Source organism: Sturnira hondurensis, unplaced genomic scaffold, assembly GCF_014824575.4.
Source record: "Sturnira hondurensis isolate 20B ecotype Veracruz unplaced genomic scaffold, ASM1482457v3 Scaffold0001721, whole genome shotgun sequence".
In the NCBI taxonomy this organism is placed as follows: Eukaryota; Metazoa; Chordata; class Mammalia; order Chiroptera; family Phyllostomidae; genus Sturnira; species Sturnira hondurensis.
This window is the reverse complement of record NW_028074352.1, coordinates 144,662-266,557: the sequence shown is the minus strand read 5'-3', so window position 1 is coordinate 266,557 and position 121,896 is coordinate 144,662. Positions and strand designations below refer to the sequence as shown.

At 37.8% G+C, this 121,896-nt stretch overlaps 1 protein-coding gene and 1 pseudogene across 1 annotated transcript; both read right to left on the bottom strand.

Moving 5' to 3' along the window:
- Window positions 1–1,015: 1,015 nt before the first annotated feature.
- Window positions 1,016–72,161, bottom strand: KLHL8 (kelch like family member 8). The gene is made up of 10 exons (XM_037030526.1): window positions 72,036–72,161; window positions 40,415–40,776; window positions 30,752–31,300; window positions 27,084–27,270; window positions 17,117–17,260; window positions 15,393–15,504; window positions 5,510–5,678; window positions 5,133–5,292; window positions 2,178–2,379; window positions 1,016–1,953 (listed from the first exon to the last, which is right to left on the bottom strand). The coding sequence occupies exons 2-10, from the start codon at window positions 40,625–40,627 to the stop codon at window positions 1,830–1,832; spliced, it is 1,860 nt and encodes a 619-aa protein (XP_036886421.1). The 5' UTR covers window positions 40,628–40,776; window positions 72,036–72,161; the 3' UTR covers window positions 1,016–1,829.
- A 17,903-nt stretch (window positions 72,162–90,064) lies between these two features.
- LOC118976489 (60S ribosomal protein L7-like) lies at window positions 90,065–90,773 on the bottom strand (annotated as a pseudogene).
- Between the last annotated feature and the right edge of the window lie 31,123 nt (window positions 90,774–121,896).

Below are 121,896 nucleotides of genomic sequence, written 5' to 3'. Positions count from 1 at the left end.
AGAGAACAAAAAATGGCATAATTTGGGAAATTTTAAATCTGCTTCATGAAAACCCTTTTTCTGCTACGCTGAGCTCCCCTACAATTTTGCCCCCCTTTCTTGGAGGCTCTAATGACACCTAATAGATACTAGCTTTTGTAATGTGGCTTTTTGATCTACTGCACTGAGAAGCCCAGGCTGCCCTTTAATGAGGACGGTCAGAGCTACTAACTAGGTAATGAACTTCAGGGCTAGCTAGAGGGGGTTAGTGTTCTTAATGAAGAACATTCCCCTGCTTCCCTGGGAACCAGAAAACTGACCAGCAGTGAATTATACTAAATTCTAAGGCATAACTAAAGGAAAATTTAGAAAGACCTAGAAGTATCAAACTGCACTACAAATACAAAATAGAAAATACTTAATAGTCTCCATAAATATTTATAAAAATATATACATATAATGAATAGGTCATTTTATAATGCTGGTTAAACCATGAAAAACTGTTAAATCAGTAGGTGTATGAATATCCTAACTTCAAATTAATGTACAGAAATATTTTCAATTAAAGTTCAATAAATATACCAAAGGGGATTAAATAAAACAGGAAAAAAATCTTTCTCTGTTTTACCAACAATATCTTTTATTTGCGATGATGGACTTTAATCAGTAAACTATAGTGTATATAAGGTTTATGTAAAAATGCATTCATTTTCTAATAATAAATTAATATAGATTCTGTACAGTTAGAAACACCAGGACGGTGGCAAATAGCAAAATAGGGAGTTCAGAATCAAACAAGTCAAAAAAGTGTTGAAGCCCTGGCTGGTGTAGCTCAGTGGATTGAGCACGGGCCTGTGGACCAAAAGATCGAGGTTCAATTCCCTGGCAGGGCACATGCCTGGGTTGCAGGCCAGTTCCCAGCAGGGGATGCATGAGAAGCAACCATACACTGATTAAAAAAAAAAAAGAGCGTTGAACGTATTTTTAGGTTCCCCTCAATAAGGAGTCACATAAGCTGTACCATTATTTCTCAAGGTTTCTTCACTGGGCACCAGAATAACATCAACTCTAAAGCCTGCCTCTAAATTCACTCTAGTTCGACTTTTGCTTATTATGTAAAGATTCCTTTTTGTATGAGATGAAAAAATAAAAGTGTACATTCGTTCAGGTTGAAATAGTTCAGCTAGGTCTCTTGGTGTCTTAACAAGTTAAACTGAAATTAAGATCTTCTAACACTCCTGCAAGTTTCTGAAAATGCAGCCAAGTGGATGCAGAAAGAGGACACATTTGTTTCTACTTCTGCAAATACCCAAGAAATTGAAAAATCAACACCTAGAAAAAAGCAAGGCATAAATTCATCAGCATCAAAAAGAAACTGCTCTTCAAAAGGAGGTTTCTTACCTATCCTGATATCCTGGTGTTGATGAATAGGTTCTAATCTGGCCTCTAGGAAAAATCCACTGCCTAAGGTTAATACCTTTAGGCAAAAGAAAATGTACAACTAAGCAAATGACTGTTTTACATTTTGATTCATCTACACTTTTTAAAATGGGGATTTTAACATTTGGCATGACTTTAAACCTTTTTGTCAGAGCAGGTATGGTTTCAGGGTACAAAGTCTTCCTTCCCCACTCAATTATTTTTGCTAATGTGGGAAGAAACAAATTTAACTTAATTACTAATAATTCTTTTCCTACTATTCCAAAAGTTGCCCTTAGTCACAATACAACAGTTTACATTTAAATAAGATTCTAGTAGTAGTTAAAATTGTTCAAAGATGGTCATACAAAATCCAGGTTGTCTTTCTTGACTATCAGACAGGACTAAATCGTTGATGGCTGAAACTCAAATCACATGCAGTCAACCACATTACTGGGCCCGTGACCTACATCTCGAATTTGGCTGTTTAAACAGGCACACACAGCTACACCTGCTCCAGCTCTGCAGTGAGACACAGATCCAACTAGCTCCCATCTGAAAAGATAGAAAGAATGTTTATCTTGAAACAAAGCATGATTTACTCAAAATATCAACAGGATAAAACCTGCCTATTACAGGACTGGTTTTAAAAGACACCAAGCTTTCTTAGGGAGGTAAGATATCCCAAATGTTTTATGTTAACTACATCTAGCAGCATTTTAGCACTGTGAAGTAACCAGTTACTGGAAGATCCCATTAAAGCAGAGAACAAAAGTTACCTGTTCTGCACTGGATCAAATGCTTCTACGGTGTTTAAGTACGCATTGCCATTATGGCCGCCAACTGCGAAGATCTTGCCCATCACTGTTGCGATCCCCACCCCACCTCTGGGGGTGGTAAGCGCTGCTACATAGTCCCACTTGTTGCTGCGAGGGTCATACCGCTCCACTGAACTCAGAGGAGAATTATCATCAAAACCACCTAGAGAGAGAAAACAATTTTAAAAGCATTACATTTCATAGACATTCACTGCTAAGTCGCAATTCAACAACGCCAACAAACCTAATCTTTTAAAAACATTTTAGAGAACGGAGAAAATCCAGAAAAAAATTCACCTCAACACCTATCACCACTACCAACTCCTATCAGATATTTTCTACAATTCAGGATAACTGAAATACTATTTTATTGTGATACAAGCATTTAATCTATGAGTAGGAAACACTGGACTCCCTGTGCCTAAGAATATAATTTAAGAGAAAAGAAAAAAACAACAGACATTCCTATCATTTTTCCTTAGCTTCCTATGAGTAAGAGCAAGACGGCACCATGTGTACTGTGTGTACATGTGTGTATTGTCTTTTTAAACAGTAACAAGGCTTGAGAAGAAAATAAACTACATTAAGTTATTTGACTTATTTAGATATAAGTTAAAGTTTTCCAATGGTTTCCTTTAATTCTATCATTGCCATCATAACTAGAAACAATAAACTAGGATTGAATTCTTACCAATTTTTGCCAAAACTACATCCTTGTGCTAAACATTGTAGGTGATGACAGTCCTCTGTGCAGATCATTCTAACAATGTTACTTACAACATCCCTGAGGGTTAAACATAGACTGTTATTTTAACATTGCCCGCTCTTTCCTTTACAAATAAATGTCTCTCTTTAGTCTCTATTTCTCTTTAGTCTACATGAATAACAGTTTTCTTTGGTGACTAATCCTATTTTCCTGAAGACAGGAAGTAATGATATTATGATCAACCTATTTAGAAACAAGGTCAGCAAAAAGAATATCAACAGATAACTTCTCTAATGGCTTTACCTTGATGTAATCAACTTAACTGAGGTAAAATTCAGCAAATTTATGTGCATAACTTGACAAATTTTAACAAATGTATCAACAAATGATAACTGTCATCACCACCATGACATAGAACATTCTTTCATTATAATTCAGAGTTTAGTTTTAATTATTGCTCATACTAATGTAAAAGATTAAGTTTTTATTGGTTATATTTTTCATAGCCCTCTTTTGCACTGACTCCCTATCACTTCCCTGGGCAATGCATATAAATGTATAAGAAAGAATTGAAAGCAGAGGAAAGAGGATGCAACCAGCTTGTGAGACATGTGCACAGTTACCTCCAAAGCTTTCTTACTCAAAACAATTATATCTGTTTTAAGTAGGATTTGAAGACTTAGAGGGTTTTTTTTTAATGTTCAACCTGAGTCAGTTTTATACTTACCATATCTGTTCCAACTATAAGGTTAGATTTAAAAGTAACAGCAACAATGATACTCCTACTGACATAACACACACACAGTGCCTGTGCTGGACAGGGAGCTGTGAGGTAGCAACCGTGTACTGTAAAATCTGGTTTCTCATAGACCCAAGTCCAGACTCCAGCTCTGTCACTTGTTCAGGCATATGACTGTAAGTTATTCATCTCTCTTGAGACTGACTCCTTCACAGAAGTGCTGTGATCAGGCAAGATCTGAAGGTAAATCATGTTATTCCTTCTCTTCTTTAATGCACACGAGCACTGGAAGATTCAGCATTACTTTTATTACTTGCAGATATTTAAATGCTAACAATATCCCATTCTCTTTTCAAAAACCCTAAGTTATGTAACACCAAACAATTTACACCAACATAAGCATGACATGTGGTAGTGGCAAACTCTGAATTTGTTTTTTCCTCTGTAAAGGAAGAAATGACCAATCCCAATATAGCTACCTATTCATTGGGTAACTACAAAGTACCAGATGCAGTTGGAAAGGCTTAACATATATTACCTCTAATTCTTTTTTTTTTTTAGATTTTATTTATTTAACTTTAGAGGGGAAGAGAAGGAGAGAGGGAGAGAAACATCAATGTATGGTTGCCTCTCGTGTGTCCCCTGCCGGGAACTGGCCTGCAACCCAGGCATGTGCCCTGACTGGGAATCGAACCTTGATACTCTGGTTCACAGGCCTGTGCTCAATCCACTGAGCTACACCAGCCAGGGCTTATTACCTCTAATTCTTAAAACAATTTTGAAAGATAGGCATTATTATTCCCATCTCTCAGTCACTTAAAGCCTTACTATTGGAAGTGAGTGGACCAGAAATAGCGTCAGTTTTCACTAGGAAACTGACAAACATACAGAATCTGGGCCCCTCCTCTGCAGTTCAACAATACCTCCATGTTATTCATATGCATATCAAAGTTTGCGAAAGCACTGCCCTATGGTTCCTTCCAACTCTGCAAGTCACAAATTAATATAATGATGCCAATACCCATTCTGTATAGCTCAAAGTAGTCAACATAATTCCCTTGAGATGCAAAAAACATGCCCTAGATCTTTAAAGATTTTAGCAAAGCACATTCAATTTCTGCCCTTAGATTTAAAAATATATATCTTGTTTAAATGTAATCCCTTAGTTTAGATACACTTGCTACTCCATACTAGGATGGAGTCTAATTTATCCCTTGCTTTAGATATACTCGCTAGGAGTATGGAGTAGCAAGTATATCTAAACTTCTACATGGAGGTAGAAGTTTCAAACACGAAACAGGAAGAGGTAAACAAAAAAGCATGAATGTCAACCCTATGAATTCAAAAGCAAACCTTAGGACGGATTCCATTTGACCCTAAATGCATTATAATTTGTCTTATTGTGTTGTTTTATAACACTGTCATTGTACACCTTGTAAAAAATTAGACCAGAGAAATACCACCCACTCACCAACAACATATAAGCAACCGTGGAGCTCACTAACTCCATTGCCTGCTCTTCGTTGACCCATCTCTTTAACTTCTATCCACTTATCCAGATGCGGATCATACCGCTCCACACTAGATAAAGAAGCTACTCCATCGTTGCCACCTACTGCATACACATGGTTCTAAGAGAAAATAAAAACATATCACATTAGACTTTGAATTTATTTATATATTACCCTGTTGGTATATCAGAATCTTTAAAGCAAGCAACATTTTGTGAACTAATATGGAGTATAATTGATATGTGCACATTGAAGATACAAATATACCAGATCTTTCCTTATTTGGTTAGGGATGTGACACAATCCAATCCGGTGAGCAAGCTGCCATGTAACTTACCATTAGGGCCACAGAGCCAACTCCTCCACGGGGAATATTCATTGGTGCAACTGTACTCCACTGATCACATTCTATGTCATATCTCTCCACGTAGTTGAAGCACGTGTTGTCATCTAACCCTCCAATTGCATAAATTGGGCCTCCTAACGAGGCCAAGGCAATTCCTCGCCTGCAAAGTTGATAAAACACATTTTAGCATCTGGTTTTGTTTTCAGAAAACAGGTAGCAAAAAAACAATTGTGCCAATGCAAGTCAATCATAATGTTAAACTTCAATGTATATTTAGATTTATCAAAGCTTCCAAACAGATGGTTACAGTATTCCTAAATGTGCACATCTATGTTAATAGTGCCCTCAGGAGTTTTATGATGCAGTCTATACAGGTTACTTTAAACTCAAATGAAGTAATAAGGTAAAAACCCAATACAATACTAGAAATGGAGTCTAAAATATTCAATTAGTAAAACATGGTTGCATAATTGAGAGGTCGATAAATTGAAAGATGATTTATTATGGAGATCAGAAGTCAATGTCATTTCTATTTTTTGTTTGTTTTGTTTTTGTTTTTGTTTTTTATTTGTCATTTCTAAATTCATGTAACTTGCAGAGCACGGTTTGTTGCAGGGTTTCACTATACTGCACAAAAGAACATCAATTTTTATATTACAAACTTTATATGAAACTGCTTCACTTATGTAAGACTTTTTTTCTCTTCTTGGAAAAGAGATTTAGCTCATGTTAAATTACTGGAATGATGATCAGAAGAAGTTCACATAAATTCCTTAAAAAAACACATTGTAGTAATCCAAAGTTGAACTATTCTAGAACTATTATCTGTCACTGACTTGGTATGTACATCTTATAAATCTCTCCTACCTTGCTTCTTCTTCTGTAACCCATTTGAGACAGGAGAAGGTAAAGCTGATATTAATGAGTTAATACAGAGAAAGCACTAAGAACAGTTGACGGGCCCACATTTAGTGCTGTGTATTAGCTATTGTTGGGGAGAGCAGCAGTTCTCCTGAGATTCTGAGTTTACCAAAGTAGTATCCTAGGGAAGAATTCTTAAGGATAATGTTGTCATTCATTTTCAGTAACTTTAACCTCTTTTCTCTTAAGTATAAAGACATGACTCATAAAATATTATGGTTATACAACTATATGCCAAGAAATTTGAAAACCGGGGCAAAATGAACACATTTCTAAACAAAAATCTAGAAAAAAAATCTTCCAAAACTGAATGAAGAAGAAGCAGAAAGCCTGAACAGACCAGTAATAGCTGAAGAAATTGAAACGACTGTCAAAAAACTCCTGGCACACAAAGGACCTGGACCAGATGGTTTTACAGGAGAATTCTACAAAGCATTTAAGGGAGAGCTAACCCCTATCTTCACAGACAATCCAACAAATCCAAGAAGATGGAAGACCCCCCCCAAATCTTTTTATGAAGCCAGTACTATCCTAATCCCAAAACCAGATAAAAGACAGAACAAAGAATGAAAACTTCAGGCCAATATTGCGGATGAACATAGACGCTAAAATCCTGAAAAAAAAAAAAAAACAGTCACAAACCACACCCAGCAATACATTAAAAAGATCATACACCACAATCAAGTGGGATTCACCCCAGGGATGCAAGGATGGTACAATATTCACAAATAAACGTAATACATCACATAAACAAAAGCAAAGACAAAAATCACATGATCATATCAACAGATGCAGAAAAAGCATCTGACAGGGTACAGCACCCATTTATGACAAAAACACTCAGCAATGTGGGCTAGAGGGAGCATTCCTCAAGATAATAAAGGCCATGTATGAGATACCTACAGCCAATATCATACTCAATGGACAAAAACTAAAAGCTTTCTGACTAAAACCAGGAACAAGACAAGGATGTCCTCTTTCACCACTTCTATTCAACATAGTATTGGAAGTCCTAGATATTGTAATCAGATAAGAAATAAAATGTATCCAAATTGGAAAGGAAGCAAAACTGTCATTGTTTGCAGATGACATGACAGTATACACAGAAAATCCTATAGACTACACCACAAAATTACTCAACCTAATAAATGAATTTGGCAAAACAGTAGGATACAAAGTCAATATTTATAAATCAAAGGCATTTTTGAACAACAATGAAATATCAGAAACAGAAGTCAGGGGAAAAATCCCATTTGATATAGCAACAAGAAAAATAAAATACCTAGGAATAAACCTAACCAAGGAGGTAAAAGACCTATACTCAGAAAACTACACAACACTGAAGAAATTAAGGAAGACACAAACAAATGGAAACATATACGGGGTTCATGGATTAAAAGAATTAACATCATCAAAATGTCCATACTACCCAAAGCAATTTTTTGAGAAAGAAGAACAAGTAGGAGGGATCACAATACTTGATATCAAACTATATTACAAGGCCACAGTAATCAAAACAGTATTGTACTGGCATAAGAACAGACACATAAATCAATGGAACAGAATACAGAGCCCAGTAATAAACCCAAGTCTCTATGGTCAATTAATATTGGACAAAGAGGGAAGAAGTATGCAATAGGGTAAAAACAGCCTCTTTAACAAATGGTGTTGGGAGATCTGGACAGCTACATGCCAAAAGAAAAAAAAAAAAGAAACTTGATCACCAACTTACACCATATACAAAAATAAATTCAAGGCGGATAAAAGACTTAAATATAAGTTGTGACACCATAAAAGTCCTAGAGGGAAACACAGGCAAGAAAATCTCAGATATTCCACACAGCAATATTTTCACCATTATATCCCCTAGAGCAAGGGACATAAAAGAAAGAATAAACAAATGGGACTTTATCAAATTATAAATCTTCTGCATGGCTAAAGAAAATATCAACAAAATGGAAAGGGAACCAACCATATGGGGAAATATATTTGCAAATGATACCCTGGACAAGGGTTTGATCTCCAAAATATATAAAGAACTCACATGACGCCACTCCAGGAAGATAAACCATCTAATTAAAAAAACAGGCAAAGGACCTCAACAGACACTTCTCTAAGGAGGACATACAGAGGGTCCAGAGACATATGAAAGGACGCTAAGCATCACTAGCCATCTGAGAGATGCAAAGTAAAACCACAATGAGACACCACTTCACACTGGTCAGAATGGCCATCATAAAAAGCAACAAACAAGTGCTGGCGAGGTTGTAGAGAAAAGGGAACCCTAGTGCACTGTTGGTGGGAATGTAGACTGGTGAGCCACTGTGGAAAACAGTATGGAATTTCCTCAGAAAACTAAAAATGGAACTGCCTTTTGACCCAGCAATTCTACTGATGGGATTATGCCCTATGGATCCTGAAACATCAATTCAAAAGAACCTAGCACTTCAATGTTCGTAGCAGTACAATTTACAATAGCCAAGTGCTGAAAACAACCTATGTGCCCATCAGTAAATGAGTGGATCAAAAAACTATGGTACATTTACTCAATGGAATACTATACAACAGAAAGAAGAAGGAACTTCTACCCTTCGTGAGAGCATGGATGGATCTGGAAAGCATCATCCTAAGTGAAATAAGCCAGGCAGTGAAAGACAAATACCATATGATCTCACCAATAAGTGGAACCTAATCAATAAAAAAAACAAGCAAGCAAAATATAACCAAAGACACTGAAATAAAGAACAAACCGACAGTATCCAGAGAGGAGGGTGAAGGAGATAATGGGGGGAAAGTGGGGAAGGGTCCTCAAGGAACATGTATAAAGATCACATGGACAAAGCCAATGGGGTATAGAATCAAGGGTGGGAGGTGGAAGTGGGTGGGGTGAGTGGGTGTGGTGGGGAGGAAATGGAGATAACTGTACTTGAACAACAATTTAAAAAAAAGAAAAAAAGATTTTAAATTAAAAAATAATATATTGTGGTTACAAAAACTTGCAGGTGTGTGAACAAATGTCTGTACTCTAGAACAAAAGGGTGCTATATCATGGCAGAAATAAGTGTGCCTAATAATTTCCCTCCCCACACACCAAAGCACAAGAGCACATGACATTGGATAGTTCCTATTCCTCAAAAGTCTTCTCTTGATTTTCATGACATTGCATGTTGGAGTTCCCTCCTACATCTCTGGCTGGTGCTTTTCAGCTTCCTCTATCAGTGCCTTCTTTTCTACTCCTTCATTAAATTATGAAGTTCCTTAAGGCCTCTTATCACCCTATCGTTTCTTGCTATAGGCAATCTCATCTTTTCAATGGACTTATGGTAACTCTTAATATCCAGACATATACCCAATTTCTACCTCCAATCTGTCTTGCTGGCTCTTCAACCTTCACTATAGTGTGACATGAAACTCACTGTCTACTTCCCACGACAGGCAGAATTCTAAGATGCCCCACCAGGATATTCACTCTCTAGTTTTTGATATGCTCCATTATATGGCAAAGGAAAGATTACACGAGCGTCTACTCTAATTATATATAACCTACAAAAGCAGAGAAGTTTACCCAGTTGGTAGCAGAAGAAAAGTCAGAAACTTAAAGAATGAGGTGGATTCTACATGCCACTGCTTGTTTGACAATAGAAGAGAACACTTGGCGAAAACCTGAGAGTAATTAGTCTCTAGGAGCTGAGAATACTTGCTGGCCCAACAGCCAGTACCAATGAGAAAGTACCATTCTACAACGATAAGGAACAGAATCCTATCAATAACCACAGGACCTTGGAAGAAGCTTCTTCCCCAGAGCCTCCAGATAAGAGCTCAGCCCAGTCTACACCTTAATTTTGGCTGTGTAAATCCCTAAGTGGAAAATCTAGTCATACCTATTGGACATCTGACCTATGGAACGGTGGGCTAAAACATGGATGTTGCTTTAAGATGCTAAGTTTGTGGTAACTGGTTACACAGCAATAAAATACTAACAGACCCATAACAAGACAAACTAAAATTTTATTCTGTTCCTGTCTTGTTTTGCCTAATGCAAAAAAGTCACTTCGCTATCCATATCCAGATGCTTAAACCAAGAACTGAAGGATCATCCTTGCTTCTGCCTTATCGTTCTTTCTACCTCCCATACCTAATTAGCTTGTTGATAATACACTTCTGAACTATCTCTCAAACATGCCCTCTTTTCTCCATCCCACCCTCTATTACTGTAGTCCAAGTCACCATTATTTCTTTTTTTAAAAAAGATTTTATTTATCTTTTAGAGGGGAAGGGAAGGAGAGAAGGAGGGAAGTATCAATGTATGGTTGCCTCTCCTGAGTCCCCTGCTGGGAACTGGCCTGCAACCCAGGCATGTGCCCTGACTGGGAATCGAACCTCGATCCTGTGGTTCGCAGGCCCACGCACAATCCACTGAGTTATACCAGCCAGGTATTTCTTGGCTGAAATATTACAACAATCCTTTTGGTCTCCCAGACTGTTTTCATGCTGGTCCTTCTCAAATCCCTTCTCCATTTTATATGCAGAGGATCTTAGAAATGACAAGCATGATTATATCATCCCCATGCTATTTAAAAGTGCATGTGTGTATGTGTATTTCAAAGCCCACTGCATAAAATAAATCTGGGCAAATCTGAAAGGCCCTCATTCTGCTGTGGCTAACCTCCTGATTTTCAAGGATTCTTCATTCTTTGTGTACCCCCCAATGCCACTCTTCCACTCTTCCAGGCTAAATTTTTCTACCCCTTCAGATTGTAGGTTAAATGGGACTTCATTAAGATCTTGTCCACCCTCCAGCACCCTTTACTTACCCCATGCTAACATTACTACTGCCACGTAGTCATGTCTTTATTTGTATTTTCTGTTCTGGAATGTAAGCTCTATGGAAGCAGGGATTTTGGCTGTCTTATCATTGTATCTTCAGCCCCTGGTGTATCTGGCAATGGTCACTTAACCAGTCTTTGTTGAATAAATAAATCAACCCCTAGAGATGCTCTATTAGGATGAGGGGTTTGACTAAAACCACAGGTTAAACGAACACCAGTGTCCATTTTAGTGGAAAGATGAAAAAGAAGGGAAGGGAGTAAAGAAAACCAGTTACTTTACACATGAATATGATCTTGGAATGCATACTGAAAAAAATGATTTGGGGGAATACAAATTGGTAAACAAATAATGACAAAATAATTATAGTTCTGTTATTTCTTTATATAGCTGGGTAGCTACTGTAAAGTGCTCAGGGCATATTTTAAAAGATTAATGAAATTCAACTGCTATTTGCTAGAGAAGTTTCAGTTCTTGGCTAAAAACAGCTTAGCATAATAAAGAGGCGAGAAGATAAAGATTAAAAATGTACTTCAGGGTTTTCTCTCTCATTTTAATTCATGCACTAGAATTTAAACTATTTGTAGTTACCATGTAGCATAAATCAAACCCTACTGAAGTATTAAAATGTCACTTGTAGATAAATGGGAGGTAATAGGATACTTTAAGATCAGTTTTTTCCGCTAGGATTCTTTTGCCTTGTGAGGGAAGGAAAAGGCTAAAAATTTCTTTTTAGCAGAACTCTCTTCATAGTTCCATCTAATCTTTCACACTTAATAACACGTGAAGAAAACTCAGTTAAAAACACTTCATTTTAAATTGGCAGAGTACAGAAAATTAGATGGCAATGTATCCCATGTGCAGTTCAACCTGAAATTGCTTGTTTTGGCAACAAGTCATTTTTAGCTCTTACAGAATGTTGCTACTGTTTACAAATCATACTGGCCATGATTGTCTGAAGGGTTTTTGTTGGTTTTTTTTTTTTTTACTTTTTTGTTGTTGTTGTTCAAGTAAGTACATTTGTCTCCATTTTCCTCCCCCCATATCCCCCATGCCACCCATCCCCACCTCCCACCCTCAAACTTACCCCCTTTGGCTTTGTCCATGTGTCCTTCACACATGTTCCTTGATGGACCTTCCCCTATTATCCCTCTTCCCCATTCCCTCTGGTTACTGTCAGTTTGTTCTTTATTTTAATGTCTCTGGTTGTATTTTGCTTGCTTATTTGTTGATTAGGTTTCATGTATAGGTATTTTTTTAAAATAAAATTATAATAAAAATGTTTTGATTTCTGTTCTTTATACAAAGCTACTCTTAAGCAGTATTTTTTTTTACTTTGTCACATTCTTTATTCCTAAAGTAATAATAGATCTGCAGAACAAAATAACGTTGGAAATTCACTTGTACTTAGTTATCAACATGTGTTAATAATGCTCTGTTAACAAATACTCAGTTTTACAGAAAGATGATCAAATTCTATTATGGTATCATTTCCTGGCCAGCCAGAACTCCATAGCCTTAAATAAATGAACTTGGCTTGTACTTTTTATAACACAGCATGCAGGGCTGTTGTAAAAGTTTGTTTTTCCTTTCCTTACTGGAGGCATAAAGAGCTATGGTGCAAGAATTCTGACTGTGGGATTTTTCTTTGAAACAACATCTATATTTCTACCTCCACAGATGCACTTCTTTTCAGGTAGCCCAAATCAGCAGTCATCATCTCAAGGCCGATAAAATTGAGGCTAATGACTCAAGTTAATTCTCATTGTTCCTAAAATATCTAGGTGAGTGAAAATAGGCATCTGATGCCTTAATGTATATTAAGGTTTTGGCTGCCAGTCTCTTTAATACATTGATAGTATAATGGTTCATGAAAAAGCAAAATATAGCAATCTTAAATGCTCTTGTAAAGATAATAAGCTATAAGTAACGTTCTTTTGGTACCCACGGAATCTTTCAAGTCAGCTGCAGTGAAACAATAGACTGCTGCTTTTCCAGTCAATTTACTGAAAACTACATTGGCAACACTTTGCAATGTGTTTATATTTTATAGTCAAAGTTTATTACTAAAGGGAATGAAAAGTTGAAAACACAGTTGGAAATTTCTTTTAAAAAAGTTTGGGTTACTTTGGCAAAGAATAGCAATAATGTTCAAATGTCACCTGTCTTAGCTTTTTTGATGTTTGACTCTCTGGAATCAACAGTTGTTCATTTTCAATATTACAATATGACTAGTTGATGAACATTATACAAATTCTAACATCATTTTTGAAGAGAGGGCCTTTATAACACAGATACACAATATACTAAAAGTCCAACTTCTTGAAATTTCATGCATTATATGCCTACAAGTAAGAAACTAAATGTTAATCTAGTTCAACTTATCTAAAAATGTTTAAAGAAAAAACAATCTGCTAACATCCCTGCTAAAAAATAAATCATCACAAAACATAGGACATTTCCTCCTACATTATAAAGGATCAAAAATCATAGGTAAAAATCTAGTGTTTTTTTAACCAACTGAAACAATATACACAAGGTAAAAAGACTCATGTCTAGAAGATAAATAACACAAAAATGAGCCAGTTATGTTTTAGGTATAAATGACAAACGTATTTCTTTTTATTGTTATTAAAGTTTTTTCTAATGTATTGCAGCAACTGAAGCATTTTAATCTAATTTTATTTTATTCCACTGTTGGCCATCATCTGAGCCCTACACACTCCAGTATTTTGGATACTTATTCAGACAGCCCTCTTTTTCTTTCCATTATTACATTTTCGCTCTGAAACAAACAGGCAGAACTATTGTAGCTGGGTTTATGGAAATTATTAAGCTCAGTCTTTAAAATCCTCACCCTATTTGCTGAATTTTAAATTAAAAAAAAATGAGAATAGGTAAGTCAATCCCCTACTCGGTGCAAAAAATGTTATCTTTCTGACATATATAATTCCAGTCACCAGGAGGTATTATAGTGTGCTGTATTATTATTATATTGAACTATAAATATTTATTCCTTCCTTCTAAGACACCATACATCTCTTAAAATATCTAGATACTCTTTTAACTGCTTATGTCTCCAGACCAAAACTCTTCAACAATTTTTTATATGACACGGTTTTCAGATCTCTTACCTACTAGTCTGTACTTCATGCAGCCCACATTTATAACCATGTTTGTGCACCCCTATAGACCATAACTATTTTCCAATTATAAACATGTACTAACAGATTATATTCATTATAAAACACCCACTTAAAATAAATTTAAAAGGATGCAATTAAAAATGTGCAGAATCTCATATTTTATTCCCGCTCCCCAAGTGATACCGCATATTGGCACTTTGAGACCAGAGCTAGAGACACAGGCGGGGCAGGATAAAGAACAGTGCAACTGCAATCTCCTTTGATTGAAAGGCTTCGATTCCTTTAATGTAGGCAACTATATTGTATTTGCTATTTTCCTCTCTCTCTCTTTTTTAAATGCTGTACAAGTACTTTTTCCATATGAAACATAATTATAAACCTGACATCCCACCTATGTTGTGCTGGTGTAATTGATTTTTCAAAATTACATAAAGCAGGTTTTAATCTATAACTCTAATTTTAATATTTTTAGGTTTTGCCTCTAGTTCTAGAGCACACTTTTGTTCTACTACATCTCTGAATCCTGATTTTGCCACATATCTAAAAATTTGGTATTTAACTCGTTTTGAAAATTCTGAACAGGCTAGTCAACATTTACTAAGTCACTTTACTAGATACCTCCCTCTCATTTAAACTGATCCATTTATTGACATATATTTCAATTTATATAGACAAAGATTTTATATATTAATACACATAATGATAAAAAACAATTAATAGAAATAGTGGGATATTTTCTTATCATGTTAGAATTCATATACTTTAGTCCTAAAGTCATTATCTTATTAGGGAAACATTTTTAATTCTCAAGAAAATTAAAAGAATTTATAATAAAGCATCGCATTGGATGCTTTAACAAAATGTATTTAAGAGGATAGTTAAAGGTTCTAAAAATGTAAAAAATAAAAACTTATCCCTTTCAATCAAAGGAAGCTCTATTTTCTACCCCAAAATCAAAATAAACGTCCATGCTGATCTACCTCTTTGTGTTCATCGATGCCTTCATCATCCATTTATTAGTGAGAGGGTCAAACATCTCCATGCTACCTAAATGTTCATTTCCATCATGTCCACCTACCGCATACACTTTACCTGTCAAATAAAGAAGTATTTTCATTTGATTCCACAAAAACCTAGTTATTTACATATAATCAATATACGAGGTCTGTCCAGAAAAAGTCCAGCCATTGTTAATAAGAACAGTTCCAATGACATTGGTGTACCCTGGCAGCCAAAGAGAATGGACTGAAATGCACATGCATGAACAATGACGACTTTACTGTACTTGTCAGTAGGGGTGGTAGATGCCATTGAGTGAGAGCATGTGTACTGCGTGGCCATCACATTCAAAACGGCTAAGCAAGTAGAACAATGAAATGATATCAAATTTTGTGTTAAGCCTGAACATTCCTCCAAGGAAACTATTCAAATGTTTCAGAAGGCCACAGCTATGGGCAACTGGTGATTGGCAGCTTCATCATGACAACATGCTTGCTCATGCATCACATCTCCTGCAGAGTTTTTTTTGTGAAATGTCAAATCAGGTGATTCAGCCCCCTACAGCCCAGATTTGGCACCTGTGAAATCACCTTTGAAAGGGAAGAGATTTCAGACCATTGATGAGATTTGGGAAAATATGATGGGGCACCTGATGGAAACTGGGAGAACTGTGTGAGGTCCCAAGGTACCTACTTTGAAGGGGACTGAGGCATCACCATCCTATGTTTCTTGTGTCATCTTCTTCACTAAATGTCTCTATTTTTTCATATTACATGGTTGGATACCTTCTGGACAGATCTTGTATAACTAAAACAGCATAATAATTTTCAACAAGTTTTCTTCCAGCCAACATGATGATCAATGTCACTTTTGTAGTCAGGTGAAAATAAATGTATGCTTCTACTTAATAAAATGCCTGGGATGTGCTGTTCTACATGGAGTTATTTAAATGCTCAAAGACTATCCCTCTCTTAGGTTTCCCAACATTTTCATTATTTAGTAGAGAAAATCAGTAAACAATGCTTTCATAGAATATTTAGTAAAATAAAAAAATTCCCTTATGTAACATAAAGAAAATATAGAACTTAATACAATACAAACTTTTTCTAAATGAATAGAATAGAAATGAATAGAAATGAATAGAATACACAAACAAACTGGGAAGTTATATATCAAAATGTTAACTGTGATAATTTCTGGGTGTTTGGGTTACAAATGATTTTTACTTTTATTAAAATGTTTTATTTTCCCAAAAAAAGCATTTATGTGTTTATAATCAGCATAAAAGTGATTTTTAAAAAGTCTAACAATTTTTCCATGTTCTCTGAAATTAATCATTTTCAGTAACCAGTAAAAAAATTTTTTTTCAATAATAATTAGATGGGTATAGAAAAAAGCTAATATGTATTTATTACTTAGGTTCAATAGATATTTTTTCTTTAGGTTGATTCTCTTATAAATATAGTTTATTTTAACTCCCTTTTCCCTGATACTCATCTTCTGAAAAGCAACTACATGCAAGAGATTGTACACTGAGCATCAATGGGCATAAAGCAAGTAAATAACCATCACCCGAATGTTTTATTGATATACTGAAACGTATTTTATCACTTAGCAATTTTCTTATAGAAGTAATTCTCAAAGTTCAAATATTTTAAAAGAGCATCATGATTATGTGATGAGATTTACACAATACTGATCCCACCTTCCACAGAGATGACGCCCACATGTCGCCTTCGACTATTCATTTCTGGTCCGAAGAACCAACTGTTTTTGTTGATAGAATAGCATTCAATACTGCGAAAAGGATCACCAGATCCACCTCGACCACCCACACAAAACAGCACACCTAAAGGTAAAGCCACAAACAGAGGTCAAAATCACAGTTGCCAAATTAAAAAAAAATTAATATAAAAATATTTAGAAAATTAAAATTTTTATTAATGGTAAAAAATGAGTTATTTGGGTAGCATTCAGTGTCACTACATTATTAGAAATAATCTCTTTTCTGTTTTTCCTCAAAGAATAGGACACATTAGCTACCCCTGCTTGCTAACATCCCATTACAATACACTTTGATCCTCACCTGCTATGTAAAATTGCTCTAAGGTCATAACAAGAACCAATGAACTCTTAATCTCATACTGAACACAACTGCAACATTATCACTGTTTCTTGAGAAATTCCTTAACTCTCGTGGCTTCCCTAATGTCAGTCTGCTTTTGTGTCTGATCATTTCTCTCTTTCCTATGTTTTTCACGGTTCATCCTAGGCCTACTTCTCACGTACTTCCTGCTCACACAGAAAATTTTTATTCCTTTAAGTCTCATCTGTATCATAGTGCCTTCCAATTTATATATGTAAGCTACATTTCCACTTGATGTCCCACAGGCACCCAACCCAACATGTTCAAAAGGATCTCCCTTCCTCACCTACCTAAACCACCTCCCCCTTGAGGTGTCCTCCTCCTGCCTCGCTATTCCCACTGCCTGAGTGCAGGCCCTCATCAGCGAGGACCGCCTACTGCAAAGTCCTTATCACTTAGTTGCCTTTTTGCTTTCGGACTGTCAACAGAGTGATCTATGAAGGTTCTTGCAACACCTTTTCATTACCTACATCAATAGTTTCTTAAAAGTGTTAGCAATGCCACTAAATTATACATTTAAAAATGGCAACTTTAATGTTATACAAGCATACTCCAGAGATACTGTGGGTCCAGTTCCAGACTACCACAATAAAGCCAATATCACAATAAAGCCAGTCACAAGAACTCTTCGGTTTCCCAATGCATATAAAAGCTAAAATGGGGAATGCTTATGTGTATTTTATCACAATTAACAAGAAACCAAAATTTCAGTGTGGTTCAGAATCACCCCCATGGCATAAAACACCGATTGTGGGGCCTGACACCCAAAGTTCCTGATTCAGTAAGTCTGTTGTAGGTTCAAGACTGTATTTCTAACAAGTTCCCAAGTGAATGCTGATGCTACCAGTTCAGGCACCACATTTCCTTCACGCTATGAGAACCTCCGCCATCCAAGACAAAGCCTCAGCACAGCATAAAGGCCCTGAAGTTTCTAACCCGATTTCCGCCCCCCACCCCCGCCTTCTCTTAACACTTCAAGCTCCTGCAACATGGGTCTACTTAGCGCTCATCCTTGATGTTCTGATAGGAACTTTTTGGCAACATTCACTTAATACACTATTTTAAAATGATCTATATTATGCTGATATTTGTACCAGATGCTAAGCTAGGTTAAGAGTGTGTGTTAAAGTATCTATGTACTAATAAGAACTAGCATAGTCCTGGCATGTTTTAGGCATTTAATAAATGTAAAATAAACAGAATACCCCTTTCCCTGACCGGCACCCAGAAAAACATCTATTTATTATTAAAAACCAAGGCGGAGATTTACTTTTTTATAAACCCTTCTCGGACCCTTGCAAGGTGAAAATTACCACTCTTTTCTTTGTGCTTCCCACTACACATTATGATTAAATAAAAGTATTTGTAATACTTTATGGCATTTATTTATTGACATGTCTATTTCCCTAGATCAGACTACAAGTTCTCTCAAAACAGGGATGGCTATTTGTGTTTGCATTTCTAATGCTAACTAGAACCCAGCATGTAGTAGGCACTTAATAAGTGTTTGCTGAATGACTGCATAAATGAACAATCAGAACTGCTTGTGCTGTCTTTTCTAACTAATTCAATATTTTATGTCAGAGAAATTTAACGTTGGAAGAGACTTTAAAAATCATGCAGTCAAAATTGTTAAGTAAATTGAGGCCCTCAGAGATAAAAAAATCTGCTCAAAATATAGATGTTAAATGGCACTGCTAGAATTATAATCCTAGAATGTAACTATAATCATTGATGAGATTTTCTTTAAATGTAAATCAGTATTTTAGCTACATAGGTCACCTAAGAACATGACATGGGAGAAAAGAAAACTAAAAATAAAGCAAAAAGATCAGGATGCAAATCCTTTCTCTGCTATTTCCCTGTGGGTCCTTGAGCATACTTTTACCCTCTCTGATTCTTAGCCTCATCCATAAAGTGGAATAATACCACATATCTCATAATGAGGATCAAATCCTTCACTAACGCCTACTGCAGTAAGTCCCTGCAGTCACGTAAGGGATCACATGCAGGAGGGCCGGCCTCTGTTGTCTGGCAGTCACACCTAGACTGCCAAGATGTTGAGTTCGAACCTAAATTTGAAGAGTTTCATTAAATACCCCGACATCCTGAAACAGGATTCACAACTAAAATAAATCTATACTTTAAAATCATTTAATTACAAAGTAAAATATTTAAATTTATAAAGTAATTATAAACCTATGAAAAAAGAAATCAGCAGTCCTTTCCTGTTAAAATTATTTAGAATGACTATATACTTCATAGCAGGTCTATGACATTCAAATGTTCTTTATACTACCTAGATAAAATCCCACTATATATAATCAAATAGTGCCTTCTGTTGTTATTTTAGGCTATCCCATTGGTATCTTTGATAATAACTATATTAGATAGCAGCAAATTTAGAGGAGGTTTCTGGTCAGAGTACTGACACCTAAATTCTCGGACCTCATTTATTTTCCCTTCCCCCGCATATATTCTTTGTGTTTATAAAGAATAACATTAAGTAAACATGAACTTGGGAAAAGATAAAATCTGAAAATTGTGCAAATAAAGGTGACACTGCATACCTCCTCAAAAATAAGAGTGTTAGATTCTAAGAGTTTAATATGGTCTGTTAAACAATATTGGATTTAGTACCTTCCTTTTGATTTGATAAGATGCAAAAAACCAAGTATTTAAGAATGTACTATGCGTCAAGCTCCATGCTTGGCACTATAGATACAAAACTAACTAAGATACTTACCTGTCTTTGTAAAGCTCAAAATATACTACATAAGTAAATTTCAATGCAACATTGTAAAATAAAAAAAATGCAAAAGTGTTGTAAAGTACAAATGACGGGAACTAATTTGGCTTGAAGAATTAGAAAGAACTCAAAATAAGAGATATTTTAGCAGGTTCTTCAGAGTGTATAAGATTTGTAATGGCTTTTTTAATTTTAATTTTTACTTATTTTTCTTTTTTATTGAATTTATTGGGGTGACATTGATTAATAAAATTATGTTAAGTTTCAGCTGTACAGTTCTATGTCATCTCTCTAGTGTATTATGTAATGGCTTTTAAAAAAACTGGCATATTGGTAAAACTATCTGAATCATGTACAGTAAGAACTCGTGGATGATGTCAGAGGAATGTCACCGTGAGAAATCCCCTTGGCCTCGCCTCTGAAAATTTCAACAATGTGAACAGCTATAACTCACCAAAAGATTCCCTGCTAAAAATACAGGCATGCCTGAGAGATCCACACACTGAAGCATCTAAAGGTGGACAACTAGGAACAAACAAGAGATAAGCAGGGAGCAGGGCTGAGCCACAGACACAGCCCTGTGGCCAGAAGCTTAAGGTGGGGCTCAGCCTGGAGAAGGGAGGAAGCTGGCTGTGAAAGGCAATCCCTTCAACCAGGAGCAGCAAAGAGATTCGATGGGCATCTTTGAAAGAGCGAGCAGTATCAGCCACAGCGGAGCCCAGAGATAACAGGCAAGGACACAGCACTGGGGAACTGGAAATCAAGTCACAGAGGTCAGCCCAGAGCTCTTCTCCCTTTTTCCTCGGTGTAGGCTTGTGGAGCACCATTACCTGTAAACCTGAGAAACAGTATTACAGAATGACTATTTCCTCTGAGGAAAGGATGTACTCTGTGACTGGTCCCAGGTCGAGGTGCAGGGGGCACCCAGCAGAGGTCCATAGTCACCATTACTGGGAGGGCAAAACAAAGAAGGTGGTGGGATTTCCCCAGCCAAGCCAATCCCCGTATGATGGCTACAGTAACAGCAGCCAGAGACAGCTGGCTGGGATCAGTACTGAAATTTCACTGAGCTAAAAACTTGTTTTGGNAAGGACACAGCACTGGGGAACTGGAAATCAAGTCACAGAGGTCAGCCCAGAGCTCTTCTCCCTTTTTCCTCGGTGTAGGCTTGTGGAGCACCATTACCTGTAAACCTGAGAAACAGTATTACAGAATGACTATTTCCTCTGAGGAAAGGATGTACTCTGTGACTGGTCCCAGGTCGAGGTGCAGGGGGGACCCAGCAGAGGTCCATAGTCACCATTACTGGGAGAGCAAAACAAAGAAGGTGGTGGGATTTCCCCAGCCAAGCCAATCCCCGTATGATGGCTACAGTAGCAGCAGCCAGAGACAGCTGGCTGGGATCAGTACTGAAATTTCACTGAGCTAAAAACTTGTTTTGGTGCCACCTACTGGAAAATAATAGAAAGACACCTTCCTAGTATTTGTTAGAGAAGTGCTACTCATACACAGATGCCTAGACAGAAGAGAATCCATCAAATACCATGCATGAATAACCAAGGTAGTGAGGCAGCACAGAAATAAAATGAAAAAACCTACAGAAATCAAACTTAAGCATGTGGAAATAGGTCATATAAGTAACAGAGAATTCAAGACTGCAGTTCTGAAAATACTCGATGAGCTGCAAGAAAATATAGACAGGCAATCTAATGTGCTCAGAACACAAATTAACACACAAAATGAGAACTTTACCAAGGAGACTGAAATGTTAAAAGACAACCAAACAGAAATTCTGGAGATGGAGAACTCAAGAAAAGAGATCAAGAATAATTAATTAGAGAAGAGAGGAAATAGAACTGACCAGATGAAAGAAAGAAGGAGTGATACCAAAAATAGAAATCTAGAAATGATGCAGAGGGAAAGAGAGAGACTTGGGCATAAAAAATGAAAGAACTTGGAACTTCTGCCAAGATGGAAGCGTAGGTGGAAACACTGTGCCTTCTCCCACAACCAAGTTTGAATACAAGAAAAGTTTGGAGAACAAAGACGCAGCCAAAGAACAGAAAATTGAACTATATGGAAGTCCAACAACAACGAACCGTTCAACCAGACCAGTAAGAAGGGCAGAGCCAGCAGAGGAGCAGGGACAGGCAAGAAAGATCCCCCTACCCAGGCACGCAGGCAGCCCCCTGTCAGGCTGACCCAGTGAGGGCTCTGGATGTCGGGGTGGCTGCGGTCACACATTTGTGCGACCAGCAGAGGAGTGAGCAGTGAGACTGACCACTCAGCCCCCAGCAACGAACCCAGCAGTGGGCTGACCACGGTCACACATTTGCGTGCAGTGGGACAGATCAAGCGGCCTGCGGTGGTGGCAGGAGGCAGCAAAGGGTGCCCGCCATTGCTTTCCTTTGGCCCCGTCCCCACATACAGCGTCACAACCCAGCAACTGAGTTGCCCCACCCTGGTGAACACCTAGGGCTCTGCTCCTCATACGTAACAAGCACAAACAGTCCAAAATAGGGCTCAAGAAGAACTCAAAGCCCCAGAGCCATGACTCTAAGTGACCAGGAAATAGCAAACCTCTCAGATGCACAATTCAAGACACTGGTGATCAGGATACTCACAGAACTGGTTGATTTTAGCCACAAATTAGAGGAACATATGAAGGCTAAACTAATTGAAATGAAGGGAGATGCACAAGAAACCAATAGTGATGGAAAGGAAACTGGGTCTCAAATCAAGGGGATGGACAGAAGGAAGGAAGAAATGACCAAACAGGAAAGAGTGAAGTTACAAGAATTCAAAAAAATGAGGAGAGGATTAGGAACCTCCAGGACATCTTTAAACAGTCCAACATCCGAATTATAGGGGCACCAGAAGGGGAAAAGAAACAGCCACGAGTGGAAAAGTTTTTTGAACAAACAATAAAAAACAACTTCCCCAGTCTGACAAAGGAAACAGACTTCCAGGAAATCCAGGAAGCTCAGAGAGTCCAAAGAAGTTGGACCCAAGAAGGAACACACCAAGGCACGTCATAATTACATTAGCCAAGATTAAAATGAAGGAGAGAATCCTAGAAGCAGCAAGAGATAAGGGGACAGTCACCTACAAAGGAGTTCCCATCAGACTGTCAGCGGATTTCTCAAAAGAGACTTTACAGGCAAGAAGGAGCTGGAAGGAAGTGTTCCAAGTCATGAAATCCAAAGACCTACATCCAAGACTGTTCTATCCAGCAAAGCTTTCATATAGAATGGAAGGGCAGATAAAGTGCTTCTCAGATAAGATCAAATTCAAGGAGTTCATCATCACCAAGCCCTTATTATATGAAATGTTAAAGGGACTTATCTAAGAAAAAGAAGATAAAAAAATATGAACAGTGAAAGGACAGCAAACTCACAGTTATTAACAACCACGCCTAAAACAAAAGCAAACCAAGAGGACAGCTAGATCAGGAGTGGAATCATAGAAATGAAGAACACATGGAGGGTTAGAAACAGGGGAGTGGGGGGAGGAGAAGGGGGGAGAAGATACAGAAAATAAGTAGCATAGACGGTAGGTAAAAAATAGATAGGGGGGAGGGCGAGAATAGTGGGGGAAATATAGAATCTAAAGAACTTGAGACACGTGGTCATAAACTAAAGGGGGGAAGGGTGGGGGAAGGGGTGTGCAGGGTGGAGGGGAATGAAGGGGGGGAATAGAACAACTGTAATGGTATAATCAATAAAATATATTTTTAAAAAATGAAAGAACTTGGAAAAGTATGACTCCACCAGAAACATCAATATAAGAATAACAGAAGCACCCGAAGAAGAAGAAGAAGAAGAGAGAAGGGAACAGAGAACCTGTTCAAATAGTTGATAAGAACTTCCAAGAACTATGGGAAGAGCTATATCATCAAATCCAAGCAGGAAACAGAATACCTTGTTACCTTAATCCAAAGAGGCCTTCTCCAAGGCTCATTGTTTTTAAAACTGTCAATAATTAATTACAAAGAAAGAATTCTCAAAACACCCAGGAAAAAAAATAAAGTAACCTATAAAGGCAAGCCAATTTAGTTATCATAAGACTTCTCAGCAAAACTCTACAAGTCATAAGAGAGTGGAGCCAAATGCTCAAACTACTGCAAGAGAGAAATTACCAGCCAAGAATAATATATCCAGCCAAGTTAGTCTGATATGAAGGAGAAATAAAGGATTTTCCAGACATACAGAAGCTGAAGGAATTTATCTCCAGAAGATCTCTACTGCAGGAAATACTCAAGGGGGTTATTCTACCTGAAACAAAGAATAAAAGGTCACAAAACAATGAGTAGGATCACTGACAAACTTACAGCATAAACAGATTGTTTGTGACAACAAAAACACAAAAGAAGAGTGGGTAAAGGAAGGTCTGAATTTGCAAACAAGGATGGAAATCAGATGTATTCAGAAGAAAAAAGACTTCTGTATACATGAACCTTTCTTTTTCATAAACCTAATGGTAATCTCACAGAAAAACCCAAAACAGAGACACATAGCTACTGATAAAAAGAGGAAACAAAGGAAAGAAGTATGAAATACCAACAACAAAAACAATAGACAGAAACACAAAAGGAAAGAACCAATGGAGACACAGAGCTACCAGAAAACAAAGACAAAATGGCTATCAGAAATCCTCATATATAAATAATTACCATAAATGTAAATGGACTGAATGCACCAATAAAGAGGCACAGAGTAGCAGACTGAACCAAAAAACAAAACCCAACCGTATGTATGCTGCCTCAGGACACAAGTGTGAGCTGCAAAGACAAAGTTAGACTCTAACTGAAGTGGTAAGAAACGATTCTTCAGACAAATGTCCACAGAAAAGGAGGTGTAGCCATACTTATATTTGACAAAATAGATTTCAAGATAACAAAGGGAACAAGAGACAAAGATGGACATTTTATAATGATAGAGAGGACACTACATTGAAAAGACATACACTTCTTAATATATATGCACTCAATCGGGAGCATGAAAATACATAAAATAACTAACAGAACAAAAGGGAGAAACTGACAAAAACACAATCATAATTGGGGACCTTAATACTCCACTGACAGCTCCTGATAGGTCACCCAAACAAAAATCAATAAAAATATTGGCCTTAAATAAGAAATTAGAGTGAATGGACATAATTGACATTTACAGACCTGACATTTACAAAGCCTTTCATCAGAATATTAGATTATACATTCTTCTCCAGTGCACATGGAACAGTCACAAGGATGGATGAAATGTTGGGTCACAAAACTAACTTCAACTAGCCTCAACAAAATTCAAGAAGACTGAAATTACACCAAGCATATTCTCTGACCACAATGCTTTGAAGTTAGAAATCAACTGCAAAAAGGAGTAAAGAAATCCACAAATATGTGGATATTAAATAACATATTATTAATAAATGACTTAAAGAAGAAATAAAAGGTGAGATTAAAATATACAGAGAGACAAATGAGAATGACAATACAATACAGCAAAACTTCCGGGATGCAGCGAAAGCAGTAAAAGGGAAATTTATATCAGTACAGGTCTAGTTCAAGAAACAAGAGAAATCACAAGTAAACAACCTAACATTACATCTTAAAGAACTACAAAAAGAAGAACAGAAGCAATCCAGAGTTAGCAGAAGGAAATAAAAATTATAACAGAATTCAATAAAATAGAGAACAAAAAGACTACAGAAAGAATTAATAGGACAAAGAGTTGGCTCTTTGAAAAGATTAATAAAATTGACAAATCCCTGGATAGACTGACTAAGGACAAAAGAGAAAAGACTCATATAAACAAAATCAGAAATGAAAGAAATTACCACAGACATCACAGATATACAAAGGATCATACTAGATTATGAAAGACTATATGCCACCAAATTTAACAACCCAGAAGAAATGAGTAAGTTCCTACAAACATATGGCCTTCCTAGATTGAATCAAGAAGTGGAAAATCTAAATAGACCAATCAACAGTAAGAAAACTGAAACAACCATCAAAAATCTCCCAAAAAGTAAAAGTCCAGGACCAGGTAGCTTCACTAATGAATTCTACCGAACACTCAAATAAGATTTGATACCTGTCCTTCTCAAACTCTCCCAAATAATTAAAGAAGAGGCAATACTTCCTGACATGTTTTGTAAGGCCAACAAAATTCTGACACCAAAACCTAGCAAGGACACATAATATCTTTGATGAATACAGATGCAAAAATCCTAAACAAATACAGTATGTTTTTGTCATGAACTATTTTCATTCTAAAGGCACAAGCGTCATGATCAAGAGGGGTTCATCCCAAGGCACGAGATCATTCAGCATACACAAATTGCTGAATATATTGGGTTGGCCAAAAAGTCACCCCCCATACGATGGCTGTTGTAGCACTTAGCAGTCTTAACTTTATTTGAAATAATTTTATTAGACTATATTGTGACAGCTGTCATATCAGCGGGCATTTTCTAAAAACATAAATTGGTGAATTTGTGTGTAGCCATTTTAATATTGATCCTATTAACCACTGTCACCTCAATAAATTGAACTTAAAAAGTCATCAACTATCCAGTGTTTCCCAATCCCCATTACTGTTTCTAAAATGCAATTAATTTAAAATAAAAAAAGAATTCATAAATAACTTTATTTGCCAATTATTATTCTAAGGCAATCAGATATAAATCATACAGTTAAGACTGGGCATATATAACCAACCCTCAAATACAACAAAGATGCTTCCAGCAGAGTTGATAAATGAATAATTTCATTACCAGCAGTACGCTTCCTTGGTGTAGTCCGAACAGAGTATTCAAAGTCAGGCACTGCTCTGCTACTCAAGTGAAGGTGGTAATTTCTTGCTTCATCCAATAAATCTCTACATTTTAGATTTTGCTTGACAATCTGTTCTTTTGCCACAACACCCATAAGAAAATCCACTGGCAACAGCGGCAAACGAACCTAAGATCATGAATATTTGTGGATATACATTTAATTTATAACTGATCACTCATTCTCTACTTTCACTGCAGTACATTATATTCTTTTTAAAATTGATTTTATATAAACAGAGAAAGGGAAAGAGAGAGAGAGAAACATCGATTTGTTGTTCTACCCATTTATACATTCATCAGTTGACTCCTGTATGTGCCCTGAAACGGGATTGAACCCACAACCTTACGGTATTGGGACAACACTTTCACCAACTGAGCTACCTGGCCAGGGCCCACTGCAGTATATTACCTTTTAAAAACTCATTTACTTCATAAAGACTTAAAAATACAATGTGCCAAGTTCTAAAGCAATTTCCAGTAGGTCTGCACTAACAAAATTAGATTATATGGTAAATATATCCTCCCCTTTTAAATACAGCTATAAGTAGACTAAATAAAGTAATTCGATTGACTTCATTCAAGTTTCCTACTTCCAATGACAGTCATAATTAGAAAAGGCCTCTTGCTGCTAAAGAAAAAGCACAATCAAAACTAAATGGCTGTTCTTCATTATTTTGCTCCTTAAATCTCAGACTGAACATATGAAAATGTGATCTATTTCTTATTTAAACATGCAAACATTCAGATCTGAAACAAATAGATGCTGTTTTCTTTAAATCAATTACCTTGGAAAGTTACTGTATTTTGCCATGTATAATGCACAGTTTTTTGCCCAAATTTTTGAGGGAAAAATTAGGATGCGCATCATACCTGGGTAGTACTAATTCCATATCTATATAAATGTTTTAAATTATTTTATTTATGTTTATGCATTAAAAGTGTAACTTTTGAAAGAAATAACAATATCTGTATGCAAAATAATACCCAGGAATACTATAATTGGTTTTGTTGAACTTACAATGAACCTGATTTTATTTCAGAAAGAAGTTTCTGCCAATAATTCAAAAAAATGAAATGAAGAGTGATGTATTATTATCCACAGAGCAACACAGATGATGCCTGATTGTTATCCACTTGATAAGACAGGTGACACCAACTTTTTTACCATAGGGTGAACAGCGCAACATTTCGTTTCATATACTTTAGGCAGGAGAAATTATTGGAAAATCCCACATGAATAAGTATGAAGGACACATGGACAATAACTAAGATGGGGGGCGGAGATGGGAGGGGGTGCGGAGCACTGGGGGGGGGGGCAGGGCTGGGAATACAAGAAAGAAAACTGTACTTGAACAAAAGTTAAATAAAAAAAATTTAAAAAAAGAAAATGTTGAGACGTTTTTTGTACACTGCAAGCTTTAAGCTAAAAGTTATTAAAATGCTAAAAAGTATGGCAACAGAGCTGCCAAGAGACCCTTTGGACCTCCTCCCACAGACAGTGTCATAAGACTGTGGAGGCAACAGGAAGAAAAGCCTGTTCAGATGCCAAGACAGAAGAAGGCAGTGGGACGGAAACCTCCAAAGTGGCCGGATATGGAGCAGGAGGTGAAGACCCGGATTCTGGAGCAGTGTCAAACTGGGATCTCTGTTTCAAACAAGATGGTACAAAAAGAAGGTAGAAGGACTGCATGAGAAAAAAACTGACGATTTCTCAGGGACACCTAAAGGGTGCTTTAGAAGGTTTGAACATGAGGACATGAACGAAACTTGCCCCAAAACTTCCAGCAGCCTATGAAAATCAAGTTTTGGAATTTTATTATGTTCAATCTTTGAAAGACTTACAACTCCGAGCTGTCCCAAATCGCCAATATGGATGTCCCACTCGTATTTGGTGTGCCACCCAACAGAACTATGGACATAAAAAAAGCAGACTGTGGCTGCTGGTGGTGGTCATGAGAAACTAGTGGTCATGAGAAAACACATTTGACTGTTGTTCTAGCCTGTTGTGCAGAAGGGACAAAGCTACCACCTGTGACCATCTTTAAAAAAAAGATTCCAAGTGGAGTTATTGTCCATGTGCATGAAAAAGGAAGGACAAATAAAGAAGGCATGAAACACTGGTTTAACAAAGTCTGGTCACTAAGGCTTGGAAGATTACTTAAGAAAACAGCTTTGCTTGTTTTTGATCACTTCAAAGCCCACATTACACAAAGGGCAAAAGCAGTCACAGTGGACTTGAAAACCCAACTTGCTCTGATACCTGGTGGGCTAACCAGCCAAATGCAACCTCTTGATGTGTCAGTAAACAAGCCCCCTTTAAGAAAGAGTGGACATCGTAGATGCAGTCAGCTGGTAACGATTTAACACTTACAGGCAGGATCCAAAAAGCATCCATTGCCCAGATTTGTGACTGGATCCTGAGATTGTGGAAGGTGTCAAGAAGGTAGTAGCTGTGAAATTGTTTAAAAAATGTGTCATCAGCATTGTTATGGAAGGAACTGAGGATGATGAAATGTACCAGGATGAGGACAGTAACTTTTCAGAAGACACTGGTAATGTAGAAATTGAAGAAGGTGATCCCTCTAATATTGACAGTGATGAAGAGTTCTTGGTCTTCTATGATGCATAAATATTGTAAATTTGTTACTGGCACATAAAATTTCTTGTACCTTGTATCTATTCTTGTGTTTTGTAATTATTTGTTACATAAAATTTCTTGTACCATAATATGTTCAAAAATAAATGCTAAAATTCCTTTATAATAAAAAAACAAGTAAAATACAAATAAATAAATAAATAATTGAATTTAAAAGTTAAAAGTTTTTTCTCCTGGAAGTTTGGGTGAAAAAAGTGAGTGCGCATTATACATGGCAAAATATGGTGTAGAACTCAAGGATGCATCCCCTCATTTAGCAGAAGTACTTACCATTCCTCTCTTAAAGAAGCATTCATTTTCTAGTGGATTAAAGAGATTATCAAACCCAGTAATACTATTTTGAGTTAAAAGCATACACACAATATGAAGATATAGCTGCAAGATAATAAAACTTTTTGTTTTTGTTGACAGATTTATTTTCAAAGTAATTCTAAGGCCTACTTACTATCCAAGTAACATCTGCTGACAGTAAACACAAATGATTAAAATAGAGACACATTTCTGAGATTCAAAAGTAAAATTGGGTAAGGGAATAAAATGGGAAGTGATATCTTGTAATTCTTTCCTTGTCAAATTTATATGCATTAAGAATAAGTGTACTTTCATTAGCAAAGTAATTAAGTAGAAACTTCATTGAAAACTATAGCAGTGAATTAATTTTGAGCAGTCTCCTCAAAACCATTTTCTAATAGCATAAAGCATGCATTACTACTATCTCAAAGGGATATTTTAAACTTCAGTTTAAAGAGCAGAGAGTGGTATTTCTAATTCAAATATAGCAAATTCAGATTTATCCTTAAATAATACAGTGAGTAAATAGGAGAGTAAGAGTCAAAGCCATTTTCACATTGTATTATATCAACGGATAATTTACACCTTTCATGACAAATGAAACATGTTGATTTGCTTCTGTATCGTTCATTTCTACACACAATCTCACTTCAGTCCCTACCTGTGCAAGTGTTTCATCCAACCACTTGGAATGATGCTGAGGATTAGCAAGAAGCCACTTGATGGCTGCATTATATACCTGTTTTTCATTCTCAATATTTAGATCACTGGAGGACAGAAGCTTATGGAGATGCTGGGGTGACACACTCACAAAGTCTTCACACTCCACTACTTCAGTAAAATGTTCACAGGCATACTGATCCGCCATGTCCATTAAGTCTATTCGATTGTGACTTTCTGCAAAGGCTCTTACTGCCAAGCAGTTGGAAGGATGAAAATGTAACTTCATGTATTCACAACAAGCTTTAGCCACCAGTTCAACCTGTAGAATACAGGCTGCATATAAGAGAGGCTGGACGTTGTCCACAGTCAAAGTGAGCCGCGAAGAATAGACAAACTTTACCAGGTCTTCTATTGCATCACCATCAAAATCTCTAATCTCAATCACTGTTTGTTTGGCTTCAGCCATTTCTGAGAGAAACATGGCTCTGAAGTAGGGAATAACACAAGCCAATACCAGTTTGTGGCAAGAGATTAACTTTGAGCCAACCTGTCCAAAGCAAACAAAAAGAAATTCAGTTTAATATCATAATTAGTTTTAAATCAGCTATACCAGGGACAATAACTCCAGGAAAAATTACAATTACAATTATATTGTTTTTAACAATGTAATTCTCTGGTCACTTCACTTATTTTTAATCTAGGCCAATTTCTTAAAATCAGGTAATTTTCTTCTTCCAAACTATCCACTCATCTTTTATACATGTACCTGTGTGTATGTGTGTATATGTATACACACACACACATATATATATATATATAATGTATATACAGCAAACTACGACAAAACATTGTATAAGTTTAAGGTATACAACATAATGATTTGATATATGTGAATATTATGAAATGATTACCACAATGTTGAGTAAACATCCATTGCTTCACACAATTACACTTTTTATCTTTCCTTGTGATGAAAAGTGTTAAGACATTAGCAACTTTCAAATATACTGTCCAGTATTATTCACTACAGTCATCATGTCAGGAACTATTTAAGTTCTTTTCACATATTCATTCACTCAGTTGTCCCAATGCCCTATGATTACATACTATTATTATCCACAATTTATCAGTGGGGAATTTTGAAGCACAGGATAAATAAGTCAATATTTAGTAGTATTTTCGATGACTTAACTGAGGGTTTTTTAAATCATTCCCCGCTTATTTTGAAATAATGTATTTTATATAAAGATAATAAAATAACTGAAATCTCACCACCTTAATTATTGAAAGATTATATTGCTTGCAATAATTTGCCATTATAAGTGACCCAGTAATGAACTTTGTGGAAACTGAACCTTTGTCTACATGGCCTGTTATTTCCTACAGATAAATTCCTAAAAATAGAAATCCTGCTTAAAAGAATAGATACAATTTGGATGCATTCTGCTATTTTCCATCTACCTACAATATCTGTGCCACATTCTGAGTATTGACTTAAGAAATACTTGTCAATTTCATGAGTGAAAATATTATCTCACTATTTTAGTTTATCTTTCTTTAACTAATACAACTGACTCATTCATACATTGTGGACTATTTGTATTTCTTTTATAAACTTTTTTCCATGGCCTTTTTTCTTATTTGCTTATAAGAACACACACATTGAGAGTATTAGTCATCTGTCTCATATATACTTCAAATTTTTGTGTTTTATAGTGTGTTTTTAAATTTTATTCCCCCCTATAGATTTTTATATAATTAAATCAATCTTTTATTTATGACTTCTGCTTTTGGTGTGCAGATAATTCAGAAACTATGCTTGAAATAGGAGTATTCTAATATTCCATAAGTATTTAAGTATTTCTCCAGTATTTTTTAATGTTTCACACCACAATTTTATTTCCATCTGGAAGTTCTAAGTACTGAATAGGCAGATATCTTCTTTTTAATCTAGCAGGTGTCCAATTTTCCCAGCACTTTATATTGAATAATCAATGAGTATAAGTAACAGAATAGTAGTGTTATGGCAATTTTCCTGTTTTCATGTAGCATTTGATTACATAATACACTTATACTTGTGTCTAATTATTTGGGCACTAATTTTAAAACAAGAACTTCTAAAGAAGGTGGCCCGAGGAATGTTACAATATATAAATGGTTTTGCTTTAAAATGTCCTTGCCCAACATTTTTTCACTGATTTAGGGGAAAAAGGAATAATACACATTTCAACAAATGATTATTTCTGCCATATACACTATGTCAAATTTTTTAAAAGAATTTATAAAGGCAGGGTTTAGATTCTACTGAAGTTCAAAAACTACACTAAAGTAAAAAGCTTGGCATGTTTTTAAATTCACTTCAGCCCTAATGAGATCTAAAATCTGATATCAAACATTTTCAGAATAGCCTTCATATATCCCTTTTCTGAATTATCTGCACACACCACCTTAGAGATTTGGTTTTTATACGAATATCTGTAAATTTCACATGGCATACACCTGCTCGATTAAATGACTTGCCAACATTCTACTACATAACAGTACGATAAAACAGAGTTCTAAAATTTTCAGATAGACATTATTTGAACACTCCCTTCTAATCCAAGCTGTACAAATCAACAGTTCATAAGTTATCTTCATGTTGTTTATGATAAGATTCTGTCCCCTAAGAATGTTTTGATTTTAATTTCTTAATTCAAATAAACAAAAACAGATATTTAACACAAAAAACCACACATACACCCTATGTACCCCTTAGAATACTCATCTTAACTTTAAAAAGAGCCTTGAGCAATGTGTATGAAACAGAGACATAAAAAAATACCCTTCATATTAATTCTCATTTGACACTATATAGTTTCACTATATTCTTGAAAGTTTCTCTCTACATTTTTATTCTCCGGTACAAAAAAAAAACTTCACTAGATGCTCTGATGGACTGGTGGAGAACTGTACATTCTGAGTAAAAACAAAAAACCCTTCAGAAATTTAGAATTAAAAGAAATCAAAGTCTGTAGACTAGATGTTTCAAATTAGGTGAAAAATACACAAACTACAAAATATAGACATCACTATACAACTTAAAATGATATAGATACTATATTATATGTCATTGATGCTAGTAAACTTTCTAATTTATATTCTTTTCTAAAAATCTGTTGAGTGAACATATGAATAATTCAAGATGCTCAAAGGAAAAACATGTCAAACTTAAACTTTTGTGAAATATGTAGAATATCAATATTATCCCAATTTTTAATAAAAACTCAATATACAAACTATAAATCAAAATCTTGAGTGATTTTCCATAGATTACCCAGTAGGGATCAGAATAACATGAAACAATGATCTTTAGACTGGTAAAGCACCTCCCTTTCAACACAGGAGAAGGGGATGGGGGAGTCCAGCATCCTTAGTTTTAATTGTTGATACCACATTTAGGTCCAACCAGAAGCACTATATGAAAAAATAAGTAGAACTCTGTTTGAAAATATAAATGATCTTCTACTGAGTTATGAGGTAAAATGAACTAAAATGATATAAAATTAAATAACATTAACTAAGAACATCAAAAATTTTATTATCAGATCTGACTTGCAAAATGAACCTATACTACATAAAAAGGCCATTTACTTTTCAAGTTTTCTCCCGCCTCCTCCTATACAGCATATATTTGATGTGTAAAGCCAAGAAAGCACAAAAAAATAAAAATAAAAGGAAAAAGATGTACTCAAGAAATACTGTCAACTAGTAACCAAGCAAACCAGGGCTCAGCCACCGGGCACCCTGATATATGACCCAACAACTAACGTTGAAGGAAATTAGTTTTTATTTACATGATTCCAACCTCAGGGAGGCTGAGAGCACTCCTGCTAAGAACCCTCCTCTCTCATGAGATCCAGCAGATCCCACACTCCCCAAATGGCTATGTCAAAATCATGCCCAGAAGTTCCCCACATCCTTATCTGTTAAGCCAGCTGGGCAAACAGGTCTCTATCCCCTCTGAAATGTGCACTTATGGGTTTCAGAGTCACCATACTCTTGGAGTAGCTCTCTCCTTCCAGATCTGGGGTACATTGTTCTCAGCCACCATGTACTGGTTCAGGGAAACATGTGCCATGTTACACTGGGTCATGGTGGAGTCCAGGGAGGCACACGCCCCAAACAGAATGGCTTCTCCTTAAGTCCTTTAGAGAAGCAGAAGTCTGCAATTCAGCATTCACAGTCACAGTTTGGTTCAGCTCCAAGCATCCCCCACAAATCCACGCTTGTTTAGGTAGGTCCCCACAGAGCTCTATCAGCCTGCTCCTGATACTCTTTCCTTCTGTATGGCTTCTTCCTCCTCTCTTTCAGACCTCATGGCAGAATTCCCTTCTCTTTTAGTCTGCTCTTATTTCAAATGCTCGGCCTGGAACTTCCCACATGACCTCATATCTGGGCCCTCCTATGATGTGCTACTTTTGCCAGTTCCCCTGTATCTTTTACCTTCTTTCAGTTGCCATCTTTAGTCACAGCAAGAGTTCCCTGTGACACAGTGGCATCCGCTTCCCCTGGCTATGTCACAGGTCACTAGACACTCTTACAGTCACGTACACCTTTGCCCTGGATAACAGCACAAGTATTAACTTACCATTGTTATGCAAAGTATCTTAAATGCCATATCATTCACTCCCCTTCCCCCCCCAGTAGTTGTTTGTGGGGAATATGCTCTGCTATTTTTGGGGACCTCTATTCTGTACCCAGTTACAAACTTGCTAGTATAGTCCCTTCAAACTTTCTTCTATGCATTCTGAAACATAACTGAGACTGTCCTGAAATTTGTTTCCTAAGTTTTCCCTTTCCCAAGTTTCTGAAAACTTTTATAAGCTTCATTCTTATTGGCTGTATACTATTCTAAACAGTGTAGCACACAGTTTATTTAATCATTCTGATGTCAGCCATTTAGATTTTTCCATATTTTAAATAAAAGCAGTATCTTAGAACAAAAATTTTCTCAGCATTTTAGAATACTTTCTTGAGATAAAATCTGAAAAGCAGAATTAATGAATCAAAAACTGTAAAGTTTTTACAGTTCTCAATACATACTGCCAAACTGTCCATGAAAAACAATGAGCCAGTGTTTTTCTCAAACACTACCTATCTACCAGCCGTGTTTGAGAATATCTGCTTCATCAGAACTGGAAAGCAGCCCTTGATGGTGTAGCTCAGTGGATTGAGAACAGGCCTGTGAACCAAAGGGTAGCCAGTTCGATTCCCAGTCAGGGCACACGCCTGGGTTGCAGGACAGGTCCCCTGTAGGTAGGCGGTGTGAGAGAGGCAACCACACACTGAAGTTTCTTTCCCTCTCTTCCCTCTCTTTCTCCTTCCCTTCCCCTCACTCTAAAAAGAAATTTTAAAAAATCTTTAAAAAATAAAATTTCAAAACCAATAAATGTTTTAAATATTCAATATGTTGATAAGTAAACAAACTTGCAATGATTTCAGCTATGTTTAAAACTTTTTTAAAAACTGGCTATACTGTGAATGATTCTTTTGAAAACTAATTGTTTTACACAGGTTCATTTCATTTCTAAGTCTTAATTATATAATCCCACTAACACAGATTGTTAAAAATAATTTTACAAACATACCAAAATTTTTTTAGATCATTAAAACAAAAACTAAGGCATATTAGGTTGAAATGTTTATAATTATGCCATAAATAGTAACTGAAGTGTTTGAGAACTACACTGAAATAAAAGTGAAGATACACAGTGGAACAGAAATGAAGACTGCAGGGGGAAAAAAACCCTATATAACCAAGATTCCTTTTATGTACATCTATAAACATTGTATTCCAATTTTTCCGTTCAATCCCTTTCAATTTTGCCTTTTAAAGTAAATAGCTTCTCTTTTCAATAATTCACCAATTTTAATGAGCTTGAGTAGCCAAAAAAGTGTTTTATTGCTACGGTCAAGGAAGAGTTAAACATGTAAAACACAAGATAATCTTAGCTTGCAGTGATCACCATATCACAATGTCTAGCCACATTTACTGTTCTACAATCTTAACTAATTGTACTGAATTCATTTAAAAAATCTATGCAATGGAAATAATTTAGATAGCATTTTGAAGGTAAATAAATAAGGATCTAGGAATATAAAGAGTTAAATGTTCCTCTTTAAAAAAGTAACTAGCATTTATTATCTCATACAGTCTGTGGGTATCAAATTTGAGAACAGTTTAGATGGGTGGTTCTGGCTTGAGGGGTCTCTCCTGAGATTTCTTTCCTTTTTTCTTTTTTAATAATTCTTTTTATTGTAAATACCCTGCTTCTAAGCAACATGGGAAAAAATTCAAAATACTGACTTAACTAGTTGAATGGAGTGATCATCATTTTACTAGACTTCTTAAAGTAGAATGCTTAAGTGTTAAATATAGGATTACTTTCTTCTTTATCATTTCTCTTTTATTGAGATTACAATATGTCTGCTTTTCCAGTAGGAAGTTAACTGTCACATCTGTAAGGGTAATAATGTTAAGATTTCTATCTCTCGGAAGTATATTATAACGTAGGTCACATTTTTTCTGCAATCTTTCAGAGTACTTATTCTACTTGATAGCAAATAACACGTAGAGCCTTGAAAATGTATATTAGAATCCTATATTTATTTTTAAAAACCATTTATTTTAAAAGAAAACACTTATTTTTTAAAAATCACAGAAATGTGCACTTTCAAAAAAGAGAAGCCAAATAGCATAAATAAAACACAGATTGGATGAATCAGGAGGTAATATAAGGGGCTGGTTTACCCTGATAATCTCTACCTCCTGAGGCAAAATTAACTACGATCTTTCATAAGGACAATGACATTTCCTCAAACTAGGTAAAGCACGAATAAAAGCATTTTTCTAAATGCTACTCTTGTTGATTTATAACATATAAACTAAACATTGTAAGTGCTATGCAATACTTCTCCAAGAAAATTTCTTCCTGCCCTTTCACCAACCAAACTGTTGCCCTGAAGAGGCTTTCTCCATATATAATTTTAGAAATGCTGCTGGATATAGTTTAAAATATTTTTCACTAATAAAATTATGTTTATTATAATAAACATAATAATATATAAACAAGTTTTGCCTCTCCATGGAGTGACCTTAATATATAATCTCCTTTGTGAAGCTTCTCCAATCACCTCTCACCTCTCAGACATAATAGATCTTTCTCCTATGCTTCCGTAAAATAACATAAAAGTGACAATCACTAAATTGTATGCTAGTTATCATTGTATGTGCCTATGTCTAGCTAGTACAGAATATTATTCAAATTTATTTATATTCTCCATATGTTAGTGTAAAACCTTAGTAAATATTTGGCTAAATGAATTTGTTGTTTATAATACAGGTGCTCACTCTGTAATTTTGAAGTCTTATATATGAGTAATAAAACAAATTGTGATAATTGCTTTCCAAAAATGTTCATCCTAAAGCAATAAGGATCAAAGAAAACACAACAAAAGAAAGGAGAAGAATTTACATCAGGGAAAAATCTTCAAGGTTGTCTGAATATAAAAAATAAAGTTTATGTTGAATAAAGCACTATAAATTATCAATAATCCTATTTAGTTTAGTTGTTCTGTGATCATTAAATTCTGAAAAGTTGAAGAAATGTGAAAGAAACCAATCCAATAAGAGCCCTGATAAAATATTAAGTTGTAATTCTTTCTAATGGTAGGAACAGAATAAACCATAGCAGAAGTTCAGAACAACTTTGGAACAACAGTGCACATAATAGTATAACAGTACACATAATGACCCTAACAGCTGATATATACTGATTATTATGTGCCAAGAACTGTCATAAGGACTTTACACGTCTCAATTCTCTTATTCCTCACAATAACCTAATCATCATTGTAATTTTACATTTGAAGGAAAAATTGATAGACCCTTTACATTAGTGAGGTTTCTCATTCCTAAAAGACCTCTGTCACTGCTTCAAAGAGTATTTTTCATCTTCCACTACAGATTCTTTTGAAGTTTTCACTTTAACCTATTACTGACACTACCCAATAAACAAAGAAAAGTTATGAGTTATCACTTGCTCTAAAATGGCTGCATCCTTCCTTTTTACTTAACAAAGTTAATATGCAGTAGCTTGCAAAAATGATTCTAAAATCTAATTAAAATTTATAAAATCAGTAATATTTTATTTAATTATTTTTCATGCATATATTGACATGTGAATTGATAATTGATTAAATTCAAACAATCTGTTTTACAGTTTTTATTTTTGCCAAAGCCAGTGTAGGTCACCGAATATCATGCTAAGGTTGAACAACTGTGTGGGATTAAAACATAATTTACCACATGGATCAACATGTTCTTTCACTAAAATATATACATTGCTAAATTTCACACCGCGCTAGTAGAATTATATAATAGTTTTCTTCTCAAAATCTTAGGACCTAGAAATTTTAGGGACACTAACAGTTTAAGTAAAGAGATTGTAGATCACTTATTCACAGTGGAACCCTATACTCCTGGATCTTCAGGGCCTGAAACTCAAAGTTTATGTGTTCAGTTACAGACTTTTGCTGAGTCTGTAACTGTAACTGAGTCTGTAACTTGCTGAATCCTGATCTGATTCTCCAAGAACACCTTCGGTCCCCACAGCTATGCACTCAAAGAACCTGTCTGATCAGGAACAGAAAGCAAAATCTAAGAGATCCCAAAGTGGCAAATCTTATGTGAAAAATGCTGCATGGATGTACATGAACCACTCAAAAATTTTAATACTACACTGAGAGATAAAAATAAGAAAGTACCTTAAAAAATAATGAAAAAAAATTAGGACACAGGCTCTTCCATTCTACTTGATCACTTTTCCGATTTTATTAAAACTGTCTTTCGTAACAGACCAAAATGATCCTATAATTCACTGACTTAAAGTTTACTAAAGACTTTTTCATTCAAGTTAAACAGACTCTACTTCACCATCAGGTACAGATAAACAATCTCATTTAACAGATGATCATTCTGAAGTAGATATTAAATTACCAGGATAGGAACATGAGTAAAACATTAGTGTAATTGAGTAAACAACCAAGAATTCCTGTCTTCTAACTAAAATCAAGAGTAAGTGAATGCATCAAGTTTTTAAATTCACAACTTAATAGCTTATCTGGTGAACAACAATTTGTTAATTTTACTAATAATAACTATTTGTTGTTTTGGAATTCTAGAACTCTCAGGAGTTAAACTAAGAAATAATGACCATCCACCACATTACGCTAATTTCCCTTCACTTACCCTCCCTTATATTCCTTCCCCTTCAACAAAAAGGATTGAGACTAAAATCATTATGATTACAACAATAAGTACAACACCAAAAATTTGCCTATATGGTGATACAAATCATCGTTTTCTATAATACTCTAAAGGCAGGAGTTTCCAACCTGTGACCCATGTGCTGCATGAGGCTCAGGATGGCTATGAATGTGGCCCAACACAAAATCACAAATTCACTTATAACATGGTATTTTTTTGTGATTATGTGTTACAATATATTTAATGTGTGGCCCAAGACAAATATTCTTCTTCCAGTGTGGCCCAGAGATGACAAAAGGTTGGACACCCCTGCTAAAGAGAATGAGAAAACTAAAAAAAGAAAAGTCTCACCTTTAGTGTGACATCACAGAGCTCTCCATTTTCATAAAACCGAAGAAGAGACCCATGAAAATCTCTCCAAGCTTCATGTGCTTCAAAGATAAAGGACTCTTCTCCATCACCATCACCAACAGAAGATCTATTCTTTATTTGCTGGTGCTGTTGCCTTTTTCCCTTTGTGAAGTGACTCCTACTTTGTTTTGCATTCATGGGTTCTGAAGCCATTTGCAACACTCTTCCTTTAACAGCGCTGTCTTCTCAAACACCCCATTTATTCTCTTGTAAACAGTAGGGCAAAAGCAGAAGGTAGATGCACCCACTAAGCTTCAGACAGTTTTAAACTCACTCAACTGCCATTATCCAGTTTTCTGAAACTGAAAAATGAACAACAAAACACACATAGAAACAAATAAAAAAATTCAATAATAACTATAGTTTACCAATGCTATATATGTAAAAATACTATATGAATGAAAAAATAACAGTAACTTTGGAGATCTTGTGCTACATGTCCCATAAACTACATCAGCAAAACACACATGACCCTTGAACAACGCAGAGGGGGTTAGTGGCACCACCCTTAAGTGCAGTTGAAAATCCACATATAATTCTACAGTTGGCCTTTTGCATTCATGGATTCAACCCATCACAGATCAAAAACAGTATTTTCGATTCACAATTGGAACTGTATCGTTGGCTATCCATGGCTGAGAATGAGAAAACACTGCTTTTGATCCAGGGCTCACTGAATTTGCGGATGTGAACCCCATGGATCCAAAGTGCTGACTATAAAACATCTGCATATAAGTGGACCCAAATGGGTCAAGCCCATGTTTTGAAGGGTGAACTGTATTTTGTTTAAGTGAAGAAACTCCTTTAAAATCTATTTTGAAAATTCTGGGAAGAAGGTGAAATAGAAAGCACCAGGAATTTGTCTTCCCACCTAGATAACAACTGCAGTGGCAGAAACTGTCTGAAGAAACTATTTTGGAACTTGAGTGTTGAAGGCTTGCAACTTCCACGAGAAGACATGGATAGTAAATTATGGTTTTGTCAATTTCAGCTCCTAGAGTATGGTGGCAGCTGTCCATCCCACAACCCCAGTCATGTGGCAAGCAGCTGGGCATGTGTTCCTGGAGCAGCTTGCACACAACTTGCAGGAGCCATGGTGGACAAAAAGACCCTGTCCTCTGACTGCTGAATGCTGTTCCTAAACAGAACATCATGCTAAGTGAAATAAGCCAGTCAGAGAAAGACAAATACCATATAATTTCACCCATATGTGGAATATAATGAACACTGAACTAACAAGCAAAACAGAGACAGACTTATAGATAGCAGGCTGACTGTTCTGCGGGTAGGGGTGGAGGATTTGAGCAAAAAGAAAAAAGGAATTATGGATATGGACAAGTTTGGTGGTTGTGGGGGGTGGGGGCACAAGTGGGATAAATAGAAAAAATCCCAATTTAAAAAAAAAGAAAAAAAGAAAGAGCCCTGGCTGGTGTAGCTCAGTGGATTGAGCACAGGCTGTGAATGAAAGGCTCGCTGGTTCGATTCCCAGTCAGGGCACATGCCTAGGTTGCAGGCCAGGTTTCCAGTAGGGGCCACGTGAGAGGCAACCATACACTGATGTTTCTCTAACTCTCTTTCTTCTTCCCTTCCCCTCTCTCTAAAAATAAATAAATAAATAAAACATTAAAAAAAAAGAATACTAGACACTAACTCAAAGCCATAGGAGAAATAAATATCTCAATAAAAGTAAATACATGAGTAATTATAAAAGCTAGAATTATTATAAGAATAGTTTGAAACTATATTTTTTCTCTGCATGATTTCAGAAAGTAATTCATTTCTAAAAATTTTTTAATGCAAAACCTACCATTAACTATAACTTTGGTTTGTAAGGTCAAATATTGTTTCACACATAATTTAAGAAAATAACTTAAAAGAAGTACAAAATAAGATTTAAATTAAAAAATAATTTAAAAAATTTTAGTTTATATTTATATAAAGAGATGTGCTTTGATGAGATCAACAATGGAAAGGGATAGAGATGGAGCTATAAAAAATCAGTTTCTATATACTAACTTTAGAGTTTCTGAAGTTAAGCTGGTATAAATTTAAATTAGAGTATTATAACTTCAGGATATTAAATGTAATCCCCATGAACACAACAAAGAAAATACCCATAGAATATACACCAAAGGAAATAAAGGAATTTAAACATTTCTTTTTTTTAATATATTTTATTGATTATACCATTACAGTTGTTCTATTCCCCCCTTCATTCCCCTCCACCCGCACAGTCCCTCCCCAACCATTCTCCCCCCTTAGTTTATAACCACGTGTCTCAATTTCTTCAGATTCTATATTTCCCCCACTATTCTCGCCCTCCCCCTATCTATTTTTCTACCTACCATCTATGCTATTTTCTGTGCCTTCTCCCCCCTTCTCCTCCTCCCACTCCCCTGTTTCTAACCCTCCATGTGTTCTTCATTTCTATGGTTCCACTCCTGATCTAGCTGTCCTCTTGGTTTGCTTTTGTTTTAGGTGTGGTTGTTAATAACTGTGTGTTTGCTGTCCTTTCACTGTTCATATTTTTTTATCTTCTTTTTCTTATATAAGTCCCTTTAGCATTTCATATAATAAGGGCTTGGTGATGATGAACTTCTTGAACTTGACCTTATCTGAGAAGCACTTTATCTGTCCTTCCATTCTAAATGAAAGTTTTGCTGGATAAAGCAATCTTGGCTGTAGGTCTTTGGATTTCATGACTTGGAATACTTCTTTCCAGCCCCTTCTTGCCTGGAAGGTCTCTTTTGAGAAATCCGCTGACAGTCTGATGGGTACTCCTTTGTAGGTGACTGTCCCCTTATCCCTTGATGCTTCTAGGATTCTCTCCTTCATTTTGGTCTTGGCTAATGTAATTATGATGTGCCTTGGTGTGTTCCTTCTTGGGTCCAACTTCTTTGGCACTCTCTGAGCTTCCTGGATTTCCTGGAAGTCTATTTCCTTTGCCAGACTGGGGAAGTTCTCCTTTATTATTTGTTCAAATACGTTTTCCACTCGTGGCTGTTTCTTTCCCCCTTCTGGTACCCCTATAATCCGGATGTTGGAACGTTTAAAGATGTCCTGGAGGTTCCTAAGCCTCTCCTCATTTTTTTGAATTCTCATTTCTTCATTCCTTTCTGGTGGGATGTTTTGTTCTTCCTTCTGGTCCATTCCATTGATTTGAGTCCCAGTTTCCTTTCCATCACTATTGGTTTCCTGTGCATCTCCCTTCATTTCAATTAGTTTAGCCTTCATATGTTCCTCTAATTTGTGACTGTAATCTACCAATTCTGTGAGCATCCTGATAAATAGTGTCTTAAATTGAGCTTCTGAGAGGCTGGCAATCTGTTGGTCGCTTAGAGTTATTGGCTCTGGGACTTTGAGTTCTTCTTGCACCATCTTTTGGGCTGTTTGTGCCTGTTAAGTAGCAGGATCGGAGCCCTAGGTTTTCACCAGAGCAGGGCAACTCAGTTGCTGGGTTGTGATGTTGTATGTGGGGGTGGGGTCAAAGAGGGACAATGGCTTCCCTCTGCCGTCTGCTGCCAAGACCCCCACCGGCACTGCAGCCACCACCATCACCAGGCCCACGTGTTTCGTTCCACTGCAGGCGAGTGTGCCACCGCCATCAGCCCTCCACCACTGGGTTCGCCCCCTGGGGCCTGCGTGGTCCATCTCACTGTGCGCGAATGTGCGACCGTGGTCAGTCTGCCCCACACCCCGACTGGTTCCGGGCTGCCTGCTGCCTGCAGGCCTAGGTCTGTCCTGCGGGACCCAGCTCCGCTGCTGGCTCCGCCTCTCTTACCGTCCCCATTGAATGGTTTGTAGCTGTCGGACTTCCGTATAATTCAGTTTTCTGGTCTTTGGGTGTGTCCTAGTTCTCCAAAACTTTTGTTGTATTCAAACTTGGTTGTGGGGGAAGGCACAGTGTTTCCACCTATGCCTCCATCTTGGCGGAAGTCTTCGGAATTTAAACATTTCATTATAAAAAAAATCCTAACTAAATGAAAAAAAGACAGAAATACAGGAAATAAGGGTCAAAAGGGTTATAAGGCATACAGGAAACAAATACACAATGACACAGGTCCTTTCTTATTAGTAATTACTTTAAACATAAATGGATGAAATTCTCCAATCAAAACAATGATTAGCAGAATGAGTAAAAATGCACAATCCAAGTAAGTATATGCTGTCTACAAGAGACTCACTTTAGATCCAGAGACACACAGAAGTTGAAATGGAAATGATAAGAAAAATAATACTGGAAGTCTGAGCAACAACAATCAGGCAAGAAGAAGAAATAAAAGGCATCCAAATTGGAAAGGAGGAAGTAAAACTATCTTTATTTCCAAATGATACGATACTGTACTAGAGAATCCCAAAGATTCCACCAAGAAACTACTAGACATGATAAATGAATTCAGCAAAATAGCAGGATACAAAATTAATATCCAGAAATCAGCTGCACTTTTATATGCCAATAGCAAACTAATAGAAAGGTAAATTATGAAAACAAGCCCATCCACAATTGCTTCAAAAAGAATACCTAGGAATAAACCTAACCAAAGGTGCAAAAGACCTGTATTTGGAAAATTACAAGACACTGAAGAAAGTACAAGTGGAAGCACATACTGTGTTCATGAATAGGAAGGATTAACATCACTAAAATGTCCCTATTACCCAAAGCAATCTATACATGCAACATGATTCCTATCAAGATTCTAATGACGTATTTCCCAGAACTAGAACAAATAATTTAAAAATTTACATGGAACCACAAAGAGCCCTGCATAGCAACAGAGATCCTGACAAAGAAGAACAAAGTTGGAGGAATCACACTTCCTAATATCAAACTATGCTATAAGGCCATAGTAATCAAAAAAGCATGGTAATGGCATAAAAATAGACACACAGATCAATGGAACAGAAAGAGTGCAGAAATATACCCACACCTTTATAATCAATTAATTTTTGACAGATGAAGCAAGCACTTACAATGGGTTAAACACAGTTTATTCAATAAATGGTACAAAAAGAATTGGACAGATACATGCAGAAAAATAAAACTAGACCACCTACTTACACCACACACAAGAATAAATTCAAAATGGATTAAAGATTTAAATATTAGGCCCCAAACCATAAAAATCATAGAAGAAACATAGGCAGCAAAATATTGAACATCACTTGTAGCAATATTTTATCACCTGTATCTCCTTAGGCAAGGGAAAAAATAAGAAAAATTAACAAGTGGAAATATATCAAACTAAAAAGGTTTTGCACAGCAAAAAAAGTCATAAAAAAATAAAAAGAAAATCCACAGAATGGGAGAACATGTTCACCAATACATCTGAGAAGGGGTTAATACTCAAAATTTATAAAGAACTCATAAAGCTCAACACGAAAAAAAAACAAACAACCCAATTAAAAAATGAGCAAAGGACCTGTACACTTCTCCAAAGAGGACATTCAGATAGCCAACAGACTTATGAAAAAATGCTCAACATCATTAGTCATCAGAGAAAAGCCAATTAAAGCCGCAATGTGATAGATATCCTCACACCTGTACAGAATGGCCAATATCAACAAATCAACAAATCAGCAACAAGTGTGGTGAAGATGTGGCAAAGGGGGGAACCCTTTAGCACTTTGGTGGGAATTCAGATTGGTGCAGCCACTGTTGAAAGCAGTATGGAGATACCTCAAAAAATTAAAAATGGATCTACCCCTCAACACAGCAATCCCACTTCTGGAAATACATCCAAAGGAACCCAAAACACTAATTTGGAAGTACATAAGCACTCCTATGTTCACTGCAGCATTATTTAAAATCATCAAGATATGCCCTGGCTGGTGTAGCTCAGTGGATTGAGCGCGGGCCTGCGAACCAGAGGATTGCGGTTCGATTCCCAGTCAGGGCACATGCCTGGGTTGTAGTCCAGTTCCCTGCCGGCCAACTCCCAGCAGGGGACGCACAAAAGGCAACCATACATTGATGTTTCTCTCCCTCTCTCCTTCCCCTCTAAAGATAAATAAATAAAATCTTAAAAAAAAACAAATAAAATCATCAAGATATGAAGCAACCCAAGTGTTCATCAGTAGATGAGCTGGTAAAACAAGTATGGGACATTTACACAATAGAATACTACTTGGCTATAAAATAGAAAATTTTACCCTCGCAGCAATATGAATGGACCTGGAGAACATTATGCTAAGTGAAATAAGCCAGTCAGAGAAAGAGACATACCATATGATTTCACTCATATTGTGGAATCTAATGAACAAACTGAACTAACAGGCAACATAGAGACAGACTCATAGATAGAGAGCAGGATGACAGGTCTGGGGTAGGGGTTACTGGGTGAAGGGATTGAGCAAAAAGGAACTCATGGAAATGGACAAAAGTGTGGTGATTGTAGGGGGAAGGAGGACATAAGTGGACTAAATGGTAATGGGGAAAAAGTACCATAAAATTACTCATTAAAAAAATATTCCATGCAAATAGTAACCAAAAGAGATCAGAAATGACTATACTACTATCAGTCAAAATAAGATTTTAAATTAAAAAATGTCTTAAGACATAAAGATTAAATAAAGCAAGAAGAAAAAAAATAACATTTACATGTATAATGACACATTATGAAAATATATGAAGCAATAACTAACAGAACTGAAGAGAGAAATCAACAGTTCTACAATACTAGCTGTAGATTTCAAATCTGAAAAAACCTGAAAATAATCTGAAAAAATGAGCATAGCATAAACAGACTCTGGGACAACTTGAAGTGGTCCAATATTTGCCTCACAGGGGTGCCCAAAGGAGATGAGAAAGAAATTGGAACTCCATCAAAAAATATATAGTGAAAGGAAATTGCCCTAATTTGGTGAAGAAAACAGATATGCAAGCCAAGGAAATGCAGAAAGTCCCAATTATGATGGAGGCAAAGAGGCCCAGTCCAAGACTGTGGACATTATTAAAAGGCCAAAGGTTAAAGATAAAGAGAGTGAAAAGAAGTTAGTTACAGGAAGGTTGCCAGATGGGAGGGGTGAAGGGGAGAATACGTGAAGAGGTAAGGGTATTAAGAAGTATAAATAGTTACAAAATAGCCATGGGGCTGTAAAGTACAGCATAGGAAATGGAGTAGCCAAAGACCTCACATACGTGACCCTTGGGTGTGAACAATGGATGGGTGTGGGGATTGCCTGAGGGAGTAGGGAATGCTGGATGGAGAGGGGCAAAGTGGGAAAGTTCAGGAACTGTAATAGCATAATCAATAAGATATAATTTAAAAAGAATTACAACTAAATCTCCAGACAAATAACACCAGACCTGTCAGAAAATTGAACTGTACGGAAGTCCAACAACCAAGGATTTAAAGAAGCCATATTCATCCAGATGAGTAGGAGAACAGAGACGTGGAGATGGGGCAGAGAAGCAAGATGTGTAGTTGCACAGAGAGGCAGTGGTGGAACGTGCATATGTGGTCCCACATTCACATGTGGTAAATAAAAATCAGGGTGGATACCTTAGTAGTAAGTGATCCCAGACCCAGGGCAGACTACACAGCCCAGGGTTCCAGCAAAGGGAACGAACCTAAATCCCCATTACTTCTGGCTGTGGGGGTTGGGACAGTGGAAGAAACTGCCACATTTTCAGGAAACTCCACTTAAAGGACGTGCATGGTCTTGAAACATACCCACATGAAAGGACCTGCAATGTCTTGAAACATTCCACCCCTCTGGAATTCAACAAAAGGGCAACAGCTGGAAAGGTGCCAGGTACGTACAGGGAGTGAGTGAAGTGACTGGAAATTGGTCAAGTTCCAGGCAAACCTCCAGAAGCCAGGCAATGGTACAGTTCCCTCTCCAAGCCCACCTGCCCCCACAAAGAGCCACAAAGTGGTGAAGTGGGTTGGTCCATCCTGGTGATGACCTAAGGCTCTGACCCACAAAATTAAAGATGCCTTTGGAACAATAGGCCATGTTACTAAGACAGGGAGCCAAAGCAGCTAATACACAGGAACAAACATAGGGAGACTGCCATATTGAGGACACAAAGAAATATAGCTCAAATGAAAGAAAAGAACAAAACCCCAGAAAAAGAAATAAATGAAAAAGAGACAGCAACCAACCAGATAAAGACTTCAGAACAATGGTGGTCAGGATGCTCAAAGAATTTACTGAGTGTGGCAATAGCACAAAGGAAGAAATGAAGGTTACACTAAGTGAAATAAAGGAAATCTGAGGTTCCAGCCAATATGAAGGGGAAGGTAGAAACCCTTTGCCTCCTCGAACAAACAAAAGGAGGATAACAACCAATCTAAAATCCTTAAATAACCAGAAGCACCAGAAAATCAAACTGCATGGAACTCTGACAACCAAGAAATTAAAGAAATAGCCAGAACAACTAGACCGGCAAGGCAGTGGACTGCACAGGCCAGGCAGCTCAGAAAAACCAAGGTGAGGCAGAGGACTGGGTGGGCAGAGCTTGCTAAAGGTGAAACTGACCTTCAGAGCTGACTGTGGATTAGGGCAGGGTTGCCTCATCTAAAGGAAGTCCCAGTCCCACAAGAGTACATTGGAAAGTGTGCTATAGACCGTCAGGAAACTGTGTTGTTCCCCTTCTGGCCCCTCCCCCACAGATAGCACTGCTGCAAAGCAGAGAGGGTTGCCCTGCAGGTGAATACCTAAGGCCCCACCCCCTTACAACTTAACACGTATGAAGAGACAAAGAAATAGGGCCCAAATGAAATAAGGCAAAACTTCAGAAAGAGAACTAAGTGATGAGGAGATAGCCAACCTATCTGATGGAGAATTTAAAGCCTTGGTAATAAAAATGCTCACAGAACTGATTGACCTTGGTTGAAAAATGGAAGCAAATGAAAGATACCCAAAATGAAATGAAGCAAAATATTCAGGGAACCAACAGTGACAGGAAGGAAACCAGGACTCAAATCAATGATTTGGAAGAATGGAAGAAATAACATCCAACTGGAACAGAATGTAGAAACAAGAATCCAAGAAAGTGAAGAGAGGCTGAGGAACCTCTGGGACAACCTGAAATGTTCCAATATCTGAATTATAGGGGTGCCAGAAGGAGAAGAACAACAGCAGAAATTGAAAACTTATTTGAAAAAATAATGAAGGAAAACCTAGACTTCTAGGAAGCCCAGGAAGCCCAGAATTCCAAAGAAGTTGGATCTGAAGAGGAACACACAAAGGAACATCATCATTAAGTTACCCAAGATTAAAGATAAATAGAGAATCCTAAAAGAAGCAAGAGAAAGGGAGAGAGTTATTGTTATAGAAAAATGAAGTGACCAGACACCAAGGGTTCAGGAGCACGATCTTTATTTACGTGCACGGGCCCACAGGAGAGTGATCTCCAAATTCTGAGCCCCAAACAAAGGGGTCCTGGGGTTTTTATAACCTGTAGGACCTTCCTGTCTACATAGCGGAAGCAGGTTACAGAAGCGGAATGCGGAAGTTAGGTCTACTTCCTTATTTGGGGATATCTGAGGCGCCGTGGCTCTCATTGGCTGCGTGGCAGAAGCAGGTTACAGAAGTGGAATGCAGAAGTTAGACTCTCCTATGGGGCGTTCTTAGGCTAGGGGAAAAGCGGCTTTTCTCTATCATTATCTACAAAGGAGTGCCCGTAAGGCTATCAGTGGATTTCTCAAAACAAACCTTGTAGGCAAGAAGGGGTTAGAAAGATGTATTTGAAATCATGAAGGGCAAGAACCCACATCCAAGATTGCTCTATCCAGAAAAGCTTCCATTTAGAATGGAAGGGCAAATAAAGTGTTTGCCAGATAAGGTCAAGTTAAAGGAGTTCATCATTACCAAGTCATTATTATATGAAAGACTAAGAGGACTTATCTAAGAAAAAGAAGATAAAAAATGGGAACAGTAAAATGACAACAAACACATGACTACCAACAACCAAACCTAAAAGAAAAGAAAAACAACAAAAACAAAACTAAGCAAACAACCACAACAGGAACAGAATCAGAGAAATGGAGATCACATGGAGGGATTTTAGTGGGGAGGAAGAAAGGAGGAATAGGAGGGAAACAGTACAGGGAAGAGGAAGCATAATTGGTAGGCATAAAATAGATGGGGAGAGATAAAAAATGTTATAGGAAACAGAGGACTCGTAATAACTTATATGTACAACCCATGGACATGAACTAACGGGGGGAATTCTGTAGGGCCAGGGGGGCAGGATGGAAGGGGGATAAAGGGGGAAAATGGAGAAAATTGTAATAGCATAATCAATAAAAAATACTTAAAAGAATCCACAGGGAACCAACAGTGAAGGGAAGGAAGCCAGGATTCAAATCAACAATTTGGAACAGAAAGTATAAATAAACATTCAATCAGAAGAAAATGAAGAAACAAGAAAAAAAAAACAAGGAGAGTTTAAGACTCTGGGACATGTCCAAAAGGGCCTACATCTGAATCATAGAGATACCAGAAGGAGAGGAGGAAGAACAAGAAATTCAAAACTTATTTGAAAAAATAATGAAAGAAAACGTCCCCAATTTGGCAAACGAAATAGACATCCAAGTCCAGGAAACAGACAGTCCCAAACAGAAACCCAAGTAGACCCAAAGAGGAACACACCAAGACACATCATAATTAAAATGCCAAAGGTTAAAGATAAAGAGAGAATCTTGAGAGCAGCAAGAGAAAAGCAGAGAGTTTCCTACAAAAAAAATACCCAAAAGGCTCTCATTGGATTTCCCAAAAGAAACTTTGTAGGCAAGAAGGGACTGCCTGCAAGTATTCAAAGGGATGAAAAACAAGGACCTACATCCAAGATTACTCTATCCAGCAAAAATATCATTTAGAAGGGAAGTACAGATAAAGTGCTACCAAGACAAGGTAAAGCTAAAGGAATTCACTATCACCAAGCCATTATTACATGAAATGCTAAAGGGACTTATTTAAGAAAAAAAGGTAAAAATTGTAAACATTAAAAAGGCAACAAAATCACAACTATTGACAACTGAATCTAAAACAAAACAAAACAAAAGTAAGCAAACAACCAGAACAGGAATAGAATCATGGATATGGAGATCATTTGGAACGTTATCAGCTGGGGGGGAGGGAGAAAATGGGGGGAAAGGTGCAGGGATTAAGAAACATAATTGGTAGGTACAAAATAGACAGGGGGAGGTTAAGAACAGAACAGGAAATTGAGTAGGCAAAGAACTGATATGCACAATCCATGGAAATGAACTAAGGAAGGGATTGATGGATGAAAGGGGGGTACTGGGTAGAGGGGGTAAGGCGCAAAAAATTCTGACACCTGTAATAATATACTCAATAAAATATACTTAAAATTAAAAATTTATTCTGAAATAAAAAAACTTAGTTTAAAATGACAATGTGACAATGGTAAATGGATAGACCAAGGAAGTTCAACCTTTTTAATCATGGCACACGCAAAGTAATTACTAAAATTCTGTGGCACACCAAAAAAATTTTTTTCTAGCTGATCTGACAAAAAATAGGTATAATTCTGATTCATTCACACCAGATGGTCATTGTTGTATTGGCTGTTGCCATTTTAAAAAATTTGATAATCTAAAAGAAAAGATGTCAGCATCCCTGACTAATAGTCTGGTATTGCATGTTTTAAAAATTCTTTGGGCATACCAGTTGAAATCACTGGGATAGACACACATAGCAAAAGAACAGATTAGAAATTTCAAAAATAGACCCACACAAATATGGCCAATTGATTTTTGACAAGGTATAAAAGCAATGCAATAGAGAAATGATAGTCTTTTAACAAATATTGTTGAAGCAACTGGACATCCATCTACAAAAAATGAAACTTTACCTCAGCCTCAAATCTTAATTTAAATTTTTTCTTATGAAAAAGACTGTAAAAGAATGAAAAGATAAGGTACAGATGAGGAGAAAATGTTTGCAAATAAAACATCTGACATGACTTGTACTCCAAACATACAGGTGAGGGGAAGAGTAGGTGTACAGTTGTGAATATGTGAAACACGGAGGTTATTCTTGTATTATTACTTAGTATTGTATTATTTTCCATATGAACAACTGTAAACCTACTTTTGCCCACCCCTATATAAAGAACTTTCAAAATTTACAGTAAGAAAAAAATTACTATTAAAATATGGGCAAAAGGCTTAAGACATTTTAACAATGTAGATATATAGATAGCAAATACTACACAAAAGATGTTCAACATCATCACCATTAGGGATATAAAAATTAAAATTGTACTGAAATACCATTGCATACCTATTAGAATGGCCAAAATAAAAAAATACTAACATTACCAAATGCTAGTGAGGATGTAATTTTCATATACTGCTGGTGAATACAAAATGGTACAGCTATTCTAAAAAAATTTATCAGTTTCTTATACATACAACTTACCCTATGACTCAGCATTCTCACTCCTAAGTATTAATAAAAACTTATGTTTCAGGTCCTAGCCAGGTGGCTCAATTGGTTGGAGTGCTGTTCTGTACACCAAAAGGTTGCAGGTTTGATCCTTGATCAGGGCACATACCTAGGTTGCAGGTTCAATCTGGGTAGGGGGACACACACAGAGTGTGTATGGGAGGCAACCAATTGATGTTTCTCTCTCACATTGATCTTTCTCTCTCTCCCCTTCCTTTCTCTCTAAAATCAATAAATATATCCTCAGGTGAGGATTAAACATTTTTTTAAACTTATGTTTGTACAAAAACCAGTACATGGCAATTTATAGCAGCTCTATCTACAACTGCCAAAAACTGGGAACAATCCAAATAATCTTCAACAAGTGAATGGATAAACAAACCATGGTACACGTATACAATGGAATACTACTCAGCAATAAAAAGGAACAAATTTATATATTAAACAACTTGGATGAATCTCAAGGGCATTATGCTGAGTGAAATAAACCAGTCTTAAAAGGTTATATTTATATGATTCCATTTATATGATATTCTCCAAAGGACAAAACCATAGAGATGGAAAACAGATCAGTGGTTGCTAGGGGTTTGAGGACAGGGTAGGGTGTGACTATAAAGAACTGGAACAAGGGAGTTTGGGGGGATTATAGAAATGTTTCATATCCTCATTTTGGTGGCAATTAGACAAATCTATACATATGTTAAAATTCATAGTACTATACACCAAAAATGTCCAATTTTACTGTAAGATAAAAATAATAAGAGGAAGTTTTATTCTAATATATTAACAATAAAAATTTAAAGGACACAAAATGCAATATAATCACAAACTACTCTAATCCGTAAAAGGATTAATCAGCCATAGAACAATATATTGGGCAGACAATATCATCAGTATCAACATCATCATTATCCAAAATGGTATCATATCATCATCATGACACAAAACACGAATGTCTGCCAGCCATTGTTTTAAGTGCTTTATGTATTTTAAATTATTTAATACTCACTACCACTGTATAAGGCAGCTACTTTTATTTTATCCTTTTTGCAAATAAGGAAACTGAGCACAATGAGATAGAGTGGAGTCCAAGTGATGGAGCCCAGATTCATACCTAGGCAACAGTTCTTCAAAGACCTGTGCTGTTAACCACTGAAGTACTGTTTACAGTATTCCCCAAGTGAAATAGAATTACAAAACAACAACAAAAATACATAAAAAATCAAGGTCCCTATTTTCTCTCCTCTAAAACCAGTCATTCTTTCTAATTCCCTTACTTCTGCAAGTGAAAAACCATTTCTTCAGCTGTCCTATTTCAAAACCTGAGCCATATCTCTTTTCTGTTTGGGGGCTTTAATTTTGCCATGCTTTAAAATTAAAGTAATTTTTTATATTTTATTGATTATGCTATATAGTTGTCCCACTGGTTTTCTCCCGTTTATTCTCTTCCCTGCACCCGGCTCCCAACCAGCATTTCCCCACCTTAGTTCATGTCCATGGGTCGTACACATAAGTTCTCTGGCTTCTCCATTTCCTATACTATTCTTAACTTTCCCCTGTCTATTTTTACCTACCATTTATGCTTATTACCTATAACTTTTACCCCATTCTCTACGCTACCCCTCCCTGCTGATAACCCTCCATCTGATACCCACTTCTGTGAATCTGTTCCTGTTCTACTTGTTTGTTTAGTTCGTTGTTTTGGGCTTTTTTTAGGTTTAGTTGTTAGTTTTTGAGTTTGTGGTCATTTTACTGTTCATAGTTTTGATCTTCTTCTTTTTCTTAGATAAGTCTCTTTAATACTTCATATAATAAAGGCTTGATAATGGTAAACTCCTCTAATTTGACCTTATCTGGGAAGCATGTTACCTGACCTTCCATTCTAAATGATAGCTTTGCTAGATAGAGCAATCTTGGAAATAGGTGCTTGCCTTTCATTACTTTGAATACTTCTTTTCAGCCTCTTCTTGCCTGTAAGGTTTCTTTTGAGAAATCAGCTGATAGTCTTATGGGAACTCCTTTGTAGGTAACCGCCTCCTTTTCTCTTGTTCCTTTTGAGATTCTCTCCTTATCTTTGATCTTGGGTAATGCCATTATGATGTGCCTTGGTGTGTGCTTCCTTGGGTCCAACTTCTTTGGGAGTCTCTGAGCTTCTTGGACTTCCTGGAAGTCTATTTCCTTTGCCATATTAGGGAAGTTCTCCTTCATTATGTTTTCAAATAAGTTTTCAATTTCTTGCTCTCCCTCATCTCCTTTGGGCACCCCTATGATTTGGATGTTGGAATATTTAAAGTTGTCCCAGAGGTTCCTAAGCCTCTCTTCATTTTTTTTGAATTCTTCTTTCTTCAGTCTGTTCTGGTTGAATGTTTGTTTCTTCCTTCTGCTACAAACTGTTGATTTGAGTACTGGTCTCCTTCCCATCATTGTTGGTTCCCTATACATTTTCCTTTATTTCACTTTGCATAGTCTTTTCTTTTTCCTCTATTTTGTGACCATACTCAACCTTTTCTGTGAGCATTGTGATTACCAGCATTTTGAACTCTGCATCTGATAGGTTGGTTATCTCTTCATCACTTGGTTGTATTTTGCTGGAGCTTTGATCTGTTTATTCATTTGGGCCATAATTTTTGTCTCAGTGCACCTGTTATATAGCAGGGGTGGAGCCTTATGTATTCACTAGTGTGGGGCAACCCACATTACTGTATGTGGCACTGTATGTGAGGGAGGGGTATACAGGGAACAATGTCACTTGCTTGGCTTTGGCAGCCTTTCAGTTGCTTCCTTTGCTACCCATGAGCAAATTGGGCCCTTTTGGTGCTCATTTCCAGGTGGGTGGTTTTGTGTATGTTTTAAGACCTTGTGGGTCTCTCCAATGAACTTTCCTGTGAGGCTGGGAGTTTCTCCTGCCACTGCAACCCTGATAGGTTTTGTCAGTGAGAGGTTTTGAGGCTTTATTTTCCCCTCACTTGAACCCTGGGTTGCTCGGTGTGCCTCCCCAATTGTTCCTCCATGTTTATCTGCATGCAAATGTGGGGCCACAAGATCTGCCAGTCACCGCCTTGCTGTGAGTCCTATCTATCCTGGCTGCTTGTCTCCGCCCCTTCTACCAGTCTGGATAAATGTTTCTTCTTTAACTCCTTGGTTGTCAGATTTCCATACAGTTTGATTTTCTGGCAGTTCTGGTTATTTTTGTTTTTAAATTTGTTGTTGTCCTTCTTTTGGTTGTGCAAGGAAGTATACACACACACACACTATTTATTTATTTATATATGCCTCCATCTTGGCTAGAAGTACATATCTTTTCTCAACGTAACGCAGCCTATCAGTTGTAATTCCCCTGATTTTTACCTGGGAAATTCTCTTGCCTATTCCATTCCTTTTTCCCACTCTCACTGAACTCTTAATTCAGACCCTTCAGACCCGTATCTCTTGCCTGAATTATAATAGCCTCTATAAGCAATCATCATGCCCTTTCCTCCCATCTCTATACATCGATCAAGGGCAACACTGCCAGATATATCTAGCTCTAGATTTCACTTCCGTACTGCTTACCATATGTAGTTCAAACAGTTTATCCTGGCATTCAAAACCATCCTTGCTCTGACTCCAGCCTACCAACCAGTCTTTTCCTCCATTAATTTTTAGCATAAAGGAGGGGAAAGAGTACTTACTAAACCACTATGTCCTGTATATTTTTCCAGAAATCTTACATATACTAATTTAAGCATCACAACTACATTACAGATGGCCTAAACATCCCTGACTTGCCCAGTCACATTGGTAGAAAATGGTGAGAGCTAGGGTTTCAATTCAGCTCTGATTAAAGTCCATTCTTTTGGACTATATCACAGACTTCACGATTCTGATTTCATCAAACACGTATTTGAGTACTCACACCATTCTATGTGGAGGAATGATATAAAGACCCAGCTTAAATAATGCTTGTTTCACAAAGCCTTCTCTAAATTCTCCCAATGGGATGTGATCTCTCTTCTATGACTCCACATAGTACTTTGTACTTCTCTAACTCATTCATTGTCTTGTCTTTATTTGTGCTTTAGACTTCTGTACTTAATACAGTGTGAATTCTTTGAGAAGGCTATTTCTTAACATTATCTATGTACCTTGTGCACATGATGAACCTGGGTTAGGAGTGACCAAATCAATATGACCTTTGTGAGTTGGGTGCTTCTCCCACCCCAAATATAGATATAGATATATATACTTATATATAAATGTATACAAAATACACACATCACATATTATTATATAATGCATTATATATAATATATTCATATTATATAAACATTTTATATGTATATAAAATCTGGGTCAACTCTTCATTATTGGTTAGTTTAATGAATCTTCTTTAACCCAGAACTTTCATCATACCATAGGTTGTACCCTAAGTGTCTGAAAATTATGATTACAGACATCACTAATATCCCATTTTAATTTTTATTTGTTAAAGATTTTATTTATTTACTTTTAGAGATAGTGAAGAGGGGAAGAAAGAGAGGGAGAGAAACATCATTGCATGAGAGATACATCAATCGGTTGCTTCTCACACATCCACAACTGGACACCTGGCCCACAACCCAGGTACATGCCCTGACTGGGAATCCAATCAGCAACCTTTCAGTTCACAGGCCAGCACTCAATCTGCTGAGCCATACCAGTCCTAACACCACCTACCCCATAGTACTAATATCCTGTTTAATCTTTATTAGGTTTAATTATACACAATTCAAAACTATCACACACTTTTCACCCTTATATCCAACCACTCTAGCATCTGTCTAGCAAAAAGATTTATTATTGTTGTCACAAAATTATTTCCTTTGTCCAAGGACTGTTGTTCTATGAAAAGGATACTAACAAATATTCATGTTTATGAAATTATTTTTATATGTTTAAGTATATCTTATTGACTATGGTGTTACAGTTGTTCCAATGTCTCCCCCTTAGCCCCGCTCTACTCAGTTCCCTCCTTCTCTCTAGTAATCTTCTCCTTTAGTTCATGTCCATGGGTTGTGCATATATGTTATTTGGCTTCTTCATTACCTATACTGTTCTTAACATCCTCCTGTCTATTCTGTACCTATCCAATTATGCTTCTAAATCCCCATACCTTCCCCCATCCTCCCCCTCTCCCCTCCCCACTGATAACTCTCCAAATGGTCTCCATATCTGATTCTATTCCTGTTCTAGTTGTTTGTTTAGTTTGTTTTTTAGATTCAGTTGTTGAGAGTTGTGGGTTTGTTGTCATTTTAATGTTCATAGTTTTGATATTCTTCTTTAACTAAATAAGTCCCTTTAACATTCATATAATAAGGGCTTGGTAAGATGAACTCCTTTAGCTTTACCTTGTCTGGGGAGCACTTTATCTGCCTTCCATCCTAAATGATAGCTTTGCTGGTTAGAGTGATCTAGGTCGTATGTCCTTGATTTTTTTCACCTTGAATACTTCTTGCCACTCCCTTCTTTTAAAAAATCAGCTGATAGTCTTATGGGACTCCTTTGTAGGTAACCCTCAACCTTTCTGTTGCTTTTAAGATTCGCTTTATCTTTAATCTCTTGCATTTTAATTATAATGTGTCTTGGTGTAGACCTCTTTGGATACAACTTGTTTGGGACTCTCTGTGCTTCCTGGATTTGTATGTGTATTTCCTTGGCCAAATTGGGGACTTTTTTTTTCATTATTTTTTCAAATAAGTTTTGAATTTCTTGCTCTTTCTCTTTTTCTTCTAGTATCTCTATGATTCAGATATTGGCCCTTTTGGAGATGTCCCAGAGTCTTCTTAAACTCTCATTTTTTTCAATTCTTCTTTCTTCATTTTCTTCTGGTTCAATGTTTATTTCTACTTTCTGTTCCAAAACCTTGATTTAAATCCTGGCTTCCTTCCCTTCACTGTTGGTTTCCTGTGGATTTTATTTCCCTTAGTAAGAGACTTCATTTCTTCCCTTATGCATTTGCTATGTTCAATGATATCTTTGAGCATTCTGACCACCAATGTTTTAAACTTCACATCTGATAGGCTGGCTATCTCTGCATCCCTTAGTTCTTTTTCTGAGGTTTTGTTCTGTTTCTTGGTTTGGGCCATATTTGTCTCCTGATTCTGGTAGCTTCCCTCTGTCTCTGTACTAGGTAGAGCTGCTCTGATTCTGTTTTAGCGCACCTGTTAAGTTGTGTGTGACGGAGCCTTGGGTATTCACCCAAGCAGGGCAACCGTGGCTCCATGTGTGGAGGAGGGGTTTTAAGAAGGGATTATGCCACTTCTGATGGACTTTTATGGACTTGCCTGGTCTTTGCCTCCTTTCCAGTCACTTACTCACCTTCCATATGCAACTGTAGCCCCTCTAGTTGCTGTCCTGGATATTGTGCCCAGGGTAAGTAGGTTTGCCTGAGTTCAGGGCTCTGCTGAGAAACCAGCCATTTCTTCTGCTGCCTCAAACCCCCACTGGGTTTACAGCCAGAAATTATGATGCTTTCTTTTTCCCTGTGTTGCATGGTCTGGCCTGGTGCTGGGCTCCCTCGCTCACAAGGTGTCTCCCTGATTTTTATCCACCAGACATGAATGAGGGGCTGCCCATTCCACTGGCCACCACCCGCTCTCCAGCTGCTCTCCCGTTCACTGCTGCCACACTGAGTCCTCTCCACCCCAACTCCCTGACTCAGTCCCTACTGGTCTGGGTGAATATAACTTCTTTAAATCCTTGGTTGTCAGACTTCTGTATAATTCTGTGTTTTTCTGGATGACTTTGTAGTATTTCTGGGTGCTTTTCATTTTTAAGTTAGTTGTATTCCTTCTTATGGTTAAGCAATGAGGTGAGGCATATCTACCCATGCCTACATCTTGACTAGAAGTCTGTATGCTTACATTTCATTGTAACATTTGGGCAAGACACAGCAACTTGAAATTTTTTTATAGCAAATTCTCTTAAAATAGTCTACTTAAAGAATACAATGGAGAGACTTCTGCCAAGATGGAGGCATAGGTGGAAACACTGTGCCTTCTCCCACAGCCAAGTTTGAATACAACAAAGGTTTGGAGAACAAGGACACACCCAAAGACCAGAAAACTGAATTATATGGAAGTCTGACAACTATGAACTGTCGAACTGTTCAACGGGGACGGTAAGAGGGATGGAGCCAGCAGCAGAGCAGGGTCGGGCAGGACAGATCCCCCGACCTAGGCACGCAAGTGGCCCGGACCCAGTCAGGGTGTGGGGCAGACTGACCACAGTCACACATCCACGCACAGTGAGACGGAACACCCAGGCCCCAGAGGGCGAACCCAGTGGTGGAGGGCTGACGGCGGTGGCACACTCGAGTGCAGTGGAACGAAACGCGTGGGCCTGGTGACAGTGGTGGCTGCGGCGCCGGTGGGGGCTGTGGCGCCGGTGGGGGCTGTGGCGGCAGGAGGCAGACGGGACACCATTGTTCCTCTTTGACCCCGCCCCCACATACAACATCACAACCCAGCAACTGAGTTGTCCTGCTCTGGTGAACACCTTAGGGCTCCAATCCTGCTACGTAACAGGCATGAACAGCCCAAAAGATGGCACAAGAAGAACTCAAAGTCCCAGAGCCAATAACTCTAAGTGAAAAAGAAATAGCGAACCTCTCAGATGCACAGTTCAAAACACTGGTGATCAGGATGCTCACAGAACTGGTTGATTATAGTCACAAATTAGAGGAACATATGAAGGCTAAACTAATTGAAATGAAGGGAGATGTCCAGGAAACCAATAGCAATGGAAAGGAAACTGGGACTCAAATCAATGGAATGGACCAGAAGGAAGAACAAAACATCCGACCAAAAAGGAATGAAGAAATGAGAATTCAAAACAATGAGGAGAGGCTTAGGAACCTCCAGGACATCTTTAAACTTTCCAACATCCGGATTATAGGGGTACCAGAAGGGGAGGGGAATGAAGGGGGGAATAGAACAACTGTAATGGTATAATCAATAAACTATATTTAAAAATAAAAGAAATATAAAAATTACCAAAACATAAATTCACCAATAATTTGTTTCCAAGTATGAAAAGATATTTCCCACTAGATATCTGAAATAAAACATAAAACACAAAGTTGAATAGTATTATTACTTAGTTGAGGGAGAGCTCTGCTGGTCAAGTACAGTGCCTCTGAGTAGAGCACATTGCTAATCTTACATAGGGTTTGGAAGTATGCCGTTCAAGGGTTGGTGGACTTTCAGAGGCTTAGAAACATGGTTGCAAGAAGGGCTGTCATTGACTAGCTGGCTTTCAAAATTTTGTTCACCAAGCAAGTTACTGCTAATTGGTTACACTGACTTAAAACCAATTCTAAAGAAATATCATTTATTAAGTAGCTTTAATATTGGTTCTGATAGCTGTTACCATGGCTATATAAGAATTAGTCTTTTAGCCCTGGCTAGTGTGGCTCAGTGGATTGAGCATTATCAGCTTGCAAACTGAAGAATTCTTCTAGGAGTTTGGGAACTTCTTTTTATTTTTACAAGGAGAGCACGGAAACCAACATACACATATGTACATATATACTAGTCATGGTTTTATAATCACATTTCAAGAAATTTCAATAAAAAGAGAAATGTCAGTGTGAAGGGGAAACACCATTTTTAGTATTAATTAACCAGCCATCACATGGTATATTGCAGGTTGTGGGAACTCAAAGATGAACATGAAAAGCAACAACCAAGTGCTTTTAAAGCAGTGCTAGTCACAGCAGGTCTGATCCACATATTTTTTATAGGTCTGCAATAAAGTATAAAAATGGATTATTTTATCACTTGTTGGCCTTTTGGCTAAGATTAAGTGTATAAAGCTTAAAAACTCTTTGAGCAAAGTTGTATTTGACAGCCCTGGCTGGTGTAGCTCAGTGGATTGAGCACGGGCCTGTGAACCAGACAATCACGGTTCGATTCCCAGTCAGGGCACATTCCTGGGTTGCAGGCCAGTTCCCTGCAGGGGCCAGTTCCCAGCAGGGGATGCACAAGAAGCAACCATACATTGATATTTCTCTTCCTCTCTCCTTCCCTTCCACTCTAAAGATAAATGAATAAAATGTTTAAAAAAAGTTATATTTGACAGAGTAATTTTATATGTCAAATCTCATAAAAAACTGATGTTTGTATTTTAGTGTCCTTTGCAATTTCATTTTTCTAGTAATTCATTTTTGTTTTCTTTTACCAAAATATTGGTTCACAAACTAGTCTTTCACCACAGATAATTTTAGAAGCACTACTTTATAGGACTCAAGAAATGCAGATATCCACAACAGGTGAGCCTGTGTTATAGTCTGCTATTAAGATACATGCAAAAAGAATGTAAATCACACACCAAACAAGTTAACACCTGCATCAAAATCTGAAGAATGGTATTGGTAACATAAAAGGAAATCCCTCAGATGATGGTATAGTACACTTAAGAAAGGCTGCATCATCCATCCATAATAGACTATTATCATCTAATCTAATCATCATCTAATAGTCTATTATCATCCATAATAGACTATTCCATATGGAAAAACAAATGACTCAGAGTAGAGTTGCAAAAGAGTCAGACCCTGAATGTGAATAAATTTAGGAATATCTTCATCTATCTCCTATGTTTTCTTTTTTTAAAAAGTGTATGCACAAGATTAATCTATTTTTAAACTATAATTTATCTAAAATAATTTCCCTCCAAAAGAGGAATAAGACATGACATAATTCCTACTGTTAAGGAGCTTGAATCATTTGACTGGGACAAAAACAGATGATAACAATAATGTGATAAAGGAAATAGTAGAAAGATATATTGGGTATTATGGGACAACCTAAACTCACATGGGTGATCAAGAAGGCTCCCCATTGAACATGATAGGTCACAAATACTCAAAGTTCCCATTCAACTTCACCTACTATAACCAAATTTCATACATCCTACTTCCTAAATTTCTCTCATATCATTGATCCTGCTTCCTTTCCAGCCACAACACTTTAGTCACTGTCCTCATCTTACAACTATTACAACTATTATTACAGCCTCTTATCAATAGTACACCCTTCTTACTGCTGCCAGTTATTCCTTAATTCAAATCTGACCACACCACCTCAATGCTTAAAACCTTCGTGAATAATGTAATGGTAAGTGGAAAAAAATGAATACAAAACTGTTAAGATCTCTATTTTATAAATATGTACGAGATCTGTCCAGAAAAAGTCCAGCCATTTTTAATATAACAATAACAGTTTGCATGACATGGATGTAACTTAGCAGCCAAGGAAGGTGAACTGGAATGCACATGCGTAAACAATGGCAACTTCACTGTACTAGTCAGTGGGGGTAGTAGAAGCTGTTGAGTGAACATGTGTACTGATGGGCATCACATTCAAATTGACTGAGCAAGAAGAGCAGCCAATCTACATCAAATGTTGCATTATGCTTGAACACTCCTCCATAGAAACTACTCAGATGATTCAGAAGGCCATAGCTATGGGCAACTGGTGTTTGGCAGCTTCATCATGACAATGTGCCTGCTCATATATCATGTCTTGTGCAGAGTTTTTGGCAAAACATCAAATCACCCAGGTAACTCGGCCCCACTACAACCCAGATTTGGAGCCCTGCACCTTCTGGCTTTTCTTAAAATTAAAATCACCTTTGAAAGAGAAGAGATTTCAGACCATCAATGAGATTCAGGAAAATACAATGGGGAGGCTGATGGTGATTCAGAGGGAGAACTGTGTGAGGTCTCAAGGTGCCTACTTTTAAGGGGACTGAGGTGTCATTGTTCTGTGTACAATGTTTCTTATATCTTGTATCTTCTTCAATAAATGTCTCTATTTTTCATATTACATGGCTGGATTACAAGGTCTTCTGGACAGACCTTGTATATGTGACAGGTTTCTAATTGTAAGATAGGTTCCAACTGCAATTGCTGTTTTGTGATCAATTAATAAAATGATTCTAAAAGCCCCTTTATTACAGAGAAATTTAGGAAGGAAAATAAGGAAAGATAAGTTTAAAGTGGGCCACAGAACTGTAAGGCATGGGCCATACAAGTATACATATATTCCCAAAGTTCTTCAAACTGTAAGGAAAGAGAAATGACTAAATGTTTATTGTTATTATAAGTAGCATGTCTATTTTAAGTAGGTTATATGAGTATATTCGTATACAGTCACAAGCTGCATAATATTTCAGTCAACAACCATAGATACAAGAGTATATTATATAACCTAGATGTGTTATAGGCTATACCATCTATGTTTATTTAAGTTACTCTATAATGTTCATACCACAATGAAATCTCCTAAGGATGCATTTTTCAGAGTGTACCCAGGACATTAAGTGGTGCATGACTGTTTATCATAAACATTTTATGATACTTTAAAGTCTTATATAATAGTCGTATAGTATATTTGTTGACTTTAAAAAACATACAAGGTAGCATGGTATAGCAGAAATAACAATTCAGTTAGGGAACAGGAGAACTGAATTTTAATAGTTACATTCTTGGGGAATTATCTAATCTCTCTAAGTATCAGTTTCTTCATTCATAAAAGAACAGAGATGGAAACCCTGGCTGGTGTAGCTCAGTGGACTGAGCACGGGCCTGTGAGCCACAAGATCACGGTTCAATTCCCAATCAGGGCACATGCCTGGGCTACAGGCCAGTTCCCAGCAGGGGACTCATGAGAGGCAATCATACATTGATATTTCTCTCCCTCTCTCCTTCCCTTCCCCTCTAAAGATAAATAAATAAAATCTTTAAAAAAGAAAAAAAAGAACAGAGATGGTCCAGATCAGGGGTCAGCAATCTTTTACTGTAAAGGGGCATAGAGCAAATACTTTAGGTTTTATGAACTATCTAGACTCTGTCACTACAGATGACCCTTGAACAACATCAGGGGTTTTTGAAATATCCTTCTTAAGGGAGAATTTTTTTAAATTGACTTAGATCAAACCCATGTAGTTCAAAGGTCTCCTCCACATCTCCATGGTTGGGAATCTGTATATGAATCTGCCAAAGTAATTAAATGCAGATTTTCAACTTCAGGGAGTTTTATGCCTCTAAATAGATGATGGGTACGCCTCACCCATCAACTGTACCCAATTATGACACTATAGGAGGAAAGCAGCCATAGACATACATAAAGGAATGTGTGTGGCTGTGTTCCAATAAAACTTTATTTTAAAAAACGAGCAGCAAATTTAGTTTTGCCTATGAGACCTTAGTTTTTGGTAATCACTGTTTACTTCCAGGTCTAAACTAGTAGAGTACTTTCATTTTTCTATTTAAAACTACTTAGGCTATTTCCTTGTGTTTTAGAGACATCTGTTGCCATATCTAACACAAGGCACATAAACTAGGGGTTAATAGCAGACTTTAGAGCAGACAGTTTAGGGATTTCCTATTAGCTGAGTACCCTTAGGCAAGTAACTTAAAAATACTGAGTCTCACCCTGTCTGAGTGGCTCAGTTGGTTGGAGTGTCACTCAACCAAAAGGCTGTGGGTTCAGTCCCCTGTCAGGTTGTGGGTTTGACCCCCCGAGCTGGGTCTCATACAGGAGGCAACTGATCAATGTCTCTTCTCTCTCTATTCCTTCCTCTCTCTCCAAAATCACTGAAATATACGTATCTGTATCTTGTTGGGTGAGGATTAAAAAAACAAAGCAAAAAACTGAGTCTTAGCTTTCTTTCAAGGTTGTTTGTTGTAAAGGATAAATGAAATAATATATATAAAGTACTTAGCCCTATATCTAGAACATGGTAAGTGTTCAATAAATGGATATTAATACTTCTATAAATTATAAAATTCTGAGTCATTGATCAAAAATATAATCCTCCACAACTCCACTCCAGGAAGACAAAAAACACAATTAAAAAATGGGCAAAAGACTTGAACAGACACTTCTCCAAGGAGAACATACAAAGGGTCCAGAAACATATGAAAATACACTCAGAGTCACTAGCCATAGAGAGATGCAAATTAAAACCACAATGAGATACCACTTTACACCAGTCAAAATGGCCAACCTAAACAAAGCAACAAACAAGTGTTGGAGAGGATGTGAAGAAAAAGGAACCCTAGTGCACTGTTGGTAGGATTGCAGACTGGTACAACCACTGGGGAAAACAGTATGGAATTTCCTCAGAAAACTAAAAATGGAACTGCCTTTTGACCCAGCAATTCCACTGCTAGGATTATATCCCAAGAGCCCTGAAACACCAATCCATAAGAACCTATGCACCCCAACGTTCATAGCAGCACAATTTATAATAGCCAAGTGCTGGAAGCAACCTAACTGCCTACCAGTAAATGAGTGGATCAAAAAACTATGGTACATTTACACAATGGAATACTATGCAGCAGAGAGAAAGAAGGAGCTACTACCCTTTGCAACAGCGTGGATGGAACTGGAAAGCATTATGCTAAGTGAAATAAGCCAGGTGGTGAGGGACAAATACCATATGATCTCACCTTTAACTGAAACATAATCAACAAAAGAAAAAAGCAAGCAAAATACAACCAGAGATGTAGAAATTAAGAACAATTTGACAGTAACCAGAGGGGAGGTGGGAAGGAATAATGAGGGGAAGGGTTTGCAGGAACTACTATGAGGGACACATGGACAAAACTGGGGGGGAGGATGGAAGTAAGGAGGAGAGGTGGTTTTGGCTGGGGTCGGGGGGAGTGTTTGGGGGAAAATGCAGACAACTGTAATTGAACAACAATAAAATAATTATTAAAAAATACAATCCTCCAATCAACATTTTTCCCAGCAAAGAAATAAAATATGCTTTATAATAATCTACATTTTCACTACAGCAAAAGATAAGGACTTGCTATATTATTTTAGATCTTCCCATCCTTTTATTTTTAAATGAAAGGAGTCAGCATTAGTTGAATGCTTAGTATCAACTTACTAGCTGTATGACCTTGGTTAAGTTACATAACCTTTCATTAACCTCAGTTTCTTCATTTATAAAAATTTAGAAAAGAACAATACTAACCTCATAGGACTGTTATAAGAATTAAGTGAATTAATAAGTTGTCTGGCACACAAACTATGTAAGTAATTGCTATTATTTCAGTTAGATACTTCACATTTATTGGTTTCAATCCTCAGGACAACCCAAAGAGGTATTATTTCTATATTTACATAAAGGAATATGGATAATGAGGCTCAGAGAAGTTAAGAAACCTATCCAGGGCTACACAAATATTGAGTGCCAATGCCCAGGACTCAACATAGGCTTGCCTGACTACAAAGCCAAAACTCAACACTAGGCCAAAGATGGCATTAACCATATCTCTGTATAGGGAGTGTAACTATATATTTGTATGGCATGCATACATTATTTATGAGAACTAAAATACAGGTAATAATAATATTCTGCCCATACAAAAAACGTTTTGTGTATTTTAAAAAATAAGCAATCTTACATATTAAAATAACTAAAAATGCAGCGTACTAACTTATCTTTCATACATAAAGTACCATGAAAATGCTGGCATTCTTCTCTAATTAATATTTGAGATCTACATAGACCTCAGACAATTTTTATAAAAAACAAATCTAGAGAGGCAAAGACAGTTACTTTATTTTATAAACCCCCAAATATTGTTTTATATCCTTGAACTTTGAAAAGCTTTTAAATTTCAAATGGAAAAAAATTGACCAATATCAAAGGGAAAAGGACAAAAAAGATCTGAGGAAAAATACAAAAAGACATTATTCTGGTGGATAGATTCATTCATAAGTTTGTAAAACATCACTTGATCCACCTCATACTCTTCAGAACTTGGGACTGCTACTGGCCCAGAAGCAGAAGTTTGCTTCATGTTATAAAACCTTATAGCCCAGCAACCTATCATTTACAAGGAAAACAGAGAGGTTGATATAACTTACTTGAAACTCTTATTAGAAGAATGAACTCAAACTTAGAACTATAACCTACTTCTGAAATTCCCCAAATGCAAATAAGATTAATTTTAAATGTTATAAATTCAAATTATAAATTATAATCTAATTTACATAAGATGACTGTAAATTCCATACTTTCCTAACCAGCAATACTGAAAGTAAAATGATCAATTAGGAGTTAATAATACTTTCCACTCCATGCTATGTAGGGAGAAATATTATACAACACATATAACTATGTAAATATGACCTAGTTTAAAGGTAAAATACTTAATTTTTTTAGCATTTGGTGTTTTGTTGATAAAAGAAAAAATGTCCAATTTTTAGAATAAACAAACCAAATTTAGCATTTCAGAATAATAGTCTAACATGTTGGATTGTGTTAGGGTGCCATTCTTTGCCATGTGTTCTCTTGCACATCAAGCCTAGAGAGGGGAAGAGTGGACAGTGTCTGCCTAATGACAATAGATGAATCACTGGTATAATCTCCAGGTCTAAGAAGTAATCCTCTTATTCATATCAAAGTATTATGTCACAAATATCAACCTCTACTTCTAACAGAAAACAGGCACTCATGGTACTTCAGAAGTTACCTGTTCAATTTCTTTTCTCAAAAAAACTAATGTTAAAAATAATTTACAAAATATTTAGTAAAAAAAAAGAAAAGAAAAGAAAAGAAAAAACTGCCTAGATAACTGAAGCTAATGGTTTTCAGAAACTTTGGCAGGGAGGGAGATGGCCATAAACACCTTTTGAACATATTGAAAACTGTGGTCTTCTCCCCAGAAAACTGCTGTGCAGATATATACAGAGTTTACACTCTTGGAAGGCCATTTATGGGGACCCCCATAGGTCAGGTTAAGAACCAGTGAGATGACATTGTAATTCTACCCATTAATGTTTTGTCATTCAATGTGGTGATGCTACCAAAAAATGCTTTTATGATTCATCACGTTGTAAAAGAAAGTGGGTCATTTTTAAACTTATTAATCACTCCATGGGTTCTAGATATCAAGTCTATTGGTTGAAGTTTGCTTCCTAAGTATTTTAAAGCATTAATAGAACTTGCACAGAAAATAGTGAAGTACAACTCCACTCTCTCCTACATTGTTCTTACCCATTCATTTCTACAAACAGAACTATTACATCCTTTCACCCACAACTTGGAAAACATGTGATACTGTGTGCTGAGAATGGGTGTGGCCTATGCCAAAGCCCTAACCATGCAGACAATGGCAGAAATATCTTCCAAAGTGGTTACTGGGCAAATGGGACCCTAGGCCACCAGAAGAGAAAAACTGTAGCTCATGGGTTCTCAGTCACATTTTATTGTAGCTATTTCTTTATCAGTAAAGAAAAATTAATATAACTAAAACATCCAAGTTCTTCTTGCTTCATTGGTTAACATAAAACATGTTTTTTCAGAAAAGTGAAGAAATGGTCAAGCTAATGCATTTTAGGACTGAAAATTTAGTATTTTGTTTTTCCGTGAAGCACTTCTACTCCCTAATCTCTCTATTCCTTACTACACAAAAACAAATAATTATTGAAAATTATATAAGAAACCAAAGTTAAAACATTCAATTTCTTAAAACATAACAGCTATTTGAAATTAACTTTTAGGATGTTTGAAATATCCTAAATCTTTAAATCTTCTAAAAATGATACTACCCATTTCAGTTCTCTACAAGTCTCAAATGTTCTTGACTTTTTTTTTTTAAAGGAGTCATTTATCTAAACCCATAGAATGCACAGACGCCAAGAGTGAACCCAAAGTCCAGAGTAATGTAAACTCTGGATTTTGTGTGGTAACAATGTATCAATGTAGGTTTATCAGCTGTCACAAGTTTACCATTCCAATGCGGGGATTTTGATAGGTGGGGAGACTGTGCATATGCAGGACAGGGCAGAGGGCATAATGGAGGCAGAAAGTATATGAATCATCTCTGTACCATCAAATCAATTTTACTATGAACCTAAATAGACTTGTATTATACTGTTTCAAAAAGGGTTGGGGGTGTTATCTACCTTTCTTTCTTCTTAATAATGGGTAAATACTACTTGTTTGTTTGTTTTTACTTATATTCATTGACTGTGAATTAAGTTTCCTGCCAGAATACAGAACATGAAATTATTACAGAATATATCATAAAAGAATGTAATCATAATCTTATCGAATGCTAAAAGAATTAATAGCTTTAAATGTTAACAGGAATTAAATGTTAGTAGCTTTAATAGTTAAGGCACAGTATAAAGATTTTTAAAAAAGAAAAAAATACATTTGGACCAAAGTACAACAGACAATGAGCCAACAGAAATCAGATCTTGCTGATGAAATTTCTTTTTATACCTATATTAATACTATTTGGTATCTTAAAGGCAATTTATAAAGTGGCTAAAAGCTTGAAGTGGGTCATTGGGTGACTGCTTAGAGGTGGCAGTAGCAAGAGGAAATGCAATAAGCAATGAAAAAAGCCACTGCCAGGCAAAGATCCTCTGCTCACCCAAGTCTACCCTTCTGGCAGGGTCAATCAAGACTGGAGGGAGATTCAGGAAGAGGATTTCCTCATAAAGTGAGAATGAAGAACACCAAGAACTGAATTATCATCTTACACAGGAGAAAAGCAATGCAAAAAAAAAAAAAAAAGTAAAGGTGCAACTAGCAGATAAAATACTTTCAACCCAAGTTCTTTCAAAAACCTTTTTCTAAAGAATCCTTCCAAAGTGGTAACATTAGTGAAGGGACCAAAGTGTTTCCTTCCTGAGGCTGCCTTTTTGGGATCTTGATTTTTAAGCTGTTTATTAATAAACAAGATTCAGTGAGAACCGATGAACTTCCCCCTTTCCTGCCCAAGACATTCAGACAAGGAAATCTGCTTCAACAAGGATATCTTAGGAAGTTAACTTAACCTAATTTGAATTATGTAAAGTAAACAAGAAGGCTTCAGGCTAGATTCCTCCTCGGCGCACGGTTTCTGTGTTGCCCAGCAAGGGTTTTCCTGCCACCTGTGTTCGGTTCTTAAACTACCTGTAAATCGCCAATTATCCCCCCTTCCCATTTTTTCCCCTTTGTCCAAATCTCTTAACTCCCCGGTGTTGCCTGTCTCTGAAATGTTCATGTTTATGTGAATTCTTTATGCACATATATTAAAAACTGTTAATTTGATGACCAGCCCAGCCAGAAGGACTTAGAAGGTGGTAGAAAGTCAACATTATTTTAGCTCGCACATTAGCATAGGGTAGAAGGGCCAAATGTGGTTATGCTATTAAAACGGACTAAAAGGAATAATGAGAAAAGGTCAGTTTTCTATGAAATTCCATCTGATGAAACACTGCCAAGTGGGAAAATATATAAAAAGCTTTTCAAACCCAGGCACCTGGGAGTGTGCAAATCCATTAAAGGGCGAGCCCCAAGCTAGAACACCCCAAAAAACGTAGACAAGTCACCCTCCCTGAAGAAACCAGCAAGGTAACTAAGCCCAGGACTGAGTGGAAGGAGCGGGCTGGTATCGCAGCAGAACAACACCGCTGAGCAGCTGCGTGTCTTGAAAAAGGCTGCAGTCTCTGGTGTCACACCAGGAGGCACTCTTCCACACCGTCTCCACCACAGGTGTCCGTCTCGGGAGGTACACCTGTTGCAGGCAGAGCCCCTGGTACTCGCAGTTATGACTCACCCCCGCCCCCACCCAGCCCAGTACACTCCAGCCCGGGACAGGCAACACGCCCCCGAGCCAGTCCCGCAGTGGCAGCGACTCCCCCGAACAGCGGGGCCTGGAGACGGCCCGCTGCCCCGCCCCCACAGCCGTTGTTCTGGGGGCGTCTAGCGCCCTCCCCGAACCCGACCCGACGCCAGCCGCACAGCTCATTCCATGGAGCTGGGAAGCACCTGCTGGCCCTCTCTTCCCCGAAAGACCCACAGGAGCCAGGAGCCAGGAGCCACGGGAGCGCATCACGAGGCTGCGGGTGACTGACGGAGCCTGAGGCTGCGTTTCTCCTGGGGGAATGAGACCCGTTCCTCCCGCCAAATGGAGCAACGGAAACCATACAGCATTTTAAGGGGCCCAAACCCTCAGTTCTGTTTACTGCTCTCAGGGCTGGAATTCCCAGGCGCCCGAGGCACAACCCGGGACTGCCTCAAGATTTGCAGCTGGGGTGAAAGAGGGCTCCGTGGGAGCGCAGGGGCGGAGAGTGAAGGGCAATGAGTGTCCAGTTACCTCGGTCCTCGGCTACTTTGTCGGCTCCGCTCCTTCCGGCCTCGCCAGGACTGCAGCCGAGCCACCAGGTGCCCTCGGCCGCCAGGACTAGCGCCGCCCGAGCCCTCCTATGCCTGGAACCCCTGTCCACGGAGAGCGGTGCCTCAGGGGCGGCTGAGGGGCGGAGCGAGGAGCACGCCGACAGCGCACAGCACTCTGGGAAGTGTGGTTTGCAGCTCCCTCCCTCCCGGGTAGGGCCGCCCGCATCCTGGCCGCCCCCACTCCCCCGGTGGGCACGGAGTGTGACAGCGACCGAGCAGTGTCGTCCTGCCGCGCTGTGGCAGGCCGGGGCCTAGCCGTGGACCAAAAAACACATTTTTGGATAGGACACTGCGTAAATACATCTGCAATTACCAGTTTCCTCATTTCAGTGGCAATACAAAATTTATTTTTGCATCCACCAAGTTTCCTCCTGTGCGTGGTGTTCTTAAGGTTTATAACTAAAAAAAAAAAAAAAAAAAAAAGGAAAAATGGCTGACGCTTTTATTCCTGTCATTTTCTCCATATGCTCTACAAAGCATATGTGTTTGTAAGTACATACCCACAGGTCATAAAACTAAGAAAGCAGTTTATTAAGTACTTGCTGCTAAAATCCATTGCGAGTAAAGATGACATTGAAGCCTGACTGGTGTAGCTCAGTGGATTGCATGTGGGCCTGTGAACCAGAGGATCCCGGCAGGATTCTGAGTCAGGGCACATGCCTGGGTTGTAGGCCAGTTCTCTGCAAGGGACCTAGGAGAGTCAACCATACATTGATATTTCTCTCTCTCCTTCCCCTCTAAAGATAAACAAGTAAAATCTGAAAAAAAGAAAAACAGTTAAAAATGACGTTGAAGTAAACCAACTTTTCAATAGTCAGCAGAGTGTAGAGGGGTAAAGATAGAGCGAAGAAACATTTTTAAAAGAACCGCATTCCCCTAAATATAGCAACCTCAAGCTTCTACAACCCTGGGAATCTATTTCACAATAAATTCAACTGTAGATACATTCGTGAATACTAACATATAGGTTTGTATTATGCTAGAAAAGAATTTATATTGTTATATTAGCATCTTACATAAAAATCCCAAAATGACTTTTTGAATTTGAAATTTCATTTCTAGAATCTAGAAGAGAAAAATCACTTCTTTTTTTTACCTAGCTGAAATAGAAATAAATAATTATTAATATTTCAAAATATTTCTCTTCAGAGCATATTTGGCAAATGTAATGCAAATGCCCTTAGAAAAATTGAACAAGATCAGTTTTAAGGTGTGCACACAAAGCAAAAGGAAAGTAAAATTTGTCTGGAAGCATCATGTAATACAATGTATATTTAACAAGATCATGTTCTAATGGAATTTTTTAGTAATCTGTACTTTTTTTAGTCTATTATGCAATGTTTCCTAAAAACAATGTTTATAGAACAGATCTTTTTTCCTGCTAATTCACATATGCAAACAATAGAATACTTGTAGTTACTAATGACATCAAAGAAATATTGATAATGTTTCCATATTGTTATTATTTATTTATTCACAAATATTTATTGAACACCTACTATATGCCAGACCCTCAACTAGGAACTGGGAAATACACAGTGAGCAAACTGAACCCCCTGCCCTGATAGAGACTTAAGGTCTAGTAGAGGAGACAAAGAACTAAACAGCTCATGAGCAATAATAAGCTATGCATGGGGGGGGGGCAGGGAAGGGAGAACATATAACCATTGGAGAACATACACCAATGTAGAGCTATTTGTTGGGAGAGGGGTGTGGGGCAAAAATTCTGAACATTAAATGAGATTCTAAAAGGAAATGACAGACTGAAGGGAAAAGTCCTTTCCTTAAAAATATATCCACAACAATGCTCTCAAATAATTATTTTTAAATATATATTTTATAAAACAAGCTATATCTTGATGTGGTTTTAGACATTTTGCCCAAAAATATGGCATATTTTTAGATATTTTGCCCCCAAATTGGCATATTGAATGTCTTTAGCTGAAGGAATCTGTTGACAGAAAGAGGAATATGACTCTCCCTTCCACACACCCATTCTTCTTTCTTTCCCTGAAAGGGTCATAAAACTCCTACGTAAAAGTTACTCTCCCTGTTCCAGTAGGAAAGAAGATATTTTTATCACCAGAGAGGGAATTTAGGGAGAAGATTGTATAAATAAACCTTGTTAAACTAATCCTTGTCTTCCTAGATATTGGGTTGCCAAAAAGCCCACTTAGTTTTTTCAGTAAAATAAAAGACACATTTTTTTCATTTTCACAAATAACTTTATTGATTTGGATATTTTGAGTATGTCAGCTATCTCCCATTGATTCGGAGACCATTGATTGTGCTCAATTAGTGTCCCAATTTGATTGCCATCAACTTCAACAGCTCTGACTATGGAGAATCGCCCAGGGAAAAATTTCTAGCACAAAACTTCTCAAATCACTTTTGACATGTTCTGTCACTCACAGCACCTTCTCCATACACTAAAAACATCTTTTTTTTTTTGCATTCCAGTTGCATTCTTGCCTTTCTTGAAATAATAAAGCATAACATTCTGAAAATGTGTACTTTCTTTCATCTTCAGTATTAAAATGACTATCCAAAAATTCACTAGTTTTGATAACTTTTTTTAATGTACACTGATATGACAGCTATCATGATCTAACAAAATTGTTTCAAATAAAGTTTAAGATAACTGAGTGCTACTAGAGACGTCTTACAGAAAATTACCTAATGAACTTTTCGGCCAACCCAATACTTCTTTGCCGTTTACTAATCCCAGCCCAAACCCCTTCATCTTGCCAATTCTTCACAAATTTGTTTATTTGTTTAAAAGGTAGAAAAGCTTCTAGCTCTGGTCACTTCTTCGGGTCTTCATTCTTTTGTGAAGGTTCCCATGTACGTGTAAAAATTCAATAAATTTTTATGCTTTTATACTGTTAATTTGTCTTTGTCAGTTTAATTTTCAGACCCACTAGCTAGGGACCTTAGGATGGTCAAAGAAAACTTTTTTCTCTCCTACAACCTCAACTGAAATAAAAGAACCCATATTCCTAAATCTAACAAAAAGTATCTTAGCTTTTATTCATTGCTCTACTGCAACGTTTGAGAATAAACAGGACAGGCCCTTAACAAGCAAGGATCTTGCATTAGAATCTTCTTCCCTACCTCAAAATCCCGTAAATCAAAACTGGAAAGGATCTGATACGTGTTGGCTCATTGTCTATTGTACTTTGGTACAAATAAATTGAACTTTTTTCTTTTAATTTTTATTGTAGTTTTTCCATTATCATTTAGTCCCCTTATACCCCGCTCCTGCAAGCAATCACCACAATGTTGCCCATGTCCATGAGTCCTTATTTCTTTTTGTTTTTGCTCAATCCCTCCACCCCTGTCCCTACCTGCCCTGCCAACAAACTGCAGTTTTAACCTCAGTTGACATTTACATTTACATCTTTATCTCTAATCCTGGAATAAAAGGCTTTATAATCTCCAAAAGAATTTCAGACGTGGCCTGCAGAAGGATTTGGAAAGATGAATGGAGGACAATTTCATCTTAATTTGCAGTGGAGGCAATGCTCGTAACTAGAGCGCAGTCCTCTGGACAGCTGCCTGTCTATGAAAACCTCTTTAAAGAGCCTTCATACAAGCAGCAAGATCACCCCTTTCTGTCCAGGTCAAAGTCACTGGACTGTAGGTAACCTTTCTTCTCACTCCTCGATGCCTGTCTTCTCACCTTCCTCCGCAAACACCCCTTAGCGTGATGCTTCAGCTTCCAAAAACAACAATCACTTCCTTCCTTCTGCCTGAGCACATACTGTTTTCTGGCCCTGGCCCAGTGGCCCAGCTTATGCCATTTTAGTTAGTTTATGACAGCTCTTCCACCCTTACTAGCAGTCTGTCATAGGTATCTCTAAACCTTTGCTGACCTTTTTCACTTTCACCTCTGAAATATTTGAATTTCCCTAATTTCTCCCTCAGCATTTGTAACTGTTGTGCCTTCTCCCTCTTTGCATGGCTAACTCCTGCTCATCATCCAATATCAATTTAGATACTGTTTTCATCAAGCAGTCTGTACTAGTTTCAATACTGCTCTATTCCGGCTTAGCGCCTTCTATATATGCTTACATTGCAAGCTACTTTTACCCCTAAGGTAGCACTTGCCAGTAAGCATTTTAACTAGTTATCTACTCTTTCATTTGCCTGAGAGCTTCTTAGAAAGTGGGAGCACAGTACTTGATATATAATAGCTGTTTAACAAATGCTCAGACAATAAATGGATGCATATTAACTTAATGCAATAAAGAAGGACTCAATAAATGTTTTCTGTAAAGGGCCAGATAGTAAATATTTTAGGGCCATGGACCATAAGGTCTCTGCTGCAACTGTTCAACTCTGTTCTCTTGAGAACAGTGGCTAACTCTCTCCAGATGGTTATGTGAGATAGAGTCTGAGTTTAAGATTGAGTGGAAGGAGAGGGGGTGCGGCTTTGGGCTAGAGGACAATATTTGGGAATATGTTTCCATAGCTGGTCCATTGTTCTTGTTTAGAGTGATTATTTTAGGTCATTTCAGCTTGGGTGGGTAAATGGAACTAAAAGAGAAGGTGTCCTTAGTATGGCCACTGCCAGTTCACTTTGTACACAAAATTCTTTTGAAAATTGATTATGTTGGTAAGTTTTTAAACTTTATAATTTAATGTGGAGTTGTTTTGTTGTTTTTCCATTGATTAACATTTCACTTTTGCTGTTCCATCCTGCCCAAGTCAAATCACTTACCATTTCCCATGAACTTGCCTAGACATGGTTGGGCATTGAGGCTGCATATGTGGGGCGCTGTGGAAATCTCTCTAGAACAATATGTGAAATGACAGGATGAGAGCAGTTTGTCTCCATCCCTACCATTCTCCAGAAGTGCTGTGACTTTAGCTATCAGAAAACACACATTGAGAGAAACATTGTTCTCCAGTCTCCATGTTCGAAATGTATGCAATACACTTCTGAGTAAAATTGTATCCATGTGTATGTTAAAAACTGACACAGTGGAACAAATGTAACTCTGTTTCAATTTCAATATGTATTGCAAATGTATGATGTTCTATTAAGATATAGACCTATATTACATTAGCTTTCTGATATCATCTTCACATTCTCATAATGAAATCTATCTCTGAATTGTTTGTTTCTTTATTTTAATCCTCACCCAAGGATATGTTTATTGATTTTAAAGAGAGGGCAGGGACAGGGGGTGGGGCAGAAAGAGAGAGAGAGAGATGTGAGAAACATTGATTGGTTGATTCCTGTATGCACTCTGACCAGGGATTCCTGTATGCACCCTAGCCTGGAGCCTAGGTATATGCCCTAAAAGGAATGGAACCTGCAACCTTTTGGTTTTGGGGATGACACTCCAACCAACTGACCCACCCAACCGGGACTGAAAAATGTATTTTTTGAAAAATTTTAAAAGTAAAATGCATGCAGCATAGCAGATAATGCTAACTTCTTAAACAGTTTATTTTTGCTTCATTGATTTAAAAAAAAAAACAGAACATTTTTTTTTAAGAGTAACTATGTACCTGGATAACAGATTATTTATTTTTCATGCTCACTGAAAGACTAAGTTCTATCCATGAGATAGGTTTTAAGACTTTGGGATGGCTGTCTAAAGGGAATTGATTCATCTGGGAGGTAGCTTTATCTTTCTTCTTCCTTTTTTGGAAGAAATGACAAATTTTAGTAGCCATCTTGGACTATGAGACAGGAAAGTACTATGTCTAAGCTGCTACTCCAACTTGATTAGTAACCAAGAAAACACAATAAATTCCTAACCATGTATATTTTCTAACAACTGCAATGAAAAAGATAATTGTAGAAGGCAGTGACTGTTCTTTACACATCCTGATAAAAATGTAAAACTAATTGCTTCCAGACCCCTTTCCACATTCCCGATTTTGGGTGCTTGATGACCCTGCCTTACCTGCATATTCTCTCCACCTGATGCAAAACTGTTAATCTTTGAATGTAGCTAAAAGTGCTGATGCATAGTTGTATTTTTCCTTGTCCTCCTGCACATAAAAACATCCCCTCACTTTCCTAAAGTTAGAATACTGTTTCAAGTCTTCTTGGAACTCTGTTTTCAAGTAATGTCCTCAGATAGGCCCAAATAAAAATATCTTTTCTTAAACCTACAAAGGTTCAAATCTTTTTTTCTTTGACAACCAGGAGGCTATTTAAAGGTGGAAGTCGTGTATATGATGCTGGAAGAATGACAGAAGATGACCTGATGATCATTGAACCACCAAACAGTCTCACTACAGGCCCTGATGAGCTGGACTTTCCAGTTACAAAAAGGAAAATATTTATATTGGATAAACAAAATGTGGCCACTTCCAAGTTTTGGAACTGGCACAGTCCTGCCCAGACTTGCAGGATTTCTTTTATTATTAATTAGCAGTTTAGGACTGCTCTTTCACTGGGTCAGTGGAGAAAGAAGGCATGACAGTTTGGAGCCAGGAGGAGATCAGCAGATGAAAATTACTGATTGAAAGAGCTAAACCAGCCCTGGTGGAGTAGCTCAGTTGGTTGTGGAGTTGTCCAACTAGGCCAAGGTTGGGGGTTCCATCCCTGTTGAAGGCACATACAACAAGCAACCAATGAGTGGATAAGTAAGTGCAACAACAAGTCAATGCCTGTATGTCTGTCTGTCTGTCTGTGTCTGTCTCTCTCTCTCCCCAAGGTCAATTTAAAAAAATAAAAGAGATAAACTAGTGTGGTGTGGAGGAGTGACTATTCCATGACATCACTGCTGTCCTACCAGGTAAGGTAGACCAGGGCCAAATCAGAGATTGGAGATAGCTTACAGAAAACCACCTCAGAGACTGTCTGATTATAACTGATGTCTATTCTAACATAAACCCTACCCTGCATCCTGCTATGTGCTGGGTCTTGGAACAGGCCATTGTCCTGAGCTGGTCAAGCATGTAATTTCCTATACCTGATAGCATTCATGTACTAGTACACGTGACTATCTTTCCTCTTTCCTCTGTGTAATTCTCTGGTGCCTATTACTCATCTAAGGGATCTATCTTGTCTTGCAGCTGCCCACAATGTACCTTATATGTAAGTATCCCTTAATAAACTCTGCTAATTACTGTATTGAAGTGGCCAGCCTTTATCTTCCATCTTTCCCTGCCCTCCAATTATGGAGGTAGATTTTCAGTCCTAGTATGTTTTCCTGGGCCTGCATGTACTAACAACCAAGGAAATACCAGAGAAGTATGTGAACTTAATTCACTAGGCCTTGACCTGCTGGCACAGAAACCTTAAGATAACTTCACCATTATTTTGTTGCCACTTATGAAGATGTAATTCTTTTACCCAAATGTTTTCTGGCTGTCTTGTCAGCAAAATCAGTTACAGAACTCATGCACCCACGATCCTTGCACAAATGGTGTAGAAAGAAGCTCGAATTTTCAGATCCTCTTTGTAAGTGATTCTCTTTGGGACTTCAAAAGCCAATGTTGAAAAAGAATTTGTTTAAAAAAAGAAAGAAAGAACAAGAGTTAAATAAAAAAATTTTTAAAAAGAAAGAAAGAAGATATTGGTGTAATTGCATTTATTTTTCAAGGAAGCCGTATGGGAAGAAAAATTTTAAATTTCCTCAGTGAAAAACAGGATTATAGAGTGGGAAGTTTATAGTGATACAGGCCTACCTAAAAAAGATAGAGACATTTCAAACAACCTAACCCTATGCCTACAAGAACTTGAGGAACAACAACAAAGACAGCCCAGAGCTAGTAGAAGAAAGAAAATAACCAAGATCAGAGCAGAATTAAGTGACATAGAGATGAAAAGCACAATTTTAAGGATGAATGAATCCAGGAGCTTGTTCTTCAAAAAGATAAACAAAATCGACAAGCCTTTAAGCAGGCCCATCATGAACAAAAAAGAGAGAGAGGACCCAAATAAACACAATCGTAAATGAAAGAGGAGAGATTACAACTGATACCACAGAAATAGAAGGATTGTAAGAAATTACTATGAAGAACTGTATGCCAAGAAATTTGAAAACCTAGGTGAAATGGACAAATTTCTAGAAAAATATAATTTTCCAAAACTCAATGAAGAAGAAGCAGAAAGCCTGAACAGAACAATAACAGCAGATGAAATTGAAGCAGTAGTCAAAAAACTCCTGACACACGAAAGCCCTGTAATGGATGGTTTCACAGAAGAATTCTACAAAACCTTTAAGGAAGAGCTAACTCCTATTCTTCACAGACTACTCCAAAAAATACAAAATGATGGAAGACTCCCAAACTCTTTTTAGGAAGCCAGCTTCATCCTAATCCCAAAACCAGATAGAGACACAAAAAAGAAAGAAAACTTCAGGCCAATATTGCTGATGAACATAGATGCTAAAATCCTCAAGAAAATATTGGCAAACTGCATCCAACAATACATTAAAAAGATCATACACCATGACCAAGTGGGATTCATCCCAGGGATGCAAGGATGGTTCAATATTCATAAATCAGTAAATGTAATACATCACATAAACAAAAGCAAAGACAAAAAACACATGATCATATCAATTGATGTGGAAAAAGCTTTTGATAAGGTACAACACCCATTTACGATAGAAACACTCTGCAAAGTGGGAACAGAGGGAGCATTGCTCAATATAATAAAGGCCATATATGAGAGACCTACAGCCAACATCATACTCAATGGGCAAAAACTAAAAGCTTTTCCACTGAGATCAGGAACAAGACCAGGTTATCCACTTTCATCACTTCTATTCAATATAGTATTGGAAGTCCCACCCACAGCAATCAGACAAGAAAAGGAAATAAAAAGCATCCAAGTCACAAAGGAGAAAACAAAACTCTCACTATTTGCAGATGACATAATAGTGTACCTAGAAAATCCTATAGACTCCACCCAAAAACTGCTCAACCTAATAAACGAATTTGGCAAAACAGCAGGATACAAAGTTAATATCCAGAAATCAAAGGCATTCTTTGTATGCTAAAAATGAAACAGTAGAAGTTGAAATCAAGAAAAAATCCCATTCGATATAGCAAAAAGAAAAATAAAATATCTGAGAATAAACCTAACCAAGCAGGTAAAAGACCTGTGTACAGAAAACTTCACAACACTGAAAGAAGAAATCAAGGAAGACATACAAACAAATGGAAACATATACCGTGTTCATGGATTGGAAGAATTAACATTGCCAAAATGTCCATACTACACAAAGCAGTTTACAGATTCAATGCAATACCTATTAAAGTACCAATGGCATACTTCACAGACATAGAACAAAGACTTCAAAAATTTATATGGAACCATAAAAGACCCCAAATAGCTGCTGCAATTTTGAGAAAGAAAACAAAGTAGGAGGGATCACAATGCCTGATATCAAACTGTATTACAAGGCCACTGTAATCAAAACAGCCTGGTACTGGCATAAAAACAGGCGCATAGACCAATGGAACAGAACAGAGAGCCCAGAAATAAACCCAACTCTCTACAGTCAATTAATATTCGACAAAGGGGGCAGCAACAGAAAATGGAGTAAAGACAGCCTTTTCAACAAATGGCGTTGGGAGAACTGGACAGCTACATGCAAAAAAAATGAAACTTGAGCACCAACTTACACCATACACCGAAATAAATTCAAGGTGGATAAAAGACTTAAATATAAGCTGTGAAACCATCGAAGCCCTAGAGGAGAGCATTGGCAAGAAAATCTCAGATATTCTATGCAGCAATATTTTTACCGATATGTCCCCTAGAGCAAGGGACACAAAGGAAAGAATAAACAAATGGGATCTCATCAAAATTAAAAGCTTCTGCATGGCTAAGGAAAACAGTATCAAGATACAAAGAGAAGCAACAGCTTGGGAAAACATATTTGCCAATGATACCTCAGACAAGGGTTTAATCTTCAAAATATACAAAGAGCTCACTCGACTCCACTCAAAGAAGACAAGCAACCCACTTAAAAAATGGGCAAAGGACTTGAACAGACATTTCTCCAAGGAGGACATACAGAGGATCCAGAGACACATGAAAAGATGCTAGATATCGCTAGCTATCAGAGAGATGCAAATTAAAACCACAGTGAGATACCACTTCACACCAGTCAGAATGGCTATCTTAAACAAAGAAACAAACAACAAGTGCTGGAGAGGTTGTAAGAAAAAGGGGACCCCAGTTCACTATTGGTGGGATTGCAGACTGGTACAACCACTATGGAAAACAGTATGGAATTTTCTAAGAAAACTAAAAATAGATTTGCCTTTTGACCAGGCAATTCCAATGCTAGGATTGTACCCTAAGAACCCTGAAACACCAATCCAAAAGAACCTATGCACCCCAATGTTCATAGCATCACAATTCATGATAGCCAGGAGTTGGAAGCAACCCAGATGCCCATTGGTAAATGACTGGATCAAAAAGCTATGGTACATTTACACAATGGAATTCTATGCTGCAGAAAGGAAGAAGGAACTCCTACCTTTTGCAACCTCATGGATGGAAGTGGAAAGCATTATGCTGAGCAAAATAAGCCAGGTGGTGAAAGACAAATACCATATGATATCACCGTTAGCAGGAATCTAAACAACAAAACAAACAAGCAAGCAAAATATAACCAAAGACACTGAAATATAGAACAAGCTGACAGTTTCCAGAGGGGAGAGGAAAGAAATTTCAGGGGAAAAGGGGAAAGGTTTACAGGAAGAAATATAAAAGACACATGGACAAAAACTAGGGGGAGTGGAAACCGGAGGGAGGGGTGAGGGCTGGGTGAGTGGGCTGAGATGGCAGTAAAAAAAAACTTTACTTGAACAGCAATTAAAGTAAAATAAAATAAAATAAATAAAAATAAAAAATAAAATAAACTGGATTATACAATAGAATCCCCTGTTGTTCAGCTTATTTGGAAGGTTTCAGTTGCTATTTTTATCAGCAGTTGAAACTTGAATCATAGACACACCCAGGATGATTAAATATGTGCCTACCTGCTGGAGGTGCCATGCACAAAGACTGTTCCAATACGTAGAAAATAGTTGAGGCCAGACAAAGCTCAAATCACCTTTGCTATGTGCTCATTGGCAAGCAGACATTTACACGTCATTTAAAGATTTTTAAGCTTCATTCTGAATATTATCTTCAAACTTGGAGTACCATTTTCTTTAGAAAAAAGAAATTGAAAAGAAATGACCACCCCAAACATTTCATTTTGTTTTCTCTCCTCTCACAGAGCCCATTCCCACCCTGTCAGTCCGGCGGCAGGCAGAAAATTCCTGGTACTGCTAAGGAGCAATTGGAGGAGAATTTAGCAGACGTGTGGACAGGTTACAGGAAATGCTATAAGGAACAGTGCAGTACACCTGGGCTAGTAAGAGACCAGTTACCAGAACCTGGGGAGGAGAGAAACCTGCGTACAGTGGCCCGCTGACTGTAATAAAGCCTTGATAAAATAAAACAGCTCACTTGGGAGTTACCCTGCAAAAAGGGGGGCTGGAATAGAAATACCCCAAACTTCTCCTTTTTAAGTATATTTTATTGATTATGCCATTACAGTCTTCCCATTTTCTCCTTTTTGTCTCCTCTGCTTAGTGTCCCCCTTTCCTCTAGCAATCCCCTCCCCCCATTTTAGTTCATGTCCATGGCCTGCACACATAAGTTTTTTGGCTTCTCCATTTCCCATAGTATTCTTAACCTCCCCCTGTCTATTTTGTATCCACCATTTACGCTTCTTATTTTCTGTGTCTTTTCCCCTACCCTGCTTTCTCCCCTCCCCACTGATAACCCTCCACGTGCTCTCTATTCCTATGATTCTGTTCCTATTCTAGCTGTTTGCTGAGTTTGTTTTGTTTTTTTTATTTTTTACATTTAATTATTGATAGTTGTGAGTTTGTTGTCATTTTAATGTTCATAGTTTTGATTTTTTTCTTAAATAAGTCTCTTTAACATTTTGTATAACAAGGGCTTGGTTATGATGAACTCCTTTAGCTTTACCTTGTCTGGGAAGCACTTTATCTGCCCTTCTGTTCTATATGAAAACTTTGCTGGATAGAGTAATCTTGGTTGTAGGTCCTTACTTTTCATCCCTTTGAATATTACTTTCCAGTCCCTTCTTGCCTGCAAAGTTTCTTTTGAGAAATCTGCTGTCTTATGGGGACTCCTCTGCAGATAACTTTCTACTTTTAAGATTCTCTACTTATCTTTAGTCATTTGGGTTTAAATTATGATGTGTCTTGGTGTTGCCCTCTTAGGATCCAACTTTTTTGAAACTCTGTGCTTCCTGGACTTGTATGCCTATTTCCTTCACCAAATTAGGAAAGTTTTCTTTCATTATTTTTTCAAGTAAGTTTTGAATTTCTTACCCCTTCTTTTCTTTTTCTGGCATCCCTATGATTCAGATGTTGGCACATTTGGAGATGTCCCAGAGCCTTCTGATTTTCTCCTTGTTTTTTTTTTTAATTCTTTTTTCTTCATTCGGTACTGGTTGACTATATTTCTTCCTTATGTTCCAAATTGTTGGTTTGAACCCCGGCTTCCTTCCCTTCACTGTTGGTTCCCTGTGGGTTTTTCTTTATTTCACTTAGTGTAGCCTTCATTTCTTCCCCTATGTGTTTGCTGTACTCAACAAATTCTTTGAACCTCCTGATCAGTGTTTTGAACTCTGTATCTAGTAGGCTGGCTATCACTGTTTTGCTTTGTTCTTTTTCTGGAGTTTTGATCTGTTCTTTCATTAGGATTATATTTCTTTGTCTCCTCAATCTGGCAGCCTCCCTGCTTTGACCCTCTGTCTTGGTGCACCTGTTACATTGTAAGGGGTGGAGCCTTAGTTGTTTGCCAGGGTGGAGCACCCTGCTTTGCCCTTTGTGGCTCTGTATGTGGGGGAGGAGCCGGAGAGGGAACAATGCCACTTACTTGGCTCTCTCCCCATTTTTAGTCACTTCCCCCACTTCCTGTATGTGATTGGTGCCCTTTCCAGCTGCTGCCCTGGTGCTAAATCCTAGAGTGGGTGGGTTTGCATACATTCTAGGGCTGTGCAGGTCCTTTAAATGGGCTCTTCTGCGAGACTGGCAGTTTCTTCCACCACCCCAACCCTCACTGGTTTTTACAGTCAGAAGTTATGAGACTTTATTTTCCTGGTGCTGGAATCCTGAGCTGCACTGTCTGGCCTGGGACCACGGTGGCTCGCACCCCACATAACCCTCCCCATTTTTACTTGTCACATGTGAATGTGGGCCCACCCATTCTGCCAGTTGCTGATGCCACCACTCCCTCACTGCTGTCCTTTTGCTGCTGCCTCTCTGCCCTGGTTCCCAGCTCCACCCCTCCTACCTGTCGGGATAAATATTTCTTCTTTAAATCCTTGGTTGTCAGACTTCCATACAGTTCAATTTTCTGGCAGTTCTGGTTGTATTTTGTTTTGAGGTTCGTTGTGATCCTTCTCACAGTTGTGCAAGGAGGCAAAGCATGTCTACCTATGTGTCCATCTTGGTTGGAAGTCTCCTCTCCTTCTCTTTGACCTCTAGTGATACCCTGCCAAAGGAAGTTGTTGGAAGTTCAAGGAAGTCTATTAATCTTGTTCATAAAGATCAGCCTTCCTGGCACACAGCAAGCTAGAATAGGGTGAGGAGGAATTTAGAGATACATTGGAGGATATTCAGCACACCTATTATTAACATTTTTGCTCATGCTGGGCTTATCATTTAGAATACCCTCATTTTCAGCTGCTATATAATTCTCAGGTCTGGTGTAGGATTCAGTGTATGACCTATTCTTAAACACAGGAGGGCCTCTCTCCTCTGCATTTTTATCTGTACTACTCACACTGATAATTACATATATGTGTATGTGTGTGTATATATACACATATAAATGCATATATATCTTTTATCGTCACTTCAATGTTTCATATATATATGTACACACATATATATATATATGTTTTCTCTTATATCATAAGCTCTGTGGATCAGAATTTATGAGTTACACTTCTTTACCATTTCACAGCACCTAACACACTATTCAGCACAGAATATTTGAAGCAAATTGTAATCTTCTTAATTGCATTCCTCCTTTTATCCCCATTCCCTGTCTGCCCCAGAGGAGCTTATATCTTCATATTACAATGTGGGCACTCAAGGGAAAAATCATTTAAAAGCAGTATTAAAAAGCACAGGAGATCTAGGCATGAGGATTTTTATACCACTGTTTCAGTAGGGCTGTTCCTGAAGCTGGGCAGTGGTGCATGCAGATGGAACTCAGGCTTCCATCTTCAGACACCTACAATTCTTTTTTTTTCTTTTGTCCTCACCTGAGGACATTTTCAAATTGCTTTTAGAGAGAGAGAGAGTCAGGGGCTAGGAGAAACAGAGAGAGAGAGAGAGAGATATGAGAAAGAAACATCAATTCATTGCCTTCTTGTACATGCCCCAACTGGGAATCAAACCCACAACCTGGGGATGTACCCTGGCCGGGAATCAAACCCATGAACTTTTGGTCTACTGGACAACACTCCAACTGACTGAGCTTTCGTGATATATAAACATATTTTTGATCCACCTGAGAAAAATTACAGACAGTTTTTAAGTGAAAAGTAAATGTTAGTTTTGTTTTTTATAAAAGCAACATATACTTATGATGGAAAAATTAGAAAATAAAGATAATGTCACTTTTTTTGAGTGGAAGTTTTTGAGGAGGAGGCAGACAAAGCTTATAAAAATAAGTCAAAATATGAAAAAATGTATACTATTTTGAGGCATTTTAACTTTAAAATATTGGCAAAACTTAAAAAAAATTGTTCAAGTACTGTTGTCCCCATCCCCCCTCACTACTCCCCCAACCCCAACCATCCCCACTTCCCACCCTGATCCCACCCCTGTTTGATTTTGTCTAAGTGTCCTTTATAGATAAAGATAATGTCACTTCTAAAATAGCAGCTGTTGATATCTTGCTTTATATTTTTGAATCAGTTTCTTTATACAAATCAATGTTTTTAAATTTCTTTGCTTCTTTTCCCACTTGAGAATATATACTAAATAATTCCCAAGTCAAGGCCCTGGCTGGTGTAGCTCAGTGGATTGAGCACAGGCCTGTGAACCACATGATCGAGGTTCGATTCCCAGTCAGGGCACATGCCTGGGTTGCAGGCCAGTTCCCAGCAGGGGACTCACGAGAAGCAACCATACATTGATATTTCTCTCCTTCTCTCCTTCCCTTCCCCTCTAAAAATAAATAAATAAAATCTTTAAAAAAATAATTCCCAAGTCAAAAATATGTATTTGTATTTAACAATATTTAAAAATGATTGCAGAATGTTTCACTGTATGGACTTACTACTAGTGTTCCTTTAATCAAATTTTCATTTTTATTTGTTTTTCTGTTTTCAAAAAAATACTAGGTTGTATAACTTGTAGCTAAGTCATCAAGATATTTCCCTGACATTGAAACTGCTACTTCAGAGAGCACACAAATTCAAAAGATTCCAGATATCTCACCTCAGTGGCCCCTAGGAAGTGTTATACTCCTAACAGCAATGTGTAAGATTATTGATTTCCTGACAACTTTATCAACTCAATTTTCTTTTCCTTGAAGTCTTTGACAATACTTTATTTTATTCTTTGATAAATAATAAGGAGAAATATTTTGGTCATTCTTTTCCTTTTCTTATAAATTGCCTTGTTTCTGTATAAGACGGTTGTAGGAAGATGCTGCCTCTGTACTATTAGCTGAAGGTCATGCTGTTATTGCTCTTTGTTACTCAGTTGATGGCTCCTTCTCCAAGAGCAGACCTAAGAGGAGACCTGACAGCTCCTTGCTTCAGTATCTTACACTTAAGTTTAACCTTGACCCTTGTACCAATGACCTCACACATCAGGCTTTCCAGTAACCTGGATCTCTCCATTGGCTTTCCTGTCAATATCGAATTTCTGATTTCCAAACTGTTACTATTGCCAATTTCCTCAGTGCCACCCCAATTCTCCTGGCCTCCAAAATTTGAAATAGTGGGACTTTAAAAAAATTATTTTTCTTTTTTGGACCTAAATAAAATTGAACATGATTTAACAGTTTCTTTGTTCACAGCATCTCACAGATTTTGTTACAACACTGTATATCGACAACTATGACTCTAACCAAAACCTATCACATTCTGTCAGAATGACTTCTCTCAAGTCAGGATTAAAGAGCTTTAAATGTACAAATTTTTAATATTTTAAAATAACTAAATTTATCTGGCACTTAATGGTGTATGTGAACAAATAAGACAGAAAAGATAATTAAATAAAACCATGTACTTAACCTCTGCGGGCTTCTTTACAAACAGTTTCCTCCCTCTCTTTCCCACAGAGGTGAACATTATCCTGAATGTGTCATTTCCCATATATTTCTCATGTATAAAAACACATTTCTCATGTATTTTTGAACTTTAAATAAACAGTATCATATTATATGTATTTTTTTTGTTCAACACTATATTTGTGAGATTTGTCTCAGTGTATTTGGCTGTGGTTTATTCATTTTTTGCTGCATGTTTTATAGTTCACTTTCTATCCTGTTGATAGTTATTGAATTGTTTCCTGTTTGTTACCATTACAGATGCTGCTGCTATGAACACTTGGAACCTGGACACGTTAACAATAGCAAGTCCAAGAGTCTCTCTAGAAGTGGAATTGCTGATTTCACAGTATTCATGCTTCGAATTCATTAAACAATGCCAAACTCTCTTCCAAGATGGTTATGTCAATGTATTTTAAGAAAAGATTTTGAGCCCTGGCTGGGTAGCTTAGTTGGTTTGAACATTGTCCTGGTATGCCAAGGTTGTGAGTTCGATGCCTGGTCAGGAGACCAGGTAAAAAGAATTAGCCAATGAGTGCATAAACATTGGAACAAAAAATTGATGTCCCTCCCTCTCTCTCAAAATTAATAAAAATGTTTTTAATGAAAAAAGAAAAAAATTTGAGGATTCTACTTGTATCACATTCTGCCAATTGTTTTGCCAGACTTGAAAATTTTTATTAATCTGGTATATGAGGTCGTCTGTAAAAAGCCCAACCACTGTTACTATAATGAGAATGGTTTAGTGACATTGATGTAACTTGGCAGCCAAGGAGTGTTTGACTGGAATGTGCATGTGTGAACAATGATGACTTCACTGTACTAGTCAGTGGAGGTGGTAGAAGCCATTGGGTGAACATGTGTACTGTCTGGCTATCACATTCAAAATGACTGAGCAAGTAGAACAATTAATCTGCATCAAACTCTGAGTTAAGCTTAAACATTTTCCCACAGAGTCTATTCAAATGATCCAGAAGGCTGCAGCTATGGGCAACTGGTGATTGGTAGCTTCATCACAATGTGCCTGCTCATGCATCATGTCTTGTGTAGAGTTTTTTTGTGTGTGTGTGTGAAACATCAAATCACGCAGGTGACTCAGACCCTCTACGGCCCAGATTTGGTGCCCTGCAACTTTTAACTTTTCCCAAAACTAAAATCACCTTTGAAAGAGAAGAGATTTCAGATAATCGGTGAGATTCAGGAAAATACAAAGGATCAGCTGATGGTGATTGGAACTCCATGAAGCCCCAAGTTGCCTACTTTGAAGGGGACTAAGGCATCATTGTCCTATGTAAAATGTTTCCTGAACCTCATTCAATAGGTGCTTCTATTTTTCATATTGGCTGGATAACTTCTAAGCAAGACTTGCATATAAAATGGTTTCCTGGTTTTAATTTGCAGTTATCTGGTTATGAATGAGATTTTAATGCTTCTTACATTTATTACCAATTGAGATTTACTTTTCTGTAAAAGTCCTGTTTAATTTTCTCACATTTTTCTATTTTATTTTTCTCTCCTTTTCTGATTAGTTTTTAGGAGTAATTTTTATATTCTAAAGAGTAATTTTCCATTATTTTCAGTTTTAAAGCAGTCACTGTTTATTAACTGACCAGATTACAAAAATAACCATATTAGATAGCTTAGTTCATTGTGCTAAAAAGTCTATTGATGTGGTCTCCCCTGTTACCAGAATCTCTACCATCCATAAAATGAGTGGTCTTTTTCTTCATTCCATCTCATTTAGAAGATAATTTGAAGCATTTTCCAACAACATAGACCTCATGAATTAGATCCTCCACACAGATGGCACCATATTTACCAAAAGATAGAGTAAGCAATGTGTTATCTGTCAGGGCAATTTGTTTTTTGTTGATTTTGCCATAACCACACTTATAGATTGATTCATTTACTATCTTCAGGTTTGGGTACCCCCATGTAATGTATGGTTCCACAGTCCTCAGCATGTTAATCGAAGCTTTGCTGAGCTTAATGAAGGTGCTATTGAATATCTGGTGAAGGTGAAGAAGCTTCAGCACCTTCTGGACCTTTGGGCTCACACCACTGACACTCTGATTCTGATGACAAATGCCAACTTGGGTTCCACAGGTACATGGAAGTTGGCAGATTTTTTTGCATCCTAGCCATTCAAATCTCAGTTCTGTGCATCTGCCTATATTCCTTGTGATAGTGCCTAGATTTTTCATAGATAAGCTTCCCCCATGCCTTTCGAAGAATCTTTTGGGCAAACTTCTTTCTCAGGCAGTTGATCTTCAGTTCCACAAAATTCCTTTGCTTTTTCTAAAAAGTTCCTGGCATAGCAGGAACTTTTTTCTCTTCTGTGTCCTCCATGGTTCCAGCAGGAAAGCAGCTATTTTTTGTGTGAGTGTTAAGTACCTTCTAGTTTGTGGCTTGTCTTGTTACTTTTTAATAATAAGATTATCACTTGATAATCAGGTCTTAATCAGAAGCTGATGAAATTATCAACGTTTACTTAATGGGTTGGGCTTTTTATATATTCCTTAAGAAACACCTTCCTATTCCTGAGACATAAAAATAATTTCTTCCCAAACTTTTGAGTTGTATCTTTTATATTTAAATTCTTAATCTGCCTGAATTGATTTTTTAAAAGATTTTATTTATTTATTTTTAGAGGGGAAGGGAAGGAGAGAGGGAGAGAAATATCAATGTATGGTTGCCTTTCATGCGTCCCCTACTGGGAACTGGCCTGCAACCCAGGCATGTGTCCTGACTGGGAATCGAACTGTGATCGTGTGGTTTGCAGGCCCGTGCTCAATCCACTGAGCTACACCAGCCAGGGCTGCCTGAATTGATTTTTATAAATGAATTTTTATTATGTTACTATTTATGTGTACATCATAACAACCCTCTAGAAGATACTCAATATTTTCCCCTTCTTTTTTCGTTTTTTGATTTATTATTTTTAAAAAATTTTATTTAATTATTTTTAGGGGGGGAAGGGATGCAGTAAAACATTGATGTGAGAGAGAAACATCAGTCTCATTCCCGCCCAGACTGGGGACCAAACTAGCAACTCAGGCAGGTGTCCTGACCAGGAACAAAACTGTGAACCTTTTGTTTTGTGGGATGATGTCCAACCAATTAAGCCACACTGGTCAGAGCTCAATTTGTTACTTTGAACAAAAAATTTTAAATGCTTATTTCAGGCTAAATGTATTTTTCAGAAGCACTCCACAAAACATTCTTTGTCATTGTTTAGATGCTGCATAAGTTACCAAAAGCACAGGAAAGCCAACAGTTTGCCGCAATCGGCATTCAATTCTTAGGTGAATCACTAGATTAGGAGTGAGATAAGCTTTGGGTCATTATTGCAGATGCAGAGATATTTTTACATATTTGACCTGCTAAATAGAAAAACTATATAAAAATTGCCTTGTGTCATCCTTCGAGATCAATTGGATATGCTACACCTTTTGAGGAGGGAGCGTGGTTGTCATTTAATTATCATCTATCATGATCTCTAACTATATAGCAAATCAAGAATTAAAAAATTATGCTTTATATTTCATATTGTATACTTAAGTATGACCTCCTTAATTGAATATGGAGATGTGTGGTAAAAACACAGAGTCTCTCTCTTCAGGTTTTTCAGATCCTAGCAGCTTCTAATGCAACCCTAGGGGAAAGCCAGGGGCTGTCCAATGACTTGGCACCAGAATTAGCCCCCAAACTTGTCTCTGGGCTAGGTGGAGAGGGAGGAAATGGAGGCAGGATGGTAATGGGTAGTTGTAAAACACCTGGAGCTCCCTCTGCTGGAACATGTTGTAAAGGAGCAGAGGTCAAGGAAGTGCTCTTTCTCCAAGGTGGAAGGAATGGAAACAAATGGTCCTCTCTAAGTTAGCTTTGACACTAGGTTAAAGGGAAAGCTTAAAACAACAATAGGCTTTCTTCTTTGGTTCTATGTAGAATTCATCACTTTTCCACTTACTTAAGAACTATTTGCCTTATGGTAAAAAAAAAAGCATGAACTTGATTTGTTCATTGACACCTTACAGGAGCAGCCTCAGGAGGGCACATCATTTTAGAATGCTGATGACTGAACATCAGTGTTCTAACCTTTTATTTATAGCCCAGACTTTTATTCACAGTGCAACTTTTGGAAAGTCATCTCACTTCTCTGCACTCTGTCCTAATTTTAAAGTGAAGATGACAACCACAGTGCCAAACACTGTCATAATGGGAGAGCGAACAAGAAGGCAACAGATGTGAAATAAACTTCCACAGTGCCACAACTGCTCACGGCTAAAATCCCAGAACTGGCTGGTAACCACGTTCCCTGATGAACATAGCATTTCCTCCTGGGCACTGAGTCAGGCTCTGGTGATACAGTGATGAATAGAGCATGTGCCTCACCCTCCTGGAATTGACAGTTTAACAGCCTGCTGGGTAAGACGCTGTAAACACACAGACAGTAACAATGAAACAGGGCAAATCCTATGATAATATTTTTGAAGATTATGGAGACATAATTTTCTGGATGACCAGGAAAGGCTTCAAAGAAAAGTAAGTTGTTCTTGAGCTGGGACTTAAATGATAAGGTACTTGGCCAGTCCATATTTCTTTCCTTTTTATTGAATATATTGGGGTGACATTGGTTAATGAAATTATATAGGTTTCACATGTATAATTCTATAATACATCATCTGTATATTACATTGTGTGTTCACCAACCCCAAGTCAAATCTCCTTCCATCACCATTTCTCCCCCTGTGCCCTCCTCCACCTCCCCTTACCTCCATTTCCCTCTGGTAATCACCACACTATTGTTGTGCACATGAGGTTCCTTTTCCTTTTTGTTTAATTCTTCACCTTTTTCACCATCTTTGCAACCCCTCACCCCTCTGACCACTGTCAGTCTGTCCTCTATCAATGAATCTGTTTTTATTTTGCTTGTTAGTTTATTTTGTTCATTAGGTTTCACATATATGCAAAAGTATATGGTGTTTGTCTTTTTCTTTTTTTTAAATGTATTTTATTGATTATACCATTACAGTTGTTCTATTCCCCCCTTCATTCCCCTCCACCTGCACCCTCCCTCCCCCACCATTCCCCCCCCCCCTTAGTTTATAACCACGTGTCTCAAGTTCTTTAGATTCTATATTTCCCCCACTATTCTCGCCCTCCCCCCTATCTATTTTCTACCTACCATCTATGCTATTTTCTGTGCCTTCTCCCCCCTTCTCCTCCTCCCACTCCCCTGTTTCTAACCCTCCATGTGTTCTTCATTTCTATGGTTCCACTCCTGATCTAGCTGTCCTCTTGGTTTGCTTTTGTTTTAGGTGTGGTTGTTAATAACTGTGTGTTTGCTGTCCTTTCACTGTTCATATTTTTCATCTTCTTTTTCTTATATAAGTCCCTTTAGCATTTCATATAATAAGGGCTTGGTGATGATGAACTCCTTGAACTTGACCTTATCTGAGAAGCACTTTATCTGTCCTTCCATTCTAAATGAAAGTTTTGCTGGATAAAGCAATCTTGGCTGTAGGTCTTTGGATTTCATGACTTGGAATACTTCTTTCCAGCCCCTTCTTGCCTGTAAGGTCTCTTTTGAGAAATCCGCTGACAGTCTGATGGGTACTCCTTTGTAGGTGACTGTCCCCTTATCCCTTGCTGCTTCTAGGATTCTCTCCTTCATTTTAGTCTTGGCTAATGTAATTATGATGTGCCTTGGTGTGTTCCTTCTTGGGTCCAACTTCTTTGGCACTCTCTGAGCTTCCTGGATTTCCTGGAAGTCTATTTCCTTTGCCAGACTGGGGAAGTTCTCCTTTATTATTTGTTCAAATAAGTTTTCCACTCGTGGCTGTTTCTTTCCCCCTTCTGGTACCCCTATAATCCGGATGTTGGAACGTTTAAAGATGTCCTGGAGGTTCCTAAGCCTCTCCTCATTTTTTTGAATTCTCATTTCTTCCTTCCTTTCTGGTGGGATGTTTTGTTCTTCCTTCTGGTCCATTCCATTGATTTGAGTCCCAGTTTCCTTTCCATCACTATTGGTTTCCTGTGCATCTCCCTTCATTTCAATTAGTTTAGCCTTCATAAGTTCCTCTAATTTGTGACTTTGTTCCTCTAATTTGTGACTATAATCTACCAGTTCTGTGAGCATCCTGATAAATAGTGTCCTGAATTGTGCTTCTGAGAGGCTGGCAATTTCTTGGTCGCTTAGAGTTATTGGCTCGGGGACTTTGAGTTCTTCTCGCACCATCTTTCTGATTGTTCGTGCCTGTTCCATAGCAGGATCAGAGCCCTAAAGTGTTCACTAGAACAGGGCAACTAAGTCGCTGGGTTGTGATGTTGTATGTGGGGGCGGGGTCAAAGAGGGACTATGGCGTCTTGTCTGCCGCCTGCTGCCATGGCCCTCACCGGTGCCGCAGTTGCTGCCGTCACCGGGCCCACGCATTTCGTCCCACTGCACGCGAGTGTGCCACCGCCGTCAGCCCTCGCCCCCTGGGGCCTGCGTGGTCTGTCTCACTGTGCTCGAATATGCACCCACGGTCTGCCCCGCACCCCAGCTGGTTCCCATCTGCCTGCGCGCCTGGGTCGGGGGCCCTGTCCTGCCCGACCTTGCTCGCTGCTGGCTCCGCCCCTCTTAACGGTTAGATGTAATGGGACTTCCGTATAATTCAATTTTCTGTTCTTTGGTTGTGTCTTTGTTTCTCCAAATCTTTGTTGTATTCAAACTTGGTTGTGGGAGAAGGCACAGTGTTTCCACCTATGCCTCCATCTTGGCGGAAGTCCGGTATTTGTCTTTTTCTGACTGGCTAACTTCACTTAGCATAATACTTTCTGAGTCCACCCATGAAGTTGCAAAAGGTGAGATTTCCTTCTTTTTTATGGCAGCATGATATTCCATTTTTTAAATGTACCAAAGCTTTTTTATCTACTTATCTACTGATGGACACTTGGGCTACTTCCAAGTGATAGATGTGCTATGACTCCTAGTATTGGGGGGTGGCCTTATGTAGTAGGTGTCCTATCAAATCCAGTGGTGTGGTCTCCTTGATCACCTGCACTGGATGGTCTAAAAATGTCTGTTGTATAGGGTATGTGGGCCCTCCTGTTGTAATTGGGACTTGATTGCTAGTGGCCCATTCATACATGGGATCAACCCTCAGGCTGGCTGGCTGTGAGGCTCACCCCGACCACGGCATGGGAGCTGCTGTACAGGAGCTGACCACACAAAGTGGAATTCCCTCAGCAGGGCTTGGTGCCTGCTGAGATGTCCCTTTGGATATGCTGCTTGTGAATCTTATTGGATCCTCTTCTGATGTTGTCAGACGCTGGCCACTGGGTTTGTCCATTCTGCACCTCTTGGGAGTTTCTCTGGTTCAGACCTATGTCAGATGCTTCCTGTGACTGGCCCTGGGCAACCTGTCTTGACTTAAAAGTAATCCATAGTTTGTGGCTGCCTCTGTGGGCCTGGGTGCACAAGGGAAGGACCAACCTTTTCACCAAGGCTGGCTTTTACTAGCTCTGGGCCTGGGGACAGGTCAGCAAAATTCCAAAGCACTCTGATATATGCTTTCACTTACCTCTGCCTGATGGCTGCCTGTCAGGCTCATTCACTGAAAAAAACTGCCTATATTCACATGACTGTTTTTACTCTGCCCTCCCTTCACCAGAGCATAGGGTGAGTGGCTGTGATTGAAATTTGTGCACTGGCCCTTTAAGCAGGCACCTATTTCTCTAGCTGACTTCTGTCTCTTCCTGGTGAACAGAAACCCCACTGTCCTTCACAGCCAGATGTTATGTGGGCACTTCTTCCTGGCTCTGGTGCGCTGGGATGGGGATCCTGGCTTGGGGTTTAGAACCTACACTCCTCAGTGGGATCACAGCTGCAGCTGAGATATTCCTCAACTGTGGGAGTGGGGCAAGCCCTTTCCACATCTCTGCCTTTTCTACCAGTCTCAATGTGGCTTCTTCTGTAAGTCCCTGGTTAAAGACTTCTATTCAGCTAGTCTTCACTTGGTTATTTAGGATGATTATTCTATAATTTAGTTGTAATTCCAGTTTGGTCCTGGGAGGAGGTGAGTATACCTTCTGCCTAATCTCCTGCCATTTTGAATCACATATTCCTTTTTTAAAATTGTTTACTTAGCTGTTATCAGTAGAAACTATCTTCAAAAATGTTTAAAAAACAAAACAATTAGGAGAAAAGAAAGTTAGCCTAGGTGTAATTTATTTCATTGGAAGGCTTAACAAACCACATACTGATACAACTTTTGCTTTAAACAAATCATTAGGCTGAGATAAATATATTAAAAGGGCATAAAAATAGTGGCTGATCTAGAGATAGAAATTAATGGAGTGGTACATTCTCATATATATTTATCATTTATACTCTACTTCTGAAAATAATGTTAAGCTTGGTAGTTCTTAGGTGGTGTATTGAAGATAATAATGCAAATTTAACATTGATAGTGATGAGTTTTGTTCTTACTTCCCCTTTGGAAATAAAGTCTATGTTCTGTTAATAACTTTAAAGTACTTGAATGCCAATCATTACATCTTACAGTCCAGACATTTAGTCCTTGATGATTTCTCAACAAACATCTTCTTAGAGCAGGAAAATAACTATACCAGCAGCTGTCTATATTACAAAAAAAAGGGGTGGGGGGGGAGAGTTGTTTTACAAGTCTTGAAAAAAATTTAAAAACAGAAGAAAAGGAAGATCTTAAGTTAATAACTGAATTATATACCTTAAGGAACTAGAAAACAAAGAGAAAATTAAACTGATAGCAAACAGAGGGAAAGAAATAATAAATGAATAAAATTATGTGAAATAGAGAAAAATACAAAAGATAAAGTCAAAGAAACAAAGTTTTTGAAAAACACATTAATAAAATGACAAAGCTTAAGCAAAACTCACCAAGAACAAAAGAAGGAAGACTAAAATCACAAATGAAAGCAGGGACATTACTACCAACCTTACAGAAATAAAATGATTATACGATAATTCTATGACAATTATATGCCATATAGGTATAGATAACCTACATGAATGGGCTGATTCCTAGATCCATCTCAACTTCTAAATTCCTTCTATGAAGCTGGTATTATCCTGATACCAACAAAGACATCATAAGAGAAGAACGCTGTTTAAAGCCAATATCTTTTGGTTTTGCAAAAATCCTCAATAAAATACTAGTGAATTGAAGTCACCATCATTTAAGAAGATTATATACCATGACCAACTGGGATTTATCTCCAGAATACAAGGGTAGTTAAATAAATGAAAATCAATCAGGTTAGGGAGTCCTAAGATGTCAGAGGAGTAAGTGGAAGCTACACTAACCTCCTCCCAGGACCAATGTGGAATTACAACTAAATTAAAGAGAAATCATCCTAAATAACAAAGTGAACAATTGCTGGAGAGAAGCATTATAACCAAAGACAGACTGGAGAAACCACTTCACCACAATGTAACAAAGGTCATCTTTCTCAGGTAGAATATACAAGTGGCATCAGCCTAAGGGGAGACAAGAGCCCTGCCCAAAGAAATTACTTTTCCCTACCACATGGGGCTGCTGGTCACAGCTTGAGGCTATAATCACTGACCAGTTTAACAACTAAGGCAGAAGGTACAAAGCAACAGCATAAATGAGAAGACAAAGAAATGCACTCAAATGAAAGAACAAGAGAATTTTCCAGAAGAAGAACTTGATAAAATGGAGGCAGGCAGTTTATCAGACAGGAAGTTTAGAACAGGGGTCCCCAACCACCAGGTCATAGACCAGTACCTGTCCAGAGCCTGTTAGAAACTGGACCAAACAGCAGGAAGTGAGTGACAGGTGACTGAGCAAGCTTCACTCACATTACTGCCTGAACTCTGCCTGCTGTCTCTCCTGCCCCCTAGTCCATGGAAAAATTGTCTTCCATGAAGAATTCCATGAAGTCTTGGGTGCCAAAAAAGTTGGGAACCTCTGGTTTAGTGTAATGATTATAAGGATTCTCAATAGCATGAAAAAAGGCCAGATGTTTATGTTTATGGAAACATAAAAAACAAAGACCAATCAGAAATGAAGAATGCCATAACTGATACAAATACTACACTAAATGGAATAAAGAGTAGGTTAGATGAAGCAGAGGATTAAATGAGTGATTTGGAAGACAAAGTGGGAAAAAACACCCAGGCAGAGCAGCCAAAAGAAAAAAGGATTTTTAAAAAAGGAGAGAGCTTAAGAAACATTTGGGACCACACGAAATATAGCACATCCACATCATGGGAATACAAGCAGGAGAAGAGAGTAAGCAGAGATTGTGAATTTATTTGAAGAAATAATGACAAAAACTTCCCTAATCTGGTGAAGAAAAACAATATACAAGTACAGGAAGCTCAGAGAGTCACAAACAAGTTGGACCCAAAGAAGCCTAGACTGAGGCAGATGATAATTAAAATGACAAGGCTTAAAGACAAGTAGAGAATCCTAAAAGCCATAAGACAAAAGCAGGTAGTTACATACAAGGGAACACCAATTAGACTGTCATCTGATTTCTCAACAGAAACATTCCAAACCAGAAGGGAGTGGCATGAGATATTTAAGATGATGAAAAGCAAGGACTTACAGCCAAGGCTACCTTACCCAGCAAGGCTATCATTTACAATTGAAGGAGAAATAAGGAGCTTCCCAGGCAAGAAAAAGCTAGAGGAATTTTTTTTAACACCAAACTAGTACTGCAACAAATGATAAAGGGCTTGCTTTAAGAAGAAAGAAGAAGGAGGAGGAAAAGGAGGAAGAGGAGGAGGAGGAGAGGCAGGAGGGAGAAAAAGGAAAAAAGAGCGGAAAATAATCTAACAATAATCACATTAAATGTGAATGACTTAAATGTTCCAACCAAAAGACATAGGGTAGCTGAATGGATAAGAAAACAANTTTAAGATGATGAAAAGCAAGGACTTACAGCCAAGGCTACCTTACCCAGCAAGGCTATCATTTACAATTGAAGGAGAAATAAGGAGCTTCCCAGGCAAGAAAAAGCTAGAGGAATTTTTTTTAACACCAAACTAGTACTGCAACAAATAATAAAGGGCTCGCTTTAAGAAGAAAGAAGAAGGAGGAGGAAAAGGAGGAAGAGGAGGAGGAAGAGAGGAAGGAGGGAGAAAAAGGAAAAAAGAGCGGAAAATAATCTAACAATAATCACATTAAATGTGAATGACTTAAATGCTCCAACCAAAAGACATAGGGTAGCTGAATGGATAAGAAAACAAGGTCCATAGATATGCTGCCTTCAAGAGACCCATCTCCAATAGAAAGATGCACACAGACTAAAAGTAAAAAGATGGGAACAGATATTTCATGCAAATGGAATGGGAAAAAAAGCTGGGGTAACAGTACTTACATCTGACAAAATAGACTTTAAAGCCAAAGCTATAGTTAGAGACAGACAAGGACACTATGTAATGATAAAGGAAATGATCCAACAAGAAGATATAATCCTAGTAAACATTTACCCATTCAACATAGGAATACCTAAATATGTGAAGCAAATCTTGATTGACATAAAGGGAGAGAGCAACAGAAATACAGTCATGGTCAGGAATTTTAATACCCCATTGACTTCAATGGATAGATCTTCCAGACAAAAATCAGTGAGGACACAGTGGCCTTAAATGACAGAGTAGATCAAATGGATTTCATTGATACCTGCAAGAGTATTTTATCCTAATGCAATGGATAGACATATTTTCAAATGTACATGGAACATTTTCTAGGATCTCTCATATTTTGGGACACAAAACAAGTCTCAATAAATTTAAGAACTTTGAAATCATATCAAGCACCTTCTCTGACCACAATGTTAGGAAACTAGAAATCAGCACAAGAAGAACATTGAAAAACATGTAAAGTTATGGAACCTAAATAACATGTTATTAAACGATGAGTGGGTCAACAATGAGATCAAAGAAGAAGTCAAAAGATAACTTGAAACAAATGAAAATGAGGACACAACAATCCAAAATCTGTGGGACACAGAGAAAGCAATCTCAAGAGGGAAATTCATAGCATTACAAGCCTATCTAAAAAAAAACCAAGAAATAGTTCAACTAAACAATCTAACTTCACATTTAAAGGAACTTAAAAAGAACAAGAACAAGAGCTGGCACTAAAGTGAGTAGAATGAAGGAAATAATAAAGATCAGAACAGAAATTAATAAAATATAACAAATGAGATAAAAAAGATCAATGAGTCCAAGAGCTTGTTCTTTAAAAAGATAACTAGATAAACCACTCCTGAGCCTTGTGCTGATAGAAAGATAGCAGGGCATAACTGGGGGACCAGCAAGCCTGAAGGAGACAGTCATAGACTGTGGATCACTTGTAGTCTCAAACGGGCTGCCTAGGGTGAGACTAGGACACCATCTGACATTACTAGGGGCTGATCCAGAAAGAACACAGTGGCAAACTGTAGACTCTGCTGAGATGAAGTTTACTGTAGTCTTCATCATTATTTCAGTTATTTTTCTCTCCTTAATAGCTTTTTAACATTTTTCCCTTTTTCTTCAAGTTTGTTCCTATTATTTCATTATTTTTAAATTTTAGTTTATTTTAAACCTCATATTTTATTCCTCCCTTCTCTTACTTCATTTTGCATTTGTCCCTCTTATTTTTGTTTTAAATTTTATTATTTCCCTTTCTATGCCTTGCTTCTATTCTGGACTCTTACTATTTCTCCTCCCTCCAGCCTCTCAAATCCACATTTCTGGCCATTAGTCATCTAACATTCTTGGCATCTGCATGGCCAAGGAAATTATCATCAAAATGAAAGGGAACTGAGTATATGGGGGAATATATTTTCCAATGATACATCAGACAAGGGTTTAACCTCTAAAATATATAATGAACTCATGACTCAACACCAGAGAGACAATCCAATTAAAAAATGGACAAAGGACCTAAGTAGACACTACTCCAAGGAGGGCATACAGATGGCCCTTAGAGATATGAAAATATGCTCAACATCACTAGCCATCAGATAGATGAAAATTAAAACCACAATGAGTTATTCCCTCTCATCTATCAAAATGGTCTGTCAAAATGGCCATCATTAATAAATCAATGAACAACAAGAGCTGGCAAGAATGTGTGGAAAAGGGAACACTAGTTTACTGTTGGTGGGAATGCAGACTGGTGCAACAACTGTGGAAAACAGTATGGGATTTCCTCAAACAACTAAAAATGGAACTTCCTTTTGACCCAGTGATTTCACTACTGGGAATATACCCTAAGAGTCCTGAATCACCAATTCAAAAGAACTTAAGCACTCCTATATTCATAGCAGCGCTATTCACAATAGCCAAGTGCTAGAAATAGCTGAAGTGCCCATCAGTAAATGAGTGGATCAAAAAGCTGTGGTATATTTACACAATGGAATACTACTCAGCAGAAGAAAAGAAGGAGTTCCTATCTTTCATGACAGCATGGATGGAACTGGAGAATATTATGCTAAGTGAAATAAGCCAGTCAGTGAAAGACAAATACTATATGATCTCAACTATAAGAGGACTTTAATGGACAAAATAAACTAACTAGCAAAATAGAACCAGAGGCATGGAAACATAGAACAGAATGACAGCAACCAGAGGCGGGTGGAGGATAATGGTGGAAAGAACAGGAAGGGACTAGTCAAGTAACATGTATGAATGACCCATAGACATGGACAATGGTGTGTGGATTAATTTTGTGAGCAGGGGATAGGATAGGCAGAGGAGGGAAAAGGGCGTAAAATTGGGATAACAATATAAAAACAATAAAAATTTTTTAAGTTGGGTTTTGTCAACAATAAAAATTGTGCTTCAAAGGACACTATCAAGAAAGACAGGGACTTCCGCCAAGATGGAGGTGTATGTGGTAACACCGTGCCTTCTCCCACAACCAAGTTTGAATACAACAAAAGTTTAGTAAACAAAGATGCAGCCAAAGAACAGAAAATTGAACTATATGGAAGTCGGACACAACAAACCATTCAACCGGACCAGTAAGAGGGGTGGAGCCAGCAGCAGCGCATGGTCAGGCAGGAAGGATCCCCCGACCCCAGGACCCAGGCAGCTGGGGTAGCATCGGGTGGACCCAGTGAGGGTGCAAAGCCGTAGGCTGAAGGCGGTCACACATTCGCGCACAGATAAACCAGCAAAGGAGTGAGCAGTGAGTAGTGAGACAGACTGCGCAGGCCCCAGCTGTGGGAAGCAGCAGAGGGGACCATCATTGCTCCCCTTTGACCCCTCCCCCACATACAGCATCACAACCCAGCAACTGAGTAGCCCCACCCTGGTGAACACCTAGGGCTCTGCCCCTCATACGTAATAGGCATGAACAGTCCAAAATATGGCTCAAGAAGAACTCAAAGCCCCAGAGCTAATAACTCTAAGTGACAAAGAAATAACAAACCTCTCAGATGCACAGTTCAAAATACTGGTGATCAGGATGCTCACAGAACTGGTTGATTTTAGTCACAAATTAAAGGAACATATGAAGGCTAAACTAATTGAAATGAAGGGAAATGCACAGGAAACCAATACTGATGGAAAGGAAACTGGGACTCAAATCAAGGGAGTGGACCAGAAGGAAGAAGAAAACATCCCACCAGAAAAGAATGAAGAAACACGAATTCAAAAAAACGAGGAGAGGCTTAGGAACCTCCAGGACATCGTTAAACATCCCAACGTCTGAATTATAGGGGTACCAGAAAGGGAAAAGAAACAGCCATGAGTGGAAAACTTATTTGAACAAATAATAAAGGAGAACTTCCCCAGTCTGGCAAAGGACATAGACTTGCAGGAAATCCAGGAAGCTCAGAGAGTCCCAAAGAAGTTGAACCCAAGGAGGAACACACCAAGACACATCATAATTACATTAGCCAAGATGAAAATGGAGGAGAGAATCCTAGAAACAGCAAGAGATAAGGGGACAGTCATCTACAAAGGAGTACCCATCAGACTGTCAGCTGATCTCTCAAAAGAGACCTTACAGGCAAGAAGGGGCTGGAAAGAAGTATTCCAAGTCAGGAAATCCAAAGACCTACAGCCAAGATTGCTTTATCCAGCAAAGCTTTCATTTAGAATGGAAGGACAGATAAAGTGCTTCTCAGATAAGATCAAATCCAAAGAGTTCATCATCACCAAGCCCTTATTATATGAAATGCTAAAGGGACTTATATAAGAAAAAGAAGATAAAAAATATGAACAGTGAAAGGACAGCAAACACACAGTTATTAACAACCACACCTAAAACAAAAGCAAACCAAGAGAACAGCTAGATCAGGAGTGGAACCATAGAAATGAAGAACACATGGAGGGTTAGCAACGGGGGAGTGGGAGGAGGAGAAAGAGGGAGAAGGTACAGAAAATAGCATAGACAATAGGTAGAAAATAGATAGGGGGGAGGGCAAGAATATTAGGGGAAATATAGAATCCAAAGAACTTGAGACACGTCATAAACTAAAGGGGGGAATGGTGCGGGAGGGGTGATCAGGGTGGAGGATAATGAAGGGGGGGAATAGAACAACTGTAATGGTATAATTAATAAAATATATTTTTAAAAAAGAAAAGAAAGACAATTCACAGAATGGGAGAAAATATTTACAAATCATGTATTTGATAGGAGACTTGTCCTGTATGTATAAAGAATACCTACAACCCTATAATGAAAAGACTAAAAACCCAATTTTAAAATCATCAAAGGACTTGAATGATTTCCCCAGAAAAGATATAGAAATGGCCAATAAGCATATGGAAAAATGCTTAACATCATTAGAAAAATTGCAAATCAAAATCTCAGTAAGTTACAATGTCATACTCACTAGTACGGTTATCATCAAGACAAACAATAACCAGTGTTGACAAGAATGAAGAGAAGTTGAAACCATCATGTGTTGCTGGTGGGAATATAAAATGGTATAAGCACCTTGGAAAAACAGTTTGGCAATTCCACTCCTTGGCATTTATCCAAGAGAATTGAAAGTATGTTTATACAAAAATTTGCATGTAAATATTCATAGCAGCATTATTCATAATAGCGCTCCAAGTGAAAACAACCCAAATGTCCATCATCTGGCAAACAGATAAACAAAATGCAGTATGTTCATACAAGAAATATTATTTAGCCATAAAAATAAATAATGTACTGGTACAGGCTGTGAAGTGGATGAACCTTGAAAATATTATGCTAAGTGAAAGAAATCAGACATAAAAGACCACATATTTTATGATTCCATTTACATGTAATGTCCAGAACAAATTATAGAGATTGAGTAGTTAGTGGTTATCAGGGAGTGGGGAGTGACTGGTACTATATGTGAGTTTCTTTGTGCATAGATGAAAATGTCCTCGCATTAGATAGTGGTGATGATTGCACAACTTTGTAAATATTCCAAAAACCACTGAATTGGGCACTTAATTAAACTAAACAAATCATATCTTCAAAAACATTTTAAAGCTGTGGAGGGAGCTAGTAGTACCTAACACTTTATCACACTAGCTATTGTTAGTGTTCAAATTCAAAAAACATAGTCCTCATTACAAGCCCATGGCATTGTCCTATGACTATATCCACTTTTTAGAGATGGAAACCTGAACTCAGAGAAGTTAAGTAACTTGCCTAAGGTCGCACAGCTAAGAAAGGGGCAGAGCTGAGATTCAAACTCAAGCAGTCTGACATGGCAGTCTACTCAACCAGTACATTATTTGGCTTGTCATTGTGACTATGCAACAAGGTTCTGATGGAAATGATGAGCAGGAAGTAACTTTATAAAAATAACTTATAATGAAAAAATTATTATGCTTTCTAGGAGATATTGGAAAATTTAATCTTGTTAAACAGAAGAATAAAATAATCTTTTCTTGACTTAGGAAAGGCCCATTTCTGGCACTTACATTTCAGATATTATTGGCAGCAGGTAAACCCTGAAGCTTCCATATTAATTTTCTTTGAAAAATGTGTTTCATTACATCTTTGAGTTCTATTTGCAGCACTCAGTAGAATAAGAAGCATTCATTTTATTTTGAAGTGCAATTTGGAAAAAACAGGATGGGGCATTTGGCTCTCATAATTAACAAGGGCTGAGTTTCTTTTAATGCTGCCAACTCAAGCAGACTCAGTGAGGCTTGTACTGCAAGCTGCTAACACTGGGAGTCAGTTCCCACTGGCGAGTCTGGCCAAGGTCCACTTTGTCTCTGCACAGAGGGGAGCACTTCAGAGCAAGTGAGGGCTTATTCTTTCTATGCCAAGATTAATTGGCTATATGTTTGCTCATGTTTATTACCAGGAACCCTGAAAAGAAGATTGTCTCTTGACCCAAAGATTGCTATGGAGTAGAAAATATCTACACCCAATGTAGTCATTGATTATCTGGGAAAATAGAATAATCTTCATGAGAAGGCATAATTTAGGGACACAAGATTAAGGGTCGTGCCTAAACTCTGGAGATGGCAATGAGTCTGCCTGTTTCCACTCTTGGCCACAAAAATCTACTGTCCACACAGCAGCCAAAATGAGGATTTAAAAAATGAGATCACAAGAGCTTACTTTCTTTTTTTTTTAATTTACTGAATTATTGTTCAAGTACAGTTTTCTGTCTTATACTCCCATCCCAGCCCACCCCCCACCCCGGTGCTCCCCACCTCCTTACCATTTCCCCCCACCCCTGCCGTCTTACTTTTTGTCCATGTGTCCTTTATACTTGTTCCTGTGAATCCTTCCCCTTTTCCCATGAAATTCTCTCCTCTCTGGTCCCTGTCAGCCTGTTCTGTATTTCAGTGTCTTTGGTCATATTTTGCTTGCTTGTTTGTTTTGTTGTTTAGCTTCCTGTTAAAGGTGAGATCATATGGTATTTGTCCTTCAACACCTGGCTTATTTCACTCAGCATAATGCTTTACAGTTCCATCCATGTTGTTGCAAAAGGTAGGAGCTCCTTCTTTCTTTCTGCTGCATAGAATTCCATTGTCTATATGTACCACAGTTTTTTGATCCATTCATTTACTGACAGGCACGTAAGTTGCTGCCAACTCTTGGCTATTGTAAATTGTGCTGCTATGAACATTAGGGTGCATATGTTCTTTGGGATTGGTGTTTCAGAGTTCTTAGGATATACTCCTAACAATGGAATTGCTGGGTCAAAAGGCATGTTCATTTTTAGTTTTCTTAGAAAAATTCCATACTGTTTTCCATAGTGGTTGTACCAGTCTTCAATCCCACCAATAGTGAACTGGGGTCCCCTTTTTCTCACAACCTCTCCAACATTTGTTGTTTGTTGCTTTGTTTATGATGGCCATTCTGACTGGTGTAAAGTGGTATCTCATTGTGGTTTTAATTTCCATCTCTCTGATAGCGAGCAATACTGAACATCTTTTCATGTCTCTGGATCCTCTGTATGTCCTCCTTGGAGAAGTGTCTGTTCAAGTCCTTTGCCCATTTTTTAATTGCTCCACTCTTCTTAGAGTGGAGTCATGTAAGTTCTCTGTATATTTTGGAGATTAAACCTTTGTCTGAGGTATCATTGGTAAATATGTTTTCCCAAACAGTTGCTTCTCTTTTTATTTAAATACTGTCTTCTTTAGCAATGCAGAAGCTTTTTATTTTGATGAGATCCCATTTGTTTATTTTTCCCTTTATGTCCCTTGCTCTAGGGGACATATCAGGAAAAATGTTCCTGCGTGAAATATCTGAGATTTTCTTGCCAATGTTCTCCTCTAGTATGTTAATGGTGTCATGGCTTATATTTAAGTCTTTTATCCGCCTTGAATTTATTTTGGTGTGTGGTGTAAGTTGGTAATTGAGTTTCATTTCTTTGCACGTAGCTGTCCAGTTCTCCCAACACCACTTGTTGAAGAGGCTATTTTTACTCCATTTTATGTTACTGCCCCCTTTGTCGAATATTAGTTGCCCATAGAGACTTGGGTTTATTTCTAGGCTCTCTATTCTGTTCCATTGGTCTATGTGCCTGTTTTTATGCCAGTACCAGGCTGTTTTGATTACAGTGGGCCTGTAATACAGTTTGATATCAGGTGTTGTGATCCCTCCTACTTTGTTCTTCTTTCTCAACATTGCAGCTGCTATTCAGGGTCTTTTATGGTTCCATATAAATTTTTGAAGTGTTTGCTCTATGTCTGTGAAATATGCCATTGGTACTTTAATAGGTATTGTATTGAATATGTAAATTGCTTTGTGTAGTATGGACATTTTGACGATGTTAATTCTTCCAATCCATGAACAAGGTATATGTTTCCATTTGTTTATGTCTTCCTTGATTTCTTTCTTCAGTGTTGTGAAGTTTTCTGTATACAGGTCTTTTACCTCCTTGGTTAGGTTTATTCCCAGATATTTTATTTTTCTTTTTGCTATATTGAATGAGATTTTTTCCTTGATTTCAGCTTCTGCTGTTTCATTGTTAGCATACAAAAATGCCCTTGATTTCTGAATATTGACTTTGTATCCCACTGTTTTGCCAAATTCACTTATTAGTTCGAGCAGTTTTGGAGTAGAGTCTATAGGATTTTCCATGTACACTATCATGTCATCTGCGAACAATGACAGTTTTGTTTTCTCCTTTCTGATTTGGATGTCTTTTATTTCCTTTACTTGTCTGATCACTGTGGCTAAAACTTCCAACCCTATATTGAATAGAAGTGGTGAAAGTGGGCAACCTTGTCTTGTTCCTGAACTTAGTGGAAAGGATTTTAGGTTTTGCCCATTGAGTATGATATTGGCTGTAGGTCTCTCATATACGGCCTTTATTATATTGAGGAATGCTCCCTCTATTCCCACTTTGCTGAGTATTTTTATCATGAATGGGTGTTGTACCTTATCAAAAGCTTTTTCCGCATCAATTGATATGATCGTGTGATTTTTGTCTTTGCTTTTGTTTATGTGATGTATTTACATTTATTGATTTCCAAATATTGAACCATCCTTGCATCCCTGGGATGAATCCCACTTGGTCACGATGTATGAACTTTTAAATGTATTGTTGGATGAGATTCGCCAATATTTTATTGAGGATTTTGCTGTCTATGTTCATCAGCAATATTGGCCTGAAGTTTTCTTTCTTTGTTGTGTCTTTATCTGGTTTTGGAATCAGGACGATGCTGGCTTCATAAAAAGAGTTTGGGAGTCTTCCATCATTTTGGATTTTTTGGAATAGTCTGTGAAGAATAGGAGTTAGCCCTTCCTTAAATGTTTTGTAGAATTCTTCTGTGAAACCATCTGGTTCAGGCCTTTTGTGTGATGGGAGTTTTTTTATTACAGCTTCAATTTCATCTGCTGTTATTGGTCTGTTCAGGCTTTCTGCTTCTTCTTCATTGAGTTTTGGAAGATTATATTTTTCTAGAAATTTGTCCATTTCACCTAGGTTTTCAAATTTCTTGGCATACAGTTCTTCATAGTAATTTCTTACAATCCCTTCTATTTCTGTGGTGTCAGTTGTAATCTCTCTTCTTTCATTTCTGATTGTGTTTATTTGAGTCCTCTCTCTTCTTTTCTTGTCGAGCCTACTTAATGGCTTGTTGATTTTATTTATCTTTTCAGAGAACCAGCTCCTGGATTCATTGATCCTTAGAATTGTGCTTTTCATCTTTATGTCATTTAATTCTGCTCTGATCTTGGTTATTTCCTTCCTTTTACTTGCTCTAGTCTGTCTTTGTTGTTGTTCCTCGAGTTCTTGTAGGCATAGGGTTAGGTTTTTTGTTTGAAATGTTTCTATCTTTTTTAGACGGCGTGTATTGCTATGAACTTCCCTCTCAAGACTGCCTTCGCTCTGTCCCATAAGTCTTGGGTTGTTGTGAGTTCATTTTCATTTGTTTCCCCAAACTTTTTGATTTCTTTTTTAATCTCATTCTTGACCCACTCATTGTTTAACAGCATGCCATTCAGTCTCCATGATTTTGGGTGTTTTGTGTTTTTTCCTTTCGGGTTAGTTTCCAATTTCAGTCTCTTGTGGTCAGAGAAAATGCTTGGTATGATTTCAATTTTCTTAAATTTGTTAAGGCTTTTTTGGTGTCCTATCATGTGGTCTATCTTTGAAAATGTTCCATGTGCATTTGAAAAGAATGTGTATTTAGCTTCTTTGGCATGAAGCGCTCTATATATATCAGTTAAGTCCATTTCATCTAGGGTGTTGTTTAATGCCACAATATCTTTGTTGATATTTTGTTTGGAAGATCTGTCCATTTTTGACAGTGAGATGTTAAAATCCCCTACTATAATTGTGTTGCTGTCAATATCTTTCTTGAAGTCCTCTAAGATTTTCTTTATATATTTGGGTGCTCCTATGTTGGGTGAATATATATTTATGATGTTACTGTCTTCTTGGTGGATTCTTCCCTTGAGTATTATGAAGTGACCTTCTGAGTCTCTCTTTATGGCCCTTTTTTTGAAGTCTATTTTGTCTGATATGAGAATTGCTACCCTGGCTTTTTTTTTCTTGTTTGTTTGCTTGGAAAATTTGTTTTCAGCCTTTCACTTTTAGTCTGTGCTGGTCTTTTGTCCTGAGGTGGGTCTCCTGTAGGCAGCATATGTGTGGGTCATGCTTTCTTATCCATTCAGCTATTCTATGTTTTTGGTTGGAGCATTTAATCCATTTATGTATAAGATTATTATTGATAGGTATTTATTCATTGCCATTTTTGTTCCCGTGTTCCTCCCCGATTTTCTCTTTTCCTTCCTTTCCTTAAAGCAGTCCTTTTAGTATTTCTTGTAGAGCTGGTTTGGTGGAGGCATATTCTTTTAGACTTCTTTTGTCTTGGAAGCTCTTTATTTGGCCTTCTCTCTTGATTGAGAGCCTTACTGGGTAAAGTAGCCTTGGTTGTAGGCCTCTGTTTCTCATTACTTGGAATATTTATTGCCATTCTCTTCTTGCTTGGAGTGTTTCTATTGAGAAGTCAGTAGCTAACCTTATTGGGGCTCCCCTGTATGTTACTTCCTTTTTCTCCCTTGCTGCCTTTAAGATTCTCTTTTTGTCTGGGAATTTTGCCATTTTAATGATGATGTGTCTTGAAGTGGGCCTCTTTGGGTTCTTCCTGATTGGGACTCTGTGATTCCTGGAATTGTGTGATTTTTTCTCTCATCAAATTAGGGAAGTTTTCTCCCATTACTTTTTCAAATAGGTTTTCTATCCCTTGTTCTTCTTCTTCTCCTTCTTGTATTCCTATTATTCGGATATCATTACATTTCATATTGTCTTGCATTTCTTTTTATCCATTTTCATTTATCTGAGCTTCTTTTTCTTTTCCTGCTCTTTAGGGAGTTTTTTTCTACTGTGTCCTCCAACTCGCTGATCTGATATTCTGGCTCATCGATCCTGCTTTTCATTCGTTCTACTGTGTTCTTCAGTTCAGAAATTGTATTTTTCATTTCCTGTTGGTTCTTGCTGATAGTTTCTATCTTCTTTTTCATGTTGATATAGTTTGCAGTGAGTTCATTTTAGCTCCTCCATAGTTTCTGGTAGCTCATTGCGAGCTCTTTGAACTTCTTGATAACCAGTGCTTTGAATTCAATATCTGATATTTGACTTGCCTCTATTGCATCTAACATTCTTTCTGAGGCTTCCCCCTTTCCTTTCATTTGGGGATTGTTTCTTTTTTTTCCCATTGTTTTTGAAACTCTTCTTGTTAGCCTCAGCTTCTTAAATTGATCTGTTCTGACTCCCTGGGTTTATGGTGTGAACTTCTGTGGTAGAATACTTGTAAAATTCAGTGGTGCGGTCTCCTGCAGGTACCTTGATGGTCTCTGCTTCCACTTACTCCTTTTTTTTGTGCATGTGTGATCAGTTGGAGAAGGAGGAAAAATGGTTTGTGAGAGCAGGAGAATATTTTATGACATTTATAGTCACAGCCAGTAGAGAAGAGATATAAGATCTTTAGGCTGTATATAGTGTTAATTGGAATCTTCAGCCCAACTTGCCACTTTTAAGAAAGGATGGACAAAAGATAAGTCTCCTGTTGGGAAGGGAAGGCTTGTAAGTTGGATCTAGAAAGCAGTGAGGTTGTGGGTGGTCAGATTCTGAGGTAAGATGAGAGTAAAGGATAATAAGTAGGTGTATAGTGTGTGAGCAAATAGAGTTAATCACTACAGTAATAGAATTCAGGAACCTGTAAAGTGGGCTAAAATCTGGGAGATGCGTTATGAAGCATTTACAGTTGTATAGAACAGCGATCATTTATACTAATATTAGAGCAACAATCATATGACAGACTCTATGTGATCTGGATAACTTAAATAGAACTTTGCATAGTGTGCTAAATGAAAATAAGTGGTGTGAAGTATAGAAAATTAGCAATACACTGTGGAGGAGAGAACAGGGGAAACCTGTCAAATTATACAATATAACCAACCAAGGCAAAGAAGCCTATACAGAAAGAGGAGGAATACAAAGATACTATTAAAATATAAAAGAAGTGAGAATAATAAAAAAATAATACAAATATGCAGCAACTTGTGGCTTCTCTGCTATAGAAAAGTGAAATTTGTCTCTGTCTCTACTGTTGGGATGCCCCCTCTTTGAGTCCCACTCTGGTCTTTTCATGGTTCCTGGTTGTTTGTGTCTCTTGTGGGTAAAAGAAAACAAAACAACAAACAAAAAAAGGCAAGAGAAGGGAGGAAAAAGCAGTAAGTTTAGAAAGAAAGGAAGAAGGACTAAAACAGGGGAAAAAGGAGAGGAGCAAAGTATTGAAAGATAAAACAATAATAAAATTAAAAATATAAGATTACTAAAAAAAGAAAAAAGTTATTAAAGAAAAAAAAACACCACCCAAAACAAACAAAACAAACAAACAAACGTCCCTTGTTGGCTGCAAACTGTCCAAACCGGTTTTTCTGGTTGCAGCAGGCTGTGTGTAGATTGGTGTAATCTTTCTGAGAGTGCTCTCCCAAGAGCTAGTCTCTCCCCAGCGCTCTACGAAGGGGATCTAGGTTCTTTTCAGAGCACCTTTTCCGGGGGTCCTCTCTGTGGGCTGGGGTGCAGGCACCCGCGTGCCCACCAGGCTGCCTGGATCCTACGGGATCTGGCTTGGTCCTTCCCAGTTCTGTGGCGGAACTCAAGCGCTTTTGCCCCTCCTCTGGATTGCTGCCAGGCTGGGTGGGAAGCAAGCCATGCTGCCATCGCAGGAGAACACCTCAGTCCACTTTCCCAAAAAAACTTCTCCAGAAAGCCTGCTTCTCTGCCCAGCCCAATTCCCAGCCAGACCGGTGATGACAATGTGCCTGTCAATTCTCACGGGCTGCGACCACAGAGTCCGCAGTTGAACATGGTCCTTTGTCCTTGTTACCCTCTCTGTAAACTCAAGCAGACAAGTCTCTGCCTGGTGTTTCCCAGCCTTGCTTAGACCGGGAGGGAGGGAGTTGATGACCCAACTCTCTCCCAAAGACCCTGCAGCAGGCCCAAGGCTCCCAAAGAGTCTGCCATAGACTCTTCAGGTGCCAGGCTCCCGAAGAGTCCTCCCTGGCAGATGCCTCCCCCCACCCCATGCTGGTCCCAGACCGATGCCTCTGGACCCCAACCACGGTGGTGGCACTGAGGCAGCTAGGCGCTGGCCGAGGGCACAGGCCCCCACCGCCGCCACGGCTCTTGTCTTAACTCAGGTCCCTGAGACCCCATTGACCGGCTGCTGTCTGGTCCATCTGTCACAATCTCTGGTCTCCTATTTCCATAAATGCTGGGGAACTGTTGGTTGGTTGCGCTGTTCCTCAGTAGATCTGCCAGGATTTTCTCCCACATGTACGGGAACTGGAATCCGCTCCGTCCTACTCCATCGCCATCTTCCCCCCTCCTCTTAGTTTACTTTCTTAATGGCTTTCCATTGCAATTGAATCCCCAAGTTCTTACAATGGCTTATAACGCCTACAAGATCTAGCCCCTCTGGACGTATGTCTGATCTTCTTTCCTATTTCTTGTTTCTTCAGCAACAAATTGCAAAGAAACAAAGAGCTGCAGGGAGAACTATGTTTGAAGAAACTTAAGAGACCTATAAACCACAAGCAACATGTGAATTCTGTTTGGAATTTGAACTAAGTGAGACAACTATAAAAAATTATGAGGCAATTTGAGTAACTTGAACATGGAGTGAATATTTGTATTAAGAATTGTTGTGGGCCACTCTGCCTAGTTCTAGGAATTGTAACTCGACCCCCTGTGGCTAAGGGCAAGTGAAGACCACTGGAATACGAGCCACAGGAAACAAAGCTTGTCTCTGGTAGCAAATGCTGCCTCAGTTTCCTCTCCCTGCCCCCAAAGCTTGGTCGGAAGTTAATGACGGATAAGACCCCTCACAGCAGGGGGCAACCTAAGACAGACTCGATCTCGTGGGAGGCCATCATAGAAGGACTGGGGGGGCTGCAACAAAGAGGGAGCAATGGACTCTCACCCCCTGGCTTTGACAAATCCCAAGTCCCCGAGTTCTCTGAGAGAAGCGCTTCCTGGTTCTAATCCCCTTAAGCCTGAATACCTGTTGGGGAGAGGTGCAGCTCCTCACCCTGCTAGAGCATGTCCTCAGGAAAAATCTGGCATCACAAAGACTTCCTGATAAACCTGTGAAATCTACTCTGCTAAGAGTGCTTCCATTCATATGATAAAGGTCCAAGCAGGAAATGAGTATGTCTCCCAAAGTTTCTGCAACCCCCTTTCCTAACAGACACTGACTCAGACTAAGCCCTCAGATTTCTTTGAAATGTTATCTACTGTTTGATCCTTGCCACCCTGTATTCCTGTGTATTGCAACCCAATAAAAGGCCTTGGAGGAAGGGGTCCAATGCCTTTTTCCCCTGAGAAACTGGCCACTGCTCAAGGCCTTTTTCCTCTGAGAAACTGGCTATCTCTCCTCCCCAAGCATATCACATCATGTCTCTTGTCTTGTTCACCTTTTCACATGGGGGACGTGTGGGAAAAGTCACCCCCACAAAGAATTATTGTTCATGTTTCAGGTGTAACAATGGTATTGTGATTATGTTTTTTTAAAGAGCCCTTATCTTTTAGAGATATGCACTAAAATCCAGGTGAAATAATATATCTGGGACTTGCTTCAAAACAATCTAATGAGTTGGAGAGTGTGGGGACATAAATAAAACAAGATTGGCCATAAGGAGATAATTACTGAAGATAGACAATGAGAGCACAGGAGTTTATTATTATATATCTCTACTTTCCCAAGGGCCCTTGACTTTTCTGCCTGCTTGCTATTTCTATTAGTTATCCTCAAAGCCAAAACACCATTGTTTTTCTCTTTATACTATAGCTGAATAAAACCCTTTTGATGAGGATTACTGCAAATTTCCACTTGATCACTTTCACATTTTCTTAAATTATTCTCACTTCCTCCATTGTGGATCTCCAAAATTCCCCCACAGGCTCAGGCCCTCAGATCCTTGACCCCCCTACTCCAATAGAAGATGTATTCTACCTTACATTTGAAGGCTTAAGTCCATTTAGCCTGAAATCTTTTTCTTCCTTTTTGCAAAATCAAATTACAAAATAGGAAAAGGTCTTTAAATGTAAGCTTTATTGTTCATTTGTTTTTTTATTCATTTTTAATTCTTGATTTAGAAATACTATGCTGAAGTTGCTTTTGCAAGTTGGTATTATTTTAAGATTTCCGTAAACATTTAAAACAACAGTCCTTCTACAGAAAGTAGAGGAATGTAAGAGTGTAACTTGTCTTACGTTCATCTTTGTTATCACCAACACCCAGCCCATAATAGATGATCCAAAAGATTCAGCTGAATTAATTGATGTATGATATTTACCGCTGTCTTCCGTTATTCATTCAACAAATATTTATCCACAGTCTACCAAGTGCTAATGAAAGATCTTATCATGTGACTACCCAGGGAGTGTTGAAGCCAGAGGAAAACACACAATGAAAGGTCCTGTGGTGTGAAGAAACTTGGTTTGCTGAGAACTAGGGAAAAAAGTTGAGCCTTGGCTGGTGTACCTCAGTGGATTAAGCTCAGGCCTGCAAACAAGAGTATCAAAGTTTGATCCCCAGTCAGAGCACATGCCTGGATTGCAGGCCAGTTCCCAGGAGGGCACACATGAGAGGCAACCATACATTGATATTTCTCTCCCTCTCTCCTTCCCTTCCCCTCTAAACATAAATAAATTAAATTAAAAAAAGAAATAGTAAAAAAGCAAGTTTAGCTAGAATGTGAGAGAAGTCAGAGAAGGGGTCAGCTATGCAGCCAGGGGTAGTCTTGTAGGGCCTTATAGGCCAGTGTAAGAACTTTGTATTTTAAGTGGAATGGAAAGCCACTAAGGAAGTGAATATTATGAACTTATTTTTTCTTGTATCCACATTCTGATCCTCACTACTGTTTAGGCAATGGATTATTGTGGGGCAAGAGTGGAAACAGGCAGAGTTCTTGCTGCCTACAGTACTTAGGCTTTGCCCTTAATTTTGTGTCCTTCTCTGACTTTACTTGGTGATTTCCTGTGTGCCACACAAAGTTGAATCATATAGTATGATTGAATCATATAGAAGATTATAACAGGGGATGTAATAATGCTTAAACTAACACAAAAGTATTTGTGAAAGAAAATCCAGGAAGAAGAAAAGAGGAAAAATACAAGGCAAATATTGTATTTCTCCCCATTCGTCTTTAATCTGGTTAGATCTCCTTTAAAAATCATATGAACAGTCCCAAATATCATTCTGAGGAATTTCCTTGACCCATAGATGATAAAGTCCCACTTCAGTATTTTTAAAAAGTTCTTTTTTTTCTTTTTTTGGGTCATAATCCAGTTTGTTGAAAAACTAGCAATGTCTTTGATAGAATGTAATAGTGGCTGTGAGAATAAACTAAGAGTCAAGTTCAAACAACATACTTAAGGTTTATAGGACAAGAGAAAGTTAAGGTTCTAGGAGTAGTGAGAAGTCAAAACATCTTGAAGAATACTACTATGAGGACATTTCACTTAGTAATAGTATTTTGGTTAATATTAACAAATATTAAGAGCACTGGATAGGAGACAATTTTAGAATCAAATATTTGATGAATATTCAAGTATATTATGAATAAAATATATTTTGACCACACTTGGTAAATCAGGGAACAATAAACATATGATAATATAATAATTAGAGAACTGCAACTATTTTGCAAGAATTTTTTTGCTTAAAAAATCAATCATTGGCAAAGATTTAAATGAAATGATAATACCTAGTGTTCGTGAAGGTGTAGCAAAGGGTAAAGTGAAAGTGAAGTGAAATAACCATGCTATGACTAAAAAGAATGATGCAGATCCATACATAATGACATGATATTATGCCCACTATCTATTCTTGAACTGAAAAAAGCAGTGCCAGAATATAATCTTATGTTTGTAAAAATAATAATAGTTGAGTATATATTGGGATTTGCATAGACAATGGCCCTTCTCAATGAGGCCTACTTTGAATTCCCTTAAAACTGTACTCCACCAGCTTGCATTCCTAATCCCCCTTTTTTACCTGTTTTATTTGTTTTTTCCACAGAACTTAGTACCCTCTAATATATCACATAATTTAAATATGTATTATTTGTTGACTATCTTTAGAATGTAAAATCAAAGAGAATAAGGATATTAGTCTATTTTGTTCACCAGTTGTCCAAGAGTCTAGGTAGGACATTGCCTGGCATATAGTAGGTACACAATAAATATCTGTTGAACAATGAGTAAATAAAAGGATTCTAGGGGAGGAAGATCAAGGGGAAGAGTGGCTTTTACTTTAAGCTTTATAAATTATTTTATTGATAGAATTTTTATTATGTTTTACTTTTATTATTTGAAATTATGCATAACTGAATTACAAATTCTGTCTTTAATCTTATGAACAGTCCCCAATATAATTTTGAAGAGTTTCCTTGGCCCATGGAATTATCACAATCCTACTTTTCACTTTGTATTAAAATGAAGGATGTGTTGAAAAGGAGTCACAGAGGTTATCAAGAACCTTGCCTGAGGCCAACAATAGCTAATTACTGAAGTATAAAACCAATGTTTTAGTTGTGTTAACAAAAACTAATTTAATTCTAAGTGTCTTTATCCTATAAAAATGCCTGTTTTTTTATACCTTTCTTGACCATTAGCTCCTTGAGTGCAAGGGTTGAATCTTACTTTAGGTTCCTCTAAGGCATGGTTCAAAAATCTCATCTGTCTTATATGGAAATTTCCTGCTTATTCTTAAGTAATCTTTCATTTTTACACATATACTATGAACAGAGAGCACAAATTTCCCTGAATAATCCAAGATTTCAAATACTTGGACCATTTATTCCTCTCTAAAATTCTCAAGATGTCCGAGCAATTCCAGAATTCAGTATCCAAACTGCGTCTTCTAAATATTTCTGTAGCCTCAAAAAAAGGGCACAAGCATACTTCATAAATTTTAAAAACAGGAAGACATCATGGCATCTTGGAAAGGGTATAGTCTTTGAAGTAAGACTGCTGGAATCCTAAACTTTGTCTTTTATTAACAGCATCTCCTGGAGTAGCCTCTGCGAGTACCTGTTTTCTATAAAACTAGGGATTGTAAAACCTAATCTGAAGCAAAGTTGTGAGAACTAAGTGAAATCATGTAGTTAAACCACCTACTACAGTGTCTAGCCCATAGAAAATGCTTAATCAGTGGCATCTTTTATTTATGAAGAATCAGTAATAGAAATACAGCAGTGTATTCCTATATCACTCACTTCTTATTTCTCTGTATTGTTATTTAACATTTACTATCTGTGCATTTTTTCTTGCAGACAGGAAGGTAAGCAGCCTAGGGAAACTGAAATTTTTAAAAATATTGTTTATTGTGCCTAGAACAGTGATGAGCATGACAAATAACTACTGAGTGAACAAAGCAAGGCAAGATGCTTGGCCTCTGAGTTTGGGCATCAAGAACTAATAGTGAATCATTAATATTAACAATGACTGTGGAATATCACAGGTGTATTAGTTATTAACTAGAGTTATTAAGCACATATTTATTGAATGCTAAATATGTGCCAAGCACTGTTCTAGTCACAAGAGAGGAAAGAAAAAGAAGAAAATTTTCAAATATTGGACAACACTATGAGATTAATTGTACACAGACTTTTTCTTTTCTTTTTGTTAGTGTAGATGGTAGCATTCACTTTCATCCACTTGCTGCAGTTATGACATGCTTTGTATTAAGACAAATTTACTTGACATTATATATGCTTGGCATTAAAAACAGGATAAGAATTCTATTTTCAAAAGAGGCATAGTTAACTGTTAGACTCTCTGCCAAAGCAATTTCCCTTCCCTTCCTTTAACCTCCCGGAGAGACAATTGGTTACATTCTAAGCAGATGCATGCTCATAGAGTGGGCAGCAAGCTGTGGGCAGCCTGCTGGCTTAATGTTAAGCAAGATCTTTGTGTGTTTTATTACATTAATTAGTGTATTGGCAAGGTTGAATGGGATTTTTAAACCAACAGGAGTTTTGCTGATCTCTTAATTTGAGATTTGTGATGGCTCTTTTGTTTTTGTTTAATTCTTCTTCTCATTAAACACTTCAATCTAGGATGCATTATAACTCCCTATAACACTAGAGCTTTGGGAAGTGATGTATGAAGAAGGCTGTGGAGAGGGGCAAAGCACACTTTCTCTTCGGTACTGGTTTGAGAGGGCAGCAACTCTTACTTTATGCACATGGGGATTTTTAAAAATTATGTTTTATTGATTATGCTATTACAGTTGTTCCAATTCTCCTCCCTTTGCCCCCCTCCACCCAACACTAAAGCAATCCCCCACCATTGTTCATATCCATGGGTTGTGCATGTAAGTTCTTTGGCTACTCCATTTCCTATACTGTACTTTTCATCCCCACGGCTATTCTGTAAGTACCTATTTGTACATCTTAATCCACCCACCTCTCCACCCATTCCCCCACAGCCTCCTCCCATCTGGCAACCATCAAAAGTTTCTCCAGATCAATGATTCTGTCTCTGTTCTTCTTGTCATAGTTTTTTTTTTGGATTCAATTGCTGAGAGATATATAGTTATTGTCATTTTATTGTTCATTGTTTTAATCTTCTTTTTCTTAAATAAGTTTCTTTAACATTTCATATAATCATGATTTGGTGATGATGAACTCCTTTAGTTTTTTCTTATCTGGGAACCTCTTTATCTGGTCCTTCGATTCTAAATGATAATTTTGCTGGGTAGAACAATCTTGATTGTAGGTCCCTGCTTCATGACTGAATATTTCTTGGCAATCTCTTCTAGCCTGCAAAGTTTCCTTCGAGAAATCAGCTGACAGTCTTATGGGAACTCCCTTGTAGGTAACTAATTTCTTTTCTCTTGTTTTTTTTTTAAGATTCTCTCTTTGTCTTTAACCTTTAGGATTTTATGATGTATCTTGGAGTGGGCCTCTTTGCATGCATCTTGTGTGGGGCTCTCTGTGATTCCTGGACTTGCATGTCTATTTCTTTCACCCAATTAGGGAAGTTTTTTTTCATTATTTTTTCAAATAGATTTCCAGCTTCTTGCTGTTTCTCTTCTCCTTTGGGTACCCCTATGAGGCAAATGTTGGACCTCTTCAAGTTGTCCCAGAGACTGCTTACACTATCCTCATTCTTTTTAATCATTTTTTCTTCTTGCTGTTCTGCTTAGTGTTCTTTACTTCTTTATGTTCCAAATCACTGATTCGATTCTCAGCTTCATCCACTCTACTGTTGTTTCCCTATAAATTGTTCTTTATTTCAATTAGTGTATCCTTCATTTCTGACTGGATCTTTTTTATGCTATTGATGTCCTCACTAATTTCCTTGAGCATCCTCATGAACAGTGTTTTGAACTCTGAATCTCATAGGTTGCTTATCCCCCTTTTGTTTAGTTCTATTTTCTGGAGTTTTGATGTTCTTTTATTTAGGCCATGTTTCTCTCCCCCCCCCATTTTGGCAGCCTCCCTGTGTTTGTTTCTATATATTAGATAAAACTGCTTTGACTCCATGTCTTGATAGTATGGCCTGATATAATAGATGTCCTGTAGGGTCCAGTTGCACAGCCTCCCTTGTCATCCAAGGTGGGTACTTGAGGTGGGCCCTTCATGTGGGCTGAGTACACCCTCCTCTTGTAGTTGAACCTCGATTGCTGTTGGCTGGTAAATGGGTGAGAATTTCCCAGGCCAATCAGCTTCAAGGACTGGCTGTGACCACTGACCCCTAGCCTCCACCCTATGTGGAGGGTCAGCTGTCCTGGGGCAGGGTGGTTGTGCTTCAATGTTTCTGTAGCTGTCCACTGGGTGCACAGGCCCTACATTTCCCTGGGTGATGTAGGCCAAGGTCAGCCCCCACCTGTGTTCTGCCTGGGGCCACCCTGCATGAGCTATAAAGCAATCTGAGATGGCTGTTTGTACTGGGCTTGGAGATTCCCAGGTGAAGTCAAAGTGTGAATCTAGGCTGTTTACTGATAGTGCTGGGCCTGGATCACTTAGCCAGAAGTATGGGTGCCGAGGGTTCACTGAGGACAGCTGTTGCTTATATGACAGAATTTAGGAAGTTGTGAAGCATGAGCCAAGACCAACCATTCATATGGAAAAGTCACAGTTAACAGTTTCAGTGTGGGTCTGTAAGTTGGGTGGAATGGGTATATCTGGGATACCTCAGGGTATCTCTAAGGGGGGGCCAACAGTTTTAGCCAGGTTGATGGAATCTCAGATATGGCACCTGTTTGCTGGGTTTGTGGCTCTGTGTGGGGAGGGCTCAGAAAAGGGGCAATGGCCTCCATCTACCTTTCTGTCTGAGAGAATGCTGTCCTCTAGCTCCTGTCTTGATGCCAGACACTTCAGTGTTTCTCTGTATGCTACTGGTGCCTTTTAAGCTGCTATCCTCATGCTGGAGCTCAGAGGGAGTGAGTCTGAGTAAGCCCATGTGTAGGTTCTTTAAGGGGAACTGCTTGGAAATCCAGCAGTTTATTTTACTGACTCAACCCCCACTGTTTTTTGCAGCCAGAAGTTATGGGGACTTATATCCTTGCACTGGAACCCTAGTGTGGGGGAGCTCATGCGTGGATGGGACTTCTTGCTCCCAAGATCTCCCTCCCAAATTTTTATCTACCATGTGTGGATGTGGGGCCAGCCTGTTCCACATCTCTTCCCCTCCTACCAGTCTGGATGGATGTGGTTTCTTTAATTCTGTAGTTGTCAGACTTCCATTCAACTCAATTTCTGGTGGTTCTAAGTGATGGTTGTTCTACATTTTAGTTGTAATTTTGATGTGGTCATGTGAGGAGGCCAGCTCTGTTTACCTATGCTGCCATCTTGACTGGAATATAACTCAAGTAGTGAGCTCTGAGAGATGATGCCATGTTGTATGTGATTTCTAATGATGTGTAAAAAATTATTTAACCTATCATTCAAGTTTAGATTATGCAAATAAAAACCACTTGATTTAGATTTCCTGGATCAGTGCAGAGAAAACTGGAGGAAATGTATCAGCAAGAATATATTTGTGAATTCTTGTAATT

Bases quoted from the DNA above. Each gene is read 5' to 3' on its own strand.
- KLHL8 (XM_037030526.1), bottom strand. From the start codon at position 40,627: ATGGCTTCAGAACCCATGAATGCAAAACAAAGTAGGAGTCACTTCACA. The intron at 17,261-27,083 runs GTAATGAAATTA...CTTTACCTTTAG, and splicing joins ACCAAGGAAGCGTACTGCTG to GTGTGCTGTTTTGTGTGGGT. The intron at 2,380-5,132 runs GTGAGTGGGTGG...TTCTCTCTCTAG, and splicing joins CGGTTGCTTATATGTTGTTG to GTGGTTTTGATGATAATTCT.